A 114,472-nucleotide genomic window follows, 5' to 3' on the forward strand; every position below is an offset into this window, starting at 1 on the left:
GGCGCATGGCGCAGATGCAATGGCCCCCGCCCCATTGATGTGCGCCATACGCCATGTGAGCAGTGGCCATCACATACCTGCAGCCGAGACCATGTCTGCCGCACAGTACCCCATACTATTGGCAAAGAAAAAAGGGCAATAAATGGAGTTTGCTATCCAGATTGAGGAGAATCCTGTTCTCCCTCTGGTAATGCAGGTACAGGTAGCAGCATATAAATAAACAAAAATACACACTGTGGCCCTTGTGTGGCAGAGGATGTCTGCTGCAGATATGTAAAGGCTGCGGCCCACATGGCGCATGGCGCAGATGCAATGGTCCCGGCCCCATTGATGTGCGCCATACGCCATGTGAGCAGTGGCCATCACATACCTGCAGCTGAGACCATGTCGATGGTAAATGATAAAGTAGCCTATTTTTTAAGACAGATCCTCAAAAACAGGACACTCTGGATCTTCTATCAGTAAAGAACTGTAGAATTGACGGTACTGGGGGGGTTGAGAAGGCTGTGTAGGTGTTGACTGGGTATGTGTTGGAATTGTGCTCGACTGGCCTGCTACGGTGGCAGGCGGAGTAGGCACTGGTGATTCTAATGACAGTGGTGTGTCTGGTGCACTACCAATGCCAACTATTTTAGTGCCACTGTTGAGATACCCTAAACTGCCATTATACACCAACTCCATGCATAACTTTTCAAAAGTAAGTTGCTGGTCAGGAGCCATGTTGCGAACACACTCTGCCACATAAGTGAAGTAGTTGTCATGTTTGTCCGGGTTTCTTTGCAGGACTTGATGTGCCCGCATCATAAATTCTTCATGTGCCGCTGCTTCTCCTTTTTTTCCTTTGCCACGCATTTTTTTGGCACGGGGGAGTGGTGGAGTGGGTTCCAGGGTGGGTGGCGGAGTGCGTGCCGGAGTAGGAACTTCGTTAGATGTGCATGCATTATCAGATAGGACAGATAGGTCTGGGGTTGCAGGTGGGTAGTCACCAAGCTGTAAAAAAATTGAACATGTTTACTAATCAATTCTATTTACTTCTAATTTCAGTTCCCTACCAGCGTGAATGAATGGAAAGTCATCGCAGAGGAGTTTGAACAGCGATGGAACTTCCCAAATTGCGGTGGAGCCATTGATGGCAAACATGTCCGCATAGCCCAGCCTATCAATAGTGGTTCCTACTATTTTAATTACAAGGGCTATTTTAGCATTGTACTAATGGCTGTGGTGAATGCCAACTATGAGTTTATCTTCCTGGATGTAGGAAGGAATGGCCGTGCATCGGATGGTGGCACTTTCAAGGACACAAAGTTCTACGAAAGGCTCATAGCGAACACCCTTCACTTGCCGTCTGTCCAGGAAACTAAACAGGGGCTTAACTTTGTTTTTGTGGCTGACGAGGCTTTTGGCCTGCACGAGCATGTCATGAAGCCATATGCGCAAAGGGGCCTGAACCATGACAAAAGGATCTTTAACTACACATGGGTTAGGTCGACAGGTCTACATGTTTTTTTTACCAGAATGTCGACGCAGTTGGAAGTCAACCGCAGTCCTCACATCGCTCGCTATGCTTCGGGCACACTATTTTATTCTCCCACCATGTTCTAGTGGATGGTAGGGCATGAAATACCGCCTGTCGGCTCAAAAACCAGTAAAAAAAAAACATGTTGACCATGTAGCACTGTGTCGACCTAAACCCATGTCGACATTGTCCCCTGTCGACCTTGATACCGGTTGACCTTCACCCATGTCGACCTAGACACCTGTCGACCCAATGGTGTCGACCTAAGTGCTGTCAACAATACGACCGTATCCCCCTGTGACCGATTTCCCCTTATACAGCAATGGTTGCATTTCAGGAAGTTTTTTTGGGGAGTAGCAGCAGTCTAGTTCATCCAGCCCCATAGCTACTAGCCAAAAGCGCCTGAGGGGCTCTAGCAGATCCAACAGCAGCAGGTTCCAGCAGGCAGCCATATCGGTCCAGCAACCTAATCAACGTGCCAAGGTCACATAGCAAGCATGGTAGTTTCTAGTTCCTTCTCTTTACTCGTACCAATATGATGTCACATACCATGATGTCACATACATACCAGGTTGAACTAGATGGACGCAAGTCTTTTTTCAGCCTTACCTACTATGTAACTATGTGACCATCATTTTCAGCCAGGAAGTCAGTTGGCTAGCTGATCTGCCATTCTGCTGCTGACTTCTTCCCGTGGCAGCGCTTTTAATTACATGAGAAGGGTGTAGGGGATAGCACATGGGGAGCAGGCTGCACAGTGGGGGGGGGGGGGGGGCACATGGGGAGCAGGCTGCACAGTGGGGGGGGCACATGGGGAGCAGGCTGCACAGTGGGGGGGGCACATGGGGAGCAGCCTGCACAGTGGGGGGGGCACATGGGGAGCAGGCTGCACAGTGGGGGGGCACATGGGGAGCAGGCTGCACAGTGGGGGGGGGCACATGGGGAGCAGCCTGCACAGTGGGGGGGGCACATGGGGAGCAGGCTGCACAGTGGGGGGGGGGCACATGGGGAGCAGGCTGCACAGTGGGGGGGGGCACATGGGGAGCAGGCTGCACAGTGGGGGGGGGCACATGGGGAGCAGGCTGCACAGTGGGGGGGGGGCACATGGGGAGCAGGCTGCACAGTGGGGGGGGGGGCACATGGGGAGCAGGCTGCACAGTGGGGGGGCACATGGGGAGCAGGCTGCACAATGGGGGGGGGCACATGGGGAGCAGGCTGCACAGTGGGGGGGGCACATGGGGAGCAGGCTGCACAGTGGGGGGGCACATGGGGAGCAGGCTGCACAGTGGGGGGGGCACATGGGGAGCAGGCTGCACAGTGGGGGGGGCACATGGGGAGCAGGCTGCACAGTGGGGGGGGGGCACATGGAGAGCAGGCTGCACAGTGGGGGGAGCACATGGGGAGCAGGCTGCACAGTGGGGGGGGCACATGGGGAGCAGGCTGCACAGTGGGGGAGCACATGGGGAGCAGGCTGCACAGTGGGGGAGCACATGGGGAGCAGGCTGCACAGTGGGGGGAGCACATGGGGAGCAGGCTGCACAGTGGGGGGAGCACATGGGGAGCAGGCTGCACAGTGGGGGGAGCACATGGGGAGCAGGCTGCACAGTGGGGGGAGCACATGGGGAGCAGGCTGCACAGTGGGGGGAGCACATGGGGAGCAGGCTGCACAGTGGGGGGAGCACATGGGGAGCAGGCTGCACAGTGGGGGGAGCACATGGGGAGCAGGCTGCACAGTGGGGGGAGCACATGGGTAACAGGCTGCACAGTGGGGGGAGCACATGGGGAGCAGGCTGCACAGTGGGGGGAGCACATGGGGAGCAGGCTGCACAGTGGGGGGAGCACATGGGGAGCAGGCTGCACAGTGGGGGGGGCACATGGGGAGCAGGCTGCACAGTGGGGGGGGGCACATGGGGAGCAGGCTGCACAGTGGGGGGGCACATGGGGAGCAGGCTGCACAGTGGGGGGGGGCACATGGGGAGCAGGCTGCACAGTGGGGGGAGCACATGGGGAGCAGGCTGCACAGTGGGGGGAGCACATGGGGAGCAGGCTGCACAGTGGGGGAGCACATGGGGAGCAGGCTGCACAGTGGGGGGAGCACATGGGGAGCAGGCTGCACAGTGAGGGGAGCACATGGGGAGCAGGCTGCACAGTGAGGGGAGCACATGGGGAGCAGGCTGCACAGTGGGGGGAGCACATGGGGAGCAGGCTGCACAGTGGGGGGAGCACATGGGGAGCAGGCTGCACAGTGGGGGGGGGCAGACAGCCATATCGGTCCAGCAACCTAATCAACGTGCCAAGGTCACATAGCAAGCATGGTAGTTTCTAGTTCATTCTCTTCACTCGTACCAATATGATGTCACATACCATGATGTCACATACATACCAGGTTGAACTAGATGGATACCAGGTTGAACTAGATGGACGCAAGTCTTTTTTCAGCCTTACCTACTATGTAACTATGTAACCATGGGCCTTATTTTGGTTCATTCTTTCTGACAAAATCCTTCTTAGATGGGCAAAACCATGTGCACTGCAGGTGGGGCAGGTGTTACTTGTGCAGAGAGAATTAGATTTGGGTGGGGTTTTACTTCAAAGTGAGATCTATATTGCAGTGTAAAAATAAAGCAGTCAGTATTTTACCTGCACAGAAACAAAATTACTCACCCAAATCTAATTCTCTCTGCACATGTTACATCTGCCCCCCCTGCAGTGCACATGGTTTTGTCCATCTAAGAAGGATTTTGTCAGAAAGAATGAACCAAAATAAGGCCCCATGTGACCATCATTTTGAGGCAGCAAGTCAGTTGGCTAGCTGATCTGCCATTCTGCTGCTGACTTCTTCCCGTGGCAGCGCTTTTAATTACATGAGAAGGGTGTAGGGGATCGCACATGGGGAGCAGGCTGCACAGTGGGGGGGCACATGGGGAGCAGGCTGCACAGTGGGGGAGCACATGGGGACAAGGTCAACAGATCATTAGCTAGACACAAGCATTAGGTCGACATGGGGTTTTTCACTATTTTTTGAGCCGACATGTGCTAACAGGTAGTATTTCATGCCATACCATCCACTAGGGCATCGTGGGAGAATAAAATAGTGTGCCGAGCGCAGCGAGGCACTGTACCCGAAGCATGGCGAGCGCAGAGGTGGTACGTTTTGGTGCCCATGTTGACACAACATGTGCCGACAGGCGGTATTTCATGCTCTACAATCCACTAGGGCGTGGTGGGAGAATAAAATAGTGTGCCGAGCATGGCAAGCGCAGCCATGTCGACATCATATAAAAAGTAAAGGTACTTATGTAGTAACTGGGCTGCCGATTTTGAAATCGGGTCCATCGCATCGCATCGCACCCGACCAAATCGCATGCGATGCGATGCGATGCGATGGACCCGATTTTTCCATAGGATTCAATGTTAAAATGGACTGAGTCCATTTTAACATGGAATTCAATGGGAAAAAGGGGTCCTTTTCATACCCCTACTATCCAAGTGGGCATGGAGTTGGATATAAACCTGTGGCGAGCGTAGCGAGCCACCGAGCCCGAAGCGTGGCGAGCCCCGCGAGGGGACACAGAATACCGTCCGCTCGCCACGCTTCGGGCTCGGTGGCTCGCTACGCTCGCCACAGGTTTATATCCAACTCCATGCCCACTTGGATAGTAGGGGTATGAAAAGGACCCCTTTTTCCCATTGAATTCCATGTTAAAATGGACTCAGTCCATTTTAACATTGAATCCTATGGAAAAATCGGGGCATCGCATCGTATGCGATGCGATGCGATATCGCATTGCATCGCATCTGATTGTATGCCTTAACTTAAGGCATACAATCAAAAAATCGGCAGCCCAGATACTACATAAGTACCAAAGTAAATACCCCATGTCAACCTTTATATAAATTGAGCTAAATACCTTTTAAATTTAGTATCTGACCAGCAAGGGGGCTAAAACATACATAAACAGAAGTGGGTGAAGACACAACATAATAAATGGGCTACATCCACTTTGTACAAAAAACAGAAGTTGGTTATAGACACAAATAATAAAATAGGCTAAATACACTTCTCATTCAGTTCATGACCTACAGGAGGGAAATATTTACATTTGCAGAAGAGGAATTAATATGTGCTATAACACAATGCAATAATTGTAACTGGAGGGGATCTATACTCTACCATAGCAGTATGGAGGTTAGACAGAGCAGAAGCAGGAAGCAACCCAGGAGATTCAGGGAGGAAGCGGAGGAGGAGCCCAGCACAGCAGGCACAAAGGAATCCATAGAGGGAGAAGCCGGCTGCAGCACACATGAGCTCGGCTTGGAGGTGCTCCCCCTGGTGGCCCCAGGGCAGCATGAGCAAAGAAAAGTGCTTGTTTAACTGCTCTGGGGCCACCAGGGGGAGCACTTCCTGTGTGCGGCTGCTGACGGCTTCTCCCTCTATGGTTTCCTTCCTTCCTGAATCTACTTGGTTACTTCCTGCTTTTTCTGGGCCTAGCCTCGATGCTGCTACGTGACCGCGGCACATGGATTAGGTTTTTGGACAGATATGGCTGCCTGCTGGAAGCTGCTGCTGCTGGATCTCTTCAGGCGATTTTGGCTGCTTGCTAGTAGCTATGGGGCTGGATGAACCGGACTGCTGCTGCTCCCGAAACCCCAGCTGTGGGTCCTCTGCTCTGTGATCTGTGCTAGGTAAGGGATGCTTGTGGTTTCTTTCACCCCTCTGCTCACTGGGATAGAGCTGCTGCTAAATGATGCTGTGATACCTTTATTCCCCCTGCTAGCTGGATAGAGCTGCTGCTGCTGCTGCTGAATGGAGGATAACTGTTTGTTGTCCAGCTCTACTGCTGCCTCCCCTGCCATTTAACCACTTCCTGGCCAGGCTCGCCCCCCGCTCCTCCTGACTGGCTAGCAAGGGTGCCAGGTGTGAAAAGGGCCTTCCCGCCATTTGGACCTCGGTCCACCACCACCCCTCCCCCCTATGCCTCTCTGGGCACCATCTTGACTTCCTACGCTCTCTTTACTGCACCATTCTTCTTTACCTACTGTCACCCTGCAGAATGTCATTATTTCACACTCCTGCAGAATGGCATCATTATTTCACCCATTTCCTGGCATGGTTTGGGTAAGGCACCAGCGAGTTCTGAGTCCCAATTTGGAGCCCAGGCTGCAACTGAGCATATGGGTATTTGGTGCAGAGCTTAGAAACTTCCTGAAATGCAACCATTGCTGTATAAGGGGAAGTAAGTCACAGGTCTCTGCACAGAGTGCACTGCTGGTGGCTGCAGATCTGATTGTTGAGTGCCACAGTCTGTATATCTGATTGTTACTGGGTTATTGGTGAGTGTCACACTCTGCAGACTTGTTTGACGCTGAGTGTCACACATTACAGATCTGATTGCCACTGGTGCAAATCTGATTGTTAAGTTAAAAGCTGCGGAATTTATTTCTGAGAGTCGGACTGCTTTCCTTTTTCAGTAAGTAAAGGTGCATACACACTGTACAATTTTTTTTTTTTTTTTACCAATTTTGTTGAGACATTTCCATTGAACCCAGTGTCCTGGATGAAAGATGTTGACGAAAGATATTGGTGACAGACGGATGATGATGCGCATACCTGCCACATGTTCATCAAGATTGTTCGTCAACTGTGCATGCAGCTCAATTTGTATATATTTCAAAAAGAGCCTATAAACTGTAGCTAGATCTTTCATCTGTTGTTAATATCTTTCGTCCAGGACACTGGATTCAAGGGAAATGTCTTTCAACGAAATTGGTCAAAAAATTGTACGGTGTGTATGCACCTTAAAGGTGCATACACACTGTACAATTTTATTGACCAACTTTTTTGACCAACTTTGTTAATTTCGGCAATTCTGAATGAAATTGGTCAAAATATCTTTCAGTGCGTTTGCGATGAATGATGTGCATACCCGCCAGTTGTTCATCAAGATTGTTAGTCAACTGTGCATGCAGCTCAGTTTGGATATCTTTCATAAAGAGCCTATAAACTGTAGCTAGATCTTTCGTCCAGGACACTGGGTTCAATGGAAATGTCTTTCAATGAAATTGGTCAAAAAAATTGTACAGTGTGTATGCACCATAAGGGTGTCACAAATTGTATGCTGCCATACTCTCTTCTAGTGGACCAGGTGCCCCACATTGGCATCATGGTAAGTTAATTAGAAGGGGGGGCTCAGGCTGGAGTGTTTTAATGTTGTGAGGAATGTAGTGTGGCAGGTAGTTGATATCTAGTGTAATGATGTATTATGTAGTGTAGTGTAGCCCCCAGAAGGGACTTCAGTATGTTCAGAAAGCACTTCCCGTCCTGTAGGTCAGGCCTGGCCAACCTGTGGCTCTCCATATGTTGTGAAACTACAAATCCCAGCATGCCTTGGCACAGTTTTAACACTACCTTATAGCAAAACTGTGGCAAGGCATGATGGGATTTGTAGTTTAGCAACATCTGGAGAGCCACAGGTTGGCCGGGCCTGCTGTAGGTGTTACCTCTATTAAGTCCTTTGGGGGAGGAGTGTCATTCTAAGGTGCCCTGGGCCCCCCCGAAGGCTTAATACAGTACCTCTGCCTACTTTATTTGTGCATACTCCCTGTACCTCCATGAGGAAGCAACAGTAGTGCAGGCCCTGTGAGTATATGTATTTAAATCACAACAGAATTTGCTGTTCTATATAAGAAACTGTTAATAAATAAATAAAAAATCTATATAGATAGATAGATAGCGAGAGAGATATCTATCAGTGAAATACATATGGATGACTGCCCTATGGTGGAATTCTCTCCCAACCCTTCCTCATCACAGCCTATCCTTTCTACGCCACAGATTAAATGTGTTCAGTATGACTCATTGGCGGCCAGGATCCCAGGGGTCTGTATACCGACATCGTAATCCCAGCTGCTGGTATTCAGACAGGGTGAGCGCAAAAAGTCCCCACTTTACCCCTCCCAGCTGCAATTTCTTTCACCTACTACTTAATTTTTTTTATACCAGCCATTCATTATATGTATTCTCAGCATTCATTCTATTTGTTACCCCCCCCCCCCCTACACACACACACACACACACACACACACACACACACACACACACATTTGCATATCTTGCCTCACATTCACTGCTTATGAAATATAATTAATGATACAGACTTCTGCTGCTTGGAGTGTGCTGCTTGGTCCTTGGTCTCAGGGTGAACTACATTAATAAAATGAAATAACAAATAAAACAATGGTTTTATGTAATACTGTGGTAATGGAGCAGATTACAGCCTTGTCTTGGTATTGCAGATCTAACATTCCCTTATATTAAATGATGCTTTGTGCAGCGTATGGTTAGTGTTTCTGTACAGCTAAAATATTAGTATATTGTGCATATGACTTATCCTTGCCATACTGAGCCTGTATCTCATCCACATGTACATTTTCAATTGTTTTCAACAGGATGCCTTAAAATCATGTCAGCAAAGATCATGCTAGAAGAATCACGTCAGTATACAGATGCCAGCATCCCGACTGCCCTCACGAGACTGGCGATGGAGCTCTGAATGGAACAGGACACCAATGCCAGGATACAGACAGCCGTAATCCCATTTGGTAAGTAATCAGGGCAGCTGAGATTGCAGCCAGGGAAGGGGGGGTTAAGATGTGAACACACAATGATTTATCTGTCCAATCTGTCTGGTGGGAACAAAAATCTGGAAATGTATGGGAGAAAATGACAATCGATCAAATGCTCCCAAACCACGAAAAATGCATACAAATGATCAGTTTAATTTGATAAATCAAATGATTTAACCAATTTATCTGAATTACTATGGTTTTACAGCATTTGGGAACAAATGGTTGAGTCTCATATGCTGCCATACATTGCCAGATTTTTGTTCCCACCAGGTAGATTGGACAGATAAATCTGTAGGTGTGTACCCAGCATTAGTTTTAGCGCTAGTGGGCGGACTTAAGGTTAGGCTGTGGGGATAGGAAGGTAACGGTTAGGCTGCAGGGATGGGAAGGTTAGGAACCAAGGGGGGTGTTAGATGTTGGCGATGTGTTATGGGGTTTAGTATTAGGCACTAGTGGGAAGGGTTAGGGAATAGGCATACAGGGTGCAGTCAGAGACTGGGTGTCCAGATATTCCCTTTTGGGATGGTGGGGTAAGTATTATGACCGATGGCATCCTAAATGCTAGGATACTACATGTATCTTGGCAAAAAAAACGAACCCGGGATTGTTTTAAAATCTGTGTAATTTCTCACTTTTGCCTGGGGTTTCTCTCTGCGTGGGTCTGTATCCCAAAATTTAGTGCTAGTGGCCCATGCTTTGGTGCCTCAATATAATGATTTCATCCAAAATGTAAGGTATGCCTATTCCAGATAATTGCCATCAATTTAAACATTTGAAGTGTAGCTCTGCCAGTCAGAATCAAGGTATTGCATGTAGGAGACAGAGCTACACTTCAAAGGTTACATTTGATGCTATAAGTCTGGAAGAATAGGCATCAATGTAACCAACTTTTTGGGTGAATCAAAATGATGAAATCAGTTGATGTCAATGTTTTAAAAGGATAGGCATCAGTTCAGTTTCCTAGTATATTACCTGTTTATTTTTAAAGAACAGAGGGGTAGATTTAATAAGCTCAGTGAAGTGATAGTGTCTGGTTTTTATCACCGGCCAATCAGCTCCTGCCTGTCATTTTTCAAACTAAGCCTGTAACTTCACAGTTAGGAGCTGATTGGTCGGTGATAAAAGCCGGACATTTTATCACTTCACCGAGCTTAATAAATCTGCCCCTAAATTGAGGAACAATCTGCTGTATATTCTGTGCCAGCCTATTGCAGGATCATTCAAATACAACACGTATTGGACGAATACCTCTTTGCTTCACTGGAGTTTGGACTTTAATACCTTACATTTTGGTTCAAGTCCTAATATTGTAATATATATCCTAATATTCAGGCACCATACCACTATTGTGGTGTATGTTCTAGTTTATGTTGTTCAGCCTTCAGGGAACAGTTGTTGGGCTGCCTTTAGTTGTGTTTCATATATTGTTTTCTAAATTGTATTAGCGTGTTTTTGAAAATTGGGGTTATGTATAATAATATCAAGTTTCCACTCTGGAAACCTATTCGAAGAGTAAGAGGGCCCTTGGACAGAGTTGTCCACTGTGGGTTTACCCTGTACCCTTATTGGCAATCCCGACATTAACTATATCTGTTTTTGTATGGTGCTTTGCATAATAGCATCATGCGGTATATTGACCTCCTGTACAGTGTTGTGCGTTTAAATTTGATAGGTTTGTAAACTAATACAAAAACTTAACTTGAATGGTTTCCCCCTTCTCACTAGGGCAGCTACTCTATTGAATATTGAGGTTTTTGGGTACCTGAGGAAAAAGTTTGAAATGTTGCAAGAGGAAGCCAAAGTCTTCAATCACTCTGGGTTTTATGAACAGCTTGGTGGTGGGACACAGGATACAGTTCTGCAGAGTCTCTGAAGATGCTGGGCAAGAATTGTATGGATTTCGATGCACAGGTAAATATAGATTTTAATTTTTTTTCCCAATTTCTCATATTATCCTTTTAAGTTTCCCCATCCCCCTACTGTCACTACAATGTCTGTTAGGGTGGTAGAAGTAAGAGTGAGTGGCATGGTTGACAGGGTGTCGGAAAGTGCAAAAGAGAGGAGCTAGAAGAAGGAGAGGGGTGGTCAGGGAAAGCTTCATGGAAAAAGAGGGGATGAGAACGAGAGGAGCGAGACATAGCATTCTGAAAGAGAAAGGGGGTTAAGGAAGAGAAGGATTGCAAGCAGGAGTAAGAATGTCAGGGATAGACTGGAGCAGGAGTCAATGTCAGAGAGAGAAGGGGGAGTGGAGGTGTCGCAAAGACAACGAAAGAGCGTGTTGTGGAGAGAAAGGGGTTAGACAGAGAGGATGTCCGAAAGCTAGAGAGATGATGCCGGGGAGAGGAGGGTGATAGTGCAAGGGAGAGACTGTGAGAGGGAGGAAAGAGGGGAAACTGGAGTACAGAGGGGAGAAAGACCAGGGGCTGAGAGAGATGAGTGGCGAGATGGAGTAAGAGTGAGGGTCGAAAGAAGGGGTGGGGAATAGAGCAGGGCAGTAGGGTACAAGGGGAGAGGATAGACAGCAGCTGAGAGAGAGTTTGACAGACTGGGTGGGGGCAGAGCATGGGAGAGAGAAAGGGGGGCCTTGGACAGAGCAAAAGAGGAGACAGGGAGAGGGTGAGCCAACAAGAGGCGAAAGGGGTTGAGGCAACAGTGAGACGACGGGGCTAAGCTGACGGGGGTGAGACTATGGGGCGAGAGGGTGAGGTGATTAGGGGTGAGAGGGGCTAAGGTGACTGGGTGATTCCACAGGGAGTGAGGGGGGCTTTGTGGAAAAAGAGGTAATGAGAGAACGAGAGGTACAAGAGAAAGTGTTCTGATAGAGAAAGGAGGACAAGGAAGAGAAGGGTTACGAGCAGGAGTAAGACTGTCAGGGAGAGACTGGAGCAAATGTCAGTGTCGGAGAGAAGGGGGGAGTGGAAGTGTTGCAAAGACAGCGAAAGAGCATGTCGCAGAGAGAAAGGGGGTAGACAGATAGAGCGACGGTGTCAAGGAGGGTGCTAGAGTGATGATGCTGGGGATAGGAGGGTGATAGAGCAAGGGAGAGACTGACTGAAAGGGAGGAAAGAGGGGAAACTTGATTTGATAGGGGAGAAAGACCAGGGACTGAGAGAGATAAGTGGTGAGATGGAGTAAGAGTGAGGGTTGAAAGAAGGGGCAGGGGGAATAGAGCAGGGCAGTGGGGTACAAGGGGAGAGAAAGGATAGATGGGCGCTGAGAGAGAGGGTGACTAACATGGGGTGGGGGCAGAGCATGGCAGAGAGAAAGGGGATTCTGGGACAGAGCAAAAGAGGAAAGACAGGGTGGGGGCGAGAGGGTGAGCCAACGGGAGACGAGAGGGGTTGAGGCAACAGTGAGGTGCCGGGGCTAAGCTGGCAGGGGTGAGACTATCGGGTGAGAGGGTGAGCTGACTAGGGGTGAAAGGGGGTGAGGTGATGGGGTGATTCCACAGGGAGTGAGGGGCTTTGTGGAAAAAGAGGTAATGTGAGAACGAGAGGTGCAAGAGAAAGCGTTCTGATAGAGAAAGGGGGATGAGGAAGAGAAGGGTTACGAGCTGGAGTAAGAATGTCAGGGAGAGACTGGAGCAAGTGTCAATGTCAGAGAGAGAAGGGGGGAGTGGAGGCGTCGCACAGACAACGAAAGAGCATGTTGTGGTGAGAAAGGGGGTAGACAGAGTGAGAGGGTGTCAAGGAGAGAGCTAGAGAGATGATGCCAGGGAGAGGAGGGTGATAGTACAAGGGAGAGACTGCCAGAGAGGGAGGAAAGGGGGAAACTAGAATGCAGAGGGGAGAAGGACCAGGGGCTGAGAGAGATGAGTGGCAAGATGGAGTAAGAGTGAGGGTTGAAAGAAGGGGCAGGGAGAATAGAGCAGGGCAGTGGGGTACAAGGGGAGAGAAAGGATAGACAGCTGCTGAGAGAGAGGGTGACAGACAGGGGGCGGGGGAAAAGCATGTGAGAGAGAAAGGGGGGTCCTGGGACAGAGCAGAAGAGGAAAGACAGGGAGAGGGTGAGCCTACAGGAGGCGAGAGTGGTTGAGGCAACAGTGAGGCGACAGGGCTAAGCTGGCGGGGGTGAGACTATGGGGCAAGAGGGTGAAGTTACTAGAGGTAAGAGGGGGTGAGGTGATGGGGCGATTGCACAGGGAGCAAGAGCAGCTTTGTGGAGAAAGAGGTAATGAGTGAATGAGAGGTGCAAGAGAAAGCGTTCCGATAGAGAAAGGGGGATGAGGAAGAGAAGGGTTGCAAGCAAGAGTAAGACTGTCAGGGAGAGACTGGAGCAAGTGTCAGTGTCAAAGAGAGAAGGGGGGAGTGGTAGTGTTGCAAAGACAACGAAAGAGCATGTCGCAGAGAGAAAGAGGGTAGACAGAGAGAGAGGGTGTCAAGGAGAGAGCTAGAGAGATGATGCCGGGGAGAGGAGGTGGTAGAGCAAGGGAGAGACTGCCAGAGAGGGAGGAAAGTGGGGAAACTGGAGTAGAGAGGAGAGAAAGACCAGGGGCTGAGAGAGATGAGTGGCAAGATGGAGTAAGAGTGAGGGTTGAAAGAAGGGGCAAGGGGAATAGAGCAGGGCAGGGGATGCAAGGGGAGAGAAAGGATAGACAGCAGCTGAGAGAGCGGGTGACAGACAGGTGGTGGGGGCAGAGTATGGGAGAGAGAAATAGGGTACTGGGACAGAGTAAAAGAGGAAAGACGGGGAGAGGGTGAGTCAACAGGAGGTGTGAGGGGGTAAGGCAACAGTGAGGCGACGGTGCTAAGCTGGCGGGGGTGAGATGTTGGGGCGAGAGGGTGAAGTGACTAGGGGTGAGAGGGGATGGGGTGACAGGGTGATTGCACAGGGAGTGAGAGGAGCTTTGTGGAGAAAGGAGGTAATGGGAGAACGAGAGGTGCAAGAGAAAGCGTTCCGATAGAGGAAGGGGGATGAGGAAGAGCAGGGGTTGCAAGCAAGAGTAAGACTGTCAGGGAGAGACTGGAGCAAGTGTCAGTGTCAGAGAGAAAAGGGGGGAATGGAAGTGTTGCAAAGACAACGAAAGAGCATGTCGCAGAGAGAAAGAGGGTAGACAGAGAGATGGTGTCAAGGAGAGAGCTAGAGAGATGATGCCGGGGAAAGGAGGGTGATAGTACAAGGGAGAGACTGCCAGAGAGGGAGGAAAGGGGAAACTGGAGTAGAGAAGGAAGAAAGACCAGGTGTTGAGAGAGATGAGTGGCGAGATGGAGTAAGAGTGAGTGTTGAAAGAAGGGGCAGGGGGAATAGAGCAGGGCAGGGGGGTACAAGGGGAGAGAAAGGATAGACAGCAGATGAGAGAGAGGCTGACCGACCAGGGGTGGGGACAGAGCATGGGTGAGAGAAAGGGGCTTGGGACAGAGTGAAAGAGTAAAGACAGGGTGGGGGCGAGAGGGGGTGAGTCAACATCAGTGAGAGGGCTTGAGGTAACAGTGAGGCAACGGGGGTAAGCTGACAGGGGTGAGACGATGGGGCGAGAAAGTGAGGGTCTCTCCCTAGTCACCTCACCCCTGTCAGTTTACACCTGTTGCCTCACTGTTACCTCAAGCCCTCTCACTGATGTTGACTCACCCCCTCTCGCCCCCACCCTGTCTTTACTCTTTCACTCTGTCCCAAGCCCCTTTCTCTCTCCCATGCTCTGTCCCCACCCCTGGTCGGTCAGCCTCTCTCTCATCTGCTGTCTATCCTTTCTCTCCCCTTGTACCCCCCTGCCCTGCTCTATTCCCCCTGCCCCTTCTTTCAACCCTCACTCTTACTCCATCTCGCCACTCATCTCTCTCAGCACCTGGTCTTTCTTCCTTCTCTACTCCAGCTTCCCCTTTCCTCCCTCTCTGGCAGTCTCTCCCTTGTACTATCACCCTCCTTTCCCCGGCATCATCTCTCTAGCTCTCTCCTTGACACCATCTCTCTGTCTACCCTCTTTCTCTCTGCGACATGCTCTTTGGTTGTCTTTGCAACACTTCCATTCCCCCCTTTTCTCTCTGACACTGACACTTGCTCCAGTCTCTTCCTGACAGTCTTACTCTTGCTCGCAACCCCTGCTCTTCCTCATCCCCCTTCCTCTATCGGAACACTTTCTCTTGCACCTCTCGTTCTCCCATTACCTCCTTTCTCCACAAAGCTCATCTCACTCCCTGTGCAATCACCCTGTCACCCCATCCCCTCTCACCCCTAGTCACTTCACCCTATCGCCCCATCGGCTCACCCCCGCCAGCTTAGCCCCGTCGCCTCACTGTTGCCTCAACCACTCTCGCCTCCTGTTGGCTCACCCTCTCGCCCCCACCCTGTCTCTCCTCTTTTGCTCTACCTCTGGCCCCTTTTTCCCTCCCATGCTCTGTCCCCACCTCCTTTCTGTTACCCTCTCTCTCAGCTGCTGTCTATCCTTTCTCTCCCCTTGTACCCACCTGCCCTGCTCTATTCCCCCTGCCCCTTCTTTCAACCCTCACTCTTACTCCATCTTGCCACTCATCTCTCTCAGCCCCTGGTCTTTCTCTCCTCTCTACTCCAGTTTCCCCTCTTTCCTCCCTCTCTGGCAGTCTCTCCCTTGCTCTACCACCCTCCTCTCCCCGGCATCATCTCTCTAGCTCTCTCCTTGACACCCTCTCTCTCGGTCTACCCTCTTTCTCTCTGCGACATGCTCTTTCGTTGTCTTTGCAACACTACCACTCCCCCTTTCTCTCTTTGACACTGACACTTGCTCCAGTCTCTCCCTGACAGTCTTACTCTTGCTTGCAACCCTTCTCTTCCTCATCCCCCTTTCTCTATCGGAACGCTTTCTCTTGCACCTCTCATTCTCTCATTACCTCTTTCTCCACAAAGCTGCTCTTGCTCCCTGTGCAATCGCCCCATCACCTCACCCCCTCTTACCTCTAGTAACTTCACCCTCTCGCCCCATAGTCTCACCCCCGCCAGCTTAGCCCCGTCGCCTCACTGTTGCCTCAACCACTCTCGCCTCGTGTTGGCTCACCCTCTCCCTGTCTTTCCTCTTCTGCTCTGTCCCAGGACCCCCTTTCTCTCTCCCATGCTTTGCCCCCGCCCCCTGTCTGTCACTCTCTCTCTCAGCTGCTGTCTATCCTTTCTCTCCCCTTGTACCCCACTGCCCTGCTTTGTTCCCCCTGCCCCTTCTTTCAACCCTCACTCTTACTCCATCTTGCCACTCATCTCTCTCAGCCCCTGGTCTTTCTCCCCTCTGTACTCCAGTTTCCGCTCTTTCTTCCCTCTCTGGCAGTCTCTCCCTTGTACTATCGCCCTCCTCTCCCCAGCATCATCTCTCTAGCTCTCTCCTTGACGCCCTCTCTCTCTGTCTACCCTCTTTCTCTCCGCAACACGCTCTTTCATTGTCTTTGCAACACTACCACTCCCCCCTTCTCTCTTTGAAACTGACACTTGCTTCAGTCTCTCCCTGACATTCTTACTCCTCCTCGCAGCCCTTCTCTTCCTCATCCCCCTTTCTCTATCGGAACACTTTCTCTTGCACCTTTTATTCTCTCATTACCTCTTTCTCCACAAAGCTACTCTTGCCCCCTGTGCAATCACCCCATAACCCCACCCCCTCACCCCTAGTCACCTCACCCTCTCACCCCACCGTCTCACTCACACCAGCTTAGCACCGTTGCCTCACTGTTGCCTTAACCCCTTTTGCCTCCTGTTGGCTCACCCTCTCGCTGTCTTTGCTCTTTTGCTCTGTCCCAATCCCCTTTCTCTCTCCTATACTCTGCCCCCACCACCTGTCTGTCACCCTCTCTCTCAGCTGCTGTCTGTCCTTTCTCTCCCCTTGTACCCCCCCCTGCCCTGCTCTATTTCCCCTGCCCCTTCTTTCAACCCTCACTCTTACTCCATCTCGCCACTCATCTCTCTCAGCTCCTGGTCTTTCTCCCCTCTCTACTCCAGTTTCCCCTCTTTCCTCCCTCTCTGGCAGTCTCTCCCTTGCTCTACCACCCTCCTCTCCATGGCATCATCTCTCTAGCTCTCTCCTTGACACCCTCTCTCTCTCTGTCTACCCCCTCTCTCACCACGATGTACTCTTTTGTTGTCTTTGTGACATCTCCACTCCCCCTTTCTCTCTGACATTGGCTCTTCCTCTATTCTCTCCCTGACATTCTTACTCCTACTCGCAACCCTTCTCTTCCTTGTCCCCCTTTCTCTATCAGAACGCTTTCTCTGGCACCGTTCGTTCTCTCATTACCTCTTATTCCACAAAGTTCCTCTCGCTCCCTGTGGAATCACCCCTTCACCTCGCCCCCTCACCCCTAGTCACCTCACCCTCCCGCCCCTTCGTCTCACACCTGCCAGCTTAGCGCCATCACCTCACTGTTTCCTTAACTTCTCTCATCTCCTGTTGGCTCACCCTCTCGCCCCCACCCTGTCCTTCCTCTTTTGCTCTGTCTCAGGCCCCCATTCTCTCTTCCATGATCTGCCCCCACCCACTGTCTGTCACCCACTCTCTTAGCTGCTGTCTATCCTTTCTCTACCCTTGTACTCCACTCCCCTCCTCTATTCCCCCTGCCCCTTCTTTCAACCCTCACTCTTACTCCATCTCGCCACTCATCTCTCTCAGCCCCTGGTCTTTCTCCCCTCTCTACTCCAGTTTCCCCTCTTTCCTCTCTCTCTGGCAGTCTCTCCCTTGCTCTACCACCCTCCTCTCCACGGCATCATCTCTCTAGCTCTCTGACATCCTCTCTCTGTCTAACCCCTTTCTCTCTGACATACTCTTTCATTGTCTATGTGACACCCCCACTCTCCCCTCCTCTCTCTGACACTGACTCTTGATCCAGTCTGTCTTTGACATTGTTACTCCTGCTCGCAATCCTTCTCTTCCTCATCCCCCTTTATCAGAACGCTTTCTCTTGCACCTCTCGTTCTCTCATTACCTCTTATTCCACAAAGCTCTTTCCCTGACCACCTCTCTCCCACTTTCTAGCTCCTCTTTTGCTCTTTCTGACACCTGTCTCTCACACCACTCACTCTTGCTTCTGACACCCTAACAGGCCTTGGACAATAGGGGGGTGGGTTAGCTTAAAAGCATAATATGTGATGGGATAGTCACAAAGTAGTACTTATCTTTATAAAGTTAAAGGTCCCTTGGACCATTAACTTTATATATGCTCTAAGCAATTTTTTTGCTTAGAGCACATACTAATAGTATACGGTTTTCAGTCCTTGATCATAAGGCATCATGCTTTGTGGTGTTGTGCTGTAAGCTGCCATCCTGGCGGCTTCAGTACTGTGTTTAGCTTGCATTACTTAATCCGAATACAAAGGTTTTTAAGATACAGTCCAGGTTTATTTACTATACACTGAGTAGCCATGCCCTCAATACAATGTTGGACCACCTTTTGTCCTTAATACTGCATGGATTCTTCTTGACATGGACTCCTTGATGTTAGTAGAGGTGGTATGAGGAATCTGATACCATATCAGATGAACTGCACTTTCCAATTCCTTAAGGTATCTCTCTTTGCAGATGATATGCTGCTTTTTGTGTCAAACCCAGCTTCCAGTGTTCCTGTGATAATGAAACTAATTTGGGACCAAGCCCTCTTTTACCCATACTCTCCTGCTGGTCTTTTACATTCTGATCTCCGTAGCATTCCCACTGACTTTAAACCTAACATCATGTTCAGAGACACATATGCCACATGGCTCTCTTTAAACATAAAATTACATCGGAATCATCATAGTTCTCCATATGTCCCTGTCTGGGGTAACCCTGTGTTATCCCCCCCCCCCCCCCCCATTCTCTATTAACTTTCTACCACTGGAAGGAAAACGGTCTTGATGTTCTATCCAATGTCTTTGATTCTGGGGGCGATCTGTATCCATTCTCTGCTCTCCAAGAGCAATTTACAATCTCTTCTCAACAATTTTACATGTACCTGCAGTTACGTCGTCATGTTTTGTCTCTCCACAAACCGGGATATTTTCAGAGTTCGCCTGATCCTATAAACACTCAGTTGAGGCTGCTACTTACCAAACGGTATCATACCAAGATTCTTTACTCTCAATTGATAGATACTGCTGCTACCACTACATGGACTAATATTATAACACCTTGGACTCCATTTATTCCTCACATAACAGAAATGACCTATTTATCAAAGAACTACGATATGGCCTACAACACCTCAAATCTGCATATCTTCAGGAGGTACCCTTCTGCTTTCTCCATAGGGCGTACATATCTCTGGCTCAAAGAAAGCACTTTGTATTAGAGGAAACAGGTACTTGTCAGAAATGCCATCACTCTTCAGCTACCTTCCAGCATTGTGGAAAAATAAAACGTTTCTGGCATAAGGTCACCTCATTCATCAATAAGCTGCTTATTCGACCTTCTTGCTTATGTTTTCTTACACTTTTTTTTCGGGGAATCTACAGACAGAGGCTTCCACAACCATTCCTGATTAGAATTTTAACAATCTCTAAAAAAACTCATCCTAATTCACTGGACCTCCAAAAACCCTCCTACCCTCAATGAACTGTTACAACAACTACACCTTCTCTAGTTGGAAAAACAGTCCACCATGACCTCCTATAATCATAAACTTTCCCTGCAGTTCTACAACACGTGGAAAACAGTCATCCTTTCCCTCCCCATCGCAACTCAAAAAGATATCTTACAGCCATTCTCAATTTCATCATGGTACAATGCCCGGGTGTAACACCCAATGGAATTACAACTATTTCTGAAGTAGCCACCTCAGAAAACTCTTGCAGCAGGATACCCCATTAACATAACAGGATGTACTTGATCTGCGATAACACTCAAATACCCTTGGCCATTCAGACGTTGTTCCACAGGAATCAAATGACCCAACCAATGCCAAGAAAACATCCCCCAAACCATAAGATTGCCTCTACCCACTTGAAGTGTTGTGGAAATGCAGTTGGGGTCCATGTTTTTGTGCTGTATTCTCCATACTCGCACCCTGCCATCTGCATGGTGTAATTGAAAACACTTTTCATCGGACCACATGAACCTTTACCAGCTGTCTTCTGTCCAATTCTTATGAACTGGAGACGTCTGCTCTTGTTCAAGACAGACAGTAGAGGCTTTCGAACAGGTCATCGGCTTCCATATCCTATACGGCTAAGTTTTGTTCAGAGACCTTCACAGTTGCTCCTTGATCAAGATTTCCGCAATTTGATGTCATGTTGCTCTTCTGTTGGACTGGACAGATTCAGTAGTTTGTGATGACCACAAGCCTGATGATGAGACCAGGTTTTCTGCTTGGTAGTCTACTCTCTGTAAACATTAATAACTGCTGCTTTCGAACACTTCACAAGTGCAGCTGTTTTGCTGAAACTGGTTCTAACGGTTCAAGCGCCTACAATCATCCCGTGTTCAAACTCGGTTATTCACGTTTTTACCCATTTCTTTGCAAGCAACACCGTGCAATTGATGCTTCGTTTGTCCTGCATTCCCTTTATTATAGCTATCTGACCCTCTAGCAGCAACAACTTGAAGTTATAGCCGATCTGCATATAAGTGTCAATAATTTGGCCACTCAGTGTATATCCAGTTCTCTAACTTCCTGTAGGGTGCTTAATCAGTATAAATTGTGTCATTGGTATTGTTTAATTTTTATTGTTTCCACTTCTCACTAGGGCAGCTACTCAATTGAATATTGAGGTGTTTGGGTATCCATTGGCCAAGAGAAAGCAAATGTCTTCTAACACTGGATATTATGTAAGGCTTGTTGGTGGACGTACAAGAGGTCTTCAGGATGCAGTGCAGTGTCTCTGAAGATGCTGGAACAGAAGTTTATGAATTTCAAAGCACAGGTAAATATTTCCATTTAAGAATACTAGCCCTGCATACCATAACCCATCCAATTTTTAGCTTGCTTTCATTTAAAATCTTGTTATTTAGAAGGTCTCTAAAACTATGTGATGTAGTGCCATAAGTAATTTTGCTTTTAAGCTGCTTTTCTGGTTGTTACAGTCCTATGTCCAGTTTTTCCCTATTATCCAATGTATTGTATGACTCTCTTGATCATAAAACCGAAAGTTTGACCTCATGCACTATAAACTGCCTACCTGCTGTTTTCAGTCCTATAATCTGCTTTTTTTTTCTTAAATATTTTTATTTGGTTTTACATTAAATCACAACATAAATTTTGTCACTTACAGTAGTGAACCGACAATCAAAAAGTATGACAACTTGGGAGGGAATGAGTGAGAGCGTACATGCAATTAACCAATGATGTAAAAAGGAGTAGCAATTTGCCAGCCTGCTGGCTTTATGGATATGCAACATTCTCAGTAACCTTTTATAAACTTAACCTCTTCTCCTCATGCAGTATTTTAAATATTATATAGACTGAACGGTTCCTAAATAAAATTTATATTCAACAAAGAGTAATAAAAGGGGACGTGAAAGAGGGGGGGAAGGTGAGGTTCGGAAAACGCAGTTGAGTAACAGGAGGCATTGCGGTCTGTACCGTCATATTATACCACTTGTCTAAGTACATTAATTACCATATCAGATGAAAGATTAACATATGCGATCCGCAGGTTCGGGAAGGTAATACTGATTATTGGGTGTTCCTCTGAATAGAGGGTATAGCCTTTAAAGTATGAACATAACAACATAGCAATTAGTACACATTTTTATAACAATTCTGTGTTGCCCCCCCAGATCATAACAGTTTCCATGGGTCTAATCATTCTATAACCGGGTGGAGGTCAAGGGATTCTAGAATTTTGAGTGGCCAAGGTTTTAGTTCTGATGTATGCTTCCCACTTCCTCAAGAAAGATTTCTTTAGCGATTGAATGGATTGTATATTGTTATATCTGTCTAGTCCTATAACTATTTAATAATTCTTCCACATCTGGTAAGTTTGGTTTATGGTTGGTGATCCAAGACTTCAATATTGCCTTTTTTGCCACTGTAAACAAAATTGTCAGAAATGGTATGAGTTGTCTTTGGCTATTATTTAGTTGCCATGTGTCAAAATTTAGGAATATTACTGGTATGGGTTAAAGTTTAACTTTTTAGGAAAAGTTCTTCTGTTTATAGTGTATAATCTTGAACCAAAACTTTTTTATGTACCCACAGGCCCAGAAGTTATGGAACAGAGATGCAGAATAATAGCCACATTTGAGACCTCTTCCCGTCTCATTGGGGTCAAAGTAGCTTCGCTGTCTCTGCAACAAGAAAGCTCCATGAATGGTCTTCTAATGTGTCTCTTGCAAGGCTGAAGATTGGAGAGTTTTCATAGAGGATTCATAGTACTTGAATATATCAGATACTTGTAGGGATGGGATGTCTTGCACCCACGAATCCCTCGTCTTTTCTTGTAATACAAATAAAGGATTCTTCTGCATCTCTGTGTAAATTAGTTTTGATTTAAAGGTGTCGGTCTGGATTTTATTCACCCAAGTGTGGAGCAGGGAATGGGATGATGACATAATATTTTGGGTTGGTAAAGATTGCACGAAGTGTTGAATTTGGATTATTGGGAAGAGAGCATTATTTGGTAGCCCAAATTTGTCCTTAAGAGTGGTAAACGATAGTCTTTCCTCCTGGGTCAAACACCGGGGATATTTAGTTTTTTGAGACTTGCGCTCAAGTCTCTTGAAAATTGGGTTATTTATTCCCGGAGGGAACAGTGGATTGCCACATATAGGCATCCATTCCGTAGACAGTGGGTCTAGGTCAATCTTAGAGCATATGAAGTGCCATGCACTATGGATATCCTGAAACAAGGGGTTGCTATATACGTGTGATGGGATTTGTTTCTTCGGTACGTGTATAAGGGCTTTGGGCGAGTACGGGAAGAGGACCGCCTTGTCCAATTCAAATAAAGAATACAAGTCGGCCTCCTGCAGCCATCCCACCGCCACTCGAGTTAGTAGGGAGCAGGAATAATTTGTAATGTCCGGGAGTCCCAAACCTCCATTAACTTTAGAAAGGTTTAACTTCACCAGGGAGATCTTAGGCTTCTTACCATTCCATATGAATTTGGAGCAGGCCTGTGTTAAGGTTTTAACATCGGAGGACAGGATTTTTGTTGGGAGCATTTGCATTTGATACATTATTCTCGGGAATTTCACTGACTTCACAACTTCAATTCTTCCCAGAAGGGAAAGGGGAAGGGAAGTCTAGTCGTGGACTGTCTTCAGGATTTTTGACATAATTGGGGGATGATTTCTCCTATATAAATCTGATAGCCTATTAAGGATTTGTATGCCCAAGTACTTAATATGGGATGTTTGAATTTTTATTGAGTGTAATATATCAGTAGGTGGGAATGTGGGTGGGGGGCCTTTTAAAAGTAGTAGCTCTGATTTTGTCTACATTGACTTTGTATCCCGAGAAGGTACCAAAGTTATGTAACATTCGGAATATCAATGGAATGGCGTACTGTGGATATGACAGAAACAACAACATGTCATTGAATAAGGATACACAAAGTTCTATATTACGAATCTGAATCCCCTGAAAATCTGGGGATTCTCTTAGATGTATAGCTAATGGCTCAAGAGCCAAAGCAAACCGTAATGGTGAGAGGGGGCATCCCTGCCTTGTTCTTCTCAAAATGGGTAATGGATCCGACAGTAGGCCATTACATATAATCCGGGAGGAGGCACCCTCATATACCGTTGATAGGAAGCGTACAAAGGTCTCTGGGAAAGCAAAGCGTTTCAATGTGTGATGCAGGTGTTCCCAGTGCACCATATCGAAGGCCTTTTCAGCATCTAAAGATAGAATAGCTTTTGGGTCCTCCGACACAGCACACTGGGAAGCATTGACCGCTCCCAACACTCGTCTGATGTTAATCAAAGAGCTCCTCCCTATGACAAAACCAGTCTGGTCTTTATGTATTAGCTTGGTTAGGATTAGCTTGAGACGTTCTGCCATAATCTTCATGAGCAACTTGTAATCAATATTCAATAAAGAAATTGGTCTATAAGAACTGGGAGAGGATAAGTCCCTGCCTGGCTTAGGTATCACTCTGAGTATGGTCGAATTAAAGTGACTAGGGTTCGTGTTGGATGACATTATAGTATTAAACACCTTTGTAAGAATCGGGACTAATTTCCGTGATAACAGTTTATAGTATTCTGGTGTAAGTCCGTCCGGACCAGGTGCTTTACCTAATTTAAGATTAGATAGGGCTTTGGCTACTTCTTGAAAAGTGATTTCCTGGGTAAGGAAATTCGAATCCTCTTCAGAGATCTGGGGTGGTGTGATAGTTTCCCAAAGTTTGATAGTATGATCAGAGGTTGGTTTGGAGTATAAGTTAGTATAAAAGTCGCAAAAAACCTGTGCTGTCTGGGTATTAGATGTTGTAAGAGAGTTGCGTAGTGGTCTTATTGTCGCAAGGGGCCTTTGTCCCTGTAGTAGTGAGGAGAGTAGTTTACTTGATTTGTTTCCAAATCTATGGAATCTCGCTCTTTTAGCAAATGAATATATGGATTCTGATCTCTCTATTGAGGCTTCACAAGTCCTTTTTGCAGATAGATAGCTATTTAGTGGTGGGAGAAGGGGAAGTCCTAAAGTCCCGGAAGGCGTCACCAAGTTTCAGCTGAGCTCGTAAATGCTCTTGCTTTACTTTCTGTTTTAGATGTAACATCTGGGAGATCATTTTCTCCCCTGATCGTGGCTTTAGACGCCTGCCAGAACAGCAGGGGTCCACCTCCTCGGCCTCACGGTTCTCTCTAGCATAGTTGTCCCAAGCAGTTTTAACTGCATTTCTAAGGTGTACAGATGACGCCAATGCTATGGGACATCTCCAAGATGGGGGTGTGGCCAGTTTTTTGGTGAGGTGAAGTTTAATGTATACCACAGCGTGGTCCGAGAGTACAATCTGAGCCATCTCCGCAAACTCTACTTTGGGGAGGAGAAAATGGGACAAAAGGATATAATCAATGCGGGACATTCTGTTCGTGGCTGCAGACAGACACGAGTAATTCTGCTCTGTTGGGTGCATCACTCTCCATGTGTCTAGCATCTGTAGTTGCTCACAGAATTTGGGGATGCCAAATTTGGGAAGTCTGCGGGGAGAGGTATGGTGCTTTTAGGTCTCCGCATAATATCATTGGCCGGTGCAAAAATGGGGACATAACCGATCAATTACCTAAAAAAGGGATTGGAATACTGATTAGGAGCATACACATTAATACATACAAATTCTTGCTGATCAAATTTTAGTTGGCACAACACAAATCGGCCCTGAGGGTCCGAGATGACCTTAGCCCAGTGGTTCCCAAACTGTGTGCCGTGGCTCCCTGGGGTGCCGCGGGACACTTGCAGGGGTGCCCCAGGTTGGTGGTCCAGGACCAATTCAAATTATTTATGGTTAATTATTTATGGCCAAAACCAGTGCTGGTGGCTGCCAATCATAAAATGTGTACAAACAGAAGCAAATCCTGCCCTTTACCCAGGGCATAAAGTGGTCATGCAGAGGTGGGGGAACTAATTTCTCTATGCCACCTAATTAACACCCCTCCCCTCCCCCATTAGGCAGAGACAGTGGTAGGTTTTTTGGCACCCCCCTGCAAACTACATTGTTTTTCTGTGAGAATTACTGTGCAGGGCCAATGTGGAGGTTAAAATGTTCCACTTCACCATTAGAGGTGGTGGAACTCAGTTCCACCCCGTTCCCCCTCACTTTAACCCCTGCATTTACCACATAACTGACCCTAAGAATCGAATATAAACCCAATCTAATTCATTTTTTTGGGCCTAGGGGTGCCGTGAAAACATTCCGATACTCTAGGGTGCCGTGATTCAAAAAAGATTGGGAACCCCTGCCTTAGCCACTTCTATGTCTAAATTATTTTTGGCTGCAATAACTACTCCTCTCGCTTTTGATGTGTAAGGGGAAGATGCCAGAAGTTTCCACTTCATCATATTGAGTTTGACTGTTTCCTGAGGTAGCAAATGCGATTCCTGAATACACACCAAATCAAGACGGAGTTTGTTCAAATGCACTAAAATTCTCTTTCGTTTCACAGGGGAGTTGATCCCGCCCACGTTCCAGCTCCCTATGTTAATCGCCATAGTGACTGAATTTGGATTGAATGACTACCTTGACAACAATATTCCGGTTTATGCATTAATACAAATGTACAATAGGAGCTGCTTTCTTTCCTGAGGGGGTGTTGGGGAGAAGGGTGGGTAACCGGAGAGTGGGGTAGACAAAACAATAAAAAACTGTATCTGAATAGCCATAAAGGCGTGCTTCCATAACGTTAAAGGTGAGAGTAACACATCTCACCTTTATAACTTTCTGCGTAGGCTCCTACACCTACCGACTCACTTATAATATTTAACTAATTAAACATTTTACCGTCTTAAAACAAACATTTTCTAATGCTTTGTTAGCTTATAACACAAACCAGTAGGGTAAAGAAGTGTGATTCGGCCCAGCTGGGGTTTTCAACGTGGCAACTATCAAGGTGAAATCACATAAATATAGACCACATCAAGTCCATGAACTTCTACAATGTAGAGAATAAGCAGGAAGAACATGTCTCTTTAGTCGAGTGGGGGAGTCACTTGCAATCTGACACGTGTATTCTGCTGGTCTAAGCTGTGTTCTTCCATCAAAAAACCTTCTGCATCCCGTGCTGACCAAAAGTCCTTATATGAGGACCTATCATATATCCTGAGTCTCGCTAGATACATTAGTGCAAACTTCCTTTCCAGCTTAATAAGCGGGGAACAAATTGGTGAGAACTATCTTCTCTGTTTTATCAGTTCTGGAGTGTAAACTTGAAAAATGAGGATTTGGTGTCCCTCCCAAGATAAATCCCTGTGTCTGCAGGACATTGTCCAGATAAGTTCTTTATGGAGGTAATTAAGCGTTTTGAAAATAACCGCTCTGGGTCTTGCGCCCTCTTGGGGCCGTTGTGGCCCTAGTGTGTGTGCGCGCTCTATCACCATATCTGAGCAGCAGTCCTGGAGGTTAAGTAGCTCTGGCAGCTTGATTTTTATAAACTGGAAAAGGTCTGCCCCTTTTATAGATTCTGGTAAACCAATAATCGAAGGTTTTGCCTTCTGGATCTATTTTCCAGATCTTGTACGTTGTTGTATAAGTACAGTATGTCTGTGGAATGTTGCTTTACTAAGGGTTTCATTTCTGCCACATCTTGAAAGCACTCCCCAAACCTGAATTTAGCTTCTACCACAGGCTGCTGCAGCTGGGCTAGCTGCTTGTTTATTTTATCTTTAGTGCCCCAAAAAGCCTTTGCTGTTCTTCCTTTTTCTGTCACAAAGTGACTTTTTTCTTCTTCTGTTTATTTTATCTGTCTGATCTTGCAGCAGGGGAGCCATTGCAGCTCTAATTGCACCCAACATGTCCCCATAAGTCACCGGTTCCTCAGGTTGTGGTGGTTACCTTAAGGTCAGATGCTGGGGAGGCTGGCTGAGAATCCTCCGTGTAGCTGTCTGCGGCTGAGGGTGAAGGTGGCTTGGATCTGGGAGGCATCTTGGAGGTGGTGAGTCCTGGCGTTCTAGCCTTGTTCGCGCGGTACCTGGAGCCGGGCATTCCCTCCAGGAACTTGTCCATAGGGGTCTGCGAGTGTGGCTGTATGTGGAGGCTGAAACAGTCTTGAAGAGGGTGAAAGTGAGCCGGCGGGCAGCGGAGCTCTCTCACACGCGGCTGTTCATGCCGCTGCCGGAACCGGAAGTCCTATAATCTGCTTTTACTTTATATGCTAATGGTTTTGTTTTTGGGTGTAAACAATTATCAAAATCCCTTATTCCCTTTAGTATCACTGCATACGGTCTGATATTTTGTCGTATGGCACAGTGTGACTTGGTATTATAAGGTTTTGTGCTTTACTAATATGTCGATCCCAGATCATGTACAGTAAAGAAAAAGTATGTGCGTATGTGATGCACCTACTTGAACTCACACGAGTAAAATGTAACTTTTATTGACAATTTAAGAAAGCGAAATATAAAAACACACATACAACAAATACACAATGTGTTTAAAAACGGTGGCTCTCTGATCCTATCCACGGTACTAATTCACCATAAGTTCAGATACAGGAATGAGTGGCCACAATATCTTTTTAATGTAATAAAGTATCTCAGTGTAGTATCACTGTATTGTTGGCCACATTCCCTATGTAGAGGTGCACAGGGTAGTAATCCTAGATATAATAATTGGATGTGTCGGTTGTCAGATAGTACTTGAAGTCTCAATAAATGATGATTGGAAGTCTGCCTAGACTGCTGTATATCACAGTGAGTAACCCTTACATGTATCGACAATGAAGTCGTCACTTTAAGAATGTTAATTCCCAAACAAATATGTGGAGGCTGGTGATTGTCACAGTGCGCTAAATATATATGCGCCTGTCACCAATAAGCCTAGTTTCGGGTGACAACCCGAGGTGTGGACTGTCAGTAATAATTTGCAGTCTACCCAATACACCTTAAATAATCACAGATGAATTTTGACCAGTCTAATAGTTCTCGCTTAATCTCTCAATTACCCCAAAAAAACGGGAGTTGCTTGGAGATTAATAGTATAGCGGTAGTGTGACCACTCATGGGTATGAATCGAATTTCATCCCTGCAAAGTGTGGTTAATCTAGTGGTCAGATGCTGGTGGTTATAGTATATGTGATGTCGACACTATATGTCAGCAGTTATTGGCAGACATGGGATTAACATATAATTGTGATGGTTTTTTCAGGAGGTTGAGTACTACTCCCTAAACCACATAGAAGTTATATGATTTAATACATGCAAAAAAGATTTTTATTATGGCATAAAAATAATATATGATATGCGCACCATGTGTTGAGCTATTGCGGCAATGATATGATGTGCCGTAATGACAAAGTCACTGCTCAGGCTAGTTTTCATATGAACGAACACATCTCAATGCTACACAGTTGGGGGTATTTCCAATGCTCTGATCAAGGCAATTGGAATATGGGTGGTATGATACCCCACAAGCCAGTAATTGATGTCAGTGGGGTGGAATGATAATTTCCTGTAATACACCCTGTGTGAACTGCTGCCTAGTGACTCAAGGGAGTCACTGCCGCTGCACAGTGACAGACGTGAGGATGTCCTCACACTATCTGCCCGTGCACCTCTTTCAAGGGATTCCTGTATTAAAAAGTACACAAATCAAAATACATCCTAGTCAAAGTATAGGTCAGAGAGCGACACCGCTAGCCGGCGCACGCTTCGCAAACAGCTTTTTGGTCTGTCACTGTGCAGCGGCAGTGACTCCCTTGAGTCACTAGGCAGCAGTTCACACAGGGGGTATTACAGGAAATTATCATTCCACCCCACTGACATCAATTACTGGCTTGTGGGGTATCATACCACCCATATTCCAATTGCCTTGATCAGAGCATTGGAAATACCCCCAACTGTGTAGCATTGAGATGTGTTCGTTCATATGAAAACTAGCCTGAGCAGTGACTTTGTCATTACGGCACATCATATCATTGCCGCAATAGCTCAACACATGGTGCGCATATCATATATTATTTTTATGCCATAATAAAAATCTTTTTTGCATGTATTAAATCATATAACTTCTATGTGGTTTAGGGAGTAGTACTCAACCTCCTGAAAAAACCATCACAATTATATGTTAATCCCATGTCTGCCAATAACTGCTGACATATAGTGTCGACATCACATATACTATACCCACCAGCATCTGACCACTAGATTAACCACACTTTGCAGGGATGAAATTCGATTCATACCCATGAGTGGTCACACTACCGCTATACTATTAATCTCCAAGCAACTCCCGTTTTTTTGGGGTAATTGAGAGATTAAGCGAGAACTATTAGACTGGTCAAAATTCATCTGTGATTATTTAAGGTGTATTGGGTAGACTGCAAATTATTACTGACAGTCCACACCTCGGGTTGTCATCCGAAACTAGGCTTATTGGTGACAGGCGCATATATATTTAGCGCACTGTGACAATCACCAGCCTCCACATATTTGTTTGGGAATTAACATTCTTAAAGTGACGACTTCATTGTCGATACATGTAAGGGTTACTCACTGTGATATACAGCAGTCTAGGCAGACTTCCAATCATCATTTATTGAGACTTCAAGTACTATCTGACAACCGACACATCCAATTATTATATCTAGGATTACTACCCTGTGCACCTCTACATAGGGAATGTGGCCAACAATACAGTGATACTACACTGAGATACTTTATTACATTAAAAAGATATTGTGGCCACTCATTCCTGTATCTGAACTTATGGTGAATTAGTACCGTGGATAGGATCAGAGAGCCACCGTTTTTAAACACATTGTGTGTTTGTTGTATGTGTGTTTTTATATTTCGCTTTCTTAAATTGTCAATAAAAGTTACATTTTACTCGTGTGAGTTCAAGTAGGTGCATCACATACGGACATACTTTTTCTTTACTGTACATGTTCAATTTCGATGTCCAGTGGTAGCACACCTCCGACAATAACTGACATTCAATAAGTCATTGTACCAATTGGGGGTCCATCCAATTTCCTCCAACAGATGAGGATCCTGTGCGAATAGTAAATCTCTGTGTGTTCCGATCCCAGATCATCTGCATTTCCCTTGATCTCCTAATAGCCATACAAACCATTTTCATTGTCCCTTAATCCTTAAATATGGCCTCATGCTGGCGCAAGGCACAGCTTTGTGCATTAATCCTTTGTGGGGTTTTTAGTCCTAGGTCCAGCTTGTTGTTCCTAATGATCAAATGGTTTGTATGTCTGTAGTGATCATTAAACCATAAGTTTGGCATCATGCACTGTAGCACTATTCATGATCCTGCTCCGTGAATAAAATGTGTGGGTCACAGGGAACCCTCATCATAAATTTGGGGTCCTACTTTTGGGTCCCATCACATATGCTTTTAAGCTAACCCCCATTGCGATGTGATGGGTTACCTCCCATGCTTTGAAGCACATCACCAGACACCCCGCACACACACAAACCCTCCACGTACAAGGCAGTATACTGCACCCCTCCACACAGACTGCAACAGCATACTCCGGACCCCACCCTCACATCGCTTGTGTGGAGGTGCTGGGCCTGTGGGGTCACTGTTTGGGGATTACAGCTGCAAAAAAGGTAAAATATGCACAGGAATGGCAGAATCCTAGATATCCTTTATCAATAAGTTGACCTAGAATTAATAAAGATCATACAGTACATAATACTCCAATTGTTGGTGCAATTTGTGGCTGTAAATACCTTTTTGAATAACAATCAGCAGATCCTACGCCAGATTGCACTGTAACGAGTCTCCCACCTCACATATATATGGCATTACTGTGTGGGAGAACATCCAGAAATGGGATAGTGCAAAGTAACCTTTTTATATGTTAAAATGCTCTTACAATAAATGAGGGAATAAACCGTAAAATCTAAATGTCCCACTGAGGCAAAGCAGCAAAAGAGGCTGGTGTCCTGGATGGCCACAGTTGGAGTATGGAAAACCAGCCTGCAAGAATCTGGAAGAATCTGGATCAAACGGTCTGCTCACTAGGCAAAGTCTCAGACGGAGATTGACTCAGCGGTGTGTAGATATAAAGTGCATGCTTCCGTCTGGTTTATTGGCTGGTGAGCGGACTGTTTGATCCGGATTCTTGCACGATGTTTTTCCATATTTTTGCCTCAGTGGGACGTTCACATTTACGCTTTTTCTTCCCTCAATTATTGTAAGTGCATTTTAACATAAAAAATAACCATTTAAAAGGGATACTTTTCTTGATGTTCTCATACACATTAATGCCATATATATGTGAAGTGGGAGACTCAAGCACAATCTGGAAACCTGCTGATTATCAGTCACATATCACACCATCAATAGGAGTATTATGTGCTGCATGATTTTTATTTATTTATTCTGTCATCTTATTGCTATTGGGTATTTATTATCTATGAGAGCGCTATTATTTTACCTTTTGTCACATGTTTTAGAATATTCTGGATGTATATATGATGTATATATTTTGCACAATCTGCACTCTTTGGATTTATTGTGCTCCAGTCTGAATTCTCTTTTGGTGGAGCACAGCTGTAGCCTGAATGGGGAAAATTCCTTTCTGTCCTGAGTCTGAATCACTGCAGGATGTGGATGTTTCCCAGGTGGTGACAACTCCGTGGGACAGATGGGAGTACTGGGGTTGGGGGAATTGATGGCTGGGTGGGGTATCAGGTCACTGACTGGTACATTGAGGCCAGCTGATCCCTTCTCAGCCGGTAACACGCTGATGGCTGCAGACCATGATTGGGCTCATTTACCGGCTTCCGAGTGTGACATAAGGCAGGCACCGCTCTCTGTGAGGAGGGGGGCAGAGAGGGTTCCCCCAGTCCTGTGCTGGTGATGCTTTGGACTGGGTAGTGTGGTGGGCGCGCATATACCCAGGCACAGGGCTGGGAATCAGGCGGCAGCTGCTCTGTCCCAGTTTCTGGGGTGGCTGCCTTTCAGCTCCACATGATAAGCAGCAGCAGAGCATGACCCAGGGGACCTGCTGCTCAGTTTGTAAAACTGAGCCCCCCGTTGGATACTTGGAGGTATATCACATATTTGTAATCACTGATTATGCTGCACGCTGCCTTCCTTGCGGTTACAGCGCTATGTCCTGCTTGTTTTTCCTTAATATCCAATGGTTTACATGACTATTTTGATCATAAGACCATAAGTATGGCATCGTGCACTGTGGTGTTAAGCTGTAAGCTGCCTTCCTGGCACCTTGCCGTATGGCATCTTGCGACTTGGCATTATATGGTTTTGTGCTTTACTGACTGTGTCACAGATTCAGTTGTGTTTCCCTTGATGTCTTAATAGAGAATGCCCAGCCATACAAATGATTTTCAATGTTCCTCTGATCTCAAATATGGCATCATGCTGTGCTGTAAGGCTTTACTTCCTGTGTGTTTCAGTCCTAGGTTCATCTTGTTTTTCCATCATATTCAAAGGTTTATATGACTATTCTGATCATAAAACTAGAAGTATGGCATCATGCATTGTGGTGCTATGCTGTACACTGCTTTCCTGGTGGTTTCTGTCCTATAATTATCTTTAAAATATTCAGTGATTGCAAATTTGTGCTAAATTTCAGACTGGGGATTCAGTTTTACATACTGAGCAGGTCCTCAAGGACATGTGTACTGCCTGCATCCCACCCTTCCCCCTCCATGATGACACCACCCACGGACTGGGAGACGAGCTCTCCGCTCCTCTCCTCAGAGCGGTACCCTCCCAATAAAGGAAATGCAGGGATGAATATCGGTCTGTCACTATTGCATTATCCACCAGCCAAGGATTGGGCAGCCCCGATCTGCTGAGCGGTGACACACTCCCCCACCCAGCCATCAACTTCAAACAACCCTAGTATTTCCATGTGTTCCACTGATCTGTCACCACAGGGGAGCCCCCCATCCTTCAGAGATTAAGCATTGGGACAGTAGGGAATTTTCTACCTTCAGACTGCAACGCTGCTCCCTCCCAACAGTGACTCTTCGGGCACTGCACATGTGATGTGGTGGGGGATTCAGAGTATACTGTTGTCATGTGTGAAGATGCAGTGTGCTGCCTTGTGAATGGAGGGTGGGTGGGAGGTGTCTGGTGATGTGCTGTGAGAGAATGGGACATTGCAAGCAGCCACTGTGGAGGGTCTGTGGTTGTGGTGCACACTTTGACTCCCCCCTGGGTTTAGGGTGGCCAACGATGGTTTCAATGAGTCAGAAAACATAATCATCAATAGTCATCATCATAACATGCTACCATTGATGGCTGGTTACACTATCGCCATTGATGGTGAACAAAGATGAGTGCCAATGGCCATCCCTACTAGAAATGACCATCGTCCAATGGTGATTCGGTATTTATATGTTAGCCGGGCGCCCGGCTACGCTACGCTGATTACGTAGGCTAATCTGTGGCCTCGGGCAGGGATTGTGCGGCGGGCGGGCAGCCAGGAGGGGGGGTTAACTTACATATTACTGGCGGCAGGGAATCAGCGGCGGCCAGGTGGCGGCGGAGTCTCTAGGCGGCGGGGAACAATGGCGGCGATTTAGCGTAGTCACCGCTGGGGGAGCATCACATGGTTTCCCAACTCCCCCAGTGGCACTACGCTAATGGCGTACATTGCTGAGATGCCGGACTGTCATGGCGGCTGGGACTGCGGGGAGTCGAGTGCCGGAGACGCCAGGATGGTAAGTATATCATGCACACTACACACACACACACACACACAACACGCACTTACACAATCATATGCCCACTATCCACGTCATAACCCCAGTGTCCACATGGGCGTGGAGTTAATTTTATAAAGTGTGGCAAGCCACCGAGCCCGAAGCATGGCGAGCGCACGTGTATCTGCGTCCCCTCGCGGGGTTCGCCACGATTCGGGCTCGGCGGCTCGCTGCGCTCACCACACTTTATTAAATTAACTTCACGCCCACGTGGACACTGGGGTTATGACGTGGATAGTGGGCATATGGTCCTTTATGTGTTAGCAGGGCTCAAGTTACGTAATTTGCTTAACTTACGTCATTTGCGTAAATTACGTAGTTTGCGTAGCCAGCATAGTGGTGTATTGGTATTCTCAATACTCCACTACGCAGACTACGTAACAGGCACCCTGCTAACTGTGGGTCTGTGGTTGTGGTGTACACTTTGACTCCCCCCTGGGTTTAGGGTGGCCAACGATGATTTCAATTAGTCAAAAAACATGATCATCAATAGTCATCATCATAACATGCTACCATTGATGGCTGGTTACACTATTGCCATTGATGGTGAACAAAGATGAGTGACAATGGGCATCCCTACTAGAAATGACCATCGTCCAATGGTGATTCAATATCATCAATGGTATATGACCAATGTAAATTACTTTTACCATCGATGTGGAGAGCCACATGGTTTCCCTCATCAATGAAAAAGTTATGAATATTTTTTGTGCTATACGATATGTCAGATCCAGCTGCGTTTCCCTTGATCTCCAGTAGAGAACATCCAGCCATACAAAGTATTTTTAGTGTACCGTAAGTGAACGGTACACATTTATTTACTGTATATCCAGTTTTGACTTCCTGTAGGGTGCTTAATATAAAATTTGCATGTAACATTGGTAGTGTTGTTTCTACTTCCACAGAGTAAGCCAATGTCCTTGAACACTGGCTATTATAGATGGCTTAGTGGTGGACATAACAAGAGAGCATCCGGATATAGTACTGCGGGATTTTGAGTCTCCGAATATGCTGGACAAGAAGTTTATGAATTTCAATGCACAGGTAAATGTTTCCAATTCATATAACTGGATTCTTTGCATATCATAACCCATCCCATTTTCATTGTGTTATAAATTAAAATCTTCATTTTAAGAAGGTAATGTCTCTAAAAGGATGTGGTAGTAGTTTTGGAGGCAGAAGGAAAAAATGGTTTATCATTGAGGATCGGAAATCACCCATGATGACGGTGGGGATTCCAGTGGATTGAAAGAAACCAAAACATTTTAATGTATTATTTAATATGTAACTTGTGGACACAGCACCAGCATTATAAATCTATCCATGTAGTGTTAATGTATCTGGAACAATTGCACAATTTTTTTAGCTATTTGTTTTGTCTAACATAGCACATCTGCAAGACTTTGCACTGTGTCAGTGTTTGCACACATATATTTGGCTTCTATTCATTGGGTTGGGCTAAAGCTAAAGGAAAATAGCTTGCAAGAGGCTCTTGCTTTGTATTTTGGTCGTATCTACTGTGTTTCTAGAAGAAGAAAAGTAGACAACATGCAAATACACCGGGACAGTTCTGGGGCCCGATTTCTCCTCATCCTCATGGTCTCTATAGTTCAGACTTCGAACTATCCCTCTGTGGTATCTGCAAAACCTGAGTCCATGGATTCTGGGGGTCCTGTAGTACTGATCATTGGATCTGGTATCTCTGGACTCACAGCTGCTGAGAAGCTGCACAAACATGGCTTCCAAAACGTAAAGATCCTGGAGGCTACTGGGAGGACAGGAGGCCGTATCCGGACACAGAAATTCGGTAATACATTACAATTAGGCTATGCATGCAACGCGGCTACAGGATATATATGAATTCTGCCACATAAAGTGATTGCATGAGGTGCAGAGCGGCCATAGGTTCATATTGTCTTGTTGTAAAATGTAATAACTGCCAGGGATCAAATAATTTGGTAATACAGTACGGTACTTATGTAGTATCTGGACGCCCGATTAAAAAAACGGGTCCATCGCATCACATCGCATGGGATGCGATGCACCCGATTTTTCCATAGGATTCAATGTTAAAATGGACTGAGTCCATTTTAACATAGGATTCTATGGGAAAAAGGGTCCTTTTCATTTCCCCACTATCCAACTACGCATGGAGTTGGATATAAACCTGTGGCGAGCGTAGCGATCCACTGAGCCCAAAGCGTGGCAAGCGGATGCGGAATACTTTTTAATGAATTAATGAACAGGTTTATATCCAACTCAGTGCGTAGTTGGATAGTGGGGAAATGAAAAGGACCCTTTTTCCCATAGAATCCTATGGAAAATCGGGTCCATCGCATCGCATGCTATTTGGTCGGATGCGATGCGATAATCGGGCGTCCAGATACTACATAAGTACCTACAGTACTATTAGGCTATACAGTGAAATTACTGTATACTATATGTTATTCTACAAAAATGAATGTGTTACCCTTTGCACCCAGGATTTGGACATGAGTCAGTCCCGGGAGCGACTCAGACCCGGGATGTTTGTGCGATGTGAAAGGCATACATAAGAGCTGGGTTGTAGAGTGTCCCCCATTCATTGTCTTGCGGCAATTTATAATAATGCAAATGTATATATGCAAGATACACAGGTGGGAGATGAGAACTGAGATTGGGTAAATGGGGGGGGGGGAGGTGGGTGTAGAATTATTGGTATGGTGTGACGAGATTTCTGTGGTAGCATAAATGGACTATTAGCAGCAGTGATTATAACATTATAGACACAGCTGGCCGGACCATTACGCCGGTACACAGCTGAATAAGGTGCCACAGCGAGAATGGTGTAGTGATAGCCATCGATCATCAAGGATTCAAAATCATTAATGGTCTTTTACTAATGTTGAATAATTATTCCATTGATGGGTTCCCACCGTTGAAACACAAGCAACAAATATATATATATATATATATATATATATATATACAATTCTTGTGTATGCTCGGCACTCTCCCCAATAAGATAGCTTGATGCGGTGCCCGCTGAACCCCTCAGGGAAATATACATATGCAGACCTGCGGCACTCGTCACTCGAACAAACGACAGGAACCAAAGCTCTGATACCATCAACGTTTCAATCAATAAGATTTTCCTCAGGATGTACAAATACAATACAACAAGCTCACCTTATATTCCCCACCGAGTGTCCCGAGCTGCCCCCGCCGCCGGGGCACGTCCCGTCATCCATACAAGCGTGCCGCGTCATCGGGCATGCGTCTGGCAGCGTGATGACGCTCGCGCCCGTCCATCGCATCACACGTCGCCCGGCATCCCAATAGCGTAGCAACGCATCTCCATAGTTACCATCACCAACACACCACTGTGAACAAATACAGAAAAAACATAAACAATGCTGAACAAAGCAATATCATAAATATTGGACCAAAAAGCATAAAAGCAGCATAATACCCTAAAGATGCCAGGTAGGAAGCAAACACATAAAATGAACATAATAAAGTTAGCGATTAATGAAACAAGAAAGGGGAAGGTTTTCATTTAACCCTTTGGGTTGAATGGTCTGTAACCTGTTAATCCATTCGGCTTCTCGTCTAAGAAGCATGAGATCCCGATTGCCCCCCCTACTAGGTGCGGGGACAAAATCAATCATACGGTACCTCATGCTAGGCAGATTGTGTTTGCATTCAGCAAAATGGCGGGCCACCGGTTGCTCACTTCGACCACTGGCCAATGCAGCCCTGATCGAGGACCGATGTCCCGCCATGCGTTCCTTAAATTTCCTCTGTGTCTTGCCAATATATGACAATCCACAGGGACACAGGATCTGATAAATAACGTACATACTCTCACAGGTGAGATGATGCCTGATCTTAATACTGGTCCCCCTTTGGGGATGACAAAATGTGTCCCCAGCAATAAGAAATTTACATGTCTCACACCCACATCTAAAGCAGCCTGGCTTTTTTACTGATAGAAAGTGGCTGTTGGGTTCCTTACCCCGACCCGTGATGTCGGTTTTCACAAGCAAACTGCGCAAATTTCTTGCCCTGGAATAACAGGGCATCAGATCACAATTTTGGAGACCCAGATCTTTGTCGCTTTTAATCATGGGCCATAATTTCTTGGAGACAGAATTAACCATAGGTGAAGATGAATTAAACTGTGTCACCCAAGGGAATTTGCCAGTGTTGGATTTCTTAGTGACTTTGGGAAGCAGGAGTTCCTGACGGCTCATGGAGAGTGCTTTGGTTTTAGAATTTATTAAGTTATCAAGGGAGTAACCCCTTTCAAGAAATTTAGAGATGAGAGTGTCGATTTGTTCACCCGCGACCACTCCATCACTATTAATTCTAACAATGCGCAGCATCTGAGAGTATGGGAGACCATACTTTAAACTCCTCGGATGACAGCTATTCCAATGCAAAAAAGTATTTCTGTCAGTGTCCTTAGTGAACACTGACGTGTGCATTTTGCCCTCATTCAATGAGATTCTGACATCCAGGAATTCAATGACATCCTGGCTCATTTTATAAGAGAATTTTACCGGGCTAGAGGACATGTTGTTGTTCTCAAAGAGAACTTTTAAAGGTTCAATAGGCCCCTCCCAAATTAGAAACACGTCGTCAATGTATCTAGTATATAACTTGACACATGACGCGGTTACAGGGTCTCCAAAAAACAAATCGTCCTCTATGCCAAACATGTAGGTATTAGCATACGAGGGGGCTACCGAAGAGCCCATGGCACACCCCCTCGTCTGCAAGAAAAAATCCCCATCATACATAAAAAAATTATGGGTCAGAATCATCTCAAGAAGTTCCAGCAAAAAACCTGTCAATGATGGATCAATCGAACCTGCACACTCAAAGAGCCTTCGGACTGCCTGCAAACCCATAGCATGGGGTATAACCGTGTAAAGGCTGGTGACGTCTGCTGTAACCAGCCATACGTCACCAGAGACTTCCCCAAATGCCAGCAGTTTGTTGAGGAACATAGTAGTATCAAGAAGAAAATGTGGGTGTTTCTGTACCAGCGGCTGCATCATGCAATCCACGTATACAGCAGCTGGCTGAAACAATGAACCACGGGCAGCCACAATGGGTCTCCCCGGTGGTGGATTAATCCCCTTGTGCACCTTGGGCAAGGTATACAAAAGGGGAATAATCGGGTGGCTCGGGAACAAAATAAGCAATAATTCAGCATCAATGATACCTGCAGAGAGAGCTCTATCTAGCACAATTTTTAACTCTTTGGAAAACAGTTTAGTTGGATCCCCCCGGAGCTTGCGATACACACCAGGTTCACACAGCTGCCGATCAATTTCAGCTCGGTACTCTGTGATATCCTGTAAAACAATTGCACCCCCTTTGTCCGCAGGGCGGATAATTAAATGCTCATTGTTGGCCAACGAGACGATGGCTTTTTTCTCTTCAGGGGTGCAATTGAGTTCCTGTGTATCTGCATTTTCCCAGCCCAACCGCACCTCCTCATCTAGCATTCTAATAAAAGTTTTGATACTAGCATTATTAGATAATGGGTCAAATAATGACTTATTTTTAAATGCTTTTAATTTATCAGGGATGGGAATGATGTCACTGGGCTGAGTATTGGGGATTTTAGAAAGGAAATGTTCCTTGAGTTTCAATTGTCTCTGCAGATGGTGCTTCTCAATCTGCCAGTTCAGATCCTTGGGACCCACAGAGGGTATAAAAGAAAGGCCTTTGGACAAAAGGTTGACCTCACTCTGCGTCAGTTCAAAGGAAGAAAGATTAAAAATTAGTTCCTGTTTCTTGCTTTGGGTGGCTTTCTTCCACTCTTGGCCGCGGCGGGTTTGGCCGCCTCTACGGGTGCAGCATTTTTTCTGATGCCACCGCGGCGGGTCGTAACCCCTAAAGGGGCCCTCTGTCCTCTTTCTGTCTCACTATTAGTGCTGTTGTCGTCAGCAGAAGTCTCAGTGTCACAGTTGGTTCTGGGGTGTCTGTTTCGCCTGAAGAATGGTTTATTACGAGGTTCAGATGAACCGCCTGTTAACCATCTATAAACTTGGTGATTTTCATAGTCACGCTCCACTTTCACAAATTTCTCTTTTTTAAATTTAATCAAATCTCTCTTATAAATGGTGAGTTGGTTCTCCATTTTATTCAGCCAATCCTCTTCGGTATCAGAGGTAAGAGTAGGTAAATTCACCTTTTCATATTGCTCAATTTTATTCTTGATGTTAATGACCTCCTTATTTGATTGGTCAATGACCAGTACCATAAGGTCCAGCGAGCAACGATTTAATAAACCTATCCATTTATGGCAGAAGCTGGCATCAAACCTGCCAATGGTAGGACAGTTCTTAACTCTAAAACCCCTCGGGATTTTTTTGCTGCGATAATAGTCACTCAGAGAAATAGCGTGGTACGTGAAATCAATTTCTTTCTGTTTCAGGCGAAGTAAATCACGATAAATGCTCTCCCCAGACTGCGCTTCTGCCTGAGCAAAAAGCTGTTCACGATGTAGAATGGATCCCACCTCTGCGTCTGAAAAGGTATAGGCGTCCAATACAGGGACCAATAATGGGTTAAAATGTTCATGTGTAACAGCATTGTCCGTCATTCTAGCAATCAGCTGTGATGACGTAAAAAACACTGGAATAAACTCACAGTGGGTAAATCATACAGTGCATGGGTGCACTGCTATCCAGACACTGGATACAGGAATCCTAATGTAAAATGCTGGGGTGCCTTAGCACTGGTTCAACACCTCGGCGTCGTTCCAATATACAATTCTTGTGTATGCTCGGCACTCTCCCCAATAAGATAGCTTGATGCGGTGCCCGCTGAACCCCTCAGGGAAATATACATATGCAGACCTGCGGCACTCGTCACTCGAACAAACGACAGGAACCAAAGCTCTGATACCATCAACGTTTCAATCAATAAGATTTTCCTCAGGATGTACAAATACAATACAACAAGCTCACCTTATATTCCCCACCGAGTGTCCCGAGCCGCCCCTGCCGCCGGGGCACGTCCCGTCATCCATACAAGCGTGCCGCGTCATCGGGCATGCGTCTGGCAGCGTGATGACGCTCGCGCCCGTCCATCGCATCACACGTCGCCCGGCATCCCGTGCTTTGGTTCCTGTCGTTTGTTCGAGTGACGAGTGCCGCAGGTCTGCATATGTATATATATATATATATATATATATATATATATATATATATATTTCCCCCCCAATTTCCTGGGACATTAAGCATAGCTCTGTCACCAACACTTCCATGAAGTTCTGCCCCTGGGCTTTCACTTGCCCACAGCCTAATGCATTGTAAAGCAAGGGTGACCATCAGTGGGTGAAACCATTGATAGTTGCCTTTTAAATGGTTTCACATAATCAATTACTCATCAATGGTACCACGGATGGCAGACACTGATGGGTAACACCTGTGGCCATTCCTAGGAAGTTGCTGGGTAGCCAAATAAACAGACAGTGCTAACAACATATCAGCTCATACCTAGGGTCCCGAGCTGGATCTAAAGAATCCTAGAACTTACTCGGCCTGCCGATAGTGTCACATAGTGATCCCATGCTGCGTCTTTGGATGTAGCATCTACTTACACAAGACGCCTACTGCTGCCTTACCATAAGTAAGTATCTGTGCTGCTTTCCAGGAAGCAGCAGCCATGCTTACTACACCCACACATGATTCAGTCCCATTGTGCTGTTTAAATAAATGGAGCTATAGCAAGAAGAAGCAGCACCCTCTGCATTATATATATATTTATATATATAAAAGAGGGATAGATACGGCTCAACAGGACTTAGGTGTAGCCCAAATGGGATGATGTGCCCCGGTGCCAGCAATAGGGACCTTTCAGCCCCTTGTAGATACGTGTAGAAAGAAAGGGCACTCGGGGTCTCTCAGTTGGTGAAACAAGGACTGTTTATTCAGTCATAAAACGTCCGTCTACGTTTCGGGGTCTCCCCCTTCGTCAGGACAGATAAGTGGTGTATATATATATATATATATATATATATATATATATATATATATATATATATATATATACACACACACACACAGCATAAAGTAACTATGGTATGTTGGTATGCTATGTACGGGGCTGAGGACACTTTGTGGCACCTTATAAATAAACGTACTACTACTATGTACAAGATGTAGAATTCCTTTGTAGATCTTTTATTATACATACTAAGTGACAGAGACTTCCCCAAGATGTTGCTTTTATCACCTCTATCGAATGGCCAGTCTTAGGATCCCCAACCTTTGCTCTGTTATGTCACATTCCCATTTTCACCAATTGCATCTTCTTAGTGGGCCAGTCCTTTTGGTGGCATACTTTGGGTGTTTACTTCTTTTTGACCTGCTAACCAACTGGCGTGCATGTATTTCAGCCTTATGCATCACCTATGGACTTCTAGCCTCTTCTTGTGTGTAAAATAAATCACTAAGGAAATAGAGGGAGAAAGGCACACCTTTTAATTCAAGAGATGGAAACCACAAAAAGTAGCACCAATGCCATGTTGTCCACCTCAGTCACTTTGATGCATAAGCCCATCTGTTATTGACATTGAGATAATGTCGTTTTTAAGTCAGGAAAGTTAGATTTGACGTTAATATTTCACATTCAGCAATATGTCATTTAAATGAACAGCTGCAAACCTGCTTAATTCAATATATTGATAAAACCTATGAAAGTAGGCAGGGGTTGACTGGCGACATTTACCTAACTGTGGCCCTTATTCTGGTTGGTGCGGCCAGAGCCGCACACGGTGCTCTGGCCGCACAAACCAATCCCCGCCCACGAGACGGATCGCCACGGCCGTCCGTACATGGACGGCTGGCGATCCGCATAAAAATGGTGGGGCGTACGCCTCCACCATGGTGGGAGCTGCCCCCTGCATTCGATGGTCGTCGACCATCGAAGGCAGGGCCGCACGCCACAGCAGCTCCCGCAAGCTGAGACCACACGGACAATCGTCCGTGTGTTAGCTTGTATGGGGGCTGAGAGCTGACATCCGGCGACGTCAGCTTTCCGCCCCCATCAGTGGCGTCATACCCTCATTAGCATGCATACGCCCCGCGCTTGCATGGGAACGCCCATGAAACGCGGGGCGTATACATAGGGAAATGAGGGTATGAAGCCCCTCACGCCCCTATACGCCCCCTTTGCGGCGGACGAAATACGTCTGCGGCGAATGGGGCTGCACATGCGCAGATTGACCTCTGCGCATGTGCAGACTAAAAACATCGGCGGTACGGCCGCACGCGGGCCGTACCGCACGATGCAGAATAAGGGCCTAAGTGATCCAATGTGTACTACTGCCAGAGGATGAATGCCTGAGCTGTGGTGTTGACATGTATTGCATTAGTCTGCAATCCAACCTCCCTATTCCACTCTATCTCCATTCATGCAGCAGAAGCTAGGCAACGCTCAGTTGCGGATCCATGGGGGGGGGAGGGGAGTGATCAGGGCAATTAGTCCCCTATTACACTTCTTACTGCAGTCTCTGTTCTCTCCCTGCATTGATATGCTGCACACCAATGCTTTGCTGCACTGCTAGAGTCCTCAGCGGTATTAAGAGCGATGGAGGTGCTACATGGTTCTGATTGCCACGATCCCCCCCCCCCCCCCCCTCCAGATCTGCCACAGGCAATGCCATCTATAAACTTAAGTTTGGGGTATGTTGGCTATCATTTTTTATGCAAAATTCAAGTGTGTTTCTCAAAATATTCATAGAAAAAGAGCACATGGACAAGCAAAATATAATTTGCACTGTAGGAGCTATGTTATTATTTAAGAAACATTCCTTAGTACTAATGATAGTAACAAGAGTTAATTATATTTGGGCATATTCTTTCCTTGGCCGACCTATTGATACAAGTTTTAAGATCTGTGGGGTTGCGGAATACAATAAGTATAGTTTTGTTTAGCAGTACAATGTTAAGGCATCATTTTGTATCTCAGCAAAGGGCCTGGCTGAGGTCGGTGCACAGTGGATCCATGGACCATCTCCGGGAAATCCCGTCTTCCAGCTGGCAGCCGAGTTTGGCCTTTTAAGCCCTGATGCTTTGCTTGAGGAGAACCAGAAAGTAGAATTGGGAGGCCACCCTTCTTACATCCCAGTTATCTACAGTAGCTCTGGAAAACAGATTAGCCAAGAAGTGTTCCTGAACCTCAGCAATTCATACTCGTCCTGGCTGGAGAAAGCACGAAATGTCTCAGAAATCGATTGTGATCCAGATGCCAGCGTGGGGGGTTTCATACAACAAGAGATTGCCCGCAGCTCACAGGATTGGGATAAAGCATCAGTTGGCATTAATATGGCTTTTTTGAAGGGAATGCTCGATATGGAGTGCTGCGTCATAGGAACCCATAGTATGGACCATGTGGCACTTTGTCCCTTTGGGGAGTATATAACACTTCCAGGGCTGGATTGTACCTTTCCCAAGTAAGTAAAATGAAAAAAAAAAACAATTCAGACCTCATCGTCGGCCTGCAAATATTCGAATCCCAGTGATCGCATGAACGACACCCTGCCAGAGTGGCTCCCCACCAAATGCATTTGTGGCCATGCACAATAACGGGAAATCCTTTTCTCAATCACTCACCATCGCATGGATTTACTCATTTCTGCAGCCGCCAAGCAAGCATGGTCATGGGGAGATGGAGAACGCTGATGATGTCAGCGACCCTCTCTCCCGATGGCCGGGAGCTGGCTGAGTTTTCCGGGGCACTCCCCGAAAACACCAGGTTGCTGCTCAGAAATGGCCACCGGCTGTCAATCATCTTGCGAATGGCGCAATTGCTGGCATTATTCACAGAGGGATCCCATGCATCCGCACTGTGTACCGAGCGCATGTAAAGTTGTTTAATAATTGGCAGCCCTGAGAATGGGTCTGAATCAATGTATCTTCCTTTTCCCCTGTGACTCTCAATTTCCAGCCATTGTCTGATCTCCCCTGTGTCGGTCAGCCTCCTCCCATTTGTTTCAGCATCTTTACCACCACCGTGTTTGCATTACTTGTGGCTATACACGTGCCTTGTCCCGCATTTGTCTTACAGGGTTTTTTCATACTTTTAGGGGTTTTTCAAGCCTTGTGGACCACATTAAAGCACAGCTACCCAATGACACTGTGTTACTGAACCATGCAGTGAAGAACATCCACTGGAATGGATCCTACCAAGGCAGCGACTCTCATGTGTATCCTGTACAGGTGCAGTGTGAGGATGGAAACACCTTTGTGGCTGATCACGTCATTGTCACTGTTCCTTTAGGTAACATTATGGTCCCATAGGTAACAGTAATGTGTGTGATATTTGCTGTATATAAGTAATCAAACACCTTTCTCATTCACCTACCTATAAGCTATGGATTGCTGACTTAGAACCTGATTCTGAGTGATATTGTTAACAATATTGCCTAGTGTGTATGGGGCTTAAGTCAACTTCCATAGCATGCAAACACCTGCATGCAGACCTAGGCATGCAGGTGGGACACCTGTTTCAAACAGATATTTTGCAAGTCCAGATACAATGTTGGCAGTTGAAGGTATGAGTGGTGAAACAGTGGGGGCATGGTGATCTACATGTGGATGCATGGATGTTTGGCATACACTGGTCACTGGTGGATTCATGCATTAGCACAGGGGTTCCCAATCTATTTTGAATCATGGCACCCTAGAGTATCAGAATTTTTTTCACGGCACCCCTAGGCCAATTTTTTTTACTTAGATTGGGTTTATATGCGATTCTTAGGGTCAGTTATGTGTTAAAGGGCAGGAGTTGCTTCTGTTTGTACACATTTTATGATTGTCAGCCACCAGCACTGGTTTTACTCATAAATAATGAACCATTAATAATTTGAGTTGGTCCTGGACCACCAACCCAGGGCACCCCTGCAAGTGTCCCGAGGCACCCCAGGGAGCCACGGCACACAGTTTGGGAACCACTGCATTAGCATGATCAAAGCAATTTGCACATCCGAAATTAGTAGGCAAGACCTATGGCTAGAGGGCCTGTTTTTTCCTCTTAATGGAGGTGTGGCCAGTTTATGAAATAACACAGGGCGGTATATTCTAACATCCGCCACTCTACATCACTGCACATCACCAGCCTTCGCATTCTTAATAATCTCATACGCTCTAACATATGTGAGAGGATAAGAGCTGTACCTTGCTATGCTGCTCTGGCGCTGGACTTCCAGGTATGAGACCCGAGAGCCCTTCTGCACATGCGCAGAGCACTGGGTCCCTCACACAGCGCTGAGGTAAGAAGCCCATAGGCTTCTGTAGTATTTGCACCCGCCAGACTAGATGTTTGTCTTGTTACAGGATTCCTGAAGAAGCGAGTCACGGATTTCCTGAGTCCTTCTCTGCCACCAAGTAAAATTAAAGCAATTAAGAATTTAGGATTTGGAGCCGTTAATAAGATTCTGCTGGAATTTGAAAAACCCTTCTGGGACCCAAATTGCACGAGTATCATGCTGGCGTGGGAAGGGGATTCCCTTACTGAGACCCAGAAGGACCTGAGGCAAAACTGGGTGAAAAAACTGTTTGGATTTGTGGTCCTTGCGCCACCAGGACAGTAAGTCAGACACCGCTTGTTGGACAATTTACTTAAGTTCATTTTATTGCTTGAGTTTATGCTATTTCACTGACTAATATAAACCTGTTACCTAAGTAAGTTAATTACCTTGCATGGGTGAGTTAATATCTGTAACGTTCTGTTTTTCTTCCTACCATGCCTTCTGTGTCCAGGCCTGGCCATGTGCTGTGTGCATTCATAGCCGGAGAGGAGTCTAAATTTATGGAGACATTGTCAGATGAAGAAGTCCTCACCACAATGACTGCTCTTCTGAGACAGTTCACAGGTAATGAATTTAGGAGGTGTCCTGCCTCTTGTCATATCCTCTGTCCTTCCTCTGCCTATCATTTTGATCTCTCCAGCTTTTTTCTTTGTGTTGGGCCACCATTCCCTGTTCAGGGGTCTCTTGAGGAGTGGGCATACAGCGTGAGCTAAAGATTCTTTCTGGTGACCTTTGACATCAGGATGTCAACAACTCTGAAGACTATATAAGCCTTATTCTGATAGGTCATCTCTCCGTGCTGATGCCTTTAGTGACCGATATTGTCTGATTACTAGTTCCGACTCATCTTGACTTGACTCCTTTGCCTGTTATCACCATATTTTTCCTGTACCTCTGGTTACCTGGCTGTTCGTCCACCTTAAGCACTATACACACTGGGCCTGATTCTGGTTGACTTGGCTTACCGAATACCGAGTCGTAGAGTGTACGCCCCTCCTAAATAAAACGTCCCCTTACCCCTCCACACTAGGCGACAGAATCCTCTGCTGAACAGTGCAGATTAGTGTAAAAGTGGATACGCTATAGATTATTGACAATGTCTATGTCAACAGTCACTAGGTCACGAGGAATAATGGTCGACAGTGAATAGGTCGACACTGGAAAATGTGTCAACATACCTTAGGTCTACACTGCCAAAAGGTGGACAAAAGCTTATATTCGACATAGGGAAGGTCGACGGTCAAAAGGACAATATGATTTTTTTTATGATTTTTTGGTGTCTATGTAATCGTACGTCGATATGGACACCGTATATATATATATATATATATATATATATATATATACAGTAGCTCCCGTGAGGGAAAACAGCACTCACCAGACTTTATGCAGTAAAGGTATACAGGAAACAAGGTGTCCCAGGTTTAATGGTTCTTACTTGGAGCCTGCCGACGTTTCGGTCCAACACGGACCATTATCAAGGCAGAAGGTATCCAAACGTGTCAACAGCAAACAACAGTGCATCAGCTGATGCACTGTTGTTTGCTGTTGACACGTTTGGATACCTTCTGCCTTGATAATGGTCCGTGTTGGACCGAAACGTCGGCAGGCTCCAAGTAAGAACCATTAAACCTGGGACACCTTGTTTCCTGTATACCTTTACTGCATAAAGTCTGGTGAGTGCTGTTTTCCCTCACGGGAGCTACTGTATTTACATAGTACTGTCTCTTAGGACACTGCTATTTATACGGCACCCTAGCGGTTACCATTTATGTGGGTGAGAGTGCAGGTCTTGTACACTTATATATATATATATATATATATATGTACCGCTTCACTTGCCATGCTTCAGGCACAGTGCCTCCCTCCGCTACACTAATATATTCCCACTTGGATAGTAAAGAATGAAAAAAACATCTTTTTTTTTTTTTTTTGTAATCATGAAAAACTCATGTCAACCTGTTGACCTTCCCTATGTCGAGCTTGGGTTGACCTTTTGGTAGTGTCGACCTAAGGTATGTCAAATGAGACCAGGCATGTCCAAACTGTGGCCGTCCAGCTGTTGTGAAACGACACATCCCAGCAGTGGCACACAGGATCTATTCAGGGTGACAGGGGGGACTCCCAACTGCCCCCATCCCCCACCGCGGGACACTGCCGGCCAACGGAGGGACGCAGGAACGTCCCAAAAAATCGTGACATTCCCACAATAAGTGGGACAGTTGGGAGGTATGGTTCAACAGCACTGAAAAAGAAGATATTGATAAAAATGGCAATATTTCTCTTCTTCCATACAGGGAACCCTAACCTTCCCCCTCCAATCAGCATCCTGCGCTCACAGTGGTACAGCCAGCCTTATACCGTTGGCTCTTACAGCCATGTGGCAGTGGGCAGCTCAGGGGAGGATATTGATGTTCTAGCAGAGCCACTGCCTACAGACAAAGATGCTCTACAGGTAATGTACATGGTGAAACAATAGCCAATAAAATGAGTTTGTAATGTAGATTTTGAGACCAAAGGAAAACAACTGTTCTTACATAGAAAGCAAATAAAAACAATTCTATGTTATGTTACATTGAACATAAAGGAACTGGGACCATGCATTACTGGGCATGTTTATACCTTGGCTGACAATTTTTTTTTTTTTATATTATGACATTCTTCATCCTGGGCACAACTGGGCAGATGATAACACCCTCTCTCTCTCTCTCTCTCTCTCTCTCTATATATATATATACATATATATATATATATATATATATATATATATACATATATCTGTGTGTAGAAGCACTCACGTTGTATAAGCAGCCTTAGCTGGTGCTTTCTTTAATGGACCCAGTCAGGAACACGTATATAGCAATTCTCATACAGCACTGTTTAAGTCTCATACTCAGCAAATGGTCACAATGCAGTAGTGTAGGTGATCAACGCTTCGAATATATTTATTTTTCTTCAGGATAACATTATCCTGAAGATGAATAAATATATTCAAAACATTGATCACCTAAACTACTGCATCGTGACCATTTGCTGAGTATGAGACTGAAACATAGAAAAGGGAATACCTCCTTGACAAAAGGAAGGAGATAGGCAGAAGAAAATGAGAGCAAGGAGAAGAAAAGTATAGAAAGGGAAGGATGAGCCAGGCGCATGCCATGAAAACAAAAGGAGAAATTAAGAGACAAAATTATCAAGTTAGAGCAAACTCACTAGGTGCAGTACCAAGGAGGGAATGTCCCCATTTATCCATTAATTCACCCCACTTAAAACATTTCATGAGTGGCGACGAGGCCGAAGTGGGATAAGTACAATCATAAGTCTCATCAGTGGCATGCCGTGGGGTGAGGCAGGTTAGGCACAGCCTAGGCATCACCCACGGCTAGCAACCTGGGGTGGTAGTTAAAAATGGCTAGTACAGGATCCACAGAGACATCTTCCATCAACACTTTATTAATAAGTGCAAATACAATAGACCATAGAGACTGTCACATCGGGCAGGACCAAAAAAATGTTATATAGGGTACCAATTACACAACATTGTCTACATCAGTATTTTGATGTAGAAGGCCATATTTTATGTTAACAAAAAGGGGGGGGGGGAATAAGCAAATTAGATTATAGTAAGTTATATTATATTACTCTCTGCCTATTAAGGCAAATGGATGATTATGGAAATAGGCTGCTCCCAATAGCAATCTGGAAAATTGCTGATTTGGACCAAAGTGTAAACAATGAATATCTATGTGTATATGTATTCTTGCGCATAGATACAATAGGATAGGGTCCCAACAGGAGAGGAGAAATTGCCCAGGCCTCTTGACGCGTTTCTTAGCTATTGGCTTTTACAGCGGTTTCCTCAGTTCTGAGGAAACCGCTGTAAAAGCCAATAGCGGAGAAACGCGTCAAGAGGCCTGGTCAATTTCTCCTCTCCTGCGGGAACCCTATCCTGACTCCAATAGAGGCCACCGGCACCTATGCGCCAGCTTTCAACTTCGCAGTAACCCCTCTGCTACACCGATCCTTCCAGCGAGTCCACATTTGAAGGTGGCTGTGCGCTGCACAGTTACTACAGTCGGACAGCACGCTCCTTACACAGAGCAGAGACGGACAGCTCGCTCCCTGCTCGAATACATACTACGGCGCGTCATCTGGCGGCGGCAGCCAGCAGATGAACTTGAGCTAATCTCTTCTGGATAACTAGCACATAGATATTCATTGTTTACATATTTTATGTTGCCTGCCCGGTGTAAAATAGGCTCTATGACATAGTTTGTAGTACTTCTTAGAGTGAGATATACATTTGGAGATTTTAAAGCATAATCCAGCAATATGGGACCAGTGCTCAACAGAGAGAGTCCTGTTAAGGTTAAGTTCCCATTCGATCTGGGACGGTAACTTCCCTTTTTAGTTCCCAATATCAAATAAGAGTACCACCAGGAGATACTACCCCTGCTATGCTATAAGTTTAGGTGAGAGAGAATCAGCTTCAGGATGGGGGAAGAGACAACAGAAAATGAGGGCTGGAAAAGTAACTAATGGCAAGTCTGCAAATATTTATAGATATCATGCTTTGGGACACCATGGGCCTTATTCGAGTTCACTCTTTCAGACAAAATCCTTCTTAGATGGACAAAACCATGTGCACTGCAGGGGGGCAGATGTAACTTGTGCAGATCTAATTAGATTTGGGTGGGGTTTTACTTCAAAGTGAGATCTATATTGCAGTGTTAAAATAAAGCAGCCAGTATTTACCCTGCAAAGAATCACCAAAAAATCACCAAATCTATTTCTATCTGCACATCATATGGGGCCTTATTCGAGTTCACTCTTTCTGACAAAATCCTTCTTAGATGGACAAAACCATGTGCACTGCAGGGGGGCAGATGTAACATGTGCAGATAGAAATAGATTTGGTGATTTTTTGGTGATTCTTTGCAGGGTAAATACTGGCTGCTTTATTTTAACACTGCAATATAGATCTCACTTTGAAGTAAAACCCCACCCAAATCTAATTAGATCTGCACAAGTTACATCTGCCCCCCTGCAGTGCACATGGTTTTGTCCATCTAAGAAGGATTTTGTCAGAAAGAGTGAACTCGAATAAGGCCCCATATGACAGATGTAAACTACTGAAAGGGATTAGACCCCCCTGAGTCACAAATATCACTAAGTTTAACAAGAACCCTAGATATCCAAGAATCGAAGCATAAATTGTGAATAAATGAAGTTATAGTCAATAGTGAAAGTCCTGGCCCCGGTAAAGCGATCCGTCACAAGAAGAGACAAACCTATGTCATGCCCATAAGGTCACCCGCATCGCTTCACCCGGACCAGAACGCATCAGGGAAAAGTCTGCTGGTAAACACAATAGATCTACAGTGTCAAGGGTATGGGAGAAAAAGAATGTTCAATTATTACCCAAAGTTTAGGGTTAGCTATGTTAAACCAATCACTAACTTGCCTGAGAAGACAGGCATTGTGATAACCTTCGGGAAAGGCAACCCCACCCTCACATTTAGGAAGGATAAGGACATTTCTAGATACAGGTTGAGTATCCCGTATCCGAGTATCCGTTATCCGAATTATTCCGAAAACCATACATTCCAGAAAGTGAAAAAAAAAATATTTTTTTTGCTAAAAACTCACTGGGGACATTTGTAACAGCACTACTGGTGACATGATATGTAACTGGCACTATATATGTGCAAGAAAATGATTGCTTGGCATTCAAATTCAATATCTGAGATAGTACACAAATTTTGTTTCATGTTTTGAAACCTTGTTTTTTGAACAAATAAAATATATTTGTGTGTATTTTACGTGGTAATAAAATATATTTGTGTGTATTTTATGTGTTTATACAGCATAAATGCAAGATACTTCAAAATACATAATTGAAATATTAAAATATTCCGAAATACGGAATAATCCGTTATCCAAAATTCTCCTGGTCCCGAGCATTTTGGATATGGGATACTCAACCTGTATTGTAGGTCTGGCTCCTTTCCATATATAGTGAGAGAGAATTTTGTTTAATTTGGTGTAGAGGGCTTTGGGAATAGATCAAGGGATCGTACGAAAAAGAAACATAAGTTTGGGGAGTAAAATCATGTTAGCTGCAGCCACTTGGTCTAACCAGGAGACTTTGTGTAGGAACAACTCTTTAGTTAATGTCTCAAATGTCCGCAATAAGGGGATATAGTTACATTGCAAGAGGCCGCTATCATTTACCAACTATACTCCTAAATATTTCAAAGACTTAGTTTGCCATGAATATTTATAGGTGTCTTTCACAGCTTTAACATCGTCACTTGAAAAATTAAAAGGTAAAGCGTGTTTTGGAGGTATTCAACTTATAGTAAGAGATCCTGGAGTAGTCCTCTAAAATAGAATGTAAGTAAGGTAAAAATAAAGCCAGCTGCATAATACAACAGAACATCATTAGCGAAAAAGGCTTATTTTATGAGAAATTCCGCCTATTACAGGTCCTAATATCTCAGCAGAGGATTGGATACTCTCTGCCAGGGGCTCTATAGCTAATGCAAAGACAAGTGGGGAGAGAGGACAACCTTGCCTGGGTCATACTTGCCTACTTTTGATAACTAGTTTCAGGGAGATTATAGTTGGTAGTAGTATTTTGCACAGCGCCCCATTGAGGGGGGCGTGTCATGCTCTACCCACCTTAGGGTGTGTCTAGCTCCATACTGTATATGGAGAGATTGTGAAAAGAGATTGTGAACGTGGCATCTAGACGCATGGGTGTGTACTGCTAAATGTGAGAGGAATCTTTTAAAATGACTTACATCCAAATGTAGATGAGCCCCAAAGCAGTTAGTAAGAGATACTATACTTGCTAAGTGCTGGGAAATGGTGCTGATGATTCAGTGTAAATGTATCTATCTCTCATTCCTTTTTTCCCCAAAAATGTAACAGTGTAATATGGGCTAGGTGAAATGAGGGAGATTGCTAGACTAATGAGGGAGAGAGGGAGATTGCTGCTATTTCATGGAGTCTTCTGAAGAATGCAGGAGGGTAGTCAACTATGGCCTGGGTCCAGGGCCGGCGCCACCACTAGGCAGCTTAAGGCATTTGCCTAGGGCGCCGGCCACTAGAGGGCGGCACCGTGCTGAGCTCTTTTGAAGCAATGCGGACCAAGACAGATACAGCCGCCCGCCAATTAACCATTCCAGCCGACCGGGCCACTACCATCAGTGAAGAAAGTCCCTAGCGCTCTAGCAGGACAGGGTAGCATTAATTGCCCCTCCCCAGGGCTCTAGGCAGTAGTAAGGGGCTAGTATCAGTGGGTAAGGGGTTGTTGACAGTGGTAAGGGACTAGTAGCAGTGGTGCTGTAGTGACAGGGAGCGCTTTGTTTCTAAGGCAGTCGCCTCTCCTCTCAATGCGCTCGCTGCAGCCCGGAGCATTTCACGCTGCTTTATCCCAAGTCTGAACTGCGCGCACCGTGACATCATCGCAGCGCCAGGGCCACTCACAGGACGGATGGTGAGCCAGTGTGTGACAGCTCTCCGCTGCTCCCCTGCCTGCTGTAACACAGGTAGAGACCGCTTGCTGCATGCTGGCACGTGTAGTACCACAGAGTCTGGAGCCATGCAGTTTTGCACTAGCACTGGTCAGTGTATGTCTCATAAGCTACAGTACAAATCAGTGCCTGTCAGTCCTCTCCCAGCAGCTACTGTGTGTCCAGCGTTCTTATTAGCCATACAGTGGTGATTTTCCTACAAGACACTGAGTAGTCTGCATTAAGTGACTAGAACATATTCTATTACATTCAAGTGATTTCCTAGTTCCATAGAATCTTGTTCAACAGTAAATATATTTAAATGTTTGTAATATAGGATTCACTTTGATAAAATGGATTTCATTGGCGATAAAAAAAACCTGGTCTTTGCACTGTAACAACAGAATATCTTCTAAATATTGCTATATAATCTAACCTAGGGCATCACAGAATCTCCCCCCAAAATAATCGGAGCCCCCCCCCCCTTCCCTAGCCAATCACGCATACTAATTAACCAAGATGCTGGATGCACACATGATGACAGCATGGGCAGGCTTTTTTTTAGCAGGGCACTGCTAAAGGGGCAGGGTTCATTTTGCCCTTTAAACATTGGGAACATGACATGCTATAATAGCCTGGCGTGACCACATTTTGGTGGTGGTGGTGGGGGAAGGGGGGGGGGGGGCGTTGGGCTAATAGTTTGCCTAGGGTGCCGAGAAACCTTGCACCGGCCCTGCCTGGGTCCATTTGTGATATCAACCCAGATGATAAACACCCGTTCACAGCCACTTTAGCAGAAGGGGATGAATATAATGCTAATATGGAATCCAATATCCTTTCCCTTAAGCCGAAGCGCTCCAAAATTGACCAGAGATATTTTCAGCGCAATCTATCAAAAGATTTCTCTGCATCTAGGAAGAGGATTAATACAGGGACCCATTCAGCATTACAAGATTCTATAATGACAAAAGCTCTTCGTGTGTTGTCCGAGGCCTGTCTCCCAGGGACAAACTCGACTTGGTCAGCACTAATTAGCGAGGGTAATAGAGGGCAGAGGCGTTGGGCAATAAGTTTAGCGTACAATTTAGCATCAGTATTTAAAAGGGCAATGGGCCTGTAATTTTGAACCTCATGCAAAGGCTGTGCATGAGGTAACGGAGGAGCTCTCCCGCATGTCCTCTTCACAGCTCGTCAGGCCACGCCCCCATCTATATATTATATATAGGTATAGTGTCTGTATTTTGTCTCTGAAACACTGCCATCTGTTGGTAGCGAGTGAAACCACATCTCTTTCTCTCTCGCACATGCACAAACACAGAGGCAATCACAAGGCAGCAGACTAGCTTTAGAAGCATTAGCTTCGACCGGGATTACTAGTTCCATATAGTGTTGTATTGCCAAATTCTGAGCAGTCTCCAGAGCTGTCAGTATGATGACTTGCAAGGATCACATACTAGGGATTTCCCATACTCTCTTGAATCAGTCTGCCCTGGCATATCAGAATTTTTTTCACAGCACCCCAAGGATAAAGTGGTAAATTTACTAAAGGTTAAAAAAGTGAGAACCGGGGATGTTGCCCAATTAATCAGATCCTGTTTATTATTTTCTTTGATGCAACAGAGAAATGATAGCCTGACTCTGGTTGCGATGGACAACATCTCCACTTTGCATTTTTAGAACCTTTAGTAAATTTAGCCCTAAGACTATATTCTTATCAATTATACAAAGCACGCCAAACATGCTATGCACAAGACAACCACATTCATTTTTGCTAATAAGTAAACAAAATTAAAATGAATTTTGAAATACTTGATGTATCTTACTCTTCTGTCTCGTTCAGCCTTTGCAGGTACTTTTTGCTGGAGAAGCCACAGAACGAAATTTCTATTCTACAACGCATGGTGCTCTGATATCTGGCCGGAGAGAAGCGCAGCGTCTGATTAGCAGATATCCAGGGCTGGGAGCTACTAATAGCGAAGCCAAGCTCTAGAATAAAACAAATACCAATCTACACTAATTATTCAATCTATTATTTGAGTCATGTTTAAGTAAAATATACCCCAATAAAAAACGAATGCATAACTGAACCAAAAATGTACCTTGTTTTATGGTATAAGTGTATTTAAATCAAGGAATTTATTGATTTATTTACAGTTTCTTATATAATGCAGCAGATTCCATTGTGCTTTACAATTGTAGACAGTGATAAAACAAACTGGGTAACAACAGACAGACTTGGAGGTAGGAGAGCCCTGCTGCAAGCTTACAATCTATAGGGACGTAGGAGGGAAACACAAGAACAGGCACCAGTAATAGCATAGGAGTTCCACCAAGTTGCAAGTCCAGAAGGCAGGGCCGGACTGGCCATCAGGCACTTCTGGCAAGTGCCAGAGGGCCCGATGGCCAGGTGGGCTGATTTCTTCATGCAAAGTGGAGGCTCCGCCTCCCATTCGGCACACAGAGAGAGTCGCTGGATTCACATCGGGTCTGGCAGGTCTCTCTGTGCGCCGCTGAGGTCCAGGAGAGTGGGGGGCATCACAAGCCGCTAATCCCATCTCCTGCAAGCCACATGTGCGCAACAAAGGTCGCGGGCCTGCACAAATGCCAGGGCTGATTCGGTGGCCCAGTCCATCGCTGCCAGAAAGGAAGCTATATAAGTGCCTTAGAGGGATATGCATGTGGCACTTAAATATCAAAGGCTTTCCTGAAGAGGTGAGTTTTCAGGGAATGCTTAAACGTTTGGAGGCTAGTAAAGGCTAGTGGTTGGCATCCGATCCAATCCGATCCGTGGTCCCATGCCTCCCGGCGGCGGGGCGCAGGATTGCATGCGATTTGTCACATGCAGAAGGACTTGCAGGCGATTGGATGCCCATACGCTGCTCAAGGGAGGAAGGGAGGTTTAAGGGGGATCGGATGCTGATAAGTCAGAGCAGCGTATTGCCACCTTTATAAAGTCCCCTCATACACTAGTACGATTGTCATGCCCGATTTACCTTGAGCTTCCCCAGAAGCTCACATCGGACTTGGCACTTTATTGCATGTCAAAGTCCTCCTGAGAAGCTGCAGGAGGATTTTAAGGGAAGTCGGATGTAATACATTGCGGGTGCTAAAATGCACCTGCGACATGCCACTGACGGCTGCACAAACAATTTATCCTATGTGCAGCCCGTCTGACCTCTGATTCTGACATGATTCGCACGGGACCATGCATTGTGTAGGAGTGTATGTCTAAAGCTGTCCATACACTACTGCGATGTATCGCAGCAGTGTATGGCCATCCCATTCCGCGCAAGCTGCCTGGGCACAAGGATCGCATGCGATCAATTGCATGCGGTCCTTACACATGTTATGTATTGCATGTAACCCCAGTTCCCCACCGACGGGAGGGGGTCCGAGTGATATCATGCATGCAGGTCCGACCTCCAACCCAGGTCCGATATGCACGGCCTCCGATGCAATGTCATACACATCCGATTTGGCCAGCTGACTGCGCATGCGCGGGATCTCGCTACTCTCACGAGATCCCCAGCGCAGCTCAGAGCCAGTAGCAGGGACAGTGCTGTCCCTGTTGTGGGCATAGGGCATCGCCACCTGCAGCTGTCGAAGTCGATAGCTGTAGGCGGCGGAACGGTCAGCGATGCTGACCTTCATAAATTAGGCAGGCGCGCACTACGAAATATCGTAGCTGCACTATGCCTCCTGCCCCACAGCGCTGCACGCTAAACACCCGCACAGCCAGTGTCATAGATCAGGGGAAGCGCTATCCCCTGCCATAACGCACGGGGATAGCGCATATTCCCCTGATCGCCTAATAATAAATCTACCCCTGAGGGAGCCGCCGATCCCAAAAAGGTGAACCGTCGTTCTTTTACTTTCAGTTTCATTTTTCATTTCAGCACTGCCACCTGTGGCAGCTGAGATGTACTAACTCAGGAGACTGAGTACAGTGCTGCTACTGCAAGTAAAAGAAAGAATAACAAGGCTGCTGCTGCTAGGGATGGCCATCGGTGCGATTCTGCACCCAGCCATCGATCAGTGTTTTACTCGGTTATGTCATACTTGCCTACCTGACCCTCTCCATGCAGGAGAAAATGCTCTGTTTCTGGACTTCCCTGGTAATGTATGATTGCCGTCACCAGGGCTATTTTTTAGCAGGCTCCAGCAGGAACTGAGGCCCTTATTCTAGTTCACTCTTTCTGACAAAATATTCCTTAGATGGACAAAACCATGTGCACTGCAGGTGAGACAGGTGTAAAACCCCACCCAAATCTAATTATCTCTGCACAAGTAACACCTGCCTCACCTAGGGTTACCACCCGTCCGGGATTACTCCGGACAGTCCGGTAATTAGACCGGGTGTCCGGAGTCCGGACGGGTGACGTTCCCGGACTATACATAGTCCGGGAATGAGTCCCCCTCTCTTCCCGCCCCGGCCGCCTGGCTCCCTCCGCTAGTTTTTAAAGTGAGAGCATGGTTGAGGTGCGCTGCAGCGCTACACTGTGCAGCGGCGCCGGGCGGGTGCGGGTCGCCATGATTGCTGAAGGCAGCAAGGAGGCGGGAACGATGCAGGGCAGGTGGGGGGCAGCGCCGCGGCGCAGAGTGACCAGTCACTATCAGTGACTGACTGTCCGTCACTCTGCCGTGGCGCTCGCTGGGAGGAGGGAGGCGGAGACTGAATGGACACACACACAGATAGTGTGTGTGTGTCACTGTCTTACTCCAACTCTTTCAATCTCCTCTGCATTTGGCGCGCTGTTTCAGGATGACACAGCCAGCCTCGTCGCTCTCTCTCTGACCGTCAATGACCAAGGCAAGGCAGGCAGGCCAAGGTGAGGTTAAGACAGTCAGGAGCTCAGTCAGCAGCGGCTCCTCCACCCAGCCAGTCTCCTTCACCCTCAGCCACCCACCCTCCTAGGCTCCAAGTCCTGGCTTCACATCCATCAGCTGCCAGAGAGGATAGAGCGCTCAGGTCAGCCACCCAGCCTCCACCACCGACCCTGGGCCTCTTAGAAGAAATATAAAGTATGTACTTACATCATTTATTTAAAAACAACAAATAGACTCCTTCATATATGATAAGTACAATGGTTTATCACCTGAAGCTGTGTGGCATAACATGTAATGGGCATTATGGCATGTGATATACTATGGCATTTTGTACACTATGTAATGGGTGTGTGACGTGTATTCGGCATTATGTTGAAAAATTTTGACGCGCGCCTACGGCGCGCACTGTCTGTGTTCATCCTTCTTTACAAAAAACTTTTTCAGTCCTAGCATATTGTGTAATGGCCATTGCGGTGTATGGCGTAACATGTAATGGGCATCACGCTGTGTGGCATAACGTGTAATGGACATTATGGCATGTGGTATACTATGGCATTTTGTACACTATGTAATGGGTGTGTGACGTGTATTCGGCATTATGTTGAAATTTTTTGGCGCGCACTGTCTATATTGTTCCTCCTTTCCAAAAAATTTTTTCAGTCCTGGCATATTGTGTAATGGGCATTGCAGTGTATGTTGTAACATGTAATGGGCATCATGGTGTGGGGCATAACGTGTAATGGGTATTACTGTGTATTATGTAATTGGCATTATGGTATGCAAAATCAAGAATGAAATTGAAGCAAAGGTTAAAAAAAATCAACATAAGGCGGGTCAAAGGGCTGAGCTGGGGGTGGGGCAGTGGGTGTGTCAAGGGGCGGGCCACTGTCCGGGAATCTCTCAACAAAAAGGTGGTAACCCTAGCCTCACCTGCAGTGCATATGGTTTTGTCCATCTAATAAATATTTTGTCAGAAAGACTGATCTAGAATAAGGGCCTCAGTTCCTGCTGGAGCCTGCTGAAAAATAGCCCTGGCCATCACCTCTGGGGAGCTAGGTAAAGGTGTTTCACCACAGGTGATGGCAATCATACATTACCAGGGAAGTCCAGGAGCAGAGCATTTCTCCCGCATGGATAGGGAAGCCAATCCCGGAGCATTTTTTCAATCCCGGATTTCGGGATTGAAAAATGCCCAATCCCGGGATTCTCGGGATCCCGGGATTGGCTTCCCTAATTTAAAAAACGCACCCCGGCCGCCCCGCATATTTACTTACATGTGGGGTGGGGTGCGGTGCAGCCGGGTGTGTGGGTGGCCAGCCGACCGGGTGTCTGTGGAGCCGGGCCGCCGGGTGGGTTGGCGGGCGTCAGGGGAGCTGGCGGGTGGATGGGCGGGGAGCTGGAGGGTGGATGGGCGGCTAGCGGGGCGGGCAGCGAGCCAACCGGGTTGGTGGGCGGGGGCGAACGCATGCTGCACAGAGCCACACTGGCTCTGTGCAGCTGCTTGGCCTGCGCAGCGTGACCTCTGTACTCGTCACGCTGCGCAGGGATGCACTGCCGGGGAAGGGAGAAGCCGGGCAGCGTCTGAGCACACGCTCAGACGCTGGCCGGCATTAGACTGCGCATGCGCAGTCAAATCCCGGGATTGGAAACTCCAATCCCGGGATTGAAATCCCGGCGTTTTAGGGGCCAAATCCCGGGATCCCGCCGATCCCGATCCCGGGATTGGCCACCCTACGCATGGAGAGGGTCAGGTAGGCAAGTATGGGTTATGTATGTTCTTTTTTGTTCAGCTCACTGTTTAAAAAATGACAATAAATGATTGTAAAACAAATTATGCTCCGTTATTATCAAATTACCCCTTCTTTCAAAGTGAATAGCTGTGGCGCCTAAAAGAACCGGATCTTTTGACGGGGTGACCTGTAGAGATGGGCAAAACGGGTCCCTGAGCGGACCCGGGTCGACCTGGGTCGGTCAGTGAAAAGATCTAGATCCTTTGGGCGGCTCTGCGGCTCAGTTTGTGTAAAAAAAGACAGTTATTTATGGTTTGAGTTAGTGTACCATACCTCCCAACATGACCCTTTCCAGGAGGGACACAATGCTCTGTTTCTGGACTTCCCTCGTAATGTTTGATTGTTTTTACCTGTGTGGAAACACCTTTCTTACCCATTTACCTGTTTAGAACAGGTAATAGCAATCATTCGTTAAGAGGGAAGTCCAGAAACAGAGCAAAGTCGTAGGTTAGAGATTGGGAACCTTTGGCCCTCCAGCTGTTGTTGGACTACACATCCCAGCATGCCCTGCTACAATTTGCTATTTGGCCATGATAAAACTGTTGCAGGGAATGCTGGGATGTGTAGTCCAACAACAGCTGGGGCCAAAGGTTCTCTAACCCTGACCTAGGTGGTGCACTTAACATAGATTGTTCTCCACAGTATTAGCCCGTAGAATCTACCCTTCTCATCCGAGCGGGGCAGTGCGATGTGTAGGCATAGACTACAATGGGCTATCGCCATCTCAGAATGGCGGTAGCCCAGGGGTGCGAAGCTGGGCTGCCCGATGTTGGTACATCGGGCAGCTTCGCATCCCCCATAGAAACCTATGGGGATGCGGCCGGCGGCGCTAAAAGGGGGATCGCAGCAGGGATCGGAGATTCCTGCTGCGGTTCCCCGATGATACATTCTGGGGATACTGGCTTACTAGAGTAGAAGATACCATGTCTCTGGTACATGTACAGCTGCTAGCCAGGGAGTACACGGAGGGTGTCAGAAGGAGAAGAGGAGCTTACAGCGGGATGCGGCTCCTTAAAGCGTTCTGTACATTGCACATTTAAGAGAAATGTAATGACATCATCTCCAAGCGCCAGGCCCGCGGTGATCCCCGCCGGGACCACTGATCGCCGTGCTAGGGACAGCCCAGCACCAAGGTAAGCTGCTGGGCTGCCCCCAGCCCCCGTGCACCCCTCCAGCCATCGTCCTGGAGGTGAATGGATGCCTCACACCGGCATCCATTCACCTCCCCCGCTGCTGTCTGCTGAATATAGCAGACAGCAGCGCAGGCTGTCTGTGCCCCCCTGTCCAACCTGCGGATGCTGCGGTCCCCCATTGATAAATGTAAATAGTAGCCGGGTCGGATGACCCAGTCTACCCATTTACACCGACTGCCCTCTACCCAGGTCATAGTCATGTTCTACCCAGGTCAGGACCTGGGGAAACAGTCGTTTGGTCGACTGAACTAGGTCGACATTAGGTCAACAACACTAGGTCGACATGCTGAAAGGTCGACATGGTTTTAGGTCGACGTGGTTTTAGGTCGACATGGAACAAGGTCGACGTGGTTAGTAGTAGTAGTACGTTTATTTATAAGGCGCCGCAAAGTGTCCGCAGCGCCGTACATAGCAAACAAAAACAAATGACAAGGTAACATACAGGGTGTGTTGAAAAAGTCAACGTGGTTACAGGTCGACGTGGTTTTACGTCGACATGGAACAAGGTCTACATGGTTATAGGTCAACATGAGGAAGGTCGACAGGTCATAAGGTCGACATGGAGATTTTCACTGTTTTTTGAGCCGACATGTGCCGACAGGCGGTATTTCATGCCCTACCATCCACTAGGGCATGGAGTGAGATTATAATAGTGTGGCGAGCGAAGTGAGCCACTGTGCCCGAAGCATTGCGAGCGATGCGAGGGTCCGATTTCACTTCCAACTGTGTTGACATTCGGGTCAAAAAACAGCGAAAACCCCATGTCGACCTTATGAGCTTTCGACCTTCCTCATGTCACCCTAACGTCCATGTCGACCTAAAACCACGTTGACCTTGTTCCATGTCGACATCTTCCCATGTCGACCTTTCTGCATGTCGACCTAGTGACTGTCTGACCAACGCTTGTCTGACGAACAATCCAGTTCCCAGGACCTGGGTAGAAGTCCCGTGTAAAGGGACACGGCGTGTCCCATTTACACTGCCGCTGACCGGGGTCTGACCCGCTGAAGACCCGGGGTTTTGCGGCGGTGTAAAAGGGGTATTAATTTTGCTCGTTGCCAAGGGAGACTAAATTTGCTTATTGCCAAGGGGGATTAAATTTGTTCATTGCCAAGGGGGACTAATTTTGCTCATCGCCAAGCCCCCCCCCCCCCCCAAATGAAGGTTAAAAGAAGGCCCCCTCCCCCTCCAAATTAAAGTTAAAAGTACTACACAGCCCAGCAAACACGGATCTAGTAAAAAAAAAAAAACATGTGCACTGCCTAACTAAAGTCTGTGTGTCTGTGAGAATGTGTGTTCATACTTCTACACAACTTCCTATGATACTGTACTAGTAGAAGATGGTGAAGCAATCTTGCAATGCCTCTGCTGAGTCTGCTGTTGACCTCCTTCAGGGCTTCAAGAAGAATCTAGATCTGCACATGACACAGCAGCAGCAGCAGCAAAAGCACAAGCAGCCTTGTTTTTCTATTCACAGTCTCCAATTAGAAGAAAATATCTCAGCTGCCAAAGGTGGCAGTGCTGAGCTCAAGCAATGCATTGTATTGTATGCAATGCAAAGCGAAACTGATCCGGATCACCATTTTGGGATCGACGGTTCCCTCGTTCTTTGGACGGAACAGTTCAAAAGAACCGGGTCGTTCACGAACGACCCATCTCTAGTGACCTGCTGGGTCCCAGCTTTCGATAGTGACCCGTTTTGCCTATCTCTAGAAGGAACTGTGGATTGGGGGTGGTGTTTCCAGGGGATGATATTTCGTATGGCTTCCTTGCCGGTATTACCTTGATTTATGTCCCCCAGTGAAACGTACAGAGATCGTGACCGAGTTTGGCCTTATTTCTCGCCGGGCAGCCAGTATGAGGCTACAGCTTCTCCTCCGCCGGCCCTATGACTTTGGAGAGCAGACTGTTGCGCACTGGTTCCCGGGGCACATGGCTAAGGGTGAGAGATGGGAGCAGCGGCACAGCTATGGTTGTTGAGCTACTACCCCCTGGTGACCGTACATAGCATACTGACTAAAACACTGTCACTGTGCTGCTTCAATACTAGTAAGGGGCACTGCATGACTGGGCAACCATTTATAACGTTCAGTACTAGCACAACACGTTCTCACCACGTATTTAATGAGAAATGCACAGCTTACGGTCACACGATTTATTGTTGTTCTCCTAAATAGTAATAAAATACATACATTTCTACCTTTAAGAACGCCCACATGTTATACATGTGCACCTAGACCACACACCTTTGCAAACATATTAATACAGTGTATGTGTTTAATAAAAGTTAATAAAATATTTTAACCACAGAAATCCAGTATGATCATTATTATGAGCTTCTTATATAGCACTGTATATTTTGTTGCGCTTTTATAATTGATAAAAACAGAGATAGAATGAAACTGGTTAATAACAGAGTGACGTAGAGGTAGGAATGCTCTGCTCCCATGCCTTAAAAATAGCTCACGTTATACAGTGTTATGTGGTGTTTAGGCGTGAACACAGCTATGTTTTCATAACCTAACCAACGTTGTTGTGTTTTCAAATGGAGAAAGTACTGCTTGGTAGAGCAATTCCAAAAGCTGGCTGATATAAATTATATAAATTCACGTAATTGTGCAGGGTGGTGTTGCTGTTTTAAAAATATTTATGCACTTGTCCCCTTTTTATTGGCCACAGACTGGGACATAGCAAAAGCACCCACTCTACTTGGGTCACAGCCTAGTTCTGCAGAGGTAAAGTTGTTCCAGCATCTATAGCGGGTATGGATCATTGGGTCAACATGGGTCTAGGTCAACATGACATTAGTTTGGCACAAGCATTAGGGTAACATGGGCAAGGTCGACATGCGTTTTTCACAGTTTTTTTTACCCGAATGTCGACATGTACACTGAAGCGCAGCACCGTGTCTCCACGCCATACTTTGGGCACGGTGCTTCGCTACGCTCGGTGCACTATTTTATTCTCCAACCATGCCCTAGTGGATGGGAATTTATTATTTATTTATTAACAGTTTCTTATATAGCGCACACAGATTCTGCAGCGCTTTACAGAGCATAGTTATAATCAAAAACACATAACAAATTACAGTACAAGACGGGAATGGGATCATTCGTCAGACTGCATTTAGGTCTACAAGCATTAGGTCTACCCCACTAGGTCGACTTGCAGGAAGGTCGACCTGACTTAAGGTCGACATGGGCCAAGGTCGACATGACTTAAGGTCGAATTTGCATAAAGGTTGACATGAGGAAGGTCGACTGGTCATAAGGTCGACATGGGTTTTTCACTGTTTTTTCATGGACACAGTTGGCAATGAGAATCGGACCCTCACATCGCTCGCTTTGCTCGCTATGCTTCGGGCACGGTGCCTCGCTGCGCTCGGCACACTATTTTATTCTCCCACCACGCCCTAGTGGATGGTAGGGCATGAAATACCGCCTGTCGGCACATGTCGGCTCAAAAAACAGTGAAAAACCCATGTCGACCTTATGACCAGTCGACCTTCCTCATGTCGACATTTATGCAAATTCGACCTTAAGTCATGTTGACCTTGGCCCATGTCGACCTTAAGTCAGGTCGACCTTCCTGCCAGTCGACCTAGTGGGGTAGACCTAATGACTGTAGACCTAAGTTCATTCTAATAGATGACCGCATCCCAGTGGATGGTAGGGCATTAAATACTGCCTCTCAGCACATGTCAGCTCAAAAATAGTGAAAAGCCTCATGTCGACCTTTGGACTGTCGACCTAGACCCATGTCGACCTTTCTTTATGTTGACCTAATGGTGTCAACCCAATGCTTGTCGACCTAATGACCGTATCCCATCTCTAGTAATCTTCAAAGAACAGTTGTAACACCCGTATTTATTGTTAGCGGATAAACTGTGGGTTGCTCACCTGTTGTAGTCATTCACAATTATTTCTTCTGGATTTCTCCTGCCTAGAGCAGAGCAACCCAACTCAGTATATATAAGATATTTTATTACACTGGAACAAACAGCAAAGTATGATTTCAGCTGATATACACTTTAAGAAGGGATGCAGTTACCATCCCGGCGGTCGGGATCCCGGCGTTCAGAATCCCGATGCCGGAATCCCGACCGCCGAAATGCCGACACATTCTCCCTCCTGGGGTGTCCACGACACCCCTGGAGGGAGAATAAATTAGTGTGCCGAGCGTAGCGAGGCACCGGGCCCGCTGCGTGGCGAGCGCAGCGAGCCCGCAAGGGGGGGCGATCCACGTCCCCCCCCTTGTCGGCATTTCGGCTGTCGGGATTCCGGCGTCGGGATTCTGAACGCCGGGATCCCGACCGCCGGGATTCAATAGTGAATCCTTTAAGAAAACATCTGTTCTTGAAAGTAATCAGTCTTTCTCTTACAGGCCCTTATTCAGATCTGATTGCAGTACAAATTTGTTCTCAAAATGGGCAAAACCATGTGGGGCAGATGTAACATGTGCAGAGAGAATTATATTTGGGTGGGGTGTGTTGAAACTGAAATCTAAATTGCAGTGTAAAAATAATGCAGCCAGTATTTACCCTGCATAGAAACAAAAGAAGTCACACAAATGTTACATCTGCCCCACCTGCAGTGCACATGTTTTTGCCCATTTGTACTGCAATCAGATCTAAATAAGGGCAAATGTGTTACACAACAAATTAGTAATGTTGCTAACACTACCTTAATAAAGATACACTAGAAATGTGAGAACTGAGTATATAAATTCCAGATTTGTGTCTGTGAGTATGGATTTTACTCCCTGGCACCCAGGTGGTAATGTAATCCTAAAGTCTGAACACGGAATTTAGATGTCCTGATGATATTGCCCTGATCCATCAGTTGATCATTTTGTCCATATTAGGTAGGGAAGCACAATGTATGACTTCAATGCCACTGAATAATATCACTTTACAAGTTATCTTACTGAAAGTGATTCCCTTTCCCCAATACTGCTTATGATCTAATATTGCTTTAAGTAAAAAAAAAAGTAACATAAAAATCTGAAAAAGTATAATTGAATGTAAAGGACAAGAAACAAATCCTCATTATTTTTCATGCTGCTCTTTTTACAAGCCATAAATAAAATGGAAATCCGCAATACTCTACTCCTATAGAAGTAGTCCAATTCCAGGTGACTACACCAGGATAAATCAGCATGGCAATATGTAGAAAATCATTGGCTTTTAAAAATATCTAGCGCATACAACATGAGGTCAGATTGAGTGTCTGTGGGCCGGATTCACTAAGCTTCAAAAGTTATAAAATGGTGTGATAAACAACCAACCAATCAGCTCCTGCCTGACATTTTTAAAACACAGTCTGTGACAGCAGGTAGGAGCTGATTGGCTGGCTGTTTATCACTCTCCATTTTATCTCTTTTGAAGTTTAGTGCATCTGGCCCTCTGTGAGTAAAATGTTTTTTTTATTTCTGTGTTTCTCTCACAAGTGCCAATGTCCAGCGTCAGATCATTTTGTTCTAATAATTATTAAATGCATTATGTAAAGGATATTGTACAAATGTCACCAACTTTGAACCCTGCTTGAAAACTGTATGTCTAATTGGTCCAGTGATACAGTAAATACTGTATGTGGAACGTCTCCGTATTGCAGAATATATCACCTGATTAATTTCACTGTTTCTCCTGCAGGGATCAAACAGATGAGGGCTAAACTGACCAAAATTGACTGCATTCTGGAAGTGCATGATGCCAGAATATCCTTTATGTCTGCAAATCAAGCTATTACACCTGCATTGATGTCATATTTTATAATGGTAGAGGGTATTTAAGGAAATATAGAAGTCCTAAAATAAAAACAAGATCTCTAGAAAGTACCTTCTGCATAGTGCCCTTCTGCATAACTCCCTAAATATGTCTCACAATTGGTGCGGTCCATTGTTATTGTAACCAATCATAGAAATGTGTCTGTAGAGCAGTGTTTTTCAACCACTGTGCCGTGGCACACTAGTGTGCCTTGAGCTGCTCCCAAGTGTGCCCCCAGATCTACAGATGCCCAAACCAGTTTATAGCCACCACCAGTTCAACTGTTATTTACTGGTCTCTTTTTTTCATGTAAAGGGTCAATGTATTTTAGTTTTGTTACCTGTGGGGACCAGTGTGATTGTTTTTTATATGGAGGCATATAGGTTTGGATTTTTCCTGTGGGGGCCAATGTGTTTTTCCCTGTGGAGAGCTCATGGGGTGCCTTGGCAATTTGAAAATCTTATTTAGTGTGCCGCAAGGTAAAAAGGTTGAAAATCACTGCTGTAGAGATTAGTTAAACATCTAAATCTCAACAAGCTGAAAAACTAGACAGCCTGGGTTTCAGGTATAACAATCAAACTACTGCCCCTTGCAGGAGCTACCAGTCTGCACCAAAAGCAGTGGCGTAAGTTCATCCATGTAGCCCTGAGGCAAGCTTGCTTAGGCGGCTGTCTATCACCAAGCGGTGATAGACAGCCGCCAGCGCTGTAGAGCTAGTGGCTGTCAGGGGGCTGTCCTGGTCGGGGGGAAGCCCGGTGATCCTTTCTCCCTGAGCTGGCCGGAATTGTTTTTGGTTTTGTCCATTTAAGAAGGAATTTGCCAGAAGGAGTGAACCAGAATAACCCCCAAAGTTTGTGTACTATCTCAGGCCCTGATTGTGAATGCCAAGCAATCATTTCCTGCACATATTTAGTGCCAGTTATTTATTTATTTATTATTATTATTAGTTTCTTATATAGCTTTGGATAACGGATATTTGGATAAGGGATACTCAACCTGTATTATATTAGAGACTGATCAAAGAGGGACAACTGATATTGTGCATAGCCTGCACCACAAAACATAACAAGGAAAGACTAAAAGATCTTCACATGTATAGTTTGGAGCAGAGAAGGGAAAAGGGGGGGGGGGGCATAATGCAAACATTCAAATATACCAATGGTTTTAACATAGTACAGCAGGGAAACATTCTTCAAAGGAAGTATGGAGGGAGGGAGTTTCATGGAAATTACACTCACAGAAAGGGTAGTGGATAAGTGGAAATGCCATCTATCAGTTGTGGTAGAGGCTATTGGCCTTTTTCTGACTTGATTGCAAAGCACATTTTTTCTCAAATGGACAAAACCATGCTTCACTGCAGGTGGGGTAACATGTGCTGAGAGTGTCAAGGGGTGTACACATGGTGCGATTGCCTTCCATTAGGATTGAATCGCATGGCAAGGCAAATGCATTTGATTTGGACTATATAGTATATACCTGTACTATATAGTCTTGCCTGCACAGTCTATATTTCTGTTAGATTTCGATGCTGCTCATCAGGATCGAATGCTTTCGATTCGATTTTGCTTATATAAGCAAAATCAAATAGAAAAATAGACCACATCGAACCGTGTGTACTGGGCATTAGATTTGGGTGAGATATTTTTTTTCTGTGCAGGGTAAATACTGGCACCAATTTTGTTTAGACTGCAATTTAGAGTTCCTATTGAACACACCCCATCCAAATCTAAAGCCCCATACAAACTAACTGATATTGTTCACAACATTGCTCAGAAAGGGCTTTCTGAGTGATATTGTGGACAATATAGCCTAGAGTGTACGCTCCCGCACATTGGTAACGACCCCCCTACCTCATCCAAGCATGTCCGGATGAGGGAGGTCATCGTTAACAATGGCCATGCTGCAGCGGTACCACGGTCATTGCTCACCTCGGAACAGGCATTGGAAAGTGTATATGCATTTGCCAATGCCGCCCCCCCCCCCCCTTGCTGGGTCCCTGGGGCATCGCTTGTGTGTATGAGGCTTAATCTCTCTCTGCACATGTTACATCTGCCCCACCTGCAGTTCAGCGTGGTTTTGTTTATTTGAGAACAAAAATGTGCTTTGCGTTCAAATCTGAATTAGGCCCTAAGATAGTAGATCAATTTAAGCGGGTGCCGGACGGGGTCCCGACGTCGGGATTCCAACTGTTAAAACACCGACAGATGGGTTCCCGATGGCCACCGGCTTTTCTCCCTCATGAGGGTCCACGACCCCCATAGAGCGAGAATAGAATAGGTGGCGAGCGTAGCGAGCCACCGTGCCCGCAGCTTCTCCCTCATGAGGGTCCACGACCCCCATAGAGCGAGAATAGAATAGGTGGCGAGCGTATCGAGCCACCGTGCCCGCAGCTTGGTGAGTACAGTGAGCCCGCAGGGGGCTTTGTTGCGCTCGCCATGCTGTCTGAGTCCGGCCAGTTGGGATCCCGACTGTCGGAACCCTATACCACACCCAATTTAAGCATGCATGGGATAGTTATATGGTTATCCTGACATAGAAATAAGGATCAAATATTGTTTGAGGTAACAATATGGTTACAAAAGGGTCAGACTAGATTCTTATCTGCCATCATATTCTCTGTTTCTAGAAAAGTAAAAGGCCAAATTTGGGTGAGACGCAAATTTTCATGGTGATATCCCAGTTTTGAGAATGTTGCACATCCCAACTCTACATTGCTTGTTTGCCTAGCAACATACATCTTTTAATCTTATAATGTTGAATGGTCTTTACTTAAGCTAAAGTATGCCAACTCCCTTTTTATGACCCATGGTAAAATAATATAATATTGCATTTGACAACTAGAAATCGGATGCATTAGGAACATTGTGACTACAGTACATGCAAGTTTCTGGATGGTTACTGAGCACAGTTTTCTTACAGAGTGACAGTCTATTTTATTATAAGAACAATTATAGTGGTTATTTCCTTGACTAAGATACATCCCATTATCTGGACGGAACCCTCTTTTTAAAGAGTACCTGGGAATTAAACCTCATCTGCTTATACTCAACAAGATGGACCTGGCAGACCTGTCTCATCACAATGTAAAAATTACAAAGTAAACCTCTGTTTTAAGATGGAAAGAATATGAAAACTGTATACTAAAGGTCCATACACACTGAGTGACTATGCATACACACTGAGCCGCTTTCCCCCTTCCCAATCTCCTTCAGCGCAGAGAGGACAGCTTTGCATAGCGCAGCTCTATGCAAAGCCATCCTTAAAGCTGCTCATCTGCTGGTTTTAACAGCAGATGAGCGGCTTTCCCAGCGATGATGCGGGAGCACACAGCAGTGCTCATCGCCGGGCCATACACACTGGGTGGCTTTGAGCTGAAAGCCGCTCCAACTGGGTGTTTTGAGTGACTTTCAGCTCAGTCGCCCAGTGTGTGTGGGCCTTAAATAGTTCTTTAACCTCCCCGCGGTCCAAGAACTATTCCTAGCCAGGGTCAAAAAACGTCCAGGAAGGTCTCGGCGGACAAGCTACACCATGGCCACAGCCTGTTTGAACCCCTTCCGTCAGGCAGGCGCTATAAGTCCATCCCAGCAAGGACGACAAGAACAAGGAAAAACTTCTTCCCAATAACTGTCCAACAACTAAACAACTCTGATCGCCCCAAATCCTAACTTGAACTGTTCTAATTACGAGAAATGTATGTGATGTATGTCATGCCCCTCCTATCTCCCCACCCCCATGGGGGGAAAGTCACTCAAAACACCCAGTTGGAGCTGCTTTCAGCTCAAATCAATCCTGCTTGATGCTGCACTGTCACCGCAAAAAATTCCAAGTATACGCAAGTATACATGGCCAATAAATCTCTTAAGCTGCCCATAGACGGTCCGTTCCCATACCATCCATTCTGTACTATGAGATGCGCGCTCCCGCGCATCTCATCGTATGGTACAAAAAGTATGTGCTGCACATACTTTTTGTACTAGCTGTTCATCGCATCGCATGCACAAGGCATGCGATGCGATGCGTACTATATAAGTCCCAAACGGATCCGTTAAACGGACCGTGTATGGGCAGCTTTATACTGTTTAATACAGACCTTATTCTCTCGAGTTTATTATAGGATGCATCATTCCCTTTGGAAACGAATGCATTGAGCTTTCCTTATACTATTAGTTCTCCAGCTTGGCATGAATCTATGAATTGCAGTGGAATTCAGTGCTAAAGAGGGAATTGAACACTATTGTCTTAGTCCACAGAGGCTGTTGGCCTCTCCAGTGAGATGGGCTGCTCAGGAAATCTGCATTGATAAAGCTTTGGAGGTGCAGTTTGAAAGCTAAAGCGTTGCCATATGAAAAGTCATTGTTTGTTAGGGTATGGATCATTGGGTATACAGCATGATGGTCGACAGGGTCATTAGGTTGACACGAGCATTAGGTCGACATGGGGAAGATCGACAGTCAAAAGGTCGACATGGGGTTTTTCCATTCACCCCCCACAATTTCGACACAGTCGACATGGACGCTGAAACGTAGCACCGTGTCTCCCACCACCCCCTAATGGATGGTAGGGCATGAAATACCGCCTGTCAGCACATGTCTGCTCAAAACAAATTTGAAACACCCCATGTGGAACTTGTGACTGTCGACCTTCCCCATGTCGACCTAATGCTTGTGTCAACCTAACCCATGTCGACCTACAGTCATGTGGACCTTCCTGCATGTGAGCTTAATGCATGTCGACCTAATGGTGTAGACCTAGTGACTGTATCCCGTTATGCAATGTTATCTCACAAAACTAGCATATAATGTCTACAGCAAACAGCAGTTTAACCCCTTCCCGACATTTGACGTATATATACGTCATGGTCGGGAAGTACTTCCCGACACATGACGTGTATATATACGTCATGGCTGAAAACTGTCACTGCGTCTAGAGACGCAGTGACAGAGGGACAATGTCTGCTGTCCCTGACAGCAGACATGTCCCTGCGTGCCCGGGGGGGGCTGCGATGCCGCCCCCCCGTCGCCGATCACTGTGATTGGCTGTTCAGTGTGAACAGCCAATTACAGCGTTTTCTGTGTCACCGGCGAATAACGTTCGCCGGTGACATGGGATCGGAGGTGATTGGTGCTGTAAAGTACAGCACCAATCACCGTGGGGTGTAAGGGTGACACTGGTGTCACCCCACCTCACCCCGCCCGCCCCCAAAGGCCGTGATTGGTTCGTCGGACCGACGGACCAATCACAGCCATGGAGGGGGGTTTAAACTAACGGTGACTGCACTGCAGACGCCATTCCGGTCTGGAATTGCGTGCAGTGTGGTCACCGTGCCTGGCTGCCGCAGTATACTGACCTGATCCGTGCAAACCGTGCAAAATACTTACCTGATCACTGCCTGGATCTTGCTACTTGTGTTGTGCTGTGTTGTGCTGTGTTGTGCTGCTGCAGTTAGCTAGAGAGAGAGAGATAGAGAGAGATAGAGAGAGATAGAGAGAGATAGGCCTAGTGACAGAGAGTGCTATATTTTGCTGCAGTGTAATAGAGTTATAGATAGAGAGAGAGATAGAGAGAGAGAGATAGAGAGATAGTGACAGATTGTGATATATATTTTTTATATAACTGACTGCTGCCCCCCCTTTTGTGCTGATCACTATATCTGAGGTGATCAGCAACTTTTTTGGGGGTGCAGGGGTTTGCTGCAGTGTCATAGAGTGATAGATAGTGAGAGATAGAGAGATAGAGAGAGAGAGTGATAGAGAGTGCTAAATTTTGTGTCTGCTGCCCCCGCCTTTTGTGCTGATCACTATATCTGAGGTGATCAGCAACTTTTTTGGGGGTGCAGGGGTTTGCAAATTCCTGTCAGTGCTGCAGTGTCATAGAGTGATAGATAGTGAGAGATAGAGAGAGAGAGTGATAGAGAGTGCTAAATTTTGTGTCTGCTGCCCCCGCCTTTTGTGCTGATCACTATATCTGAGGTGATCAGCAACTTTTTTGGGGGTGCAGGGGTTTGTTTTTTAAATTCCTGTCAGTGCTGCAGTGTCATAGAGTGATAGATAGTGAGAGATAGAGAGAGAGAGTGACAGAGAGTGATAGAGTGCTATATTTTGTGTCTGCAGGAAATATATACCTGCCAGTTGCACCAAAGGTTGTGCACCTGCTGCCCCTCACCTTTTTTTTTTTTTTTGAGGGTGCTGTGGGTATTTTTACACACACTGTGATTTTGTGGGTGTCCTGTGGCCACTGTGCGCTGATCAGTGACGTACATCACTGATCAGCTTTTTCGGCACAGGGTTGATTTTTTTTTTTTTTTTTTTTAATAAATTCCTGTTGCCTTTGAGCGCTGTTCAGTGACGGTCGTTACTGACTAACATCTGTGCTCAATTTTTGGTGCAGGACCTTTTTTTTTTTTTTTTTTTTTTAATAAATTCCTGTTGCCTTTGAGCGCTGTTCAGTGACGGTCGTTACTGACTAACATCTGTGCTCAATTTTTGGTGCAGGACCTTTTTTTTTTTTTTTTTTTTTTTTCTGCACTACATACACACTACCTGGTTGAAATAAAGTTTGTACCCCCCCTACACTATACACGTGTTGAAACATTTCACAACCACAAACACAAAAATAAAAATGGCATCCCAAAGGTCATCCCAAATGTCATCCCAGTCATCCAGAAGAATGTACTCAGCGGAGGAGGCATATGCCATGCTTGCCTCTGACAGTGACACAGACAGTGATGCAAGCGGGGAATTTGAAGGATTTGTGTTAACCTCATCTTCCTCCTCTAGTGATGAGGGACCCCCTCAAAGACGCCCCCGTAGAGCAGCTGAGACCCCCCCCCCCCAATGATTGATCCCGTATGGATCCCACCACCAGCCAATTTTGAGCCCCAGGTTCCTGAGTTTTTGGCCATCCCAGGAATCCAATTTGATTCCACAGGTCTCAGAGAAATTGACTTCTTCAAATTATTTTTCTCTGATGATTTTATAAATTTAATGGTGGACCAAACTAATTTATATGCCCAGCAGTTTATTGCTCAAAACCCCACGTCATCATTTGCTAGGTGGACCCCTGTAGATGCAGTAGAGATGATGGCGTTTTGGGGTCTGGTGTTTCATATGGGCATAGTAAAAAAGCCAGAAATTAGGCAATATTGGAGTACAGATGTTCTGTACAGCACCCCATTTTACCGTATGGCCATGACCCGGACTCGTTTTGAGATGATCCTTAAATTTCTGCATTACAGCGATAATGCACAGTGCCCACCCAGAGATGATCCCACCTTTGACCGGCTATTCAAAGTCAGGCCGGTCATTGATCATTTCAGCGCCAAATTTGAGGAGATGTACATCCCCCAACAATTCATTTGTGTGGACGAGTCCCTTTTACATTTTAAAGGAAGGGTTAAATTCCGCCAGTACCTTCCCAATAAGAGGGCAAGGTATGGCATAAAATTGTATAAACTGTGTGAAAGCACCTCAGGGTACACCCACAGGTTTAGGGTATATGAAGGGAAGGATTCAAGTATTGAACCGCCAGAATGCCCCCCCTCCCTCGTAGGTGTTAGTGGAAAAATTGTCTGGGATTTAGTGCACCCCTTCCTGGATAAAGGTTATCACCTCTATGTGGATAACTTTTACACTAGCATCCCCCTGTTTAAGGCCCTTGGTTCAAGAGGTACAGCAGCTTGCGGTACTGTGCGCAAGAACCAAAGAGGCCTCCCAAAAACGCACATTGCCCAAGTAATGAGAAGGGGTGAAAGCAGGGGAATATGCACTGAAAATATGTTGTTGGTCAAATATAAGGACAAGAGGGATGTCCTTATACTGACAACAATTCACGGAGACAGTACCACCTCCGTCCCTGTACGAGGTACCAGTACCCACACCTCAAAACCTAATTGTATCCTGGATTACAATAGGTACATGGGCGGAGTGGATCTTTCAGATCAGGTACTGAAGCCGTACAGTGCCCTGCGGAAAACAAAAATCTGGTACAAGAAGCTGGCCGTGTATATCATCCAGATGGCACTGTATAACGCTTACGTGCTATTCCGTTCTACCGGCCAGAGGGGGACATTTATGCACTTTCAAGAGGAAGTCATAAAGGGCCTGATATTTGGGAACCAGCAGGCAGAGGGCCCCAGTACTTCTAGTACTGGCCCCCGTATTGTACCAGGGCAGCATTTTCCCAACGAAATCCCCTCCACTGCAAAAAAGGGCAGGACACAAAAAAGGTGCAAAGTTTGTTATAAAAGGGGAATAAGAAAGGAAACTATTTTCCACTGTGAAACTTGCCCTGACAAACCCGGCCTTTGCATAAAGGAGTGTTTTAAAATATACCACACATCTATGGATTATTAGGTCCATCAATTCACCGTGCATCGGGGGTCTTGCTAATGCCACATAGCACCCACCATTCATTCCACCTGAATCTGAGCCGCAAAATCCAAAAATCACTCCTTCCCTTCTGAGTCCTGCCATGCACCCAACTGGTATTTTTTGGTCACATATGAGGCATTGCCATACTCGGGAGAAATTGGGGCATATATTTTGGGGTGCTTTTTCTCCTTCAAACCTTGTGAAAATGAAAAATTTTGAGCCAGAACTGCATTTTTGTGTAAAAAAATGTAATTTTGCCCAGTTGTATCAAAATTGGTGAAACCCCTGGGGGTTTGAAATGTACATTATACCCCTAGATGAATTCCCTGAGGGGTGTAGTTTGCAAAATGGGGTCACTTGTGGGGGGTTCCACTGTATTGGTGCTTGGGGGGTCTTGCTAATGCGACATAGCACCCACCATCATTCCACCAGAATTTGTGCTGCAAAATCCAAATATCACTCCTTCCCTTCTGAGTCCTGCCACTTTTTGGTCACACATGAGGCATTGCCGTACTCGGGAGAAATTGGGGCACAGATTTTGGGGTGCTTTGTCTCCTTCATTCCTTGTGAAAATGAAAAATTTTGAGCCAGAACTGCATTTTTGTGTAAAAAAATGTAATTTTTCATTTTCACTGCCCACTTGTATCAAAATTGGTGAAACCCCTGGGGGTTTGAAATGTACACTATACCCCTAGATGAATTCCCTGAGGGGTGTAGTTTGCAAAATGAGGTGACTTGTGGGGGGGTTCCACTGTATTGGTGCAACATAGCACCCACCATTCATTCCACCAGAATCTGTGCTGCAAAATCCAAAAATCACTCCTTCCCTTCTGAGTCCTGCCATGCACCCAACTGGTATTTTTTGGTCACATGTGAGGCATTGCCGTACTCGGGAGAAATTGGGGCACAGATTTTGGGGTGCTTTTTCTCCTTCATACCTTCTGAAAATGAAAAATTTTGAGCCAGAACTGCATTTTTGTGTAAAAAATGTAATTTTTCATGTTCACTGCCCACTTGTATCAAAATTGGTGAAACCCCTGGGGGTTTGAAATGTACACTATACCCCTAGATGAATTCCCTGAGGGGTGTAGTTTGCAAAATGGGGTGACTTGTGGGGGGGTTCCACTGTATTGGTGCTTGGGGGGTCTTGCTAATGCGACATAGCACCCACCAAAATTCCACCAGAATCTGAGCTGCAAAATCCAAAAATCACTCCTTCCCTTCTGAGTCCTGCCATGCACCCAACTGGTATTTTTTGGTCACATGTGAGGCATTGCCGTACTCGGGAGAAATTGGGGCACAGATTTTGGGGTGCTTTGTCTCCTTCATACCTTCTGAAAATGACAAATTTGGAGCCAGAACTGCATTTTTGTGTAAAAAATGTAATTTTTCATGTTCACTGCCCACTTGTATCAAAATTGGTGAAACCCCTGGGGGTTTGAAATGTACACTATACCCCTAGATGAATTCCCTGAGGGGTGTAGTTTGCAAAATGGGGTGACTTGTGGGGGGGTTCCACTGTATTGGTGCTTGGGGGGTCTTGCTAATGCGACATAGCACCCACCAAAATTCCACCAGAATCTGAGCTGCAAAATCCAAAAATCACTCCTTCCCTTCTGAGTCCTGCCATGCACCCAACTGGTATTTTTTGGTCACATGTGAGGCATTGCCGTACTCGGGAGAAATTGGGGCACAGATTTTGGGGTGCTTTGTCTCCTTCATACCTTCTGAAAATGACAAATTTGGAGCCAGAACTGCATTTTTGTGTAAAAAATGTAATTTTTCATGTTCACTGCCCACTTGTATCAAAATTGGTGAAACCCCTGGGGGTTTGAAATGTACACTATACCCCTAGATGAATTCCCTGAGGGGTGTAGTTTTCAAAATGGGGTGACTTGTGGGGGGGTTCCACTGTATTGGTGCTTGGGGGGTCTTGCTAATGCGACATAGCACCCACCAAAATTCCACCAGAATCTGAGCTGCAAAATCCAAAAATCACTCCTTCCCTTCTGAGTCCTGCCATGCACCCAACTGGTATTTTTTGGTCACATGTGAGGCATTGCCGTACTCGGGAGAAATTGGGGCACAGATTTTGGGGTGCTTTTTCTCCTTCATACCTTCTGAAAATGAAAAATTGTGAGCCAGAACTGCATTTTTGTGTAAAAAAATGTAATTTTTCATTTTCACTGCCCACTTGTATCAAAATTGGTGAAACCCCTGGGGGTTTGAAATGTACACTATACCCCTAGATGAATTCCCTGAGGGGTGTACTTTGCAAAATGGGGTGACTTGTGGGGGGGTTCCACTGTATTGGTGCAACATAGCACCCACCATTCATTCCACCAGAATCTGTGCTGCAAAATCCAAAAATCACTCCTTCCCTTCTGAGTTCTGCCATGCACCCAACTGGTATTTTTTGGTCACATGTGAGGCATTGCCGTACTCGGGAGAAATTGGGGCACAGATTTTGGGGTGCTTTTTCTCCTTCATACCTTCTGAAAATGAAAAATTTTGAGCCAGAACTGCATTTTTGTGTAAAAAAATGTAATTTTTCATTTTCACTGCCCACTTGTATCAAAATTGGTGAAACCCCTGGGGGTTTGAAATGTACACTATACCCCTAGATGAATTCCCTGAGGGGTGTAGTTTTCAAAATGGGGTGACTTGTGGGGGGGTTCCACTGTATTGGTGCTTGGGGGGTCTTGCTAATGCGACATAGCACCCACCAAAATTCCACCAGAATCTGAGCTGCAAAATCCAAAAATCACTCCTTCCCTTCTGAGTCCTGCCATGCACCCAACTGGTATTTTTTGGTCACATGTGAGGCATTGCCGTACTCGGGAGAAATTGGGGCACAGATTTTGGGGTGCTTTGTCTCCTTCATACCTTCTGAAAATGACAAATTTGGAGCCAGAACTGCATTTTTGTGTAAAAAAAATAATTTTTCATTTTCACTGCCCAGTTGTACCACAATTGGTGAAACCCCTGGGGGTTTGAAATGTACACTATACCCCTAGATGAATTCCCTGAGGGGTGTAGTTTGCAAAATGGGGTCACTTGTGGGGGGGTTCCTAACTTTTAGCATCTTATGGTGCCTAGAAACCTACATGGTGCCTAAAAAATAATCTCATAAAAAGGAGGCTCCAAAATCAAGTAGGTGCTCCTTCTATTATGAAGCCTGTGGTTTGGTCACCGTGCACACTAGGGCCACATATAGGATATTTATGAAAACAAAAGAATTGGGGGAATCAATTTCTAGTCACATTTCTCTAGTAAAATGTACTGTGTTCCTTAGAAAAATGTATTAAAATTGCAAATCTGCAAAAAAAAAGAAATTTTGAAATTTCACCTACACTTTGTTTTAATTCCTGTGAAACACCTAAAGGGTTAACAAACTTCCAAAATGCTGTTTTGAATACTGTGAGGGGTGCAGTTTTTTGAAATGGCATCATTTATGGGGGTGTCTCACATACAAGTCCCTCAAAGTCACATCAGAACTGAACTGGTCCCTAAAAAAATCAGTGTTTGAAATTTTCTTGAAAATTTGAGAATTTGCTATTCATATTGTAAGCCTCCTAGTGTCCCAAAAAATTAAAAGGAAGTTGAAATAATGATGTCAACATAAAGTAGACATATGGTCTATGTTAGTTATTCACTATTTTGAGTGGTAAGATTATTTGTCTCACAAGCAGAAAATTTAACATTTTGCAAATCGCTAAATTTTCCATTTTTTCACGATATTTTGGTATTTTTCACAAAAAAACACAGACTGTATTGACGAAAATTTACCACTAACTTGAAGTACAATGTGTCACGAGAAAACAATCTCAAAATCACTGGGATAAGTAAAAGCAAAAAAAAGTTATCCCCACTTAAGTGAGACATGTCAGATTTGAAAAAAATGGCTCTGTCAGGAACGCAAAAACTAGCTCTGTCAGGAAGGGGTTAATGGTTGGAATAGGCAATGTCTTCATTCTCATTTTTTACTTCTCTTCTACTTGTATCATCACTGTTCATGAAAGTGCAATGCAAGGTTATTGTTTTTTCTATGTTCTGATGATTCTTGGTTTTTCTAATCATCTGTAAGAAGGGCACAGGTGATCTTTTCCTTTATTTACTTAATTAGCCACACATTTTAAGAAGGGAACACTCCCAACTGAAGTCCTAAAATATGTTTTGGTACATATGCAGTACAGTCTATTGCGAGCTTGTTTGGTGGTCTCAGAACAGAGGCACACTAATGCTGCGTACACACCAAACCGATTTGGCCTCAATCCTGTCAATTTCGATGCAATTTCGACCAATTGTATGTGCATGTTTTAGATCTGATTCCGATCTGGCCGTCCCCGCTGGCCGTTTGGTCCTTTTGGAGATCCTTCCTGCTGCAGTCAGGATTTGTAAACGATCCCTTCAACTGGATACAGATCCAGATCAGATCGTATGCAGATCATTTGCAGATTGTGTGCTCCAACAGATTGTACAACCATCCTACGATCTGCTCATGGTCCTGATCGTTGTGGTGTGTACCTATTGTTACACACAACAGAAATTCTGAACAGCTTTCACATCTCTTTTCATCCTCATGTTTAACTTCTATTTGGTTATTACAACCTCTTAAGGATCTACCAAGTTTTACTTCTCTCTTGTTTGTATTTTTCCAGAGGATCAGCGCACAACTACAGAAACAGGGAATCAGAAAGGTCATTTACACGGACTGCACAAGGGATGAAAACATTCGGCAGGTGAATAGAATCTCAGTCTCTTTGGGCAGTATTCAATGAGGCCAATTCGCCATGTTTCACGGCAAATTTGTGCTATTTGTGTCAGAAAGTGAATCACCCTATTCAACATGCACTTTTCGCCATCTTTCTAAGTGATTTTCGCCGTGAGTCACCGTGTAGCAAATCGCCATCTTTTCATGGTGAAGTGGAATGTGAATTTTTAAAATAATTTTTTTTTTTTTACATTTGGTGTAAAAAAATCAGGAATTTTATTATGTGAAGAGGCATGCTATTTTTATTCATGTTCTTTTTTTTTTTTATTACACATAACAGCCAGCAGGGGGCCGAGAGCCGCTCATTAGATATTCATATATTCACTGCTCCCGATCATTACATATGCACGATCAGGAGCAGTGAATACCTGGTCCCCTGCTAGCTCTCCCGGGGGGCAGCTTGTGCTGCCTGGGTCCTGGGGAGCCCTCCTCCCCTCCACATACATTCTGGGGCAGGCAGGGAGACTTCCATCTCCCTGCCTGCTGCCGTCCCCAGGCTCCCTGCAGGACGCCGCAGGGGTTAAGATTCTCCGTCAGGGGCAGCGAGCCCCTGCGACGTTGAATACGGGGACAGCAGGGGGACAGCGAGGCTGCGGAACACGGCGACTGTGCAGCGAATCCTAAACAGGATTCGCTGCACGCTGTGATTATGTTCATTGAATACTGCCCTTTATGTTCCCTTACTAGCCCGCATCTTCAATATAGGGCAGTAGTTCCCAACCCTGGTCCTCAAGTACCCCCAACAGTGCATGTTTTCCAGGTCACCCGGCGGGTGCACTCATTATTCAGGCACATTTGAAAAGATCACAGGTGGAGCTAATTATCTCACCTGTGATTCTGTGTGGAGACCTGCAAAACGTGCACTGTTGGGGGTACTTGAGGACCAGGGTTGGGAACTACTGATATAGGGAACAGATTTGAGCACATGTATTTAAGAAGGATGTTGAAAATTCAAAGACAAGCTATCTTAATAAAATCAGATGAGGAATTCTAGTATAAATAAGGCATTTATTTGCCTTATTTATACTAGATTTATTATTATAATTATTATAATTTTATTTATAAGGCGCCACAAGTGTTTCACAGCACCGCACAAAGGAACAGTACAGGGAGACAAAACTTGGCATAACATTGAATAAATAAATTATATACTATATTTATTTATTTCTGGGAAACTTGTCCTTAGTACTTCAGGCTCTACAGTCTTCTCCTTTTGAGCCCTTGGTCACCGTGGACATTTTCTGGCTTACATGGAAGAAAGTATTTCTCTTCTTCATTGGATTGGCCCATCATGTATCTGTATTCTCGCTCCCCATTTCTTAATTTTGACTGACAGTACTGTTCTTAGGATATGATTAGGTTACCACCCTAAGGTAGTTTCTAAAGCGGTGTACACACAGTGCCATTTGGGCTATAAATTTTGACTATATAGTCAAAATCGATAGCAAGTTAGTGCAAATCGCTATTCAATCCCTATCCACTTCCCCACTGCATTGGAATTAAAAGTAGAACTAGATTGTGCAGCAGAGTCTGAATCTGCTATCTCGGGACGAGGGACATGCTGCTCAATGCAGCATGGCCATCCAAATCTATATCAGAAGCCACCAGATCAGCCTCTCTGTACACACCATATTAATCAGAAGGATCGTTATCGCATTCGAATTACACTATTTATGTGGACAGGGCAAGGGACTTCATTAAGACAGATTTTCTCTTTCTCATGTATGACTAAGAAAGGGGCTGGGCAGCTAGTAAGCAGACTTTGGTCAGATGGCTCCATTTGACTATCCACCAGGCCTACTCTGGGGTGGATCTATATGCCATTACCTTTCCACCTGGTCAGTGGGCACTTCTTGGCAGCTCAGGATGGCCCCTCTGGAGCAGCTTTGTAAAGCGGCCACGTGGTCCTCTGCCCATATTTTCCTTTTCTTTTACACCTTTTGCCTCCGCTGATGTTGTGTTTGGGCTAAGGGTACTCCGCACAACTCCATTAGGGGTACAGTTTAGGAGACATCCCCTTGCTTAACCCCTTCACGACATTTGACGTATATATACGTCATGGTCGGGAAGTACTTCCCGACCGTTGACGTATATATACGTCATGGCTTTAAACTGTCACCGCGTCTATAGACGCGGTGACAGTTTGGAGATGTCTGCTGTCCCTGACAGCAGACATCCCCCCTCGCCGCCCAGGGGGGGCAGGGGTGCCCCCCCCGGTCGGCGATCGCTGTGATTGGCTGTTCAAATCTGAACAGTCAATCACAGCGTTTCCTGTGTTACCGGCGGCTAAGCCGCTCGGTAACACAGAAAACGGTGGTGATCGGTGCAGCACCGATCACCACCGAGCGGCAGCACCCCCCTCCCACCCGCCGGGCACTCACCCGGCAGCAGCAGCAGCTCCCCCGGCTCCACCGCTACGTCCGGAGCGCACGCTGCGCTCCCCTCCTCCCCCCTCCCCCCCGCAGCAGCAGCAGCAGCAGCAGCAGCATCATGCTGCTGCTGGAAAAGTTAAAAATAAAATAAAATAAAAAATAATGTGCAAATGTGTATATATATATATATATATATATATATATATATACACACACATATATATATATATATATATATATATATATATATGTGTGTGTATATATATGTATATATATGTATATATATATATATATATACACACATATATATATATATATATATATATATGTGTGTGTGTGTGTGTGTGTGTGTGTGTGTGTGTGCGTATACCGCACCGATCACCAACGATCGCCAGCCCCCCCCCCCTCCCACCCGGCAGCCCCCCTCCCTCCCACCCACCCGGCTGCCGCAGCGCCAGCACCCCTCCCACCCCCCCCGCCAGCCGCAGCGCCAGCCCCCCTCCCAAAGCTGGTGACCAAAATGGGGTCACTTGTGGGGGGGTTCCACTGTATTGGTGCTTCGGGGGTCTTGCTAATGCGACATAGCACCCGCCATTCATTCCACCACCAAAAATCACTCCTTCCCTTCTGAGTCCTGCCATGCACCCAACTGGTATTTTTTGGTCACATGTGAGGCATTGCCGTACCCGGGAGAAATTGGGGCACAGATTTTGGGGTGCTTTGTCTCCTTCATTCCTCGTGAAAATTAAAAATTTTGAGCCAGAACTGCATTTTTGTGTAAAAAATTAAATTTTTTTACACAAAAATGCAGATCTGGCTCAAAATTTTTCATTTCATTTCATTTTGATACAACTGAGCTGTGAAAATGAAAAATTATTTTTTTTCATTTTCACTGCCCAGTTGTACCACAATTGGTGAAACCCCTGGGGGTTTGAAATGTACACTATACCCCTAGATGAATTCCCTGAGGGGTGTAGTTTGCAAAATGGGGTCACTTGTGGGGGGGTTCCTAACTTTTAGCATCTTATGGTGCCTAGAAACCTACATGGTGCCTAAAAAATAATCTCATAAAAAGGAGGCTCCAAAATCAAGTAGGTGCTCCTTCTATTATGAAGCCGGTGGTTTGGTCACCGTGCACACTAGGGCCACATATAGGATAATTATGAAAACCAAAGAATTGGGGGAATCAATTTTTAGTCACATTTCTCTAGTAAAATCTACTGTGTTCCTTAGAAAAATGTATTAAAATTGAAAATCCGAAAAAAAAATGAAATTTTGAAATTTCACCTACACTTTGTTTTAATTCCTGTGAAACACCTAAAGGGTTAACAAATTTCCAAAATGCTGTTTTGAATACTGTGAGGGGTGCAGTTTTTGAAATGGCATCATTTATGGGGGTGTCTCACATACAAGTCCCTCAAAGTCACATCAGAACTGAACTGGTCCCTAAAAAAATCAGTGTTTGAAATTTTCTTGAAAATTTGAGAATTTGCTAGTCATATTTGAAGCCTCCTAGTGTCCAAAAAAATGAAAAGGAGGTTGAAATAATAATTGCAACATAAAGTAGACATATGGTCTTTGTTAGTTATTAACTATTTTGAGTGGTATGATTATTTGTCTCACAAGCAGAAAATGTGACATTTTGCATATTGCTAAATTTTCCATTTTTTCACGATATTTTGGTATTTTTCACAAAAAAACACAGACTGTATCGACCCAAATTTACCACTAACTTGAAGTACAATGTGTCACGAGAAAACAATCTCAAAATCACTGGGATAAGTAAAAGCAAAAAAAAGTTATCCCCACTTAAGTGAGACATGTCAGATTTGAAAAAAAGGGCTCTGTCATGAAGGCACAAACTGGCTCTGTCATGAAGGGGTTAAAGGGACAGTTTTGGGATGACCCAGTGTCAATTCCTGTGCCCTCCAGAGGTGACAAAGAAAAGGAGATGTGTACTTGTCTGTAAAAATCCTTTTCTCAAAGTTCATGGGGGACACAAGGCTCCCACCCTTACACACCTGGCTTGCGGGGCTCTTTTTGCATTGTTGTAGGTTCCACTTTTTACCTCTAATGTGTGCATATGTTAAACTGAGTGTATGCTGGGTTTCCTTCTCCTCATCCTTCTATACCTTGGGCTTGTTTAATTAACTGGACCTGTAGGCAGTATGTAGGGGGAGGGAGCCCGGACACCTTTACCCAGTTTCAATCCCTGTGTCCCCAATGGACTTTGAAAAAAGGGGTGTGGTACAGGGGTCCGACAGTGGGGATCCTGACCGTCATTAGCACGATGTCGGGATCCCGACTGGCCGGACCCAGACAGCATGGTGAGCGCAACTAAGCCTCTTGCGGGTTCGCCACGCTGCGGGACCCCCACGAGGGAAAATAGCCGTCGGGAACCCGGCTGTTGGTGTTTTGACAGTCGGGTTCCCGACGTCGGGTAAATGCCTGTCGGGATCCTGTCTGGCACCCGAAAAAAGAACTTTTACAGGTATGAACAAAAATCATATTTTTGCAGTCTCTCATACAATAAAGATTTATTAACCCTTTGAGTGCCAACATCTCTGCGAGAGATGTGTAAAATATCGGTACTCTTAACCTAGAACGGCGCCCATCGCGACCATCGCATGCACTAAAAAACGGGTGCGATGCGATGCCCGCGATGGCCGCGATTTCCCATAGGGATCAATGTTAAAAGTGAGATTGGACGCGATTTTAGTGTTCAATGCCTCAATGCCCGCGATTTTTCCATAGGAAACAATGTTAAATGGGCCACAGAGCCCAAATAGTCACCATAAAGTCTGAAATGGCCCCCACAATTGTTAGCGCCACCCCACGATCAACGTCAACCCGAAGCGCGGCGAGCGGCGGCGGTACGCGTCCTCCGACCTTTTCATACCCCCACTATCCACGTCGGCGTGGAGTTGAGAATAGAATAGTGTGGCGAGCGCAGCGAGCCACCGAGCCCGAAGCGTGGCGAGCGCACGCGGATACCTTCACAGGTAAACGCGTCCCTTCGCGGGCTTCACAGGTATCCGCGTCCCCTCGCGGGGCTCGCCGCGCTTCGGGCTCGGTGGCTCGCTGCGCTCGCCACACTATTCTATTCTCAACTCCACGCCGACGTGGATAGTGGGAATATGAAAAGGTCGGAGGACGCGTACCGCCGCCCCTCGCCACGCTTCGGGTTCACGTTGATCGTGGGGTGGTGTTAAAAATTGTGGGGGCCATTTAAGACTTCAGGGGGACTATTAGGGCTCTGTGGCCCATTTAACATTGTTTCCTATGTAAAAATCGTGGGCATTGAGGCATTTAACACTAAAATCGCGTCCAATCTCACTTTTAACATTGATCCCTATGGGAAAATCGCGGGCATCGCGTCGCACCCGTTTTTTATGTGCATGCGATGCCCGCGATGCCCGCGATTTTTTACCCCCGACGCCCGTGATGCCAATCGCGGGCGCCGTTCTAGGTAAAGAGTACCAAAATATCTGCTAAAAATGCCAGCGTTGCTCACATTTGTTATATAATTTCAAATAAAAAATGTGTAAACAATTCAAAAATTATATTTTCTGTATAAGGTAAACATTACAGGTCATTATGATGAATACAAATGTTTACTTGGCAATTTTTACACCTATGTTGACAAATTCACTTGGCACTCAAAGGGTTAAAGTAAAAAATTAGATAATTTGTGCATAGACCATAACTTCTAGGCTTCAGAATATTTACCCAACATTCTCCCCATTTTGCCGGAGAAACTATGGGGTGGCTGGAGGTTTGGTGCTCATGTTTTGGGAGTGCTCTGCAATGTTTATATAAAATTGGCAGAGGTATTTGACCGTATTGCACAAGTATTGGGCATATGTAGCCTCCTCATAAAATAGTTCATGTTTCTTTTGTAAAACCTCTGTATTTAGCTGCATTAATGTGCGCATAGCCATAGTTTGGCACATTTGTAGGATGGTGTACCACTTTTTGGCCTCCCTTTTCCTCAGCTGCATTTTAAAATGTGTTCTTGGGCTTTCATGTAAATTGCGGTTTCTAAATGAAGCCAAATTTGTCCTAACTTGTCTCCTTTAATTTTTTTTCGTTTCATTGTAGATTGTTCCAGCCCTTACAGAATGCATTGGATCTAATCCTCGTTTTCACAGAGCAGAGGTTGGCTTATAAGGCAAAGAACTATAACTGGATGATAGATTTCTTATAAGCTCCATCTATATAGCACAAGTGTTTTTGACATGCAGTTATAACTAGCATCGATACTCTCAATCAGGAGGGTATTAGAAGACACACCTTTGGCCTCCATGCAGAAAACTACACTACAACAATTACAAACTCGTACCTGCTTCTGTGTAATGCAGTCATAATTCTACATGCTAAAAAATCCCTCAACGATTGCTATAATTTTTGGGGCAGAATCAGTGAATTATAATTGTGTAACGTTGGATTTTAAGCTAGTCCTCATTAGGACAGGGAAATGGCCCAATTAATTACTGATGTATAAGCCCCATAGGTATGTTTGTAAACACGCAAATTTTAATGCCAGTGGCTGTGGGACCTAAAGCTCTCTGAGATAACATTCACTCAAGTGTTGAAAAACGGTCTTTATGCTCTCTGTAAATTATTTTTTTTTTTGGGTACTTGTTTCCTAGCACGGCCACAATCTTGTGGATCGTGTACCTTTAAGTTAAGGTACACGATCCACACGATGGACCCGATTTCCTTTGAAATCAGGTCCATTTTGCCGGCTAAGACACAATATCGGGGGCATCGCGTCGGTCGGGACCATTAACATTGGTCCCGACGCGACCGACGCGATGCCCCCGATTTTTCCATAGGCTTCAATGTTAAAAAATATTTTTACATTTGGGGGGGTTGGGAATATTTTACATTGAATCCAATGAAAAATCGGGTCCCAGGGACCCGATTTACATTTCATTCAATCAAAAAATCGGGTCGGTCGCGTCGATCGCATCGCATGCGACCAAATCGCATGCGATGCGATCGACGCGATTTTTCCGACACGACCACCCCGATGTAAATCGGTGTGGCCGTGCTAGGAAACAAGTACCTTTTTTGGGGTTTTGTTTTTTAATATATATGGCTGCAGAGTGATCCTGTGAACTCATCTCCTATAGTATTCCAAATATGCCTGACTCTGTGTGTTCTTTTTATATGGCGACAGTCCGCAGAAACCTGCATTATGGTAACTGGAGTTCCCAATGTGGGAAAATCCTCACTGATAAACGCGCTGCGCAGGATGCATCTGAAGAAAGGTACATTCACTCCATTATACCCTATTTGTTAACCGTGCAAATGTTACATGTTGCTTGGAAAATTGTGACCTTTATTTTCCATGGTAACACTCCCCTGCATTCTTTTTCATTTGTGTCTATTTCTTTATCTCCAGGAAAAGCCTCTAAAGTTGGGGGTGAACCTGGAATCACCCGCTCGGTTCTTTGTAAAATACAGGTTTGTCTCATTACATGCAAGTTATTTTATCTGGAGGCATTCAAACAATACATACATTATATAAAAGGCTAACTGCTCCACACAAGTGAAGTACCACCAGTGACCACTAGAGGCCACTCGATGGTCGTCATAATAGAAAGGGAAAGCAGTTTTTACATGGACACTGATGCCCCTTTCAGACCGCACTACAGAAACGGTATTTTGCAGATTTTTAACCGTTTTAAAACGGTAATCTGTGCGGTCTGAAAGGTGCAGAGTGATTTTACCGCCCCCCCCCCCCCCCCCCAAAAAAAAAAACAGTTTTATGGAAACTGTAAAAATGCAGGGTCCTACCCGTTTCAGACCCGTTTTTTTTTTGCGGTCTGAAACAGTATTCCCTGAAGGGACCCTGCGCTGTGTGGCACTGGGGAGACTGGACGAGTGCCTGCCCCCTGCAGCCCGTATCCTCACCCCCAGACCGGGGTCTCGTCTCCCCTGCTGCAGCATCTGATCCCGGCTCCCCTGTCCACAGCGAGGCATGGACACATGTTGGCTGGATTACCGGCTGGCTATCCAGGTACCGGGGGGGGGGGGGGCTGCCTTGGTCCAGGGGCAGCAGAGGGTTTGGATTGCGCTGCCCACATACTAGTGGGGGGGGCAAGCTGCCCAGGTACCAGGGGAGGTGGGGGGGTTGGACTGTCCCGCCCAGGTACTAGGGGAGGGGGGACCGAACTGCCCAGGTTTCTATGGGTGAAACGGGTTGAATCTGATGCTGCTTTACACCAGGTATTTACATGCGATGTGAAAGGGATTAAACTTGCTCTGACCCATTTTAAAAACTTTTTAAATACCTGGTCTAAGCAGGTTTTGCGGTGTGAAAGCAGCATGTTCTGTTTCAAACTTGCTGGAGATAGGGAGCGGTGAAGACAGATTGGAGGTAGGGGAATATAGGGACTTGGGGTGGGTGGAGAGTTTGTGGATTAAAAACTGTCACAGCTCAAAGTGAAGTACATTGCAGATGCATTCATTTTGACGGGCTTTTAACTAATGATAAACCCTATTTAATAATTTTTTTGTACTAGAAACTATCCGCTACAGTGACAAAGCTTTATAGGGAAATGCCATTTCATGAGGATATATATATATATATATATATATATATATATATATATATATATATATATATATAATGTTCCTAATGTTCAGTTTTGCCAATAAAAATCTCAGTCATAAATAATATCATTAAGCATTGCTCCTTTTCATTGACTATGCATTTTATAAGGCTCATTGACTCACTTTGCATTGAGGGGCCAATTTGCACTGTACCACAGCAATGCAAAAGCTTTTATTTTTGTAGTCCAAATTCACATTCATGTTGTTATTATTTTGGACTACTAGGATCTTACTTTTTCATACTGTATGTCTCCACAAATTGCAGCGGTTAAAGACTATGGGCCAGATTCTCTAAGCTTCAAAAGTGATAAAATGGAGAGTGATAAACAGCCAGCCATTCAGCTCCTGCCTGACATGTCACAGGCTAGGTTTGAAAAATGTCAGGCAGGAGCTTATTGGCTGGCTGGTTATCACTCTCCATTTTATCACTTTTGAAGCTTAGAGAATCTGGCCCTAGGGAACTTCTGATGGGAAGCATTAAGAGTTTGGTGAAGGATATGAGTGTAGGTGGTCATTATCTTTATGGTGCCCTGTTTGATTCTACCATTCAACCCAAACACCAGATGGATATGGTACTCACACGTGAAATGGTGGATCATCTTTAGACAGTGTAAGCAGGTTGCCGTGCTTCCCTGACAAATCTTGTACTAAGTTTGGGAGTTGGTTCTGATAGCAGACAGTGAAGATTTAAAGAAAACAAATGTTGAGTAAATGGCTTAGAAGTCAGCATGCTGCACTCCTAGGTATTAAATAGCTAATTCCATAAAAGTAGGATTATCTCGGGCCCTGTGTGAATTGTGTTGGTATGTAGAAAGCAAGTGTCCAGCCTATACTGCCACTGTTTATTTTGATGTTGTTTTGTCCATTACAGATGTCAGAGAATCCTCTCATCTATCTCCTGGATACACCAGGGGTCCTTTCGCCCCGCATTGAGTCTGTTGAGACCGGAATGAAGCTAGCGCTTTGTGGTAAGAACTTTTAGTTTGCAAATACATGTTGACATAATTGATCATTAAAACAGGTAAAAGTAGCACTTCCTGTTTTTTTGAGCTGTTCACTTATCTGGCCTGTGCATGGTTGTTCTCAGACTTTCTGGGTATGATTTAATGGCATTATTTAAGTAGAGTGCCCAGTTTATCCTGTTCTTTAATACTTCTTTAATTGAGTAGAGTGCCCAGTGTATTCCTTATATAAAGTAGAGTGCCCAGTGTATGCTGGTCTCAATAATTCATTACCAAGACCAGGATCTAATACTGCTGCTAACGACACTGTGGACCATTCTCTACTCACCCACACCATCCAGACTGCGGTGACCCTGTCCCGTTCTCGGTCTGCTCGACTAAGATTTTGCAGGTGGGATTCAATGTCCCGCCTGCCGAGTGCCAAGAAGGGGGCGTGGCTGCGTGAATCGGCGAGCTGCGGCTGGGAGCTCATCAATTCCTGGCCGTTCTCGACAGAACGTGCCCGACTACTTGTGAAGTCAGGCAGGTTCTGCCGAGATCCCCGTTCAATGCTGTCGAGGAATACAGCATTTAATAGGGCCCCATCGCCATTTCCCCCATCGGGAATCGCGGCAGGAGATTAAATATCCCCTTATGTATCTGTGCAGGGTAAATACTGGCTGTTTTTTTCTTACACCATTTTAGATTTCAGTTTGAAGTTGAACACATCCTCGTAAATCTAAAGCTGTGTACACAGGGTGCGATATAGGCTATCGATTTTGACTATATAGACATAGAAAAGTTATTGCCATGTTTTTCCACACTTGATCGTGATTCGATCTCGATGCGCGGCCCTGCAGCATCGGAATCAAAAGTATAAAATAGACTGTGCAGCAGACTGTGTCTCGGAATAAGGCTGCTTGATGCAACGTGGCCCCTGCTCCCATATGCCCCCACACACACACACACAGACGTCATCTAATCGATATCGGAGGCTGCCAGATCGCACTGTGTGTACACACGATAACCCTCTCTAATCGATATCAGAGGCTGCAGGATCGCACTGTGTGTACACACCATAACCCTCTCTTTACATGTTACATTTGCACCACCTGCAGTGCACATGGTTTTGTCCATTTTAAGAATAAAATGTGATAAAGTCTGAATTAGGCCCATTGTCTTGATTCCTAAAGGTGTCACACCATGTTAAACATTACTTTTTTTTAATGGATTTATCCACAAAAGATATCCTCAGACTTCTGACCTGCGTCATAAAGGTAATCTGGGTACACTATGGTGGTGGTAAGAGTAGCTTTTTTCAAATGAAGCCATAAGATGCAGGGGGAAAGATGTTTATATGAGAAAATATGGGGTGAAATGTAATAGGATTAGAGATTCAGAAAGTATCTGATTTGGTAAGAAATCTCCGATTTTACCGTGTAAATGATTGCCTCTTTAAAATAACTGGAAATTTCTTACCAAATCTCTCACTTTCTGAATTTCTCATCCTATTATATTTCCCCCACAGTATGCAAGAGTGATAACGAGAATTATCTTTATATTAAGATCTAGATAAAAACAATTATAAACAGTATTGTATTTTTTTGTTTACTTCTGTTAAGGAACAATCCTTGATCACTTGGTGGGAGAGGATTTAATAGCGGATTATCTCCTTTATACTCTTAATGAACATCAACAACATAGGTGAGATGAGCAAGGTTTGTGATATCTCTGTTACAAATGAAATACTTATTCATATGCTGGTTATTTTAGAATATATATGTGTGTGTGTGTGTGTGTGTGTGTGTGTGTGTGTGCACAAGACCTGCACTCTCACCCCTGTGTCGAGGTAGCCGCTAGGGTGCCGTATAGATAGCAGGGTTAATGAAAACAGTGCTACAGTATATAAATACAGAAACTCGCGTGAGGGAAAACAGCACTCACCAGACTTCAAAGTATCAGAGATTCTCAGGAGCACGATGTCCCGTTTTTAATGGGTCAAAAATATGGAGCCTGCCGACGTTTTGGTCCTACAGGACCATTCTCAAGGCAGTAAGGTATCCAACAGGTAACATGGTTATCTCAGTAGTATAGGTAACAGGGATATATCTTTATATATTATGTGCCAGTTGACATGAACACCTGTACTGTATATCATACCCTCCAACATGACCCATTCCATTAGGTACAAAATGCTCTGCTCCCGGACTTCCCTCTTAATGTATGATTGCCATCACCTGTGTGATCTAGGTAATTGATAAGAAAGGTGTGTCACCACAGGTGATGGCAATTATACTTGGTCATGATGGAGGGTATGGTATATATGTAGTAACAGAGAATAGTTTGTGTTTGTGGTGGAATACAACTAGGGTTACCACCTAGTCCCTTTAATTCCGGACACATATTAATTACACAGGTTCTGTGGCTGGCTGACTTCAAGACTCCACTTCACCTGATTTTAAACTGCCACAGAACCTGTGTAATTAACATGTGTCCGGAATTAAAGGTCCTAGGTGGTAACCCTAAATGCAACATATTCTTTCAAAAGAACCATTTAAGATATACTGTAACAGATAGAATTGTATCGCCTCTCACCTTAGTATGGATGGCTGCTTTTTTTCTCCAAAATAACTATTGTTCTACAATAATGGATCTCTAAAGGTGATAGACACCCCTCCAAACCTTAACCTAATTTGTTCTTGCTGATTTTCATATTTGTTATATTAAAGCTCAATGGGGGGATGTTGCTAGTGATGCCAAGGCCTCCATTCCCTCCCCCCCCCCCCCCCCAACATTGCTTTGTCACTGCCAGCATCGATGCGGGTTGAGACACGCTGGGTATATGGAATCGGTACATCTGTCAGAATGAACTTAGGTCTACAGTCATTAGGTCGACCCCACTAGGTCGACTGGCAGGAAGGTCGACCTGATTTAAGGTCGACATGGGCCAAGGTCGACTTGACTGAAGGTCGAATTTGCATAAAGGTCGACATGCGGAAGGTCGACTGGTTATAAGGTCGACATGGGTTTTTCACAGGTTTTTTTATCCGAATGTCGACATAGTCGACATGGACACAGTTTGCAATGAGAATCGGACCCTCGCATTGCTTTCTATGCTTCGGGCACAGCTTTAATAACCTCCTCCACGCCCTAGTGGATGATAGACATGATCCTCATGTCGACCTTTATGCAAATTCGACCTTAAGTCATGTCGACCTTCCTGCCAGTCGACCTAGTGGGGTCGACCTAATGACTGTAGACCTAAGTTCATTCTAATAGATGACCGCTTCCCGGGTACACACATCGTGTTTTGTATACTCTGCATGAGATAATTGAGAAGACAGCACCATCTAGTGTAGTATTTATGACCAGATTTCTTATCTGTAAAGGTATTATATTCCAATGGATGTTTCATTTCCTGGCCAGTGTCACTCCGCCATTGTGTTATTAAGCAAAAATATTCAACATATTGCACATACTGTTGGAAGTACAAGATTTACAAAAAAACAAATGCTTTATGCGAATAAAGTGACATCACAGTAAAACAGCAAATTTACAATAAGTGTAAAATATGCTTCAAGAAAATGCAGTGTACCAGATCTAATTATATGGGTGCTTATACATAAACTTAATAGTGAATGTCACATCCACAAACAGATACCTTGTGCTTACCTAATTGTATTCAGGGGGTGATATCCCAGCCCCCCCCCCCCCCCCCCAATATCGTATCCATCAAAAAATAGAACCAAAACATAGAACCAGACCGTATATGCCCATAAGTGCCATTGATGTGAAATGTGAATGGCGGTGCGTTCGGGACGACAGCTCACTAAAGTGGTGCGGCTCAACAGCAAAACGATCCTGGGGGCTACCAGAATTGCTGAGTATGGGTCTCCGAAGCAAACAGATGGTCACTGCATCTATATTAATTAATATGCACCGGTGGGAAAGGCTTCAATTTGCGCTGCTTTATAAAAACTGAGCCTCCGCTGATTGGAGAAGGCTTACCTTCTACGATGAGTCATGTTTTCGGCTTCATTGAATGAATGTACGTTGGCGTGTCAGATGCGAAACATCGGAAAGCAAACACCCTGTTACTGCTGGAAGAACACAAGCTGGCGGAGATAGCATTGTGGTTTGGGCAATATTTCTTGGCATTCTCTGGACCTACTTATACATGTGGAAAACACTCTCGGCCAATTGGTTATAAATCCATTCTTGCAGATCAAGTACACCTAAACATGCTGGTTGTCGTCCATGGAGTGGATGGGATTGTCCAACAACCGCTAGGAATGTCCGACAGTAGTTTGGACAACCATGACCAAGAATTAAAAGTACTTCTCTGGCCCCATTATTCCCTGTTAGTTTCATTGACACTATGGGGGAAATTTACTAAAGGAAATTTAAAAAAAAAAATAGGTGTATTTGTATCCAGAAATACACTTATTTTTTACATTTACTATCCCGAAAAAAACGGCAATTCGTATTAATAGCACATCAATACGACTACGAATTGCCATATTTTCGGGATAGTAAATGTAAAAAATAAGTGTATTTCTGGATACAAATACACCTATTTTTTTTTACAAATTTTCTTTAGTAAATTTCCCCCTATGTCTCCTATACTTTTACCCAAGCTTTTACGCATTCTGCTGAGTTTGTGTTTAAGTTTCATATATCATTTGATTAGTATCCTCAGTGAGTCTCCATGTTGTTGGGTATAATACAGAGCTGCACGCAATTGGATCCCAAACAAGACCAAATGCAATCACTAGAAAATACACCATTTTCTGTATATGAAAAGGTGCCAATATCACTTATCTGGAAACACTTGTTTGAATTGTAAATAAGCAGTGGTTCAGCAGGTGTGTCTGATCATATTTGATGGGATGGTAACCAATTTAAGCAATGGTTTGTCTGGGTGGGTTCTTAAAGAAATGATCCCTTGATGGAAGACCTAATTGTGTGCACATAAACATGTACTTCTATTTTGTAAAGTTTTCTGATTCAATACATAAACCATAGATGTTTCACAAGGAGCCACAGCAACCACAAACTTCTATCTATATTTGGAAATAAAACCCACATAACATTAGTTGTGACCTCATAATGGGCCGAGTTCACCATGCTAATTAGAGAATTTGGGCGCCCGATGTTGAAATTGTATGCCAGTACCCTAAGCATGCGATTTGATGCGATGTGACGCGATTTCCCTTGAAATTCCCTTGAAGAGAAAATCGCGTTGCATTGTATGCTATTGTATTGCATGCGATGCGATTTGATGCGATTTTAATATGTACAGGCACCCAGATGCCTGTTTCATATGTGAAATGGCCCCCCAAACCCCATTTTTAATTGTATACCCACCCTGATGGCTAAATGACCCCCATTGTTAAAGCCACCCCACTATCAACGCCAACCCGAAGCGTGGCGAGCGCAGCGGTACGCGTCCTCCGACCTTTTCATACCCCCACTATCCATGTCGGCGTGGACTTGATTTTATATAGTGTGGCGAGCGCACCGAGGCGAGCCCCGCTATACGCGTCCCCTCGCGGGCTTCACAGGTATCCGCGTCCGCTCGCCACGCTTCGGACTCGGTGGGTCGCTGCGCTCGCCACACCATATAAAATCAACTCCACGCCGACGTGAATAGTGGGGGTATGAAAAGGTCGGAGGACGCATACCGCCGCCCCTCGCAGGCTCGCTGCGCTCGCCACACTTCGGGTTGGCGTTGATAGTGGGGTGGCGTTAACAATGGGGGGGCATTTAGCCATCAGGGTGGGTATACAATTAAAAATGGGGTCTGGGGAGCCATTTCACATATGAAACAGGCATCTGGGTGCCTTCACATATTAAAATCGCGGCAAATCGCATCGCATGCAATCTGACGCGATTTTTAGGTGCAATGAAGAAAATCGGGCGCCCAGATAAGTCACAAGTACCCACCCACTTTATAAGAATAATATGCATGTTCCAGGAGGGTGCTTTACTCCCAAACTTCTGGAGTCTACCGTACCTTCTGGGAGATATGGTTTATATTTCTCGCCAATACATTTTCCAGTCTGCATCAAACTGGTAAAAAAAAAAAAAAGTTATCTATGGTATCAAGTCTTAAATCACATCTGGTGAACAAGCAATTTTGCACTGGATAGCTAATGCAAAATCCCAGATGATGATGGTGTTCTGAGGTGGTGTTTCACCGGGGTTTCTGGTTTTTGGTATGCCTCATTTTTTGTGGATTTGGCTGTGCTTTCCTCAGGGATACATATGACTTCTAAATAATAGGGGTGTAATAATGTCGGTGTCCTTTGATTCAAAAATCCGGAGCAGTTGGGAAAAAAATTCAAGAGAAGTTTTCTTGTTTGAACATGAGATTCAATTGTGCACAGACATTGTTCACCTGACAATGGAAAAAAAACCTTGGATCGCTCCACTGTGGGTTCCCACACCTGGAGCAGGACCTCAGAATTCCATCATTGTTTACAGTAGTTTCTCACTTGACATCTGGACAGACGGATCTGAAAATTATAATCTAGTGTCCAATATTCTAATCTGTAATGGTGACGTCACTGCGGACAGAGCTTAACCCACTTCACATGTTTTGACCCTAAAAAATGGTGAAAAATACATCAGCTAATATCAAACATAACAGACCTCAGGTTCTCATAGTTTCAACCCCCTAAACCCTTCTCTGCAGCACAAAATATGTATATGTATAGGTAGTGCTACAAGGTAGATATGTTTTCTACTTCACCTTACGATAATTGTAATCTTTTGCATCCAATGCGAGGTAATTTGTATATCTGTTGTGAATGTGACTTTGATCTTATTTCCATGTTGACTATGTTTGTGTCTGTCAGGTATGTTGAACATTATGAGCTGGACGGTCCCTGCTCCAGCACAGAAACCCTTCTCAAGAAGATTGCTGTTAAACTGGGAAAGACACAGAGGGTGACCGCCCTAACTGGTGTTGGTAAGTACTTGGGAAACTATAAGTAGAAAAGGTTTGATTTAATTATTTGTGTTGTTTAGGTGCCTCCTGTAGTCAAGTTATGGTGCATACACACGGTGCGATTTTGGTGTACAATTTTGACTCGATCATCAAAATTGTATGGAAAGTTTGCCAAAATCTCACATTGTTTGCCCTGCTTGCGTATCGTGATACCGATGGGTCAGTTCCGCAAGGAAAAATAGACTATTTTCACAATGCCGCTTGTAATGTTCATGTATCATGTTCATCAAAATCACAAGTGCTTGTAGCCAAAATCAGCTCCTTGCACTTCAAGAGGAAATCACATAGTGAAAATGGTCAGAATCGCACCCTGTACATGCCCCTTTATTCAATTCTGCACCAAGTTCAGTATTATGAGCACTCTTTTTGGCCGGTATGAATCTGTTTACGAAGGCCCCTTTCACTCCGCACCTCGGACCCGAGTAATTGCCGTGTTGCTGACGTAATGACCCGGGTCAAGGTGGGGTGTGAAAGCACCAAAACTTTTAACCCGGGTCAAGCAACCCGGCAATTCGACCCGGGTTATAAAAAGGGTAAAACCTGGGTCGACCTCTGTATAATGGTCAACCTGAGTTTAATGTAAATGTTTCAGACCCAGGTCGGAGCCTGGTTGGACCCGGGATCTGACATACCACGTATTTAAATAATGTTTTTGTTTTTTATGTGTAAATAAAGACTACTGGTAAGGGGCATACACACTGGACGATTTTCACCCCATTTCTAAGTGATCTGACTAGATTGCTTAGAAATGGAGCACTTATCGCTCTGTCTGTATAGCCTCAAGCGAATGAGATGCGCGGTCCCACGCATCACCATTGCCAGCAGGTAAGACGGTACATGTGTATTATCTGGGCGCCCGTTTTTTTCATCGCACGTTAAAAATCGCATACAATCATATCGTATCACATCGCATACAATCATATCGCATGCAATGCGACGCGATTGGGCCCGATTTTTAATCGCACATGCATCCAGATGCCTGATTCTTAGTAGTAGTAGTAGTAGTACGTTTATTTATAAGGCGCCGCAAAGTGTCCGCAGCGCCGTACATAGCAAACAAAAAACAAATTACGAGGTAACGTACAGGGTGTGTTAAATGCCCCCCCAGACCCGATTTTTGATTGTACACCCACCCTGATGGGTGATTAATATGTTAAATGGCCCCCCATTGTTAACGCCACCCCATTATCAACGCGAACCCGAAGCGTGGCGAGAGGCGGCGGTACGCGTCCTCCGACCTTTTCATACCCCCACTATCCACGTCGTTGTGGAGTTGATTTTATATAGTGTGGCGAGCGCAGCGACCCACCGAGCCTGAAGCATGGCGAGCGCACGCGGAATACGTGTGAAGTAATACGCGGCCCCTCGCGGGGCTCGCCACGCTTTGGGCTCGGTGGCTCACTGCGCTCGCCACACTATATGCAATCAACTCTGCACCGACGTCGATAGTGGGGGTAGGAAAAGGTCAGAGGACGCCCCTCACGGGCTCGCCACGCTTCGGGTTGGCGTTGATACTGGGGTGGCGTTAACAACAGGGGGGGGGGAGGATTTCACATAGTAATTACCCATCAGGGTGGGTGTATAATTAAAAAACGGGTATGGGGGTGCATTTCACATTGTAATCAGGCATCAGGGTGCCTGTACAATGTATTATCGGGTATAATCGCGTCGCATCGCATGTCACTAGTTAAGGCATGCGATGCGACGCGATATAAAAATTGTACACTCCTCCCGGTAAAGGGACAAAATTGGGTACCATCGCATTGCATGCCTTAACCGATACATGCAATGTATCGGTTGCCCAGATAATACACAAGTATCAGTAAGACAGTGCTTTTTAAATAGATAGACTGCTCCGATAACAGGTTCAGGTACTTCTGTATTTTCACGGCGCCACGCTATTTAAAATCAACTCCATGCCAACATGGATAGTGGGGGTATCAACTATCCATGTTGGCATGGAGTTAAGTAACTTTTTTTGACATATTTCGTGGCGAGCGTAGAACCCGGAAGTAGCACGGCGCCATGCTGGCGCCGTGAAACTACAGAAGTACCCAGGTTCATTACTACATTGACTATTCCAAAAGTAATTTGGTCATTTGAAGCCTATACTGTGTGGTGGTTTTTTGTTTTTGGTTTATTATTTTAAAATATTTTATTTGCCTTATTAATTAGCATCATAAGTGGTTTTACCCATGTACCTTGTTATAGGAAATGTGAATATTACTTTGCCAAACTACACTGCTGCTGCTTACGACTTCATTCGTACTTTCCGAAAAGGAGATCTTGGTAAACTGACTTTGGATTAATGCTGTGCAACGAAACTGATGGAGCCTAAAGATCTGTGTTTGACAGTGGAAAGTCTGCCCTTATCTGTGTGTCTACATGGAATACAAGATCTCTGCTATTAAAAGGTTGATTCAATATCAGGACTATATGTGCTCAGTTTTATATCTGCAGCAGCACTTTCATGTACAATTAATAAATGTTTATAAAAAAATACTATATAAAGTAGGAATTATTTGCCGGCAAAAGTTTCAGAATAGGGAATGAGGTCTAGTCCGGAAAAGTCCTGACACCCTCCTTTTCCAGACTTGTCATAATGATGTCACAGTGGGTATAAAAACTGGTAGCACAGAGCTCAGCTAGCACTTGGCAAGCAGATACAAAAGGAGTTTCTAGAGCTTGCGCTGGCAAATCCCAGAGTAAGTCCTAGAGTAAGTCACAGAGCTAGCGCTTGCATATCCCAGAGTAAGTCCCAGAGCTTGCGCTTACAAATTCCAGAGCAGACGTCTATATGCAATGAAAAGCCTCATAAAAAGAATTTGAATATTTATAAACTATATAACAATGATTTTATAGTAGTATGGGTTGGTTCAGAAATACTTTTTAAATCATTTGTACAGTCCCTACATAATAAGGAATATAACTTGGGGTTCACGTACAGCATGCGAGTCAGAAATACAGTTTTTAGATCTGACTGTGTGTGTTAATAAGGAGACTGCAAGCATAAATACATCTGCGTATTTTAAACCAATGGATAGTAATAACTATTTGAAATCTGTCCTTTTGATAGGTGGGAAAACAACCCTACCTTATTCCCAGTTACTTAGATTGAGAAGGAATTGAGTCAAGTAGAATACTTTGAAGAACAATCAGAAATATATATGGATAGATTTCAAGACCTACTGGTATCTACATGCCTTGATTTATATGTTGATCTGTAATTGTGGAAAAACGTATATTAGCAAGACAAAAAGAGCGAGTGCTAGAGCATTATACAAAACTAAAACTGATAACTCTTGTGTCATGTGACATTTTAACACTTGCCAAATGAGCAACCCCCATTTATTAAAATGTATAGGTCTGGAACATGTTGTTCAAGACAAACACTGAGGTGATGGGGGTAAATTATTTAAAAGAGAAACACATAGGGTGCAGGGAAGTCAAAGTTCATTATTCCTATTATCTTTTATGTATTCATGTATATAAGTAATATTTGTTTGTGTATGTATGTGTATATATAGAGATATACACACACTGTATCGGAATGGCACTCACCAAACTCCAGGCAAATCACTGCGTGCCTCTGCATGAAACAAAGTCACAGATCCCCAATGGGAAGAGAATCAGCACGGCACTGCAGCATAGTTTCAACCAAGCTTAATCACCTCAACATTTCGTGGCGTGACACCCCGTCTTCAGGAGGACATGTTTGCACTGAATTGGGGATATATATATAGAAAAAATGTAAAGTGCGCTACTTTCACCTTAATGGACAATTGTTTTTACAAATATACAACTATTAATAAAAAACAATTTTTTAAATTAAAATAATTAGAAATTCAGCATATCAGACACAGTGATTTTCAATCCGTTTCATAAAAACATGAGACCCCTATATATAGGGGAGGACTTGGTGCGGCACTCGGCTATTACAGGATAAACGACAGTACAATGTCGATTTTACATCAACGTTTCAGTGCTCTTTAATGTTGGCACTATTGTCAGGACGATAGTGCCAACATTAAAGAGCACTGAAACGTTGATGTAAAATCGACATTGTACAGTCGTTTATCCTGTAATAGCCAAGTGCCACACCAAATCCTCCTCTGCATTTGCTTCACCGAGCTGTGAGGGCACCGGCGGCAGTTATACTCAATTACAGCGTAGAGTGCCGGTCCTGCAGACAGGGCCGGTGCAAGTCCCCCCGCCCCACGCAGATCAGCCCCCGCTCCCCTGGGGGGGGGGGATTTCAGCATGGCACATACATGGCACGGTACTTACCACGCTCCAGGGGGGGGGGGGATTGCAGGGGGTGCCGCATGGGGATTTTGCCGATCATTAGCTGGGGAGGGGGGGGGGTCAGTGGGTGGTGGGGGCACATATCACTCACTCACCTGCTACCTGACCCTGCTGGGATGAGTTCCGGTGCTCTCCTTGGCGGCTCAGTACCGCCCTCCGGTGGCCGACGCCCTAGGCCAGGGGTTCCCAATCTTTTTCTAATCACGGCACCCTAGAGTATCAGAATTTTTCCAAGGCACCCCTAGACCCACTAAAAATATATATCAAATTAAGTAGGTTATTTTTATATGTGCTTCTTGGGTTCAGTTATGTGGTAAAGGGCAGGATTTGGTTCTGATTGTACACATTTTATGATTGGCAGCCACCAGCACTGGTTTTGTCCATAAATAATTTGAATTGGTCCTGGATGACCAACCCGAGGCTCCCCTGCAAGTGTCGCGAGGCACCCCAGGGAGCCTAGGCGCACAGTTTGGGAACCACTGCCATAGGCAAATGCCTAATGCTGCCTAGTGGTGGCGCCGGCCCTGCCTGCAGATATATATATATATATATCTATCCATCTACAAAAATAGATGTGTGCCGAGCGCAAAGTCGCAGCCAGCCGGGAGAGCCTGTGGAGATCTTGAGGGTCCCGTGAGTCCATCATTGCGAGCTGTTTTGCCAGTGGTTTATTGTGAAATCTTGTGGTAGCCAGCCCACACCAGAGGGAGACCTTGGTACGGGTACTACTTTCTGCAAAATTGCTTTTATATTGTTTGCACACGTTTTTGATTAAAAACGATATTACACTATCAGGCGCCCCCTCTATTTTTGTAGATTGAGATGTTGTAAGAGAACCCGTGGGAATCGGGATCACAGGAGGAGAGCTGTAGTCCAAGAATTATACCAGGACTAGTGTGTGCTTTTAAGGACACTGATTTACAGACTGTCTTACTAAGGACTACAGGTGTCAGCGCACCTATATTTTCTCTGTTGTGTATATATATATATATATATGTTCAAAAACAAGAAGAGGTGCGCCTCATAGTGTAAAACCGTATTTATTTTAAAACACAGACAAGTGCAGGTACACAGATCAATAAAGACTCGTACCAGGCGGATAACCGCTGTGGGCTGGTTACCACAAGGTTTGACATAAAACTCCCAGGCAATAACTCCTACCACCTTCCAAGGCGCCGCTGGATCTCGAACAGACTGCCGGCTAGCCACCAAGACAAGCAGCGTATCAGCGTGTAGGCGAACGTGGATGGAGCAGGAGAAGCCGGGTGCAAGGAAAGCTGTCGTCACTAGCCCTGCCCTAATGCATTTCGTATCCAAACTTCGTCAGAGGGCGTGGCTAGTGACAGACAGCACAGGACTTAAAAATGCACAGTGACCAATCAGATTTAACTGAGGTGCGGCAACATAATTGATCTACAATTCAGCAACATGTGCAACTTTAAAGATACATTTAAAGACACAGAATCTTTTTTTTCAAAAGGTAACATAGTAAGCCGATTTGGACAATGAAAGTGACATGTGTCGACATGATGTGTTACATACAAGAACATACACAAATATACAGTTCATAGTACATAGAAATAAAGGCAATTTGTTTGAGTAAATTAAACAAACAATATATTGCAGATAAAAAACATTTTGAAACGGCGTATCAAACAAAGTGCCGTGGAGACTGTATATATAGAAGGCTTTTTCAGGTAGATATAGATTCCATCATACGTGACCTAAAAAGTATATATATATATATATATATATATATATATATATATATATATATATATATATATATATATAAAAGAGACAAAAATGGATATGAATAAAAGGACATAATACAAGTACAACAAATTGGCATAATTAGAACATTTTTAGAGCATTTTTAAAGCATCTTTAAGGCAAAAGAGAGCATAAATACAGATACAGGCACATATATAAAAGTGTCAGAGCCGACAAATAAAAGATATGATGGTACTTCAACGGTTAATGAAGGGGGTGATCTCGTACCCTTCATTAAGCCCCAAAGGGGTGAGGCTATTCATGGTGAGGATCCAATAGGTCTCGCGCCTTAGAAGCGCTCGATCCCTATCACCGCCCCTTTTGTTGGCAGGTACCAACTCCAGGGCCTTGATCTTAGTACCAGCAGGATTACAACCATGAGTGTCCTTATAGTGCCTCGGTACACTATGGTTCAAGACACCATTTTTTATGTTCCTGAGGTGTTCAAGAATCCTCACCTTCAGGGGACGTTTAGTCTTTCCGATGTAATTATAGCCACAGGGGCAAGTTAACAAGTAAACAATATAAGGAGTATTACAATTAATATATTGATTAATTCTATGTGATGTACCATCGGGTGACAAGAAAGAGGAACCTTTCTGAATATAGGGGCAAACTTTGCATCTGCCACATGCATAGCAGCCTTTTAGTCAGAAAGGATGATGCAAAATCAGTATTGCTGGCAGGTGTTACTACTTCGAGCTGGCTCTTGGAAGTCCAGGCACTGATGGTTTTAGCTCTTGTGTATACAATTTTGGGGGTCTAGAAGCCCATGCCAACATACCCCCACTCAGGAAAAAGTCTGTATTCTTACCAGACTCTTCTATCTGTCCACAGGCAAAGGTGTACCTTGAGATGGTTAGCAAAGATCTTGACCTCATTGAACTCAACAAACAGTCCTTTCATTTTGAGGACAATTTAAGCACATCAGAAAGAACAGCACTGCGAGAAATCAAGGAATGGAAAGATACCATAATAAAACCCTCTGATAAAGGGGGCAATGTGGTATTATGGTCTAGAGTAAAATACCAGAAGGAGTTAGGTCGCCAATTGGGGGATAGAGTTTGCTATGAGAAACTCACTTTCAACCCCACTGACAACTTTCTGGAGATCTATCAAAAGATCTTGGACCAGGCAAGGAGTGAAGGAACTATTTCCAATACCCAACATGACTTTCTACAAGTCAAATCTGTAAAGATTCCCACCTTGTACCTACTCCCTAAGGTGCATAAAAATGAGACAGATCCACCTGGGAGGCCCATCGTGTCCGGCATGGGAGGGTTAACTGAAAAGGCGAGTCAATTCGTCGATCACCATCTCAGAAGATTTGTCACAACCTTACCCTCCTATGTCAGGGACACGATGGATGTCCTCAATAAAATCCAGGCTATAACCCTAAATCCAGGCACTTGGATAATCACCTGTGACGTAGAGAGCCTGTATACCAGCATTATCCATCATTATGGTATACAGGCGTCAGAGTACTTTTTGAGTATGGACAAAAACACACCGCTCCACGATTTCATTATTCGATTATTGCAATTTGTATTATCAAAGAACTATTTTGTGTGTGACGGTCAGTTCTACCTCCAGGTGCAGGGGACTGCGATGGGTAGCACTTGTGCCCCCACATATGCAAACCTGTACCTGGGGTGGTGGGAACGTGAGAGGGTCTTTACGGAAGAAAATGAAATCTACACCAGACACATATTGGTCTGGCTTAGATACATAGATGACCTACTTCTCATCTGGGAGGGTGACATCAAACTGTTTAAAAAATTTTTGGATCAACTTAACAATAACGAGTTAAATCTCACCCTCACCTACCATGCAAGCCAGAGAGAAGTTGAGTATCTGGACCTCAGAATAAACATCAAGGAAGATGGGTCAATAAGTACCGACATGTTCCGTAAAAAGACCTCTACCAACTCTCTACTACATCACAAGAGTGCACATTTCCCACCGGTAATTAAGGGATTGCCCAAGGGGGAATATTTGCGCACCAAACGCAACTGCTCCAATCCTGATACTTACAAGAAAAGTTGTGCAAGTGATTAACCTAGGTTAATGTTTAGAGCGCTTATATATGAGTGGTTCTCTTAGTTAGCTGCTGCTTGTGGGGGTGGTCAGTTCCCCAAATATATAGAAAAACAGAAAAAACAAGGTATAAGCAGCGCTTTCACACAATAAATGCAAGTGTATGCATCAATCTAATCATAAAAAAAATTAATAAAACAATACATATAAAATACAATAATGGTAAAAGGCAGTAGAATTATTAGGACCACTGATTAGAGTATAGTCACCACCGATGTTGGAAAGACCTGCACTGATCTTGACAGCAAATGTCCAATGAGAAATAGAGGGCTGACGAACTTGACACTCGGCTACTCAACAGAGGTTACAGTAAAACATCGATTCAGAAAGCCAGGAGAGAGGTGTCCCAATACAAGAGGGAACAACTCCTGATCCCCAAAAAAGGAACACCCATTCAAAATGAAAAGATACGGTTTGTGGGTACCTTCTGCAGAGAGTGGCAAGAAGTACAGCACATCCTTAACAAGCATCTGGATATTCTCAAAACCGATAAAGATCTTGAAAAAATCCTGGGAGACCGCGTGGACATTAGCTGGAGGCGCAGCAAGAATTTAAAAGACATTTTGGTACACAGCCATTTGGAAAAAGAATCCATGACCAAAATAAAAAGGAAGGGCACTTTCAAATGTGGTACATGCAGATTCTGCATGTACATTACACCATGCAACAGCTACACCGATAAATTCGGCAAAATATGGAAAATACAGGACTACATCACATGCGAAACCGCAGGGATTATCTATAATCTGGAATGTCCCTGCGGCAAGCATTACATTGGCAAAACCCGTAGACCCTTCAAGAAGAGACTAGCGGAACATCTACTAAGTATCAAAAATGCATCCAAGGATCAAACCAAATTCAAAACTCTGACACCAGTGTCCAGGCACTTCTTGAAACATCATCAGGGCATCCCCAATGGCCTGAAGGCATTTGGGATGACCAAGGTCACCATGAACATACGCAGAGGGGATTGGGACAAGGAATTGTTAAAACAAGAGACTCGGCTGATCTTTTTAATGGGATCTATGTCTCCCAATGGCATCAATGAAGAAAACTATTACACTGTTTTCTTATAAAATTCATTCTTCCCGTCTTCCCAATCCCTGATATACTTCTGTAGCATTATTACAATTCACGTATCCATAACTCAGTATTCAACTATCCGCCATTTGATAACATACACCATTATTATTGTCATTATTTTCACACCCCTACGATTTTTCACGATTTTTTCACCTAGTTTCTCTTGTGTTGTGTTTTTCACATTTTAATTTATCACTATATGAGTCCTACAATAAAGGCACACATTTATTGTCCTTAGACTTTTCTATCCCACTTCTTATGAACTACGGACACTATAATAATGTAGTGGATTGTTTGATTTATTATAATCACCAGCTGTGTGACAAATACAGTGACTAACATTTCCTCCCTTTTCTTCCCCCTTTTTTCTCTTGTTCACTAACCCATCACGCATTCTGTATAATAGTTGTGACACATCATCACAACAATCTGGGAGCAGGGTCTAAACCCCCCCCCCTTTTTTGGACTTGCTGCCCAGCACCTCACTAGGGCACGTATTTTTTGTATTTTAGGGTTACCCCTCATACCCCGAGAATCATACACATTGTACATTGGGACGATATGTCCCCTGCACACTGGAGAACTATAAATTTATGTCAACCCAGTTATTTCTTCAAATTGTGACAATATCAGTTTTCACAGACATTTTAGAATTGTCCCAATATCCTTACCTGTTTCGTCTGAATGTGGTAAAAGGGACACAGATTAAACAATCTTTTACTAATATTTTGAACCAATCTTCCCAAAAGGGAACTTTCCTCTTTTCATAATAAATCACAACAATAAAGCTCAACATATGTCGAATATAGAGTGGGACTTATCATTAAAATTAAAATCAATATCTATAATGATTTTTCATCTCTTCCTTTTTCCCTCATAATGAGGTAAATAATTGACTGGCCATTATTCCCCACCAACACCATTGATAATTTAAAGGAACATATCTAATATAAGTCAGGATGCAACTGATTGACTGATATGTTATCAGCCTACACACAGGCAGATATTACTATAATCTGTAGGTTGGCGGCACGGGTGTGTGCCCACCCGCCCGTGTATTCCCTGGGGGATATGTGTCTAAATATATCACATATAACCCTGAGTTGCACTGGGGATTGGGACACACCCGGGGCTGCTATCCCAATTATTTAAATATTGTGTTTTTTTCTCTTCTTTTCTTTTTGTGTCATTTTCCTATCATGATGAGTCTTGCCACCGCATTGTATGTACTTTAAACTTAATATCAATACCAATAACATTTGCTCCACCTTTTAGCCCTGTATGTGACAGTTTTGCTGTAACATATCTTTGCCCATTACTCAGTGTGCATCCACACCATCAGATTATGTGATTTACCAATTGTAACTGCGACGTCCCAAGCAATTAGCATATTCATGATCTACAGGTATTTAAGGAGCTCTCAGGTACCACTCAGGTTGGTCTTGACGAAGCTCCATAGCGAAGCGTGCGCCGACCGCACACTTCGTGGTTTTGACTCCACTTTCCCTTCCCCTAATTTATTAATGTGTATTTAAAATTGTTGTGAAAGACTGTAATACGTAGTGGTACCTGACCAGACCTGGTCAGCCATACCATCGCGTGCGGGTGCTGGGTACGCGGTGTCTGACGTCTGCACCGCGATCCTCAGCACAGACACGGTGACAGACCGAGCGGCGTTCACTGCTGACTATCTCGGTCAGCCACGAAGCTGACAGACCGGCTGGCCTCTGGCGTTTCGCCTGGCCTGTGATTGCGTACTGACTACATCAGACGCAGCACACCACGCAGCATGAGAATCCACTAGCCATGGTGCAGTGGTTGCTTGGTGTGTAATATCATTCCTCAATAAAAACATTCTTCTGTTGAAATAGAGGACCGGTGGTCTTTTTCAGACTTAGCTGACATATAGCAGTCTGAGCTATTGCACAGACGATCTGCTACCAATTAACCTTATCAGGTGCCACCACTCTCATACTTACTAATAAACTGCAACAAATTATACACATTCGAATTGACACTATTACAGTGATAACTGAGAATCCTTTGAAGTGGAATAGTGGAGTCCCACGTAGTAAGGATAATAATATCCTTTTTATTTTCACATGTTTGTATTTGTATGTATTGTGTCCTTTTATCTCGCTAATGCTTTTTACCAATTAAACAATAAAGGTTATATTTACTGTAAATTCTCTTGGTGCACCACACAGTAACACTTCTTTTCCTGTACATATTCTAGGCCCTGGAGTTGGTACCTGCCAACAAAAGGGGCGGTGATAGGGATCGAGCGCTTCTAAGGCGCGAGACCTATTGGATCCTCACCATGAATAGCCTCACCCCTTTGGGGCTTAATGAAGGGTACGAGATCACCCCCTTCATTAACCGTTGAAGTACCATCATATCTTTTATTTGTCGGCTCTGACACTTTTATATATGTGCCTGTATCTGTATTTATGCTCTCTTTTGCCTTAAAGATGCTTTAAAAATGCTCTAAAAATGTTCTAATTATGCCAATTTGTTGTACTTGTATTATGTCCTTTTATTCATATCCATTTTTGTCTTTTATATATATATATATATATATATATATATATATATTTTTTTTTTTTTTTAGGTCACGTATGATGGAATCTATATCTACCTGAAAAAGCCTTCTATATATACAGTCTCCACGGCACTTTGTTTGATACGCCGTTTCAAAATGTTTTTTATCTGCAATATACTGTTTGTTTAATTTACTCAAACAAATTGCCTTTATTTCTATGTACTATGAACTGTATATTTGTGTATGTTCTTGTATGTAACACATCATGTCGACACATGTCACTTTCATTGTCCAAATCGGCTTACTATGTTACCTTTTGAAAAAAAAGATTCTGTGTCTTTAAATGTATCTTTAAAGTTGCACATGTTGCTGAATTGTAGATCAATTATGTTGCCGCACCTCAGTTAAATCTGATTGGTCACTGTGCATTTTTAAGTCCTGTGCTGTCTGTCACTAGCCACGCCCTCTGACGAAGTTTGGATACGAAATGCATTAGGGCGGGGCTAGTGACGACAGCTTTCCTTGCACCCGGCTTCTCCTGCTCCATCCATGTTCGCCTACACGCTGATACGCTGCTTGTCTTGGTGGCTAGCCGGCAGTCTGTTCGAGATCCAGCGGCGCCTTGGAAGGTGGTAGGAGTTATTGCCTGGGAGTTTTATGTCAAACCTTGTGGTAACCAGCCCACAGCGATTATCCGCCTGGTACGAGTCTTTATTGATCTGTGTACCTGCACTTGTCTGTGTTTTAAAATAAATACGGTTTTACACTATGAGGCGCACCTCTTCTTGTTTTTGAACAGATTACCCCTTTCACTCCCGGAGTCCGGAGTGCTTCTTGGAGGTTGCTGCAGTCTCACCACGGACTTAGTGTTTTCTACAATCAGTGGACTGTCTGATTGGTTACAGCTGGTGGTTGGCTATACACTAGCGCAGGTTTACCTATACTTTTGTGCTCAAATATATATATATATATATAATCCAGTTACAGGGGTCGGCACGCTCCTTTAACTCATCCAGTGCCTGGGGTGTCCATCCAATGGCTTGAAAAGCCAAACATAAACAGCGGGTATAAATCAGAATGCACTCACCAGGACTTCTTTAGATTATGCTTAAAAGAGTTTAATTTCTCACATGGGTTACAGCGACAGTTGTCAGGTCATGTGTCGACGTTTCGACCACGCTCCGGTGGCCTTCCTCAAGACACCACCAATATCACCACCAGCAAGCAATGCCGCAATAAATGAACACCCAGCAGCCAGCATGCGCAAGCAATAAAGTTGAATAAAACAGGGAGCGGAGCTTTGGCTGAGTCCCGGGGCAGAGCCTCAGACACAATCATGGCTGAACCAGCAGAGTTTTCAGTGGGGTGGTTGGAGCCTTGGGACGGCTTGTTCCAGGTCCGGTGGGGCCTATTTTCAATGGGGGGCCTGGATCTGCAGCTCCATCTGGCCCATTGTTAATCTGGCCCTGCGGACAGAGATGATGGGGAAAATTGCCAGGCTTCACTCAGGCTTTTGAGCTGAAAGCAGCTCAAACGGTAAAACTGAGCTGCTTTCAGCTCAAAACCGCCCAGTGTGTATGGGCCTTTAGTTCCTTTGCATTGTTGCCGTTTAATCCCCTATATTACACCAACCATTCCCTACTGTATTCTATTTTGGCAGTCAGTACTCCTAACAGCATTGCTGCACAGATTCACCCCTCCAACATGGCAGCACAGGCTCCAGCCTGATTTCATGAAGGGTTGCGGTATAAACAGACCAGTCTGCCAGATACATGTTCTTCCCAGCAACTTCTGCATAGATGCGGAGGCAGCAGGGACAGATGACACACTCACTGCTTTGCAAATGATTAAAAAAGAACATAATATTTTTCAATTCTTTTGTTTTTAATTAGACCTTGTAATCTAACTATTCACACATGCGATCTATGATATTACAGGATGTTGCCTCACTATACATTGTTGGTAGTTTCCATGGAAATGTCATAGACACAGATGGGTTAGCTGCTCAGCAGCACACTTGGTTCCGGAATGCGACTTACCACTGATCTGCTTTTTACAGATAAATAAAATCATGAAAAGTGTACAGTATTAACCCATTTACTGCTGAGGGTTTTCTCACCCTTGTACTCAGGTAATTTTTTCACATTTGAGCTTGTCAAATTCCAACATCTCTAGCAATTTATTTTCTTGTGCCTATTGTATTTCCAGAAAATACCATTATTTTTTATTTTGACTTGTCATAACTTAACATGTAAATAAAAATGTAAATGAACATGATTTTTTTCAGTCTTCCAAACAAGTTTCACCAGTAATGCTACTTCCCTTAATAGTAAAAAGCAGGATTCTTTGTCTGTGTAGATACTGACTGCTTTATTTCTGCACTGCAATATAGATATCACTTTGAAGAAAAACACCATCCAAATCTAATTCTGTTACATCTGCCCCATCTGCAGTGCACATGGTTTTGTCCATTTGAGAAGGAATTTGCCTCTGAGAGTGAACCAGAATAAGGCCCGGAGGCTCTTGCAGGGGTGCCTTGGGTTTGTGGTCCAGAACCTAGTCAAACTATATATGGTCAAAATGATAGGCAAAAGTGGTTGCCAATCATAAAACACATGGACAACCAGAAGCACAACTGTACACCACCATATAACTGATTTGAAGCATGACAGACAGGCACAATTTACTTTTATATTGTTTTCCAAATGTATCAATAAAAAAAGTTTACATTTTTACAATGTGTATTGTTTGTTTGTTATTGTCTTGTGATCCCTAAACTACTAAAGCTGGGTACACACTATGCGATTTTTACTAACGATATTATTAATGATATTATTATACATATTATTTAGTGTGTACCCACTATATCGTCAATGATGCACGCTCCCGCGGGTTGTTTGTGATCCCCCGTCGTATGAACATGCGGTCAAATCTGGCAGCAACTGCATGTGTGGCGGGGGTCATGGTGACATCACTGAACAATACTGTTACCGATATCATTCAGTATTTTAGCCATAGATTGTTCAGTAACGACATCGATGGTGCTGCATATCGTATAGTGTGTACCCAGCTAGATTCTAAATTTGAAGACCATGTGCTCCAATGGGAGGTACTGGACAATGTACATTTCCCCATATATGGAAAAAAAAAATTATATATATATTTTTTTGAAGCACCAAATGCAACTGATACAGAATAAGAAGATACAATCAAATTCAAAAGTGACAAATTATGTGAAATACATCGGACATTGGGGGACCCACTGAGGCTTTAATAGCAGACATCTTCCGGCAGCCTGTGGTAGCAGGCACTGAAGTGAGAAGTTAGACCAGGATGCTGGTGGGGTATGTACTTCGTGCCAGCTAGGAGAGTATTGGAGGGGCCGGAATAGGGTAAGAGAGCAATTATATGAGGGATGGGGGTTATGGAGTAGTAGTGTGCTGTAAAGATCAACAGGTAAGGGGGTGGTGTCAAAGTTTGCTGTGGACCTTGATGGGGCAGGGAGTGCTGTGGTGTTGACATTTAAGGGGCCGAGGAGATGAGAATGCTGTGGAGTGGACCTTGAATGAGAATGGAGTAATGTGCAAGGTATAAAGCTTTTTACAGTGCAGTCACCAATTTATTTAAGTGACTGACAGTATAGCTCTTGTGCTTTAGGCAAGCAACCCAGACTGTAAAGAGGAGCCAGCTGTTGGCTGTCACCTGGCGCATACAGTCATCGACCAGGAGAAAAGAGGCAGGAAAGGGTGATGGCCTTTTTTTTATGTATGTACCCCAAGCCCACAGGAAACGGAGCATAATTTGTTTTACAATCATTTATTGTCATTTTTTTAAACTTTATTTATTTTTATTTTTTTAAACAGTGAGCTGAACAAAAAAGAACATACATAACCCATACTTGCCTACCTGACCCTCTCCATGCGGGAGAAAATGCTCTGCTCCTGGACTTCCCTGGTAATGTATGATTGCCATCACCTGTGGTGAAACACCTTTACCTAGCTCCCCAGAGGTGACGGCCAGGGCTATTTTTCAGAAGGCTCCAGCTAGAACTGAGGTCCCTTATTCTAGTTCACTCTTTCTGACAAAATATTTCTTAGATGGACAAAACCATGTGCACTGCAGGTGAGGCTAGGGTAACCAGCTTTTTGTTGAGAGATTCCCGGACAGTGGCCCGCCCCTTGACACACCCACTGCCCCACCCCCAGCTCCGCCCTTTGACCCGCCTTATGTTGATTTTTTTTAACCTTTGCTTCAATTTCATTCTTGATTTTGCATACCATAATGCCAATTACATCATACACAGTAATACCCATTACACGTTATGCCCCACACCATGATGCCCATTACATGTTACAACATACACTGCAATGCCCATTACACAATATGTCAGGACTGAAAATTTTTTTTGGAAAGGAGGAACAATATAGACAGTGCGCGCCACAGGCACCCACCAAAAAATTTCTACATAATGCTGATTACACGTCACACACCCATTACATAGTGTACAAAATGCCATAGTATACCACATGCCATAATGTCCATTACACGTTATGCCACACAGCGTGATGCCCATTACATGTTACGCCATACACCGCAATGGCCATTACATGATATGCTAGGACTGAAAAAGTTTTTTTGTAAAGAAGGAGTAACACAGACAGTGGGCGCCGTAGGCGCGCGTCAAAAATTTTCAACATAATGCCGACTACACGTCACACACCCATTACATAGTACAAAATGCCATAGTATATTACATGCCATAATTCCCATTACATGTTATGCCACACAGCTTCTGGTGATAAACCATTGTATTTATC

General features: G+C 44.9%; 2 protein-coding genes and 1 long non-coding RNA gene across 6 annotated transcripts; all 3 read left to right on the forward strand.

The window, feature by feature from the left end:
• The first annotated feature begins 5,969 nt into the window (after nucleotides 1–5,969).
• LOC146007657 (uncharacterized) lies at nucleotides 5,970–22,468 on the forward strand. Of its 3 annotated transcripts, none has more exons than XR_014444380.1 (5): nucleotides 5,970–6,202; nucleotides 8,966–9,118; nucleotides 10,871–11,056; nucleotides 20,747–20,923; nucleotides 22,201–22,468. It is a non-coding gene; the product is annotated as an uncharacterized LOC146007657 (long non-coding RNA). The 3 variants fall into 3 exon arrangements; XR_014444379.1 differs by having other exon boundaries at nucleotides 10,876–11,056; XR_014444381.1 differs by having other exon boundaries at nucleotides 10,876–11,056; nucleotides 20,752–20,923.
• Nucleotides 22,469–35,811: 13,343 nt separating this feature from the next.
• On the forward strand, nucleotides 35,812–56,202 carry LOC146007658 (peroxisomal N(1)-acetyl-spermine/spermidine oxidase-like). The gene is made up of 7 exons (XM_083146154.1): nucleotides 35,812–36,160; nucleotides 44,329–44,812; nucleotides 45,446–45,639; nucleotides 46,695–46,947; nucleotides 47,121–47,233; nucleotides 48,967–49,124; nucleotides 56,030–56,202. Exons 1-7 carry the CDS (start codon nucleotides 35,902–35,904, stop codon nucleotides 56,177–56,179), a joined length of 1,611 nt encoding a protein of 536 aa, XP_083002280.1. The 5' UTR covers nucleotides 35,812–35,901; the 3' UTR covers nucleotides 56,180–56,202.
• Nucleotides 56,203–63,718: 7,516 nt separating this feature from the next.
• On the forward strand, nucleotides 63,719–100,279 carry MTG1 (mitochondrial ribosome associated GTPase 1). Of its 2 annotated transcripts, XM_083146155.1 has the most exons (11): nucleotides 63,719–63,941; nucleotides 67,650–67,714; nucleotides 70,742–70,846; nucleotides 80,794–80,874; nucleotides 87,380–87,436; nucleotides 88,464–88,554; nucleotides 88,689–88,750; nucleotides 90,774–90,870; nucleotides 92,466–92,547; nucleotides 97,704–97,816; nucleotides 100,067–100,279. In XM_083146155.1, exons 1-11 carry the CDS (start codon nucleotides 63,857–63,859, stop codon nucleotides 100,162–100,164), a joined length of 936 nt encoding a protein of 311 aa, XP_083002281.1. In that variant the 5' UTR covers nucleotides 63,719–63,856; the 3' UTR covers nucleotides 100,165–100,279. The 2 variants fall into 2 exon arrangements, with proteins under 2 accessions (XP_083002281.1, XP_083002282.1); XM_083146156.1 differs by lacking the exons at nucleotides 67,650–67,714; nucleotides 70,742–70,846 and having other exon boundaries at nucleotides 63,721–63,941.
• Nucleotides 100,280–114,472: the final 14,193 nt, after the last annotated feature.

Source organism: Crinia signifera, chromosome 6 (assembly GCF_055691185.1).
Source record: "Crinia signifera chromosome 6, ASM5569118v1, whole genome shotgun sequence".
Lineage (NCBI taxonomy): Eukaryota > Metazoa > Chordata > Amphibia > Anura > Myobatrachidae > Crinia > Crinia signifera.

Bases quoted from the DNA above. Each gene is read 5' to 3' on its own strand.
- MTG1 (XM_083146155.1), top strand. From the start codon at position 63,857: ATGAGGCTACAGCTTCTCCTCCGCCGGCCCTATGACTTTGGAGAGCAG. The intron at 90,871-92,465 runs GTAAGAACTTTT...ACTTCTGTTAAG, and splicing joins AATGAAGCTAGCGCTTTGTG to GAACAATCCTTGATCACTTG. The intron at 97,817-100,066 runs GTAAGTACTTGG...ACCTTGTTATAG, and splicing joins GACCGCCCTAACTGGTGTTG to GAAATGTGAATATTACTTTG.
- LOC146007658 (XM_083146154.1), top strand. From the start codon at position 35,902: ATGCAAATACACCGGGACAGTTCTGGGGCCCGATTTCTCCTCATCCTC. The intron at 36,161-44,328 runs GTAATACATTAC...TTTGTATCTCAG, and splicing joins TATCCGGACACAGAAATTCG to CAAAGGGCCTGGCTGAGGTC. The intron at 49,125-56,029 runs GTAATGTACATG...TGTCTCGTTCAG, and splicing joins CAGACAAAGATGCTCTACAG to CCTTTGCAGGTACTTTTTGC.